Source organism: Bombyx mori, chromosome 14, assembly GCF_030269925.1.
Source record: "Bombyx mori chromosome 14, ASM3026992v2".
Taxonomy (NCBI): domain Eukaryota; kingdom Metazoa; phylum Arthropoda; class Insecta; order Lepidoptera; family Bombycidae; genus Bombyx; species Bombyx mori.
In genome coordinates, this window is record NC_085120.1 from 5,860,883 (window position 1) to 6,000,000 (window position 139,118).

The following is a 139,118-nucleotide window of genomic DNA, read 5'->3' on the forward strand; positions in this document are numbered from 1 at the left end:
ATGGAGCTCACAGCCTACAGTTAAGTGGTGGGAGACTATAAGGATCACATCTTAAATGTCGCCTGCGTTCGGTTTACAGTATACCTTAGATCCTGTAAAGAGTTTTACACCCAAAGTGGGGTTGGAGGTTTACTATGCTTTTTCCATGTCTTCCTAGCAAGGTTTTAAGAAAGCCGAGTCCGAACTTTCTTTTTCATTTATTTCAAATGAGACGTAGAAAAGGACGAAATACATATTTGAAAGGTTCTAGTATAAAAATAATATTCGGAGTGAAGTATAATGTAAGAGGTATTTGAGGAAATTATATACATTTTTAGTACATACCTCTTTTCCTCCTACGTAATCGTTGATAGCGCAAGAGGCTATTTCAAATATGCGCCGACTAGTACGTGAGCTCACGAGGCTCAACTTGGGAGCACTTGTTGGCACTAGCAAGAGCAGTGCTTTGCTAAATCTACCACCGGATCAGAATCCTGATTCACTGAGAAGATCCGGCGAGAAACTCAGTGAGCTGTGTCTATGGGTTGATTTACTCGTCGGGCCCTTCGTCGCAAACCACGGCAAAGGACGAGTAGGTGAGCTCACGGGGCTCAAACTTGGCGAAGTTGCTAACACTGACCCTAGTAAGAGCGGTGCTTTGCAGAATTTACCACCAGATTAAGTATCATCTACTATATATAGAACTTATACTAGATTTATATGTAATTTATTTTGTACCTACTTACACTTAACGTTTATGGACTAGGTTGCACGTCGAACTTTTTTCTACGAGTTTCGTGACCGGTGGTTGGAGTACCTAACAACATAGAAAGTGAATCAGGAGGATTCAATAGGACATGTTTGGGGTCACGGCGGCTTTGCTTTGTCCTGTGGTTTGGGTCTGGTGTGTAAGTACTGAAGAAATATCAATGTTGATTCTAGTTGGGAAGAGACAACCAATGGAAGAAATATTAAGAACGAATCGAAAGAATTACTGGTAGGTACATTATGTATTACATATTTATGATAATGATGTGTACTTATCTTGTACTTGTGTCTTGCGAGTTCAACGCACTCTTATCAACACAACTGCATTTCTCAGTTGAATACCTATTAATCAATTTACTGTTCTATTTGAGTAGATATAATGGTATGCGGAACATTTTCTGATATCTTGAATATATTACAACGATATAGGAATTAGTAAGGAAAATTATTTTATTATTTTTGAATCTTTTGATTAACGAACTGACAGTCTTGCTAGGTTTCGTTTGGCTTGCTATGCGGCAGAATTAGTACGACGGAGGTAACTTGCACTGGGACTCTCATTACCAAAAACTTTAGTGCACTTAGGTACAGCAAAATAGCGACAATACACAGTAAAAGTAAATGAGGAAAATCAAACTTAAAACTAAAGAACATGGGCGGATATACCGTTCAAATCGATCTCTTCCACTCAACCATTGGATGGAGATGATATACGAAACTGGCGTATCCAATAATATACCTGATTAAGGACAAATAAAAGTATACTTAGATAATTACAAAATATATTATATATGTAATCTATTTATTTAGATTATATATATTATATGAACCAATATGATATACATATAAAACAAAAACATATATTCACTTTAAATTATACTAACTATATAGTATAAATACCTTACCTCCAGTGATTAAATGAATCTGACTTTGTATCATATTAGACAGAACCACTAACAATTATAAATTTCATTCAGGATCTTTTTTTTCATACCCCGTGTGCGTCTGTGTCTGTGTTTTGATCGAAAAAAATGGTTACCTAAAGAGCTAACGATACGAGTAGGTACATAGTTGTACTCATTTAAATTAGGTGATGTTTATAAAAAATAAGTCGGGCAGTATCCCATTGTTGTCGCCCGTGTACCGTGACGGCAAGGAGCTACGCACCCCCCTGCCTACCGTAATGGGTTGTTATGGACGTCCTCACTTTGATTTAACACGAATGCCGAAGAATGTGATTTTTTTTCTTCTTTTCTATCTATGCTGTTAGCCTTGGGAGGCTATTTCAACTTCTCCTTGACGTGTAGGTGAGCTCACGGGGCTTAAGCCGAGAGTGTTGCTAACGCTGACCCTAGCATGAGCAGTGCTTCGCAAAATCTACCACCGGATCGGAAACGCGACCCACTGAGAGGATCCGGCGAGAAACTCAGTGGGCTGTATCTAGGGCGACGTCGACTGTTTACCATTTTTTTCTTCATACTCAACCCTTATAAGGCAGTTCAAGATTGACGATGTGGGATTGGTGTCACACAATTCTTTTTAAAACAGCTTAATTAGATAGACCTTCACCTATTTATGTATGTTACGGAATCTTTCTAATTTTTACTACTTTCAAGACGTCTGATTAACTTGAAAATTTGAATACGTATCGATCAATAATAATACAATATATTTTTTATTTTAGCTTAATATCCTGACCAGGATCACCAAGGTACACAAGGTGTTTATTTAAATTTTTAGTTCGGATTGTTGTTTGGATGTGTTATTTTAACTACATATCGAGGGGTGAAAGGGTTTAAGCGATATTTCGCTTATTACGTGACGTCTTTGTAATTAAATGTGCGTTTTATTTGGTATTAGCATCAACAGTTCAATGTTTTCAATTGAATTTCAATTAAGTTTACTCCATTGAAATAGTTGTAGAAGTTTTTTTGTTATGATACTTTAAACTTTAAATGGCTCTCCTGTAAAGTTGCAAAAATGTCGCTTAAACCAAATAGCCTTTCACCTCTTGATATATTTATTATTCAGTTGTCATTTGTGTAAGATTGTGACGTGCGGACGAACACTTGGATCGCTTTAATGTGAAATTCAGTTTATCAAGATAATAAATGGATATAAAGAGATAAGATTATAACAGAAGATCGCGGGTACCTTTTTTTTTTAGTGCTGGGGAATCCATTTATGTATACCCGGTCGAGGGGGGTAACGGACCGGGTTATCGGACCCCGGCGCCTCTTGAGAGGAAGAAGGGGAGAAGAGAAGGACCGAGGTCGTCCACCTCCCCCAATTTTTCACAGAAGACTACGCCTTGAAGAAAAGGCACGCGAGGCACTTGCTCCGCAGAACCGACTAACGACTAAACCCCATCGAGCTGCACCACACCGACTACACGAAACTTACGGTACCGCAGTGCGCGCCGAAAGATAGCTGGTAGTGGTACCTTAGTTTTAATATTCACAAACTATATACAATATTATTTATTTTCGATTTAAACCAATTACATATATTCTTCTACCGTCTTCTTCTTATTTTCTGTTTACCGAGTTAGCACAATATAATTTGTTCATTCAAACCTTGTACACAGCAAATTCAAAATATTTTTCATCTATGCTAATATTATAAAGAGGAAAGATTTGTTTGGCTCCGAAACTACTGAACCGATTTGAAAAATTCTTGCTCTGTTTGGAAGCTACACTATTCTCGAGTCACAGGCTATGTATAATCTTTTTTGAAAACAATTAGGGATTCTTACTAAAACTCCAATAATGTACAATTACATCGCGTGCCCTGCGAAAACTATTGATGATAGAATAAAATAATGTACTACGACTTTGTAGAACACATTATTATTTACAAAAAGTGTCGCGACAGCAATTGTCTAACTATTATAGTTATGCCGCAATAAGTGTTCTTTTATTTTAAAAAATAAAACAACGTCAAATATCGTTGAAATTTTAAAGACCCGAGCGGAGCCGGAGCGTGCCGCTTGTATTATATAAATGCACATTTAAGTGTGAACACATATACATATGTGCACAACACATACGAAGTGCATTCCGCGCATGTGTGCGACTAGCTGAGAGTCACAGTTCAATAGATCAGAATAAATATTTCTTTATATCGATATATGATCTCTGAGGTCATCGCGCAAACCGCATATGTAATGAATAGTTGCATGCAAATTGGCATGAGTTTGTATAGCTAAAATATGTTTATTTAACACGATATTTAAAGGAATATGTTGCTTAAAATCATTGATTAAGTCTTTATAGCATGCTTAAAATTAAAATAAAATGTTTGAGAATGTTCCATAAGAATAAAATATTTATTTATATTTAAGTTTATTTAAATTATTTAAGTTTGAGCTAGGATCAGTATTCGGCATCCTATAAGCGTAACAATTATTACATACAGATTGTTACATTTAAATGACTATTCGTGTCGTAAGCTTTTGAGTATGAAGCACTTATTTTGTGTTTGTAATAGTAACAAACCCAGCTTTGCTTTGATTTAAAAAACAAATCCCTCGCAAATAATCCTTTTCTTTTAAATGTACCCTATTTTTGTATCTATGACAACGCGTATGCAAATTTTTGTATTTTCGTAGTGATCAGTGGAGTAGATTAAGACGCGAAAGCGGAACAAACAAACTTACTTTCGCATTAATAATGCTAAGCGTGGATTTAATGTTTTTAATTAGATACAACCAGGAAAATAAAATTTTAACCACAGCTAAGCTACGTACACATTATTGATTGCTTACGATAAGAAAAATTAAAGATCTTAGGTACATCTTTTACGTACATTCACATTATTATTACCAATAAAGGGGTGGATATTTTATTTTATTTTTTATAGCTTAAATGGGTGGACGAGCTCACAGTCCACCTGATGTTAAGTGGTTACTGGAGCCCATAGACATCTACAACGTAAATGCGTCACCCACCTTGAGATATAAGTTTTAAGGTCTCAGTACAGACAGTAAGTCTACAACGGCTGCCCCACCTTTCAAATCATAACGCATTACTGCTTCACGGCAGAAATAGGCAGGGTGGTGGTATCTACCCGTGCGGACTAACAAGAGGTCCTATCACCGGTAATTACGCAAATTATAATTTTGCAGATTTGATTTTTATTACAAGATGCTATTACTTCACCGTGGAGGTCAATCGTGAACATTTGTTGAGTACGTATTTCATTAGAAACAATGGTACCCGCCTGCGGGATTCGAACACCGGTGCATCGCTAGATACGAATGCACCGGACGTCTTATCCTTTAGGCCACGACGACTTCAAGCCGGATAATTATTAACCGGATAATTAAATAAAATATGCTTTAAGAGATTTTGAATTGTCATGTTATGAATGAGGGTTTTTAATTTGTTGCTTACTTTTCAAGTGTCACAATATGTTTTGACATGTTAATCATGGATATTTAAAAAAAAAATGAATTTTAGTGCCTATCATGAAGGGTAGGCTAGGTAACACTGTCCTATTCAGTTCTGCTGCGAACACTTTACTCGTTTTAGTTAGAAGGACGGGACAGGGATTTGAAATCGTCGTGGCCTAAAGGATAAAACAGCCAGTGCACGCGTATCGCGCGATGAGACTGTGTCCATGTTCGAATCTCGCAGGCACGTATCAACTTTTTTATTGAAAAATTTACTTAGAAAAGAATAGCATCGTGTAATAAAAATCAAATCTGCTAAAATTGTAATATATGCGGAATTATGATATTAAATAATTGAGATATAAACCTCAAGTCTGCTCGTAGATGGCTTCATTCAGGTTGCAATGCCCATGGGCCCTAGTAACCAGCTAACATCAGATGGGTTATGAAATTTAGATTACAGATTATGCGCTAAAAATTGGATTAGCGTTTGACTATCTTGAATATAGCACGGTTGCATTATTATTACAGATAAACAATCAGAAAAAAAGTGCTTTGGAATGATACGTCACAATATTGAAAAAAGTAACGTCATCGTATTAAAAAGTGTAACTAATCGGACGCCATCTTGAGGTAAAAAGCGGAAAAAAGTAAAGTGTGGGTTGAAAACGAAATTGTTTTCGTTTTCAATGACAGAGGAAGATAGTAATGATGTTGTAGCGTAAAAGTTTACTTTAAATAAAAATACTATATAAGATTAGAGGAAAATTAATGATATATAAGTAATTTCGATTTGGAAAGAAAACATTTAGTATTATGAGTTCAGGCGTAGAATTTGTTAGATTATTAAAGTTACTTCCACGTTTTATTTACCTAAATCTAGATTTAACACAACGAATACACTCATGACATTAGATCATATATAGGTAATAGATTGACTGCTGTTTACATGTGCATTACGCTTATCACAAAACGTTTGTAATAATTGTAAAGTGTCGCATCCGTAACAGTATTTTTAAATGAAATCGTCTTTTCGCATTAAAAGTGTACAATTTCCAAAAATATTCGAAATTGAATTAATATGGAATCATTTAGTATCACCAGTATTTTTATTATAAATACTGTCAAAAGAGCGTAGTTTAGTTGTTTTTTATTTAACTATATTTTGACTACTATAACAAAATTAATACATAATTTTGTCTTACTTTAAAAGAAAGATAAGTTACATTATAAAAATTAAAAAATAAATGTTGCAAAGATGATTAAAATTAAAAAGATCACATGTTAGACCTTTAAAACGCTCTCTTGTAAAATTAGTAGGTAAGTTTTGAGATTATACAGTTTTAATGCGAGAAGACGAAATAAATAAATTTCAACGACTTAACGCAATTACAATACGAAAATGCACCTAAATTACAGAACTGCATAATGGATATTGTTGTAAAACGCTTTGCTTGGTTTTGAAAACCTAATTTAAACTGTACCGCGCAATAATAAAGGCTTTATCTCCTTGGAAATGGGGTGAGTATTTGAATCAGCTGATGAGTACGCGCGGGCATCTGTCAGTTCGAACAGAGCGCGCGCTCTATCAACGCATGCGCACTGATTTCCCGCCCTATTTAAAATTTTAAAAATCGAACGTAAAAATACCACCAAATTAGTAACTCCGTTGCCTGTGGGACTGAAGAGAAAATTGCCATAGGATTTTTTATTATCGTTGGTAAGTTTTATTTCAATTTAAAATTATTTAACCGCGACTAAATACTACATTGTTTAACAGAAAGTAAGAGCAGTGAAAATATAACTTGAGAGTGAGAGTTCTGCGACTTTTTTATGTTGATAAATTAAGAAAAAATATGTGAAATTCTAATACGATTTGAACGTAGTGGAAAATCTTGAAATATGCCTTAACATATTGCAACAAGAAAATTTTAAGCGGCGCTTTGAATATCGAATGATTAAAAATTTTTGCTATGAACGTCTTCACTAAGAAATAGTATTCATTCGTGTTACTTTATAGTTTAAAAGTGGCATGTTTAAGAGAATATTTAGACGAAACTTAGTTAAAGACAATTCTGGAATTAATAAAGGGAGTTTCAAAAATTCTAATTTCGCGATTCGTAGATGTTTTATTTAAGAAAACAAAAACACTTCTGGGTTTTAATCTCACATTTATTTTTAAGCGATGTTTTTTTATAGAGGACTATTAGGAACTTAACTTTTTTTTGCATTTTTTAAAATTACAGTTACGATAGTTATTGATTTATAATAATAATTAAGAAAAAGATTTATTTATATATCAAAAATCTTCTGTAAAATACATTTTAAAAAAAAGTTACATTACATGTACAACTGTTTTATTAATTCTATTTTTATTTCAATATATAAGTAAGATTATTTTAGAATTGTGTTTGAATAAAATAAAAAATAGTCTTTTTGTTTGCATTTAGTGCATGTGCTCTACAACCGCTGAAACAATTTTATTAGTATGCAGTTTTCAGCGAACCAAAAGATATCAAAAAATTATCTGTGCTTCTGTTTTCTTTTACGTTTCCATAACTGGATATGAAAACATTATCAAATAGTATGCATGTGATAGTAACTCTTGTTCGTAGCCACAGACTTTACGTAAATTTTTTTTTTTTCCTACCTATGCTGATAGCCTTGAGAGGCTATTTCAGCTTCACCCTAACGTTTGTAGGTGAGCTCGCGGGGCTCAACCGGAGAGTTGCTAACACTGACCCTAGCAAGAGCCGTGCTTCGCAGAATCTACCACCGGATCGGAAACGCGACCCACTGAGAAGATCCGGCGAGAAACTCAGTGGGCTGTGTCTATGGGTTAGTTCGCTCGTCGAGCCCTTCGTCGCAAGCGAATGGTTCAACGAGGATGGTGACCGGTGCTTGTGGTGCCTAAAAGCACCGTTAATGGATCAGGAGGATCCGTAATGACGTGCTTTGGGCGACGTCGACGGTTTACCATTCGGTCTACTGGGTCGGGTATGTAGTTTCCAGCGGCTACGATGAAGGGTTCTCATGTCGTGCCGCCTTCTCAAAATGGCGCAGCGATGTCGACCAGGCAATTTTGCTGTGAACACTTCAGGAATCATGTCTTGTCATGATAATCGCCTTATCGTTGCCGCCGCTGACTACTCCCCGAATACTGATCACGCAGGAGCCAGTCACTGCCAACGCCTTAGACACGTACTTACGGATCCATCAGATCCAATAACCTTTGCATTAGACGCCTTCAGTTCTAACACTAGAAGCAGGCTTAGGGACCCCGGTAACCATACTCGTCGAACTCGACAAAGAGTTCGACGTGCAACCTAACCCATGAATCAGCTCGCTGAGTTTCTCGCCGGATCTTCTCAGCGGGTCGCGATTCCGATCCGGTAGTATATTCATTCGCGAAGCAGCTGCTCTTGAGCTGTTAGGTCTCTTTTGGAGGCGCTCGGGCAGCTGTTAGCAAATCCCACCCCTCTTGGCTGAGCCTTTGCTCGCCCACCTGTCCTGGTGAAACTTTTTTTATTTTTTTATTGCTTAGATGTGTGGACGAGCTCACAGTCCACCTGGTGTTAAGTGGTTACTGGAGCCCATAGACATCTACAACGTAAATGCGCCACCCACCTTGAGATATAAGTTGTAAGGTCTCAGTATAGTTACAACGGCTGCCCCACCCTTCAAACCGAAACGCATTACTGCTTCACGGCAGAAATAGACAGGGCGGTGGTACCTACCCGCGCGGACTCACAACAGGTCCTACCACCAGTAATTACGCAAATTAGAATTTTGCGGGTTTCACTTTTATTACACGATGTTATTCTTTCACCGTGGAAGTCAATCGTGAACATTTTTGTTGAGTACGTATTTCATTAGAAAAATTGGTACCCGCCTGCGGGATTCGAACACTGGTGCATCGCGCTCAACGCGAATGCACCGGACGTCTTATCCGTTAGACCACGACGCCTTCATAAAGTCGGCCGGCTGGAAAGGCCTCCGGGCCACCAGCAATCCTGCAATAATAAAAAAAAGAATGGTGTCTGTGACAGTAGGTACCGTTAAAGTAAGACAGGTGGCGCGTGAGTAGTATCAAAAATCTATAAATATTTATTTCCATTAGTTTGTGATACAATTCAAGCGTTCATCGATACGAATACTAATAATGCAACGTAATTTAATTTGTAAATAAATGATAAAGTCAACGTTCGTGGTGGAGTAAAGAAAAATCTCCATAAATCTGTTTAATTAAGATTAGATAACATTAAAATTCGTGGGAAATGATGGTTTCCGGAAATGCGACATGTGCCGAGAGGTCAACGGCATGGCTAGATTCGGTACTATACTGGATGATAGGGTTGGGTCACTGCGGGGAAACAATAGCGATTAATTATTATTAAGAAATTAAAAATACTATGAAATAAATGTTTTGCTAATTCCATATCATTAGGTAGACGACCACCACGGATAAATTTCCCTGAAATATGCTTTGTCTATATATTTTTATCGGTATCATTTCGATTCCGATGTACCCTATTACCATGACCTCGGTCGATTGTCGAAAATGACTGTGTTATGCCAAGAGACAAAATATAAAAATGGAATTGAATAGCAATCAAGCTGTATGTACTGAACCAAGCAAAACTATATGGTCGTGTTTTGGGGTTCTGAGTGCATTTGAATATTTCAGAACCTATTACACTACAGGTAGCTTCCGATCCGGTAGTAGATTCGTAAAGGAGCTGCCATCAACAAATAACCTAGACCTAACGGTATCCTTTGGAGGCGCTCGGGCAGCTGTTAGCAAATGCTATCCCAAAAATTATTAAACGTCCGTTGTCCAATTCCTGATCTTTTGTTTGGAAAACTACTTTGATGGACAATAAATAATCATTTTTATAATTTGCATGTGCCAACCCTGTTGAGATGCACGGGCGCAAGCAAATAGACACGTTTTTGGAGAACACAGATGTGGTACTACGATGCTGTGTTTACATTGTCTCTTAACACGGTGATTATAGTTTTTGTTTGAAGCTCCCGTGCCGTTCTAAGTCAACTTGGGCTTTTGAAACGGTTTTGAACGAAAACCAAGTTGAATTTAAATATCACGTGTGCGATTTAGTATGAATTAATCAATTGTTGCTTTCTATAGATTTAAATTAAAATATTAAAGGCTCATTTACAATTTTTTTAATTGAGCAGTTCCAATTGTTATTAATTCTGATCTTTATGGGTAAATGTAGTTTATACTAATATTATAAAGAGGAAAGATTTGTTTATTTGTTTGTATTGAATAGGCTCCGAAACTACTAAACCGATTTGAAAAATTATTTCACTCTTTGAAAGCTACACTATTCCAGAGTAACATAGGCATGTTTTTTGAAAATAATTAGGGATCCCTACTAAAACTTCAATAATGTAACCCAAGGTGTAAAAAAAATACCTAAAATATTCTTTAGATCGCGTGCCCTGCGAAAACTATTGATGATAGAATAAAATAATGTACTACGACTTTGTAGAACACATTATTATTTACAAAAAGTGTCGCGACAGCATATGTCTAACAATGATAGTTATGCCACAATAAGTGTTCTTTTATTTAAAAAAATAAAACAACGTCAAATATCGTTGAAATTTTTGTTAAAGACCCGAGCGGAGCCGGAGCGGGCCGCTTGTATATCATAAAAAGGCATTGACCAAAGAATCGACTACAGTTTTTTCTTTTATCTGTCAATATGTGTTTCTGTTTTTCAGTTTGTTTGATAGGAATCGTTAGTGTCAAATTTGGAACTTATTTTCCGCTGCCTAATTGTACCTAAGGAGTTACTCTAATTGCGCACGGACCAGTAACTGATGGGCTCAACCTGAGAGAATCCTTAACATTGGCTCTAGCAGGAGCAGTGCTTCGTTGAATCTACTACCGGATCGGAATCACGACCCACGGAGAAGATCCGGCGAGAAACTCAGTGGGTCAGTTGTGTCTACGGGAATTTCCTTCATTAGTCGAACACTAATATACTAACTCGCCCGGTTGCGCTGGCATAGCTCCCTAGGTTACCAGATTAGGTAGGAAAAACAAAAAAAAAAGTAGAACATGTATAAGTGAAATTACAGGTTATTGTAAAATACTGTACGAGAATTTCAGCAAATGAGTAGTAGTAATAAAATCATTGAAATTGATTGAAATTCTCTATTAATGAAATTTTGAAAAAAGTACGTAATAAATAAAGTGTTTAGTACAAAAATAAGTAGGATTATTCAGTATCATTTACTACATACAAAAAAAACAACGCATACATTTTATTGTAAATAAGTCTTATTTTAAAGAGAAGATGAACTATGCGTCACTCGCACATTTCTCTTTTGTGTATCTATATATTAATACGTGAAGCAAAAACTTTTTATCTCTTTTTACGAAAATTACGCGGACGGAGGAGTATGAAATTTTCTACACTTATAGAGAATATAGTGAAGAAGTGCACAATGCTAATATTTTTTTAAATAATGCATAAAAGATACATTAAATCAATAAAGAAAACATTACACGCACTACATACCATGTATTTGACGCACACACGCATGCATACTATTTATTGTCAAAATTGACGTCAGTGGTCAAATTAAAAATAGATTAAATATTGTTTGTCTTTATTCATATTTTTTTTATAGTGTAGCCTTGTTGAAATTTGTGATTATAGAAGTATAAAATACAATCATAATAGTGTACAAACTTACAATTTCAATTAATTATAGTCGAATTTCGACTACTGCGGGACCTCTAGTTCATAATTGATATTTGTTTAGGTATGTACGTATTCGTATCTCCCGATAAATGTAGTCCACCGATATTGCATCTCAAAACAATGTCTCAACTTTTAATAGCCTCACGACCGGCCCTCGAATGTATTTCTCCACCTGGCACATATTCCGGCGCACACGGTCTCTAATTACGTAACTGCGCCTATAAAATCCGAACTTGCCCTTCGATGCCAAGTTCATGACCGCTACGTTTGTATATCTGAGCCAATTGTAGAAGCAGGTGGTTCTATTAATTACTGGTAATGATATACTAGAATACTTAAGGTAAGGCTACAGCCGGTTGATTGTGCCCCTGTTATTGCTGATGTCCATGGGCGACGCCGAAGATCGTGGATAAAAAATAAGTTACCTGTCGAGTATTCAGAATTGAATGATTTTTTTGAAATATGCTTGCATTGATTCTGCCGTGATATATTATAAATAAGGAAAGGGTCGGATGGTGCATTGGAAATGGAAAAACGTTCTATGATGTTGCCTATCTAGCGGTAGCTGTTCTATAATAGAAAAAAAAATATTACTGGTGGCAGGACCTCTTGTGAGTCCGCATGGGTAGGTACCACCGCCCTGCCTATTTCTGCCGTAAAGCAATAATGCGTTTCGGTTTGAAGGGTGGAGCAGCCGTTGTAACTATACTGAGATCTTAGAACTTATATCTCAAGGTGGGTGGCGCATTTACGTTGTAGATGTCTATGGGCTCCGGTAACCACTTAACACCAGGTGGGCTGTGAGCTCGTCCACCCATTTAAGCAATAAATAAAAAATCTGACGAAAATCTGAATCACGCTAATAACTTTTTCAAGATAGCTTCGCGTACAAGTTCAAAAAAACCTTCGAGCTTTGGGCTTACTGAGCAAGGACTGGTGTCGGTGGAAGATTTTCTCTTTGAAGTTCACTAGACTAGCAAACCGTTGTTAAAAGTTTGAGTTTAGTAAATGGTTTCATTAAAAAAAAACCGGTTTTTCGTCTTTTTAAAGACGATTGTTAGATTTTATTGTGTGCGCAAAGAAAGATTTTTTATTTTTTTTATTGCTTAGATGGGTGGACGAGCTCACAGCCCACCTGGTGTTAAATGGTTACTGGAGCCCATAGACATCGATCACGTAAACGCGCCACCCACCTTGAGGTTTAAGTTCTAAGGTCTCAAGTATAGTTACTAAGTACCTAAGTATAGTTAGTATAGTCATTGGATTCTTTACTAAAATTTAAGAAAGTTTTTAAAATAGTTTCGTTAGAACCATACAATTTTCAAGATGAGATGTAACGACACGAACTCATTAGTGGCGCCTTCCAATGAACTAACTCATTAAACGACAAATTGTATTCAAACTAAAACCAATTTGTTCATTTTAAAGTACTGACATTATCATAGTTTCCAAACGCGTGTAAATACAACCTTAATCTGTCTGAGTAGCTTTTAAGTGGACACCGAATTCCTTTGTCAGCTTTTTACAGTAAGACGAAACACTTTCGCTTTCGGAGCTTACTAGTAAAAAATTGATGATCAAATTTTTTGTCAGTACATTTTTTCGATTGTTGGGTAAAGTTCAAAATACCTAGTGTGTATATGTATATATATATATATTTTGCTTAGTTGGGTGGACGAGCTCACAGCCCACCTGGTGCTAAGTGGTTACTGGAGCCCATAGGCATCGACAACGTAAATGCGCCACCCACCTTGAGATATGAGTTGAGGTCTCAGTATGGTTACAACGAAACGCATTACTGCTTCACGGCAGAAATAGACAGGGTGGTGGTACCTACCCGTGCGGACTCACAAGAGGTCCTACCACCAGTAAGTACATCGTTATGTTTAGAATCAAATAAGTAGTAAGTTGTGTCTTAAAGTAGTGGGGAAGAAAATCAATAAACACACGCCTATCAGACTGTAATAAGAAACGAAAAAAAATCGCTAAAGAACCTTATGGAATGTGCCAATCAAAAAAATCTTGACCTACGAATTCCTCGACGTCAAAAACAAATTCAATTTGTTTACAGAAACAAAACGTTGCGAGTTTCAGCGTTTGTTTATGCATAAAACGTAACGTGCCTTATCGTTGTTTGGCTGAAGGTCGCCACAAGTGCACGGGCGAGCATTTAACGACTTCGGATTACTACAGCTCTCCGACTATTCATCGAGAATGTTCTAGAGAAAAATCAATCATACAACATTGATGAATAGCGCTAGGAATAATACAGTTGTATCAGCGATCCAACTTTAAAACCACTCTTGTATTAAGATAATCGTACGTGATATTAATTTTCCATTAAAAGGCGCACGTAATATAAAAATAAATATTTCACAATTCGTCTTGCTTTAACAGTCGTCGTGGCCTAAAGGATAAGACGTTTGGTGCATTCGTATCGAGCGATGCACCGGTGTTCGAATCCCGCTGGCGGGTACCAATTTTTCTAATGAAATACGTACTTAACAAATGTTCACGATTGACTTCCACGGTGAAGGAATAACATCGTGCAATAAAAATCGAACCCGCAAAATTATAATTTGCGTAATTACTGATGGTAGGACCTCTTGTGAGTCCGCACGGGTAGGTACCACCGCCCCGCCTATTTCTGCCGTAAAGCAGTAATGCGTTTCGGTTGGAAGGGTGGGGCAGCCGTTGTGACTATACTGAGACCTTAGAACTATATCTCAAGGTGTGTGGCGCATTTACGTTGTAGATGTCTATGGGCTCCAGTAACCATTTAACACCAGGTGTGCTGTGAGCTCGTCCACACATTTAAGCAATAAAAAAAAAGTAAGGAAACGGTCATCATTGAGAAGTGATAACTGGTTAACAATGCGAAAATTAATTGTGTCCTTAAAGTGACCGAGGGGTCACCTTAGATTATCAATGCTGATAAAAATAACATATTATCTTTTATCGTGAGTAATCATATTTACGTATACCCGCTTTTCAGGTGATATAATAGAAACATGATTACAATATTTAATTTGGAAATAAGCCTTTAATATCTAACTAAAACTTAATTTTCTTACTTTTTTTCTTACCAGGAAGTCCCTTTAACTTGAAATTTAGTACGCGCATCAAACACGGGTGATAATGCAATAATTTTATAACTTCGCTCTGTTGTGCGCGCTTTCATTCCTGTTCAGTATCAACAGGATGAAAAAAAATATGAAATTAATTGTTAGTTTAGTTTGCTATTATATCGTGTGATTTTTTTTAAGTTTTTAAACTGCATATATGTTTTATTTTTTTACTACTTCATACATATACTACTCATTTTTATTACTAAAGTATTTGGATGGAATTAAAATTTATTTGTAAGTTTAAAGTATTAAATATGATCTAACGCAATCGAACTTTTTATTTTATTTTAAGCAAAATTATACCAGATAAGTAAGCCGTTAAGGCTTATTTTTAATTATTGTAAGATTAAAGTTATAAACATTCTAAAAATACCATTACAGATAATATACTATGGCTTATGTCGTGAATCAGTGTCAAAATTAATTATAATAATGTGCCTTTATAGACTAATAGACAATGAATCTGTGCTTTAATACTAAGGGGTCATTTTAGCTTTCTTTTTTTTTATTGCCCTTGTAGGAAGACGAGCTTACGGCCCACCTGATGGTGAGTGTTTACCGTCGCCCATGGACTTCAGCAATGCCAGGGGCAGAGCCAAGCCGGTGCCTACCGTTGTTAATATATAGATAGATATAATTAGATACAAAATTAAAATCCCCTTCATAAACATAGCATAGCAGCATTAAAATTACGTGGATCGTTGATATAAAAAGCAAATACGAGTCAAGATACGAGAAAGCGAGAAAGGAAAACAATTTTATCAGAAGAAAATTAATATTATTCTAGTGTAACGTAATGTTTTGTTTGTAAATACAGTACTTTAACAGTAAAGTTACATGTCGTAAAAACTTATCGTGTTAAGGTAATCATTAGGTGTTTTTTAGTAATATTAATGAGCACACAAGCTCAACCGTTTGGTGTTACGTAGACGCTGAAGCCTGGTTGAATGATACGGTCGATAAGGAAGCCTTTTTTTTTTAACGCTGGGGAATCCATTTACGGATACCCGGTCGAGGGGGGTAAGAGACCGGGTTATGTCGGACTCCGGCGCCTCCAGAGAAGAACAGGGAGGAGAAGAAGACAGGGGTCCTCCTCTTTTTCCAATTCCTGCCGGGAGACTACGCCTTGAGAAAGGCGCGCGAGGCACTGCACGGCGTCAGCCACGCAAGAGCTACCCCGCAAAACCGACTACCGACTAAACCCTATCGAGCCCCATCACTCCGACTCCACGAAACCCACGGTACCGCACAGTGCGCGCCGAAGGCTCGCCGTCGCCGGTACCCGTCCTGATAATAGGATCGATAAGGAAGCCTAGGCCTTTGCCACCGCAAATATACTGCAGGCCCCTCGTCCTAAATACTTAACAACCTATTTGCGTTAAAATAGAAAACTGAACTGAAACTAGTGTGTACCGTCTCTATATTAGAGATGACAAATAGATCATATTTCTATTAATCCATAGAAAAATTACAGAGAAACAAAAAAAAAATTAGCGCGTATTCAATGTTTACTATTTATTTATTTATAATTAACGTATCTTAGGATTTTACGATTTTGTCACGTTATTTTATTTCATCGATTCAATTATTATTATTGTTATTTATTTTCCATGTCCGGAATACTCACTAATTTGTCTCCGTGATCACCGGTCCTGACATTTTTCATTTATTTTCTTCACATTTAGACTTTATTAAGCAAATAAATGAAAACAAGTATTAATATTTACTATGAGCCTGTCTCGTGTTATAACAATGAAAAATCTGTGTAATTAGAGAAAGTAGTAACAATAATTTACCAGAAACTTATCAACTGAGAAATTGAACGATTTAAATATTTAAAAAAATATTCACAATCCTAGCGTAATACTATCCAACGTTAACGTGTTTGAAGCGTTGATAAGAGGTCATTCACATGACATTGATAAACAAATATTGGCCGAGAAATTGTTCGGGTCAAAATTCTTAATTGACCCTCGAAACAGAATATCAATTGTCAAATTTATTGTACATCCTTGCGTGCAGAGAACTAGAGATGGTTTGATATTTTTAGACTGATTCGTATGCTGGTACCATCACTCTGACTGTTTCTGCCGTGAAGCAATAATAGGTTTCGTTTTGAAGGCTGTAAAACTAAGACTTAGAACTCATTTCTCAACAGGTCTCTCGGGTTTTAGTTTGTAAGTGGTAGAACAACATCAGTACATTATTATGCAGATAGACTCAAATCCCCTATTATAGACCCTGTAATCTTCTGAGGTCGAGAATCTCAGGATTGATATTTCGAGCAGTGTGCAGAATAGAGTTCTTCCGAAATTATAATTGTTTATTAAATGTAGGGGTCCTCAATATGGCGGAAAGGTACTTCTTACAGATACTTTTAGTATACAAATTATAGAATTCAACTAAATAACAGAGCCTCTCTAGGCTCCTATTACCAGTTGCTTCTATTTGGTTCCATACTCTGATTAAATTACTGAGACCATTCTTGTCATGTACAATCCGGCTCTAGGTTGAATTGCAAATCGATTTAATAGCAGCTTGTACTCACTTCAAAAGGGTCATGAATTCATGTAAACAAAGCTAACAGGAGGGGACAATATATCCACCACGCATGCGTAGCATATACAACGCATGCGCCCTAACGACATAGCGTGCACAAATCGAAATACTCCCTCACGTTCAAAACAAATATACTTTTGCCTGTTTCTACGCACAAAAATTGCATTACACCTTCTCTTTCGAACAAGCTACACGTGCTTTTTAAATGGGATGCGTGCGTTTCCTCTTATTGACATTTAATTTGACAGCTTGTCTAAGGCCACCTATAGACCAGTTGTCACAGATTTCGTTATTGTTTACATCAATTTGTTTAAGCCCTGTTTTTACAATTCTTAAAAAACGTGCTCGATTGCAGAAATATTGGTGAGTCTTCGATACTTAATTACAATATCGATTATATAATGTGGCTAACATAATAGCATTAATGCCTAAACGATTTCATGACTTTCAATCTCGGAGGAAAATCGATTTTTGGTATTCAAGAAAATTTGTTGATCTTTTTCTATCTATATATATAAAAATGAATTGCTGTTCGTTAGTCTCGCTAACACCCGAGAACGGCTGGACCGATTTGGCTAATTTTGGTCTTGAATTATTTGTGGAAGTCCAGAGAAGGTTTTAAAAGGTAGCTAGATATGAAACTGCTCGGAATTAAATAAAAATAACAATTTTGTTTTCCCTTTGATGTGTCGCTCGAACGGATTCCTTCTGTTTGTTTTAAGTTTATTTTATACAAAAGTTTAGGTCTTTTACTTATCGATTGAGGCACTACGAAGTCTGCCGGGTCAGCTAGTATAAGATAAAACAGCATATGCTCAAGGCAGGTGTATCCTTATCCCGTCGCGCACTGATTACTTTGTTTTCTATCGTTTTACACTAATCGTAAATATTCCAATTAAAACCACTTTAGCTTGATGACTAATAAGAATTGAAAGCCACCAATTAATGGTTTAATATCGTCGTTAGAAAGGAGTAATGGCAGATGTTTCGTCGTATCGTGATTGCTGGCACCTGGCCGTTTAAAAGTATCCTTTCGTCTATTGGAGTAAATCTAATTTACTTTTTAAGCCAGTCACTATGAAATATTAAATGTTCATCAAAAAAATAATCATATTGAATTCAAATAAAATGATAAATTTTACTGTAATTTTAGGTCGGCGAGTATACGATACAGCTGATTGTAAGTATTCACAGTCGCTCATGGACATCAGCAATGCTAGGGGCACAGCAAAACCGATTTTAAAATTACTGATGATTTTTGGAATCAAAATGAATAAAACTTTACCTTATTTAATCTCGCAACATCCATCACACCCGAAAATTTCGTAAAAAATAATTTAAGCACTTCATAAATAATATGTTAATACTTAAAAAAATATAAATAACTTCTCAAGCGTACGTCACTGCCCCATAGTTTCAGAATTCCGAATAATATCTGGTGGTAGGACCTCTTGTGAGTCCGCGCGGGTGGGTAGGTACCACCACCCCGCCTATTTCTGCCGTGAAGCGGTAATGCGTTTCTGTTTGAAGGGCAGGGCAGCCGATGTAACTGTACTGAGACCTTAGTCCTTATGTCTCAAGGTGAGTGGCGCATTTACGTTGTAAATGTCTATGGGCTCCAGTAACCACTTGACACCAGGTGGGCTGTGAGCTCGTCCACCCATCTAAGCAATAAAAATAATAATGTATTGTCGCTTTTTTTTGACTAGGACGACGAAACCGCATGAATGAAAACACACGAGATCATTTTTTATGTTATTATGTTTAGGTAAACGGTAATGTGTGGGCCGGACGAGGATGTTATTACAGGTCTCATAAGTTTACATTTGTTTTATAATATGAATAAAGATAAGGAGCCACGCTAACATAGGTGTCTACGGGCAATTTTAAGAACATAATTCTATTTTAGGTCTCGCAGGAGTAAAGTAAATTAACATGGCGCATTCGTTTATTGAGTTTCAATGCTTGGGAATATTAATAAATTGTTTACCCAAAAACGACTTTTGAAGTTACGTCGGAAAATGTTTTTCGTTTAAGTTTTTTTTTGCAGTACGACAATCGGTCTTTTTAGTACCGTATTTTTTTTTATTGCCGTATACGCAGACGAGCATACGGCCCACCTGATGGTGTGTGGTTACCGTCGCTCATGGACGTCAGCAATGCCAGGGGCAGAGCCAAGCCGCTGCCTACAATATGCCGTATTGAGCCGACAATACCTACATTTCGCGTCAATAGCAATGAAGCAAAAACTACGTAGCACTCAGGAACGGATACTTATTTTTCATGAGGTTTTAGTAGAGTAATGTGGATTTTTTTAAGTTTTTTCAGTTTCTGTTTAAGGAAAGCGCGTAGCACAGCGCTAATGTTTCATACTGTTTTTCTTCAGACGAGGCTTAGTAAGAGCTACCCTTCCGATCGTATCCTCGTAATTGGGTAGGGGAAATAAAGTGAGATCATACAAGTTTAAGTTAAACACTACCCCGGTAAAAAGAGCTTGACACCGCCCTGTCTTCAAAACCAATCAATAACAACTTCACTATGTAACAATATTATTTGCGATGAAATTCGAGCTTGGTTGTTGTAACAGCGGAAACCTAAATCTAGGACTAAGATATAAATGATTATATATAATAGATAGAAATGAATATTATTATTTACAAATTAAAATTAGAGATTTATTTAAATCAAAGCGTTCGGTGAATTTCTTTGCGTTTATCCATCTAATTAAAGTATACTTTTAATAAAATTACATAACCACATTCATCACTGTACTTTTTTCTATACTTATTTCACTTGATTAATTAGGGACTGTGCTAAAATTAGGAAATAAATACTACCTACGTACATACGTTGCAATGGGTATACACTGAAAAGAAATTCTAATAAGATTTCACATGTTGTTTTTTTATTCAACCAACAACAGCTATTAAACATAAATAGATTTATTTAATTCGTTAATTCGGTTTTTGCGTTAAAGAACAAAGGGCCATCTGGTAGAGCAGCTTTTTCGAACGCTTCCTTGCCCTTAGCTTTCTTATCGGTCGTCTACCTTACAAAGTCAAACATGTCATGGTACCGAAGCGAGATACGTTTGTTGGCACGTGCTTGGATAAGATAATGCGCTGGCTTTCAAGGAAGATGAGTAAATATTTTCGACGCGTATCACTTCCGGATTTATCCTGTGAGATCTTATGAATAACGAAGTTTATGTCGTTCTGTTTGTGTTGTGTTGTTATACACTAACGGATGACATGTTTTATTGGTTATATAATTTTATTAGACAATTCACTTGTCGCCTGACTATTCGCCTGCGTGGACTACAGCTTAAATAGCGTGGGCGGAGAACGGTACTTAGCGGTGGGAGTACATTAATATTCACGAATAATATTATATTATTTACAATGTAGCTTCTAAGATCTAACAGTACAAAAGTAAATTCTAAAAATAATATAAACGTCGATTAGTCTTTTAGTAATAGCTGTTTTCAGTCAAATATGCCTATATTCTATCCCCAAATTAATCTCTGTCTACCTACAAAATCTATGTGAACAACTGTATAGGATGTTTGTACGTAATTCTGTAGATACATATGTACATGCATATAGACAGATCGAAAAAAATACCGCTGATTTACTTTCTATAACTACATGACTACCCTCTTTCTATTTTTATTAAATTTTTTCAGTGTACATACAGACTCACCTGATGACTGAGTTGTATTTCTGTTATAGGTTCATCTTAAAATTATTATAACATCCGTACAGTCTCACTCATATGCTGGAGTGGAGACGATAAAAAATTATAAATTTAAATTTAATTTTTAGTTTTAATATTAGTTCGATTTACAGCCCTCCTGGTGTTAAGTGGTTACTGCAGCCCATAGACATCTACAACGTAAATGCGCCACACACCTTGAGATATAATTGTAAAGTTTATATAATTTTTAACGAATTATATGAAGTTATTCTTATAAACAAGCCATTGTAGGAGTACTATGAAAATTTGCAACTAAAGTGCTGCACATTATTTTCAATCAAAGTAGTGGGAAGTGTTTTGTATTTCAACATCAAGAATGCGTCTTATTCTAATCAAGTCACATTTAGAACTCGATACTCTATGATGCAAATGCAGTAAACGGCATTCCGATGCCAACCCGCCTGGCTCGTTTTGTATATTTGATTTCATATAAATCTCACCAGTTACCTAGTTTCGAGAAAAATGCTATTTAGTAGTTTTAGTAGTTTAGGTAGGCAACTGTTCGGTTCTGCCCCTGGCATTGCTGAAGTCCATGGGCGACGGTAACCACTCACCATCAGGTGGGCCGTGTGCTCGTCTGCCGACAAGGGCAATAAAAAAAATTTAGTACATATCGACGCTTGAAAGGCAAACGTGACCAAGCCACAGTGCGTGAACTTTACAGTAGACTAATTTAAAGTTGAAATACCTGAATACAAAATTTATTTTAACGAATCTAGCTGTAGTAGAATCTAGCTAGTAGCTGTAGGATTGAAATGATTTTAATAGACCTAGAAATATATTTTTTTTGCGCATAGAATATGGTTATTGCCTATCATTTACCTATGTACAAAGCAGTTATTGTCGCTTAGTCACGTTTGCCTTTCAAGCGACGATATACATAGTGCAATTAAGATATTGTGAATTGATAAAAAATCTATGTTGGCTAATTCAAAATGCAATGGTTTAGTGGTTTATTCCTTCGTTTATATCACGCTCATTAATATTGACACTATGTTTTGCTTAGTGAAAGATTTAGCATTGCTTAGATTTGATTTAGCATAGCATTGTTTATTTAGTTATTTACAGATCGTAAGTAATTCTATTTAATTTAATTTAAAGTACGCCTTGCATGGAATTTTCTAATAACCTATTTGAACTTATCTATGGTAATATCTAGTAAATACTTTCTTAAACACACTCGGCTCCAAATGTGCGTGTCGGAATAGTTTAGTTTAATCTATGTATTTACTATGTCATTGTCTGTTAGTTGTCAAGAAAAAGTGTCAGAGGTAAGACGTTCCGTTGTTAAGACGAGAAATAAAATTAATTGTAAAACACTCGAGGAAGTATTGCTTTATTCTACTACGCTATCCCACATAATTTTTGGCGCGTACATTCAAGATAATATATGACAAACGCCCGATCACGCACTCCACTCCACGGTTCATGGGGGCCCACTTAGATCGTATTTCATTCCGGCTTGTTTGTGAACGCAACTAGTTTTACTCAATTGTCTGTTGTCAATTTTATTTAATGCTAGCTGACCCGGCAGACTTCTTTGTGCCACAATCGATAAATAAAAGACCTAAGCTTTTGTATAAAACTAAACTTAAAACAAAGAAAAGGAATCCGTTCGACGAGGGACACATCTAAGAAAAAACAAAATTGTTATTTTTATTTAATTCCGAGCATTTTCATATTCATCTATCTACCTTTTAAACCTTCTCTGGACTTCCACAAATAATGCAAGACCAAAATTAGCCAAATCGGTCCAGCCGTTCTCGAGTTTTAGCGAGACTAACGAACAGCAATTCATTTTTATATTAATAGATGTAGATCTAGATATGTTTATGTGATATGGATGACTCAAAAAAAATTCGTAAAAATCAAGTCTGGTTTTTACATTTCGCAGAAATTTCATTATTTTTTTCTCTATAATTCTTTGAGAACTTCTAAAGCAAACAAAACCGAGCTATTTCCAATTGAAACCACTTAGAGGCCTGATACAAAAATGTAAACATGCTTAATATATAGATACATTTGATGTAAAAAATCCAAATACTTTACTATAATTTACTAGAGGTATGTGAAAGAAAAATGCACTGATAAATTAATTCTTAACAATGCCAGATAGTGAATCAATTAAATAAACAAAAAAACTATATGGGCTGAACGCTACGAAGAGATGTCTTGTGACCGAGCCTCAAGTATACAATAAGATAAATTTTTTGTACTTGTAAACATTAAATGTTTTTATTCAATTAGGTTACTGACTAGATGCGTGCAGCTCCCATATTCCTAAAATATGTATCCATAAAAATAAATACACATGGAATTAACAGAAATGAACCCCGTAATAAGCGTATTTTGAATACACAGCACGAGCGGGAGTTCATTTTTTTATCTTTATTTTAAATATGTGTACAGTAAACTACACTATTTGTCCCATCCCTAACACCAAACGAAAGACGAAGAACTTGGATGAGTTATTGCAGCTTATCTTCAATGAAGAATACATAACGACATACGAGGCAGTGTTGTCATGAATGAAAATATTACAGACAAAAAAAAACGTACAAAAATTATGATTAATATTTTGTAGTGAGGATAAATCAAAATTAAACAAGCAAACCGTCCCCCGGGCAGTGACCCCATATTAGGCTGCAGCTTGAATCAATAGCAATAGGATCGATATTGTCTTTATTCTAACCCCCGATGCACATCTGTTCTTCCCATCCCTGCGTGTGCGCGGCGCCGCTTCATTTTATTTTGATTATGTACGTTACAAAAAGAGGGTTGGGTTACCATGGATTTTGTAGATAGGGAAGTGATCGGTCGATGTGAACGTGCCCTTAGAGCTGTTATGAGTTATGAGAAACAATTTTCTGATTTATATCTAAATGAAAACGAAATGCTTATTGTTGGTAAGCACATCCCTTAAGAAGAATCTCACTGATTTGGAATTTTTAGTGTTTTTTCTTTAATTTCCGTGATAGTACGAAAAGCTTTTAGATTGCAAATAAATTGATTAAAATTCGAGTAGAATGTCAGTAGGGTCCAGTTTAATATCTGTTAAGCCTATTGATTATGTTTAGTACTGTAAGCTTATTAGGCTGACAGCTGAAATATCCTAGAGAATGTGGTTGAAACTTCAGCTGTACTGTATTGTATAATAGCTGCTTCGCCCTTCGAACCGTAATCCAAGATTGCTTCGCGATATATATAAATAGGCAGGATGGCGGTACCGAGTCTTGTGGGCTTCCAATAACACTTTTGGTAAATATTTCGCTCAATAAATTTTATTATTTGGAGAGCTGTCTATGTCGTATCTGGAACCTTGTCTTTTCTTCCAAAATTTAAACGAGCATGTGACTAAAAGATGTATGGAAATGGTAGTGCAAGGTAGAGGGGGAAGAGGTCGACCGAAGAAGATATGGATTGGGTGTGTGAACGATGATATGAGAGAGAGAGTAGTGAGCGTTGAGATGACGGCTGATAGAAGAGAATTGAAGAGAAAAATTTGCTGTGCCGACCCCACCTAGTGGGATAAGGTGGAGAAAAAGAAGATGTTCTTTCAGTTATTTAACGATAACAGCGTGTTCTAATGATAACTAATGTTAATTGAACCTATCGATACAACAAATACAATTAGGCTCTTCACCTTGAGATAAATGGACACTTCTTAACAATGTTTTAATACGATTATCCTATTCTTCGAACCGGACCGCAGGACTCTTTGGGCTTCGCGCTAGAGGAATATTATATTAGTAACTATAGTATTCAGGGTTGCGCATCCTAATCTTTTGCTTCTTCTTCCGTCCCTGTTCCCGTTATCCAGGGTCGGGTCTCCTCACTCTACGGCACCAGGTTGATCTGCCCTGGGTTGTCAGTTTCGGCTATATAATATATTTCATTACAGGATTCTCATCGTACCGCGCTTTACCGACAATAAAAACAATGAATACGTACTTCGAATTTTTATAAATATTTTCTCTATTAATCGATTATTTTTTTTTTTATTGCTTAGATGAGTGGACGAGCTCACAGCCCACCTGGTGTTAAGTGGTTACTGGAGCCCATAGACATCTACAACGTAAATGCGCCACCCATCTTGAGATATAAGTTCTAAGGGTCTCAATTATAGTTACAACGGCTGCCCCACCCTTCAAACCGAAATGCATTACTGCTTCACGGCAGAAATAGGCAGGGTGGTGGTACCTACCCGTGCGGACTCACAAGAGGTCCTACCACCAGTAATTACGCAAATTATAATTTAGCGGGTTTCATTTTTATTACATGAACATTTGTTGAGTACGTATTTCATTAGAAAAATTGGTACCTGCCTGCGGGATTCGAACACAGGTGCATCGCTCAATACGAATGCACCGGACGTCATATCCGTTAGGCCACGACGACTTCGATTTTGTCTATTTTATGATAAACATTAATAGACTACAGATTTAATCTTATTCTTTTTCAAATCTTTTGAATCTAGAGAACTACATAGTTGTGTGCGTACGTACCTACGGTTTCTATTTTCGTGTATTAGTTAGGGGCGAGTGAGGGAGTAAAATCGTGGGGCGAGTATGCACGGAAACGTTTGTTTTTGTTACACGACGCTTTTGAAGTTATACAATATGTTTTATGTCACCGTTTCCTCTAGACACGTTCTGTGTTTTTTTTTTCTTTCTTTCTTGTAATCTTGTATACGTGGCGTACGTGACGCGAATTAGTATCCGATTGAGGCATTTTAATATTGTATTGACAGGTTTTTTTTTTCTGTGATCAGTACGAAGAAATAAACACAGCATTGCTCTAACGCATACATAAACTTTTCAGAGGAATATGTGTTTTTTTGTTTGTTTTTTTATTGCTTAGATGGGTGGATGAGTTCACAGCCCACCCGGTGTTAAGTGGTTACTGGAGCCCATAGACATCTACAACGTAAATGCGCTATCCACCTTGAGATATAAGTTCTGAGATCTCAAGTATAGTTACAACGGCTGCCCCACCCTTTAAACCGAAACGCATTACTGCTTCACGGCAGAAATAGGCTAGGCGGTGGTACTTACCCGTGCGGACTCACAAGAGGTCCTACCACCAGTAGATCCTACCACCAGTATTTGAATATGAAATGTTAATAAAGTGAATGTAGACTAATGTAGTAAAATAATTTCGTCGGTGTTATCAATTTGTATAGTTTTTTTAAAATAACAAATGAAAAACATGACCGCATTCCAAATACCAATTTGAAGTGAGCCAACCAGTCTTACGTTTTATTCAATTTCGTCGAGTCATGATAAAGTACCGGTAGAAAAGTGAGAGTGTAAACGCCATCAGAACGTGGATGTAGTTACGCTCTGAATCCTCCGCTGCAAAGAATGGATAGATTATAATCGTTTTTACTGTGCAAGGAATGGGAAATGGGTTAAGGGGGCGCACCTTGGTTGATTCCAGTGTCTTTTACCAGTTCAAGACTTAAAATAATTATCGGTTTATATTTAACTAGTAAAAACAGCTTTAGCGTCGCATAGTGAATGTATCTTCAACTACTTACATAAGTTTTGCATTTATAAATGATTAATTCAGTATTTTTCCGTATCGGCAACATCCTCGATGGATTGTTTGAGATGAGATAATTAACGCCTTTACCGTCGCCTCTTAACTGCAACAATTTATTTAATTCGAAAATATTTATTCAGTTTCGTGTCAATAGTTAAAAAATTCTAAAGTAAATTAATTTAAATTATGGATATGAATATTTAAGCTTGCTGCTGATGGTTTCTAGCATTCTAAACGTTTTCCCGATGTCAAGTAAGACGCCATTTCATCAGCAGTTGTTCATACGTACTAAAATTACCTTCTTTTTTTTTATTGCTTTGATGGGTGGACGAGCTCACAGCCCACCTGATATTAAGTGGTTACTGGAGTCCATAGACATCTACAACGTAAATGCGCCACCCACCTTGAGATATAAGTTCTAAGGTCTCAGTATAGTTACAACGGCTGCCCCACCCTTCAAATCGAAACGCATTACTGGTTCACGGCAGAAATAGGCGGGGCGGTGGTACCTACCCGTGCGGACTCACAAGAGGTCCTACCACCAGTAAAGTAGAACCTAAGAATTCTGTACCGAAATATTTGCAATTTATGTTTTTAAATATTATTATATTCAAAGTGTAGTCTAACCCTTGATCGTGGCGGTTGCAGCGGCGCCGAAATATCACGGACACTAAATGTGAAAATCGTGGTGGGAACCCATAAAGTATTTAATGTGTCTAACGCTCACATGTATTAAGTTTTTGATTCTGATTATATTTAAATATTGATATTGTACAACAAATTAATAGGTTACTGTATAATTGTTTCAATGTTTAATTCAATCTAAAACAATTAGGTGGAATTCAGTTTTAAAAAGCGAGTTTCCGCAGCCGGAAATACCATGTATTTAGCTCGAAGTTGTATATTTTTTATGACATAGTTTAAATCTTACATTTATCGTATAGGTATCAAATGCATGACCATAATATTCAGATTATTTTACCATTTGTTATGATTATAAAACATAATCGTATTATCTGTTCTACACCATTCTAGACACATTAAGATTTATAATGAATGAAATTTAAATATTACATTTAATTTGTTTTTGAAGTGAAACTTCTTTAGGCGCATGAGGGTAAAATGTTTACAGAACGTAACGCAGGTATGCAACGGAAGTGACATCAAACTACTATTGAAATTAAGTACTTGTCAAATGTCAGTAGTAGTAGTTGTTGTATTTTTCCAACTGGAAAGGCAAGTGTATCATACCATACAGCCTAATATTTTATAATTTTTTTGTTAAAAATGTTAATAGGAATTGAAATGAAATGAAAAGAATTTGGAACATTAATCAAATAGCATGAAATTAAATTAGTCAATTCAATTGGCAAAATTTAGTCTTTGACAGACTTTTGGCGGGAACATATCTTCCCTTTTCCCTTCCTCTAAGTCTCGGAAATCCAAAGTTTTAGATTTGTATAAATAAAAGCAAGACTTATAAATTAATTCGCCAAAAAAGTTTCACTTCTGACATGTGTACTTTGTACGCACGCACTTTTTTATGCTGTGTGTGGCAGCATCTATTGTCAGACTGCCTGGTACCTCAGTCCACGTCTATGCCACAAAATGCGATTACACATTCCAGCAATCGGTCCTATTCAAAATTATTTCTATTATAAAATTTTCAACAATATTATCAATCGGTCATTTTTCTGCTGTTGTTGTAAGCTGCAATCATTATATATTACTATTGTATTATATATAAATATTATTATTGCAAATGTTTATTATTATTATTTATTATATTATATTATATATTAAACTTCCTTTCTAAAACGTATTTGCGAAACTTTTTATATAACCATCATTAATATTCTTCTACAATTTGTACTCGTCTGCTATTGCACTGCCTCTTTCTCTGCGTTATAAAAATAGATGCGCATCAAGAAGACCCAATCAATATACTAGTACATTTTACGGGTTTTCTATTTATATATTTTACGTTTCAAGGCTGCCAACCTTGAACTTGACCCGTATTGAACACGTTCATAGCTGCTAATAGAATCAGTGCGTTTGTTATTTAAAAAATGCAATACGAGTATATGAATTTAAATAGGAAAGCATATTCAAGCAAATGTTAAATCGACTTCATAGCAAATGAATCCTTAGTAGTATATTAAAAAAAAAAAAAAAAATTTTTTTGCTTAGATGTGTGGACGACCTCACAGCCCACCTGGTGTTAAGTGGTTACTGGGGCCCATAGACATCTACAACGTAAATGCGCCACCCACCTTGAGATATCAGTTCTAAAGTCTCAGGTATAGTTACAACGGCTGCCCCACCCTTCAAACCGAAACGCATTACTGCTTCACGGCAGAAATAGGCAGGGTGGTGGTACCTACCCGCGTGGACTCCCAAGAACTCCTACCGCCAGTAAAGATCGAGGTTATAATACCCTCAATTAATAGTAACTACGGGCTGGCGATTGCAGTATTTTCGTATAATAGAGTGGACTAATATGGTACACTTTTCTCAGGCGAGTCATTGACAGAATAAGTGATGTTTACATGACGTTCGCTCGCACTGATGATAGCCGTTACACATTATGACTTCTGTAACGACGCGGGCCCGGCAAAACTGTGAGAATGGTAACAAATAAAATCAAAACTAAAACAAAGCAATGTTTTGTTTTTGGATTTTATTCCTAACAATTGTGTGTTCAGCAAGCTTCAAAAAGAACATAACATAGTCATTTATCAGTTGAATCACTCCATATAATATTTCGTGTCGAAGTCGTCGTGGCCTAAAGGCCTAAAAGCCACGTCCGGTGCGTTTGTGTTGAGCGATGCACCGGTGTTCGAATCCCAGGCAGGGTACCAGTTTTTCTAATGAAATACGTGTTTAAGAAATTCACGTTTGACTTCCACGGTGAAGGAATAACATGGTGTAATAAAAATCAAAGCCGCAAAATTATAATTTGCGTAATTACTGGTGGTAGGATCTCTTGTGAGTCCGCGCGGGTAGGTACCACCGCGCTACGTTTCGGTTTGAAGGGTGGGGCAGCCGTTGTAACTATACTGAGATCTTAGAACTTATATCTCAAGGTGGGTGGCGCATTTACGTTGTAGATGTTAATGGGCTCCAGTAGCCACTTAACACCAGGTGGGCTGTGGGCTCGTCCAACCATCTAAGCAATTAAAAAAATACTTTTGCCTTATTTTTGTGTATTTATGCATGTGCTTTTTTTCACTTTCGCTCCTACTCTAGTCACTAAACAATTGTGATTTATGTTTGTAGAATAATTTATCAAGATAATTATGAGGTTGGTATCCGCAATCGAGTAAAATCACGGGAGCGCTTGTTAATTTGCACGCTTCAGTAATTCCCTGATGCATAATATTACCAAGCCTGTAATTGCAACGTTGAGACAGACCTATTTTTTTTCTGTTTTGCTAGCCGCAAATGTTATGCGAATTTTGTTTTGTTTCGTTCTACGTGCCAGACCCGATTCACTGGTTATTTCAGCTCTTTTCCTGAAGTAAATGTTATATGTCAACATAGGAAATATTGTAAGGGACAGTTTTTGTTGTTGATTGTCTAATTAAAAATTGGCGTGCAAATTTTATAAAAGTACGTATAATTTCATTCAGAGCCGGAACTAGCGATGATTATGTGTTTAATGTATATTATTTAATTTCATATTATATACACTAAATACTACATCGAGAATGGGTAGAATACGGAATGAATATGTTAGAGGAAGTCTGAAAGTGGCAACTGTGACACAGAAGCTGAGAAGTGCACGTTTGGGATGGTATGGACATGTGATGAAACAAAATGAAAATGAGGTTGGTAAGAGAATGTTAACTATGAATGTGGAAGGATATAGAGGAAGAGGTAGACTTAAGAAGAAATGGATGGATTGCGTGAAAGACGATATGGGTAAGAGGGGAGTGAGCCAAGAAATGGTATGTGATAGAAGAGTATGGAAGGAGAAAACATGTTGCGCCGACCCCAGGTTACTGGGAGAAGGGCAGGATAATGATGATACACTAAATACTACACATACAACTTCATTTGGTCGGTATTATAAGTGTGTTTTTTTGTTCTAAGCGTAAACTGTGTTTTTTATCCAAACTTTTTTATTTTTACATATGCAATCGAATTCGACTCCCACCTAGTATTCTCAAGTGTGCTATGTAGTATTAAGAGCTTCCCTAAGCCCATAGACAACGTAAATTATACTATACACCTTGAGACATAATGTTGAATTTTCAGTTGCATAGTTTAACGGCTTTCCATATATTAAGCCGGGATTTATTTATTTTTATTTATTTATTTTATTATTATTTGTGGTCATAGTTTAACAAAGATTAATAAGCTAATATTAATAAATGTATGACTATGTCCTGCTAGTAAAGCGTACAAATATTAGGTGTAAGTCTACATAAAAATAAAAAATAAAACTTAAATAATTCTACTTTATCATCTTAATTATCTAAAGTTATCGTCTAAATATTCTGACATACTATAGTAAGCCTTATCTATTAAAAATACTTGTAATTTTTGCTTAAAATCTTGTAAATCTACTGTCTTCAAAATTTTTATTGGTAGTTTATTAAATATTCTTGATGACATACTAAAAAAACTCTTGTCATAAAGGGCAGTTCTATGAGGTAGCGAAGAGATCTTTAAAGTATTTCTAACAGATTGCGGTTTTGCAAACAGATGTTTGTTCGTTTTGACAAAAATCGCTACCTCATAAATATATAACGATGTAAAAGTCATGATTTTAAACTTTTGAAAGAAAGGCTTACATGAGTCTGGTACATGAATGTTTGCTATAGCACGCACACATTTCTTTTGTGCTTTAAATACGTACTCTGTATTAGTGGCGTTTCCCCAGAATATTAAAGCATATCTAAGGGTTGACGCCACATATGCATGGTAAGCTGTCAGTACAGCTGATTGGTCTACTACTTTCGCTAACTTATACAAGGCATACGTATATTGGTTTAATTTTTTACATATTGTATCAATGTGTGTTTGCCATTTCATATCATTATCAATCCAAATACCCAGAAATTTAGTACTATTCACTTCTTCAATATGTGTCCCATCATATTCTATTTTCAAAGAGTGTTGTATTTCTTGTGGGTATGTGACAATTTTTGTTTTATTTAGGTTAATTACTAAATTGTTTCTTAATAACCATTCTATAACTAGCTTAAGAGTAGTGTTAATAGCGGACTCTAAGGAATTTAATTCTTTTTCTGTAAAGATGACGGTGCTATCATCGGCAAAGAGAGTCATTGGATGTTCTATGGCTTTAGGGAAGTCATTAATATAAATTAGAAAAAGGAGCGGCCCTAGTACGCTGCCTTGAGGTACACCGAATTTCATTTTCATCCAATTTGAGTGATAGCTTTGTACTGTCCTACTCAGTGGACATATGTTGTCTATTTCAACCCTTTGATATCTGTCAGTTAAATATGATTTTAATAATTTATGGACATTGCCTCTAATTCCGAAAGCATTTAATTTATCTAGAAGGGTTTTATGATCCACATAATCAAACGCTTTAGTCATGTCCATGTACAGTGTAGCAGTAGGAGTTCGATTATCTAAGTTGTAATATATAGGTTTTAATAGGTCATGTATAGCCATATTAATTGATTTATTTCTTCTGAAACCTTTTTGCTCTTGTGTAAATAAATTATGTTTTTCAAAGTAGGAGTTAATAGCTTCGTAAATAATTTTCTCTATAATTTTGGAAAAAATGGGAAGTAAAGATACCGGTCTATAACAAGCAATGTTTTCTTTATCGTCTTTCTTAAAGAGTGGCTTAATGACAGATCTTTTTAGTTTGCTTCGAAAAACGCCATGTTCTATACATAAGTTTATGATATGGCTAAGTACTGGGCTTATAATAAGTGCTACCGATTTAATTGCCGATGTAATAATATTATCATAACCAGAACTATGAGTGTTTTTAAGGGATTTCATTAACAAAAAGATGTCGTACGGGATGCAAGGGATGTAAGTAATATAGGCAGGAACTATATCGCGTACCTACCCGTGTCAGTCCAAAATACTCTTTAAGTCTTGCACAGTCATTACTGTTCCCTCTAGTATAACGCTGACAGTAAATTTTTGCATTTCATTGAATACATTGCAAGACACAACGCGAAATGGATTTTCAATAGAATCTACTTAGTAAAATGTTTTAGTTTTCGAACGCATTCGATTACGCAAAAAAACAATGGTAGTCGGATAATGCCAATCGACACCGCTTCTCTTTTATTATAATTATTCATTGTATTAATATGTCGGTGTCAGAAGCGCATGAGCGCACGCGCACATAATGTAGTCGGCAATATGAAACCAGCTTAGATATACCGTGTCATCTTTTATGGTTTCTCGGATTTAAACTGGCTGTGTATTTATATGTAATGTGTGTTGTAAATTGTAATATAAAAATTATAAATATATTCGTTAAAGTTTTTATGATTTTTTATGGTTTGGTATCGGGCCTATGTGCTTTTTTTATTGCATACTAGCTGACCCGGCAGACTTCGTAATGCCTCAATCGATAAATAAAAGAGTTAAATTTTTGTATAAAATAAACATAAAACAAACAAAAGGAATCCGTCCGACGGGGGACATATCAAAGGAAAAACAAAATTGTTATTTTTATTTAATTCCGAGCATTTTCATGTTTATCTACCTTTTAAACCTTCACTGGACTTCCACAAATAATTCAAGACCAAAATTAGCCAAATCGGTCCAGCCGTTCTCGAGTTTTAGCGAGACTAACGAACAGCAATTCACTTTTTTATATATAAGATATGTATTAAAAAAAAACGTATTTTAGGTAAGACTCGCATGTTTAGGCTTAGTTCTTCCTCCGTTTCTTGTTATATAACTATTACTGACTATATTACTTTTTTGTGTAAAATTATACATTTATTCCAAAAAGAGTAAGCCCTGACGAGTTTCCGCCGACTCATCTTTTAAAGTGGCAGACATTAAAAGGCTAGGACTAGATCTAGAAAAGTAATAAAAAAATTGAATTTAAATTCAAGCAATTTGTTAGGAACGCAAATAAAAAAAAATCGTATAAACAATTTTTAATTTTTGTATGTAGTAACGAATAAATTTTCACGAATGTGACGTAACCAGTGACGATCAAATTAGCTATAATAAAGTTGCGATGAAATGTAATCGATCATCACGTTTATTTAAACAATAAACAAATATCCCTGTTTAATGGGCCCGTATATCTATATATTAATACGTGAAGCAAAAACTTTGTATCCCTTTTTACGAAAATTGCGCGGACGGAGGAGTATAAAATTTTCCACACTTATAGAGAATATAGAGAAGAAGTGCACAATGCTAATTTTTTTTTTAAATAATGCATAAAAAATACATTAAATCAATAAAGAGAACATTACACACACTAAATACCATGTATTGACGCACACACGCATGCATACTATTTATTGTCAAACTTTTGTTCTTGACGTCTGTTGTCAAATTGAGAATAGATTAAATATTGTTTGTCTTTGTTAATATTTTTTATAGTGTAGCCTTGGCGAAATTTGTGATTATAGAAGTATAAAATACAATCATAATAGTGTACAAACTTACAATTCCAATTAATTATAGTCGAATTTCGACTACTGCGGGACCTCTAGTTATTATTATTACAAATAGCTTTGTTATTCCGATGACTCGAGTAACAACACAGCCAGCTATTAGTTCATCATGCTCCATTGTTTTCATCCACTCATTGTGCCGACGTCCTGTGTTTGTTTGAAACTATTCAGTCGTTTCATCGAATACGTAGTGTTGACGATTGATGTTCGGATTTTAGGCGTAACAGGATTCGGGGTGCCGGATCTACAGTCTAAGCCAGTTCATTGACCTTTTTTAGGTTACTTATTAGTGACAAGATATCCCTTTTATTGCATAGTTGAGTGAATAAGCTCACTGTTCACTTAATGTCAAATGCTCATCGGAGCCTACACAAAGCACGACGTGAGGCCGAAATATTGTATGGACGAAATTAATTGTTTTATTTTATTTTATGATTGCCCTTGTAGGCAGACGAGCATACGGCCCACCTGACGGTGAGTGGTTACCGTCGCCCATGGACTTCAGCAATGCCAGGGGCAGAGCCAAGCCGCTACCTACCGTCGAGTATCCTCCACAAGCCTCGTTTGAAGAAGGATAAGTCATAGCGCTCGGGAAACACCGTGGAGAGGAGCTCATTCCAAAGCCGGATGGTCCGTGGCAAAATATATCTCTGGAAACGCGATGTGGAATTTTGAAGAATTGAATTAAGATTGAATTTGTGGAATGTTGAAGAATTGTACAGAAATTTAACTCAAACGGATATGTGATACTTGAACGCCAGTAATTTTTAAGCACGTTGCTTAGTAAAACTTTTTTAATGTTCCAAACGGACAAACCAGTTCACGATCCGTCCATAGTTAAGCGGTTACCGCAGTCCATAGATTTTCCATCAGGAATGTCTAGTCCTAATATCATTAAAGAACGGCCATCTCAAAATCCGGTTTGTACAACAATCGCGAGTTTGCCCTGCAACAATTATTCCATTACATAAAGACTTAACGGAACAAAGGCGATCCGTGTAATTAATCCGTTGTCATTCGACCCGACCTCTCACCAGCCGCGGATACGATGACAAACCAGTATTGTTCCTAACATCCCGCCTTATTGTTTTACGTCAGCCAACTGTAAAATGTCGATGATTGTCTCTGTCACACGGATTTTGGGAATCACGGGTTTTTTTTTCTAAATACTTGACGATGTACTACATGATACGCCCGGGTAGGTACCACCACCCTGCCTATTTATGCCGTGAAGCAGTAATGCGTTTCGGTTTGAAGGGTGAGGCAGCCGTTGTAACTATACTGAAACCTTAGAACTCATGTCTCAAGGTGGGAGGCGGCATTTATATTGTAGTTGTCTATGGTCTCCGGTAAGCACTTAACATCAGGTGGGCTGTGAGCTCATCCATCCATTTATACAATTAAAAAAAATAATACATGAATTATTGTTTAGTAAACTACTATCACTCCGCGGTCAATATTTAAAGAATATAACAATAACGTATTTATTGTATAAGTAAATTGTATATCCTCCAAAAAGTCTCTATTTTTAAAGCCATAGAGTTCGTATTTAATAAACATATGTTCTTAATACGTCTTTTTGTGTTCGATTTAAAACGCAAATCATATGTGAGAGACGCTCTCATCCTGTCATAAATGTCGGAAACATTGTCACAGCTGATCGATTGAAACCTCGGAACAAGTTGTATAGGCGTCGACTTCCTGAGGATGTGAGCTTATATGGACTCCCTCGCGAGACTAACCAAAAGGCCCTTGTTAAAAAAATTGTCCTCTCTTTATTTAATTGTAAATAATAAGGAAGAAAGATACAGAGCTTAACATAGGACTAAGAAATTATAGCCTATTCTTGTTTTAAAGATGATATTCCACTCGTATCGTTACTGGCTGTCCCCTCAGACATAGCCCCTTAGGCCCCTCAGACTGAGTTTCTCGCCGGATCTTCTCAGTGGGTCGCGTTTCCGATCCGGTGGTAGATTCTGCAAAGCATGGCTCTTGCTAGGGTTCGTGTTAGCAACGTCATCAGGTTTGAGCCCCGTGAGCTCATCTACTAGTTAAGGCGACGCTGATATAGCCTCTCAAGGCTATCAGCTTAGGTAGGAAAAAAAAAAAACTGGCTGTATTGTGAAGCCGCAGAATTAGGTACCACCATCCATCCCAAAGCGTAAGGTAAGGATTTTTTTCTCGGGCCGGGGGCCGAAAATCCTACGAGGTCCCCGCGACTTGGGGGTCCGCGGAGTATGTGGGACTGATCCGCGACTGCTAACCGCGGGCCCAAGGATGTTTTTAGGACCCTACTCATTAAACGATTCCCCTGCACTCTTCGCCCAAGCGTCCGGTCCCCTCCGAGGTCAGAACCCGGATGGGGAAGGGGGTTACCGCGGTCAATACTACAACCAGACGCTGCAGTTCACCCCAAGGACGCCCGGCCGGCGGAGCCTTTGAGGCGAATCGACGGAGGAAAGGGATTACCGCGGTCAATAGGCCAACCAGACGGTGCAGTTCACCCCAAGGACGCGCGGCCGACGCGGCGACGGAGCCTTTGAGGCGAATCGACGGTTAACGTATTTGACGTAGGCTTTTTTTTATATATCTGCGGACATTCAGACGATCTTGCTGTCAACATAGTATTAAATGGCAACAGGAGTAGTACACTCGTATCTTGAAACCGAAACGTATTAGCGCATAGATATGTAAATAAGCAGGTCGTATATAACCGTCCCTGACCAAATACATTCCCAAAGCAATTCCCAAAACAGCAGATATAATTGGGAGGATGTGTACCCACACGATACAATGTTTTCGTGAACGTAACGCGCGCACATGCTCGTTTAAAATAAAACTAGATGATGACCGAGCTTTGCCCGTTTTGTTTTTTTTTATAACCCCATCTTGTTGTGTCTTTAAAGCAGTAAAAATAGTATTATTATTCGCCTTCGATAGATGTCGGGAAGAGTCATCAAGTTGATTATCGATAAAGTTGATTATTGAAAACACGAATAAAACAACATTTTCTGAAAATAAATCGTAGCTAGATCGATTTATCGCCCCCGAAGTATCTTGTATACTAAATTTTATCAAAATCGCTGGAGCCGTTTCCGAGAATCAGATTATATAATATATGTATATATATACAAGAATTGCTCGTTTAAAATAAAATATTCGTATTAAACTGATCGGGGTCGCTCCCATCCGCCAGTGAGTGTCGCGGAAGCAGCGTCACGGTCGATCAGTCGAGACCTCGGTGCTCCCACACGGATGGACTACTTCCTAACTAAGGATGTGTGCACACACCCAAAATAACGTTTGTAAAAGATTTACACACGAATGAACGACGAACAGTTTTATCCGAATCGGTTGAAACATTCATACGTTGTGTCAAATTCAAATTCTAGTTGCTACCAGTAATTTACTCTGCACTAACTTTGGTTGACTGGTAGGAAATGTTTTAGGCATTAAGTCCGCCAATATAAATACATATTATATGAAGTATGATAAATAAATAATAGCAACTGTGTGTCGGGAATGTTGTTGTTATGTTGTTTCGAGCATATCCGCCTATGTCTGTCTGTATTGAATGGCTTTTGCTAGCAATTATCGCTTTAACTTGCTTTTTACTGGTGGTAGGACCTCTTGTGAGTCCGCACGGGTAGGTACCACCGCCCTGCCTATTTCTGCCGTGAAGCAGTAATGCGTTTCGGTTTGAAGGCTAGGGCAGCCGTTGTAACTATGAGACCTTAGAACTTATTTCTCAAGGTGGGTGGTGCATTTACGTTGTAGATGTGTTTGGGCTCCAGTAACCACTTAAAACCGGGTGGGATGTGAGCTCGTCCACCCATCTAAGCAATAAAAAAATACGTACCTATCTTTAATTCGTCGCTGAGTTCAAAAAGATAATTTTACATTGGAAAGGCAGCGAAGTTTTTCTTTTTTCTTTCCAATAGACTTAGTAATAAAATCTGCTTCACACACTGCTGTAAGCTGAGTATCGCGTTCACCCTCACATTTCTAGTTTACGTGAACTCATGTTACACGAGACGTATTTCTATCTAGTTCCAAACCGCATGGATACGATATACGACTGGTCTGGTTGTGGTATGAAAAAATAATCGATTAGGTCGTAGGTAAGAAAAATGTTTTCTTATTAATTCGTATGATGTTTTTAAATTTATTTTAGTTAGAAGCCGCCGATTATTTCAGTGATAAGGCAAAAAGGGTGGTTATTCTAATGGTGTTGTTTGTGAAGTACGCGTTCATGTCAAAGGTATCATCATACGACTTCGTTAGAGAATTTGTGAGTTAAGTTTAGGACATTGAGTTTAAAAGCTTTGAAGTCGTTGTGGACTAAAGGATAAGACCCGTTGCATTCGTGTCAAGCTATGCAAGGGTGTTCGAATCTCGCAGGCGGGTACCAATTTTTCTAATGAAATACGTACTTAACAAATGTTCACGATTGACTTCCACGATGAAAGAATAACATAGTGTAATAAAAATCATCCACATAATTGTAATTTGCGTAATTACTGGTGGTAAGACCTCTTGTGAGTCGGCACGAGTAGGCACCAGCACCCTGCCTATTACTGCCGTGAAGCAGTAATGCGTTTCGGTTTGAAGGGTGGGGCAGCCGTACTAACTACCTATACATATACTGAGACCTTAGACCTCATATCTCGTAGGTAGGTGGCGGCATTTACGTTGTAGATGAGTTCTGGTTACCACTTAAAACCAGGTGGCCCGTGAGCTCGTCCAGCCATCTAAGCTATAAAAAATAAATGCTTTTCTAGAAATTTCGCCTAGTGAATTATAGTAGACCGCGCTCTGTAATTCTACATGAGTTTAGATTAAAAAGTAATTTACTACGACTATCTTATTACTCGAATGTCAAGTGTCAGATCTGCGTCGTTAGTAAAATAAGATAAAAATAGAGTAGCTTACCTGTTCCCAGGATACGCGTACTGTTTCACCCGCAGTTTCCGTTGCGACCCTCGACTAAGGATAATGTTCTCTCGTGGTTTTATCTATTTTTAAATGCGCCAGGGTGTCTTGGACGATATAATGCGGAAGAGACGCAACGTTGAAAATGTTTTTTTCTAATTGTGTAATAATAACACATGACAATCTTGTATTATAATGTATCAAATAACCATATTTAAATGGAAGTATCTAATAGTACTAGTGGTCCCGCAGTAGTCGAAATTCGACTATAATTAACTGAAATTGTAAGTTTGTATACCATTATGATTCTATTTTCAAAGACTATTAAACTTCTATAATCACCAATTTCGCCAAGACTACACTATAGAAAAATATTAATAAAGACAAACAATATTTAATCTATTCTCAATTTGACCACAGACGTCAAGAACAAAAGTTTGACAATAAATACCTAAATAGTATGCATACGTGTGTGCGTCAAATACATGGTAGTGTGTGTAATGTTTGTTTTATTGGTTTAATGTATCTTTTAGGCATCATTTAAAAAAATATTAGCATTCTGCACTCCTTCTCTATATCCTCTATAAGTGTGGGAAATTTCATACTGCTCCGTCCGCGCAATTTTCGTAAAAAGGGATACAAAGTTTTTCCTTCACGTATTAATATATAGTTGTATATTCATCATGAATCATCAGAGAAACAATTGCACGTATCTAAGCTGCGATTAAAACTACAAGCCTAAAAAGCATTTTTGAATAATGAATATCTTCGTATTTACTCAGTTTTGTTTAATAACAAAGCAACAAGATATTTTATTAGTTTACCGCTATATAATTCTGTATTGGTTATTTTTTAATATAGCTGTGACGTTTATTGAGCCGATAACAAGCCCCCACTGCGCTCATATCGATTAGGATCGATCGGGAGTCCCAAAGGCGACAAACGATCGCCGAAAAAACTACGTTTTTGTTCCCAGCACTAATAATGGTTAACTGATAAATTGTTGTACAATTTGAGGGTCATTACTTAATCTGAGTTTATATCGGAGCGAGAATTAGTGGAAGCCCGCATTGTCTGACTGCCAATATCCCTCCAGCGACAAATTGGAGTCAGTGCAGTTAATTTACATATGACAATAACTTGGGTGTTATTGGTTGCGGATGTGTTGCCATTGGTAGGGTCGCAATCTTTCGCGGAGCCCGCACGGGTTTGCATCTTTCCGTTTGTCCCTCACACAAACTAGCAATGAATTATATTTGACAGGTTTAGATGTGACTTTTTGGCGGGAACGTGAACTTGTTTTTTTTTTTCCCTACCTATGCTGATAGCCTTGAGAGGCTATTTCAGCTTCGCCCTAACGTGTGTAGATGAGCTCACAGGGCTCAAACCGGAGTGTTACTAATACTGACCCTAGCAAGAGCAGTGCTTCTCAGAATCTACCACCGGATCGGAAACGCGACCCACTAAGAAGATCCGGCGAGAAACTCACTGGGCTGTGTCTATGGGTTAATTTACTCGCCGAGCCCTTCGTCGCAAGCGACGGGTTCGACGAGGACGGTGACCGGCTTGAAGTTGTGTGATTTGTTTTATTTTGTCTATTTATTGTTTCTTCAGGTTTAAATGTGTAATAACGGTGGTTTATTAATTGTTTATTATCTGTGAAAGTGCACAAATGCGGGAAAATGAAACAAAGTTGCTGGACGTAATTTCTTGGGATCCTCCATAAAGATCACTGAAAAAATCTCAGTAAATAACCAACATTTTACTGAGATTATGTTTCATCCCATATCATATCATTTCTATTAATTTCATCCCAGTTTATTAATATCTCAAATCTTCATTTCATTTCACTCCATATTATCATTTTTCTTAACAATAAGAATATAAATTAAAATAAGACATGACTTAAAGGCTTTAGTTACCAGGTCATAAAATCCCTTAAAAAAAGGTTTACATGTCGACCCTAGAGCCGTTAGGTCGGATATCCGGATATGACTGAATCGGTGATGCAGTACTTAGCGCCCCTGACTGCTGCTCGTGGATTGGGTTCCCATCGGGCAAATTTTCGTGTGATGAACAGTTTTGTTTGCTCTTCGTTTAGTCTTTATTATCTATCCATTTAAACGTATAAAGGTATGCATATCAATGTCTGGATTCCATGGTACAGAGTGTCCTAGTTTAGGGTCAGATGACTCTGAGTTTAAATATATATTTTTGCCAAAAGGACGTTAATGTCAGAGGAGTCTACGAACTAATATTAAGAACTTATGCACGAAATTCCAGATCGGCCTTTGTGTTTTAATCTCAATGGGTTAAGGTTACTGAATCATCACTTGACTTTCGTTTGTCTGTTCACCAACGTGACTTTGTTTCTAATTGTTTGGTCAGTTGCCGTGAACTTTTTAATTTTTCGATTAGATAAAATAGCTGTTATTCCACCGCAATAGGACTTGAATTTCATGTGACCGATAACTACCTGAGCAGTGACCGGTAGTAAGACTTTACTACTTTAGTTGATGGGCAAGTTAGTGTTCATAATCTTTATTTGCATGATCGGTACCGATTTTGAGGGTAGTCAAGGGTTTAACATTAATCTTTTTCAAACAACCGAAACAATATTATAGATGCGAAAGTAAATCTTTTCTGACTGACTGGCGAAATTCGGTACGGGATTAGTTTGAATCCTGGCAAAGAATAAAGAATACATTTCATTCCACTGCTGAGTAGAGCTCTCCGCTAGCGCGATGTAAAGCATACCTACTCCATGAGGGCCAAGCTTCGTGCGAAAAGCTATAGTCATATTTACAGCTACTACTATACTAATAGTAGCTATAAATAGTTTAAACTAAACATATATATATATTTTAATTTCGATTCTTCTTGATCAACTATTAATACATATAATTTAGCATGCTTTGCTGCACTTGAGAGAAAACTTAGGAAAAAACTAAACTCTGCTACAGTATTTCATAGTGTTGAAAGGAAATACCTAAAAATAAGAATCAATCGCATCTTCTTATTCATCTTTCTCCGAATTTCCAAACATGTTGCACGCATTTCACTAGCTATCACATGCGACAGTCATAATAATTCTGTAAACTATTATTGTAGATTCATAAAGCGACTTTCTACTGATCAATAAATCGGACACAATCACGATTATCTCGTTTGTTCGTGACGGGATTGTTGTGTTCAAGAAAACGGTCGGCTCTCAAACTCTCAAGTCTTTTCAACACGAAAGAATTTAGGGTCTCTCGAGAGAAATGTTTCGTGGCGAACGATCTATAAAATTACACATGGTTACGCTTCGGTTTCCATACGCACAGTTTAACCCGTTAACGTCATCAATGTTACAGTAATAATTTATAAATAAAATTGGTTTATAAAGTTGAGAGCGTGAATGAGTGAGTTGTTTTGTGTGCCGTGCCGCCTTTGTCGTTGCTTCATTTGTGCTCTTTGTAAAACGATTTGGCTCGATCTGTATCTATCTACGTAACGGAGTCTTTCAAATTAATCTTCACCAACTTCAAGACGATTAACTGGAAAGTTTGGACACGATCACGATCCAATAATTTGATTTCTTTGGTCTAATTTATTGACTAAGGTCACCAGGATGAAATGATTCTGTTTATTTTTAGTTCACGTTGCTATTTGTGCGCATCTATAACTTTTTACAGTGTATTTATGAATTATTACTGGTGGTAGGACCTCTTGTGAGTCCATACGGGTAGGTACCACCACCCTGCCTATTTCTGCCGTGAAGCAGTAATGTGTTTCGGTTTGAAGGGTGGGGCAGCCGTTGTAACTATACTGAGACCTTAGCACTTATATCTCGAGGTAGGTGACGCATTTAAGTTGTAGATGTCTATGGGCTCCAGTAACCATTTAACACCAGGTGGGCTGGGAGCTCGACCACCCATCATGGCAATAAAAAAAAATAAAAAAAACATTGCTGAAGGCTGAAGGCTACCTGTGAGTGTTCATCGAAGTTCATGAGTGCCATATAGCGAATGCCTCCATACCCTAACGTCCATCCTACTCTACACTAGGAAACGCGACGGATTAGCGGCATAAATAGGCCCGAAAGCGATACCTATCTATGTCGGCTCCCAATTACCCCCTACTCGTCAAAATTTGGTCTGTTGCTTAGAAGATGAATAATATTTCTGAAGCATTTAATAACGAGAAAACAAAAATAGTTTTATGACATCTCGGAGTCAGAGAATCCTAAGCTGGAGACACGGCAGCACAACGCGGTGCACCGAAACAATTTGCTATTTTCAAACGTTCCCCTGCTGAGAAAAATCTTTACTACTACTACACGTTTCGTCTAAAATTAGTTGTTATATTATTAATCTCTGCGTGGAAATGCACGCGTTTTTTTTTGCTTCTTTCTTTCTTTTGAAATTATTATTATTTTTGGAAACTTCAGTTTTAAAACTGCACCACGCGTGGCCGGTACACGCGATGCGGTTATATTTTCGTTTCGAATTTAATAACTCAAACCAACTAGCTGTAAACGTGGAGGATCACAAAAATATTTTATCAGATTATAGGGCACGCCATGGAAGAAAGGCATTGTGCTCTATTTAAGTACCATCAGACTGTGCTCTATCTACGTACCTACCATGTAACCGGTTTTGGGATCAACTGTTAAATATCGTTCAAAATTAAATGATCCATTCAAGTGACTTGGTTTTAAATCGAGTTAATCGAATGTATTATTAAATTATTAAATTCTTTGTAACAACAACAAAAAAACGACATGTCTGTCGAAAATTCAATTCAAGAATTTGTATTTGTTAATACGCTTTTATTAGCTTCAGACGTATGTAAGTTAGTATGTAACGGAATCTTTGAACATGATTTTGACCCTCTTCAAAACGTCGGATTAACTCGAAATTTGGCATACTTATTAAGGTCCGATGACAATTTAATATATAAAAAAATTGAAATAAATAATAGTTTAAAAAAACTAAAAAAATACGCTTTTATAGAAAATCCAAATAAAAAATAGAAAATAAATTTTAATAAATTTGAATTAAGAATAGTGTAAGAAAAAAATATTTTATTGTAATAAAGCGTGGGGTGCTTTTCAGGATATTATCAAAATAACCCTTCTACCCATATCTGTTCATAAAATATTTATAACTACTGATACCATGCACCCCATGCTTTTTTTACAATAAAATCATTTTTTCTTACACTATTTTTAATAAAAAAAATTTAATGCGGTTTTGACAATTCAACTGTTTTTTTCTTCAGACCGGAATGCATAAATATGTTGCGGCAGAAATGGGTTGGTTCTTAATACCGATGTGGGCTTTTAATGTGCCCTACTTAATGTAGTATAAAATGCAAAACAATGCTGAATACTCACATAAAGGAGTTATCATACGAGTTGAATGGATGTGTTCTGTTAATGTGGCCGTAATAGATTTACCAGCTCTTGTTTCAATTAAGTGACCCAATCTAGCCGACAAAGTCAAGTTCAATGTCGACGGGTGCATTTAGATACATTGGTTGCATTGAGGGGAGCGAAGGATGATAGTTCGGAAAATAAAAACAAAACATTTCAATTATTTTACAATATTTAACTTTATCATAGGTATTGGTAATATTGAAGACAGTATTATGAAAATTTTAATGAATTAAAATAGTGAACGAGCTCCTGGCCAGTTTTGCGTAAAGTGGTTACTAGAGCTAAACCTGGATCCTAGGTTACATTCTATTAGTAACGGCAAAGTAGATATGACATTGGCTGTCCAAAAAAAAATCATTCAAAAAATTGTAATCTTTCACATAGTTTACGAGCGTGACCATATTTTACTAGTCTACTGTTAAAATTAATTGTTTAATTATTAATTAAACGACAGAATATATAAACAATGTATAAAATATAAATTATAAACTCAATGTTTCTGTAACAATAATTTTCAATTTTCAAAAATATATTTTCTGTCTTAAAGATGCTATTGCCGTTAACTTTTAGCTCTGTGGTCAGCCCTAATCATAGCTACCATGTGGGTCCATAAATATGTTTTGGAAGATATGTGATGTCTTAACAAATTAAGGCCACGGTCACATGTGGATACTGTGAAGGTCATCTATACGTCTCACATTGTCTTTAGGGATAAAAATAGCAAGCATGATGCCTGTCAAAATGTTATACGGCATTGTACGTACTAAAAAATTAGTACTTAATATTGTGTTTTTTTTAAAGTAAATTTTGCTGACAGAACTATGCGGTGCGTATTAGTATTGAAGATATATGAACTATAAACTCTGGAGTGCATATTAGCATATTTTAACGTAATGAAATCATTAGCGTAGCATACTTGAAATGACGTGTTGGATAAGTATTCGTGGCCAAAAACTCTAAAATTATTACATCAGTAACTATTATATGTCTTGTGAGACTTTTCTAGATTTCATTGGATTGGCAACTATATCTTCTCCGGGAATGTTCAAGATTTTTTTATATTATGTATTTTTATATGTATATATGTAGGTTTTGTTGTTCTCAACTTCACTGTCGCCATCATGCACAAATATATTCTATAACATATGTAACATAATGAGATTAAATTTCAATGTATATTTCAACATGGCACCTAATGCATAAAAAAAACGAATAACATAAGTATTCAGATTGGAACGAGCACTTTTTTGACAGAATCCAGAGTCGTTAGTGCGGTGCGTCAACGATTGTTAGGTTTGCCGGTTATTAAATTAATAAAAAAAATTACGGTCATTGTATACGGATCAATGTCAACACTTGTAAGGATTGAAACGTCGGAAGTTGTACGTTTCGTCGCAATTCCACATCGACGCTCTGGCCGCGCGCGTGCTCGATCTTTCTTTTGTGAATGCAATTCACGCTTCGTTGACTTCAAATTGAGCTGTGCATTAAGGTCTTCAATTTAAAAACTTCTAGTTAGTAACTAACAGATTTGGTTTTTGTTACTGCGATTTTTTCTCGCTGTTTACTAGACTTATTTGAATCTCATAAAGAGAACATCAAGCCATTGAAATGTCGTAGGCAATCATACTAATATGTCTCCGTTTTTTAAATATAGCGTCGTCCGCTAAAGAGCTCTCGCAGTCATGTAATATGGCGAAAGTAATGTCTTCGAATTGTCGCGGCAATCATACAAATATGATTTCGATTTTTAAATATGTATATCGTCGTCTGCTAAAAGACTCTCGTAGTCATGAATTATGTCGAAGGCAAATCGACAATTCGTTCGATTATTATTTATTTATTTATTTAGTTACACCAACAAAGGGTTCATCAGTACAAAACATTGACAAATTCACAATAAGTACATGACAGATGTCATCTCAACTAAAAGTGCAATCAACAGTGCAATAGTTGACAAAATCTTAAAATTAGAAAAGTAAGAATAATTGAATAAAATAATAATGAATTTTTTTAAGAGATATGAAAATTTTAAGAAATAAGAAATATGAATATTATACTTTTGAAATTAAGTGTTATTGTGGGGTGACCATAATAAATCACAACTTACAATTGATTTGTAGTTGTTGTCCTAGGTTACCTCGCTGGTACATAGGGTCCTCATAAGTTGTCTCCACTTGACCCCGCCTTGCGTTCTTGCTCCTTGACATCACCCCAGGTCACGTTGGCATCTCACTCTCCACGCTCCATCGCCAATTGGTTTAGTTACATCTATTTGGTATGTTACGTTTGGATTTGCAGATAGGACATAATGATGCGAATAAGTCAATGGAATTTCATGCTATAAGTAATCAAATTTTGAATCGGTACTGAATTTTCTTTCGACTACCATATCCACAATTTGTATATCTGACCTTAAGTTGCTATATCCTTCTAAAGCTACTGCTGCATGGATCTTTGGACTCGTAAGACTGTCCGTTTTTATAATAAAATAACTCATATCCACTCATCACAAGATAATTTTTTATCGATGATAGCAGGAGTCCTCTGAGTTCCAGATTTTATGGACAGCTTAGCTTTGAAAATTTTGGTAAATTTACGATACTAAAGTTACATAATTATTTTAAAGTAACCATATTTAGCACGCTTTTGTTAGCTTTATATGTGTCTATTTATGTGTGTCTGAAAATATGCACACGCATGAAGGACCGATGCCAATACAGTAATTTTATAACTCCTATATAGCCATTAAAAAAACAGTAGGAATAGCTAATCCTTTATATATACTTTTTATGTTATAAATGTCATGCAAAATTTCATTATTATTATTATTATTATTGATTATTTTTCTACGTATTCTTGTATGATATTAAACTAACAATTTTTAGGTTTTTTTAAAGACTATCTAAATTCCCTATAGTAATCTCCCTATAATATCTATTCAATAAATTGAAATACCATTAATGTAATTTTTCTAGAAATTTAGTTTTGTCTCAAGTCTGCCAGTCCTCAAGATACCATTAGTTCGTCAGTGTGAAAGTAAAAGTAAGTCAGGAAATAACTATTATATAAAAACAAACGGTAGTTGACATAATAAACAACAATGAATAAAACACCTCAGGATAGACTCCTGACCACGAAAACTATAATGTATTAAAACGTCAGAAATAATATGATGACAATAGGAGCAAGCTGGAGCTGGAGATTAAACCGTAAATTAATTTGGTAGTTGCTATCACAGAACACAAGTATTTGACGAATGTCTGAATCACGATAACGACTTTTTCAATATAAGCTTGCATACATACAAGTTCCGAATAACATTTGGACCGTCAGTCTACCGAGCAATTACGCTGAGTGGAAAATCTTCCCTTCATCGCTAACTCCCAAAAGAATTTTATTTGTGTCTACTATTCGCGAAAACCGAAGAATAAATTAACCATAACTTATTTATTATTCTAAAGTCCGTTTTATACGGTTGAAATTTAACTGCGAATCCTTAGAACTTCCTATCCAAGACTTCCTTTTTCCCCCTGTAACTAGATATCGTGAACTAATTTCCGATGGCCACATATGTTACGTAACGGATGGCAGTCAATCAACATGGCGGTTTCAGGACGCAGTTGACGTACTAATACGTAATATCGTCTTTGAATATATATGTACCAAGAATCGTTTTTTGTTCGGTTAAAATGTATATCACAATGTTTCTTCGAAGAAAATTTCAGAACCGGCTTAAATGCATCTCTTTCTATGGCCCTTACCAGTTTAACACATCGAAAATTAATAATAAGACGCTATAAAAAAACTGGGTTTTTTTTTTCAATAGAATTGCTTAAAGTTTTATCAAATAGTAATAGACTAGAACGCTGTACCAGAAATAATAAAAAAATAATAATAAAATAGTACAGTAGTAGTAAAAGGTATTATAACAAAAACACATTTTTACTTATATTAACGGTCTTCTTATCAATGTGCGCATACCCGATCCTGTAGGCCGAATGGTAAACAGTCGACTTCGCCCTAAGCATGTCATTACGGATCCTCCCGATCCATTATCGGTGCTTTTAGGTACCACAAGTACCGGTCACCGTCCTCGTCGAACCCGTCGTTTGCGACGAAGGGCTCGACGAGCGAATTAACCCATAGACACAGCCCACTGAGTTTCTCGCCGGATCTTTTCAGTGGGTCGCATTTCCGATCCGGTGGTAGATTCTGCAAAGCACTGCTATTGCTAGGGCCAGTGTTAGCAACACTCCCGGTTTGAGCCCCGTGAGCTCACCTACACGTCAAGGAGAAGCTGAAATAGCCTCTCAAGGCTATCAGCATAGGAAGGAAAAAATAATAATGTGGGTAATGTTTTATGTGCGTAATTATTGTGAATTGTCGAAAACCAAGGATTAGTTTTTCTCCACCTGTTCCTTTATCTGGAATGAGAGATACGTGTATATCCCACACTTTTGTTCTTAGTCAGTTCATTGTTTCTGCCAATATACGTTTAAATTTGAACAGTTAAGAGGATATGTTGTAAATAGGCATGACGGTAATACAGTAAAAAATTTGACCTTCAACGGTGGCGGTACCTTTGCTCTCGTTTCTAAGGACTTCAGCTAAGACTGCAACTAGTTAGCGAAGTTAGCATAGTCTAGATCAGTGATTCTAAGAGGGGTCGATATAGACCATTTGCACACACGATAACTTAACCAACCGCAAAGTTTTTAATTGGTCTGAAGTCGTCGTGGCCTAAAAGATAAGACGTTCGGTGCATTCGTGTTGAAGCGATGCACCGGTGTTCGAATCCCGCAGGCGGGTACCAATTTTTCTAATGAAATACGTACTCAGCAAATGTTCACGATTGACTTCCACGGTGAAGGAATAACATCGTGTAATAAAAGTGAAACCCGCAAAATTATAATTTGTGTAATTACTGGTGGTACCTGTTGTGAGTCCGCGCGGGTTGGTACCACCGCCCTGCCTATTTCTGCCGTGAAGCAGTAATGCGTTTCGGTTCGAAGGGTATAGGGTAGCCGTTGTAACTATACTGAGACCTTACAACTTATATCTCAAGGTGGGTGGCGCATTTACGTTGTAGATGTCTATGGGCTCCAGTAACCACTTAACATCAGGTGGGCTGTGAGCTCGTCCACCCATCTAAGCAATAAAAAAAAAAAAATTTGGTGTAGATTTTGTATCAATAAGACAAAAACTAGAGGTTAATTAAGTTATACGGCTATGCTGTCTGAGTTATCAGTTCATTTTGTTTAAAGGGGTCTCTTGCTCAACATAATTTGGAAATCCTCGGTCTAGACTGTACAATCATTTTAGAATACAATATCATTTTAGTAAATCTAGATTAGTCTGAATATATGCTGAAATTCAACTCAAACATACTCAAAACATTCAAATCATAACTACATGTGTTTACGTTTACAAAGATTAAATACAAAAGTTTTTACGATGTGATGAATATTTTATAATTGAGCATCAATTTTATCATCACATTTTATCGAAATTAACGTCAGATTCAATTTAAATTATGATCTTACAACTACAAAGGAATGTTCACTTGTTTTTTACATTAAGCGGTATAATTATTTACTCGGAATGGGTATTTTAAAAGTGTAAGTTAAGGATACAATCGTTATGTTATTTCGGTCACGGTCCGGAACTAAACAAAATTAGAATGGGACTTGTGTCGGAAGGTTTTTATTATTGTCTTATTTAGATACATAGTCAATAAAGTTTTATATTGCTTTCAAAGGCATGCGATATAGTTTCCATTAAGTGATCGCTTTCGTATTTGGACATCGGCTATGCTAGATGACATATCCGAGACATTCTTTAACGTAAATAATATTATAAACGTTATAGATGATACTTAATAGTAAAGTGTTTTTTTTTATTGCCCTTGTAGGCCGACGAGCATTTGGCCAACCTGATGGTGAGTGGTTACCGTCGCCCATGGACTTGAGCAATTCCGTTAAGCACTCTCCATACTCTCATTTTCCTCCTTGTTTGAAGAAGGACAAATTAGTAATAACAATTTTAGTTGATGATTAATAGTACTTCGATATTTAAATATTGGTATATGTATGATTCGGAAGTTGGCGTCAAGTGGACAACCGTGTGAAAAATTCCTTTGTATGAAGCTATTTCTAAGAGCGGTGATAGTTGGGTTGTTCATATTATTTAATAAAATAAGATACTGCTTTTGGCCTATGTTCGTTCGGGGCTTGGGATCGTACTTCCCTAGACATTGCAACTACGATTTTAAATGAGTTTTCCGTCCTCTCACCGCTCTTATGATAATCACAGCAAATTTGATGGTTCTCTTGACGTAGGTAGTGTTTGGTTTTTTTGCTAAATTTTATTTAATTAACAAAATTTCGAAATCGAAAAAAGTGTAATGTAAAAATTACTGTCTATTGAATTTGTCAAATGGGCTATTATTTTAGTATTATTATAAATACTTTCGACAGTATCGGTAAGTAAAATAAAAAAAAATGGTTTTTTAGTTGTAATTGTATTTCTAAATTACATTTAGTTTTTTATTTTCTGCTTTTATCATTTTCAGTATTTTTTCACATTATATGATTTTGTCCATGTAGATTATCTTTTTTTCTTTTTTCCTACTTAATAATAATAATAATAATAATAACTCTTTATTTATATAACACCTTAATATGTACACAGTAAAGTAATAAAACAAAAGTCGGTATATAAATCGGCGGCCTTATCGCTGAAAGCGATCTCTTCCAGGCAACCTTGCAGGGAGAGGAATAAGTTAACTGGACTTAAGTTGGTAACCTAGGGGGTTATGTCAGCGTATGTCAGAGTAGGTGAGCTCACAGGGCTCTACCCGGGGGGCGTTGCTAACACTAGCCCTAGCAAGAACAGTGCTTCGCAGAATCTACCACCGGATAGGATACGCGACCCACTGAAAAGATCCGATTAGAAACTCTGTGGCCTTTAGATCATCATTTTCTTCATTAGAAAATACGATCTGTTCCTTATTTTATTGGATAACGTCGGAATGATATAATTATTTAAATAGATTAGATATATTTTCAATTTTGATCTTTAAATATGCAATTTTATCACGCTCGTGGGTCAGATTATAGATATCGTGTTGGTTGTAGCTTCGTTGCTTTTCCGTATCGCTCTTTTCATATTTGTTTTCGGGAATTTGCTCTTCGGTAAATGAATTGCTAATATATGTTATTCTAAATTATATAAGATTAAATTGAATAAGTAAATAATGAACTTGTGCGTTTTGTAATGCTTGACGAACTAATTCGTTTGTGGGAGAATCGTGATATCCTGTTTTAGACGAGGCTCGATTTAACCAAACGAATGGAAGTCATTTACATTGTTCGAACAACCATACGATCCCTTCCTTCCCTTTGTCTGAAAGTGAAATGATAAATTGAGTACGAATTGGTCTAAGTTTTTTTTTTATTGCTTCGATGGGTGGACGAGCTCACAGCCCACCTGGTGTTAAGTGGTTACTGGAGCCCATGGACATCTACAACGTAAATGCGCCACCCACCTTGAGATATTAGTTCTAAGATCTCAGTATAATTACAACGGCTGCCCTACTCTTCAAGCCGAAACGCATTACTGCTTCACGGCAGAAATAGGCAGGGTGGTGGTACCTACCCGCGTGGACTCACAAGAGGTCCTACCACCAGTAATTACGCAAATTATAATTTTGCAGGTTTGATTTTTATCACACGATGTTATTCCTTCACCGAGGAAGTCAATCGTGAACATTTGTCGAGTACGTATTTCATTAGAAAAATTGGTACCCGCCGCCTGAGATTCGAACACCGGTGCATCGCTCAACACGAATGCATCGGACGTCTTATCCTTTAGGCCACGACGACTTCAGTATAAACGTCTTTTTAATTTTTTTTTTTTTTTTTTTCGTATTGGTCGAAGGCACAGATACATTCGTTTGTTATTTGTGCACCCGTAAAGATTTACGGATAGCGCCACGCCCTGTGCCCGTCATGAATATTCAAATGCCAAATGCCCTTATTCCTGGACTCTGGTAGATAAAGCAATTAAGTACTTCCTCGGTTTATTATGTTTTAAATATTTATTAGGATGAAAAACGTAGCCTTTGAACTGGAACTTTTGAAGGAAGAGTCGTCTGAGTTTATTTATTAAATAAAGGATTTTGCAAATATAAAAATTGTTAAACGAATAACAAATGTTTTAAAATTGTTGGGTAAAAATTCATTTATGCCATTCGATTTTGGGCTGATGGTGTATGTTATGTATTTTACTTGCGTCTTATCGTTAATCGAGAAATTTATAATGTTGTAAAATTTTTATTTTTTCCCTACCCATGAAGGGATACCATGGTACCATGGCAGCCTTAGAGGCCATTCCAATAGGAGGAGTTGCTTAATACTGACCCTAGTAAGAGCATATCGCTGAATCTACCACCGGATCGGAAACGTGACCTACTTAGAAGATCTGCCGCGAAGCCTTTACTGGTGGTAGGACCTCTTGTGAGTCCGCGCGGGTAGGTACCGCCACCCCGCCTATTTCTGCCGTGAAGCAGTAATGCGTTTCGGTTTGAAGGGTGGGGCAGCCGTTGCAACTATACTGAGATCTTAGAACTTATATCTCAAGGTGGGTGGCGCATTTACGTTGTAGATGTCCATGGGCTCCAGTAACCACTTAACACTAGGTGGGTTGTGAGCTCGTCCACACACCTAAGCAACAAAAAAAGCTCAGTGGGCTGTAATTATTGGCTCGTGAAGCCATTTAACCACGTACGCACTTATTACCAGTCGTCTTAGAACCCACTTGAGTCTAAGCGCGAATGAAAATAATGAAGTCATTGTTTACAGAAAGATCATTAGACCTATCGAATGCGCACTGTTAATTATAAACAACGAAACCAACTCAATCAGCTGTGGGAATGTGAATGAATAATAACTGCATAGATAAATAAATATGAAGAGTTTAGTTTGTTGTGACTTATTAAGTTAGATCGAACTAGAAAATAATATAATAGTCTCGTAATAAGGAACTTTTATTTATTTACTAGCTGACTCGGCAGACTTTGTAGTGCCTCAATCGATAGATAAAAGACCTAAACTTTTGTATAAAATAAACTTAAAACAAACAAAAGGAATCCGTCCGACGGCGGACACATCGAAGGGAAAACAAAATTGTTATTTTTATGTAACTCCGAGCATTTTCATATTTATCTACTTTTTAAACCTTCTCTGAACTTCCACAAATAATTCAAGACCAAAGTTAGCCAAATCGGTCCAGCCGTTCTCGAGTTTTAGCGAGACTAACGAACAGCAGTTCATTTTTATATATGTAGATTTTTGAGACGAATGGATGAGCTCACCTGGTCTTAAGTGGTCACCAGAGCCCGTAGACAACAATCACGTTAATGCCGCCATCCACTTTGAGACAAGAGTTCTAAGTCTTAGTTTTCCCGTGCAACGGCTGCCTCACGCTGCAAACCTAAACGAATTACTGCTTCACGGCAGAAATAAGCAGGCAGTTTCCAAAGAAATAAACATTAAAATATGAATTTCTTCGGAAAGACAATTGTTACTCTGTTATTCATACGGATAATCAACTTATTTTTAATTATAGCTCAACTAAACAAGCAAAAAGAGTCTAAAAATTATCAGAATAAAGTAATTTATCAAATGTTTAGAATTACCAAATGTAATTAATTACTCGTAACGAACGAACAATCACATTTACTAAAACGTATGTGTGTATCGTACGTATCAACAGTTCCAGTAATCTAAATTGAGTAAGGTCAGTTATTAATGATAGGTAGGTATATCACAGGATTTTAGATTTTTATCGCTGTAATAGTGTTTTTTCGGAAATTACATATTACGTTGTTAATAATGTGTTCGCAAATGAAACAGTTTAATTTTAATCGATGTTTTTTTTTCTACCTAATCTGATGGTCTAGCGAAACCATATCAGCGTAACCTTAACTAGTAGGTAAGCTCATGGGGCTCAAACTTGGCGATGTTGCTAACACGAGCCCTAGCAAGAGCCGTGCTTCGTAGAATCTACCACCGGATCAGAAACGCGACCCACTTGTTGCATATTTTGTTTGCAATACTTAACCTTTGGTACACTGCCGGTTCAATTTAAATTAATGAAAATATGAAAACTGTTCATTAAACATTAATATATTTAATAAATGGAACTGCAGTAAAACAATTATTATAGCTGGAAAAAGAAAATTTTCACGTGCTCTAAGTTTTGCGTGCTCTTACGGTAAAGTTTTAAACTGATTGTTATTGATTTTTATACATCTTCTGTTTGTATTATTATTACCAATAGAATTTGATACTTTTTCCGAAGAAGCCGCACAAATTAGGCCATTATTGCGGTAAGGTTTGATCAACGAATGATTTCTCGAAACTAAATTTTTAATATTAGTGCCAAATGTTTTTGTGACGTTATCGATAATTGTGTGAAATTTCTAATTTATTCTGTGTTGTATTCGAAGTTCAAAACATGTGTGCGCATATTACAACTTACATAGCTTCAACGCTTTTCTCTCACACACACACGCACGCACACGAAAAATTAACACGTTTGCACTCTATACAACTTACGGAACAAATAAGCACATAGCTTCAACGCTTTTCTCTCACACACACACAAACGCACGCACACGAAAAATTAACACGTTTGCACTCTACGCTCTCGTAGTTAACCTGCATTTCGATGTGTTAAATACCGGGTTCTGGTTTTAGAAACAACCGACTAATTCGCGTGTTTACCGCCATTTTAAGTGAATTAACATTCGTTACTTACATAACAATAACGGCTGTTCGTGTTGTACTCGGCTAGAATATAATTAAGCCATAAGCTTTTAACAGCGTTGTAACGTTACTCTTTAAGATTGTTTTCGATTTTATTGAAGTAAAGATTTGTATTTTAACGAGCTCATGGCTCACTTAGTATTGAGGAGTTAATGGAGTTCACAGCAATGTCAATACTGCCACCTTCCTTAAGAGATGACGCCGAAAAATTAAATGTTGCATAAAACCGTTCAAACGTGGAGGTCATGAATGATTAGTGGTAAATATAGGCAGGATAGCACCCCCTAACCGATAGACACAGCCCACTGAGTTTCTCGCCGGATCTTCTCAGTGGATCGCGATCCGAATCTAGTGGTAGATTTTGCAAAGCGCTGCATTCGCTAGGGCCAGTGTTAGGGCATTATATCAGGCTGAGTCACGTGAACTCACCTACCAGTCACAGCGTAGCCGGAATAGCCCCTTTAACTATCAGCGAATAGGCTAGTACCTACCCAATATGCCCTGTGTCGAGTAAATTTAATTCTCCAAGAATCCTGCTGCTGTAACTATCGTTTATTGGTATTTTTATATATTTACTTGAACCCATTCAAATACTAGTTGGAATTTTCGTAGCTCCTGTAGTCTAATTGGTAAAACAGTACATCATCATCATTATCCTGCCCTTATCCCAGTCACCTGGGATCGGCGCAACATGTTTTCTCCTTCCATACTCTTCTATCATATACCATTTCTTCGCTCACTTCATTCTTACCCATATCGTCTTTCACGCAATCCATCCATTTCTTCTTAGGTCTCCCTCTTCCTCTATATCACCCCATATTCATAGTTAACATTCTCTTACCAACCTCATTTTCATTTCGCTCGTCACATGTTCATACCATCCCAAACGCGCACTTCTCAGCTTCTGTGTCACAGTTGCCACTTTCAGACTTCCTCTAACATATTCATTACGTATTTTATCCATTCTCGTTACTCCACCCATCTATCGCAACGTTAGGTCATGGTTAAACCTACCATGACCTAATGTTGGTACCATCCATGGTAAAACAGTACATTCATATTATAATAGTAACGTAAACTTGAAAATAGGTCGCGGGCTTGCATTCTTCAAAGTTTCTCCGCGACTGACATCTATCTTTTATTTTTATTTTTATTTTTATTGCCCTTGTATGCAGGCGAGCACCGGCCCACCTGATGGCGAGTGGTTACCGTCGCCCATGGACTTCAGCAATGCCAGGGGCAGAGCCAAGCCGCTGCCTACCGCCTACCGATCTACAGACACTACTAGCTCCCGTTAAGGATCGTTCACCGTTAAATGTACCATATTTCGCAACGTTCTTAATCAATCATCGTAATCGTTAATCAACCACGCTGTTTGGTTTCATTGTTTACGTATTTAACGTCAACAACACCGGGATATTGTCAGTCAGCGGGAACCTTCGTAACGGAACTATGATTAAACGTAGCTGCGTTTGTGTATCGGGGATGAGATTTATAGGTATATATCTGTCCTACTACGATACGCCAACAAGAAGCCGTGTAAAAATTTAATGAAATAACTGGTTGTCATGTGGTGATAACGCCAGTAGCAGAACTATTCGAACTGCTAGCTCTTACGTCACGCGAGAAGAGAGATAAATGTGTGCCCGTCATGACTTACGCGAGTGTGGTGTTCGCTCACGCGGCCCGCACACATATAGACACCCTCCAATCTCTACAATCCCGCTTTTGCAGGTTAGCCGTCGCAGCTCCGTGGTTCGTGAGGAACGTTGACCTACACGACGACCTGGGCCTCGAATCTATCCAGAAATACATGAAGTCAGCGTCGGAACGGTACTTCGATAAGGCTATGCGTCATGATAATCGCCTTATCGTTGCCGCCGCTGACTACTCCCCGAATCCTGATCACGCAGGAGCCAGTCACCGTCGACGCCCTAGACACGTCCTTACGGATCCATCAGATCCAATAACCTTTGCATTAGACGCCTTCAGCTCTAACACTAGGAGCAGGCTTAGGGACCTCGGTAACCGTACTCGTCGAACTCGACAAAGAGTTCGCCGTGCAACCTAACCCATGAATCAGCCCGCTGAGTTTCTCGCCGGATCTTCTCAGCGGGTCGCGATTCCGATCCGGCAGTAGATTCATTCGCGAAGCAATTGCTCTTGAGTTGTTAGGTCTCCTTCGGAGGCGCTCGGGCAGTTGTTAGCAAATCCCGCCCCTCTTGGCTGAGCCTTTGCTCGCCCATCTGTCCTGGTGAAACTGGAAAGGCCTTCGGGCCACCAGTAAATGATCAATCATAAAAAAAAAAAAAAAAAGATCAATGTGTCACAAGACAACGCTTGGGCCGATCGTGCCCAATGGAGCCTCAGGCTCAGGGGGAACGTGAAACTTTTTTTTTTATTGCTTAGGTGTGTGGACGAGCTCACAGCCCACCTGGTGTTAAGTGGTTCAGTGGTATCAAAAACATAAATGAATCGGATAAAACATTCAAAGTCGCCGATTGTTATTTGACTAGTACATCAGAACCGATTTTTGAAGCTGGTCAAGCATGCATTAAAATTTGACACGATAACGTCTTATAAATTGAGAAATACTAGCTGCGCGCATGAAAAAGTGTATACTAACCTGGCGTAGGGATACCGTGATCATTTTACTGGTGGTAGGACCTCTTGTGAGTCTGTGCGGATAGGTACCACCACCCTGTCTATTTCTGCCGTGAAGCAGTAATGCCTTTCGGTTTGAAGGGTGGGGCAGCCGTTATAACAGTACTTGAGACCTTAGAACTTATATCTCAAGGTGGGTGATGCATTTACGCTGTAGATGTCTATGGTCTCCAGTAATCACTTACCACTAGGTGGGCTGTGAGCTCGTCCACCCATAAAAGCAATAAAATAAAATAAAGAAACAAAAAACAGAATAGAACATATCTATGCTATTTAGTTTAAAGAATCAATTTGTTATAATTAAGCAATATCAGCCGTAATAAAAAAGCATTAACGACGATATCAACACCACTGAAGTGGGTATTGCAATATTTTTTTAAGTATTTACGGCCACTGGAATCATAAGCCACCATACGGCAATAAAATTGAAATATTCGAAGTAGAAATCTGTAAAAAAGGCGGGTTAAGAGCTGCCTCAAGCCATCTTTTTTTTTTTTTTTATTGCCTTTGTAGACCAACGAGCATACGGCCCACCTGATGGTAAGTGGTCACCGTCGCTCATGGACGTCAGCAATGCCAGGGGCAGAGCCAAGCCGCTGCCTAACATTAAAACCGCTGTTTTTAGATAAAGAAATAATATTGCATTAGCATGTAACGCATCGACTGGTGAAATGTTATTTGGTTTAAGCGACATTTCGCGGCTTTACAGGAGAGCCTTTCAGAGTTTTGAAAATTTGGAAATGTATCATAACAAAAAAACTTCTCCAGTTACTTATTTAACTGTTGTAAACATAATTGATGTCTATTAAAAAGATCGAATTGCTGATACTAACACCAAATAAAAGGCACCTTTAGTTACGAAGATAATGTCTAGTATTTCACTCCTCGAAATTATTTCAATTTAAAATTCGAATTTCCACATTTCAGCTTACGTAAATAATTTTAATGTATATTTCTCTGGTGGCAGTGGAACATTATTATGATCGCTTCTCATGACAGTCCAAGTTATTTGTTTACAAAACAGACAACGGTAGAAACGCATTGCTGTACTTAACGCTTATTGAAACTGACATAATTGAATAAACTAGAGGTCCCGCAGTAGTCGGAATTCGACTATAATTAATTGGAATTGTAAGTTTTGTACACTATTATGATTGTATTTTATACTTCTATAATCACAAATTTCGCCAAGACTACACTATAAAAAAATATTAATAAAGACAAACAATATTTAATCTATTCTCAATTTGACAACAGACGCCAAGAACAAAAGTTTGACCATGCGTCAAATACATGGTATGTAGTGTGTGTAATGTTTTCTTTATTGATTTAATGTATATTTTATGCAATAATTTAAAAAAATATTAGCATTGTGCACTTCTTCTCTATATTCTCTATAAGTGTGGAAAATTTCATACTCCTCCGTCCGCGCAATTTTCGGAAAAATGGATACAAAGTTTTTGCTTCACGTATTAATATATAGATAACGACACGTTTCGTGTTCTCAATAATTGTGCGTGTCGCTTATAGCTTTATTGATTGAATTTTTAGAGAACTATTGATCAATATTTCTTTGTAAGTGTATTTTGGATATTGTTAAAATATGTTTGAGTTGTTAGTATGAAAGGAAGGTATTTGGTTTTTTTGAATAATTGAATATTTATAAATTTTTTTTATTGCTTTGATTGGTGGACGAGCTCACAGCTAACCTGGTGCTAAGTGGTTACTGGAGCCCATAGACATCTACAACGTAAATGCGCCACTCACCTTGAGATCTTAGTTCTAGGTCTCAGTATAGTTACAACGGCTGCCCCACCCTTCAAACCGAAACGCATTATTGCTTCACGGCAGAAATAGACAGGGTGGTGGTACCTACCCGTGTGGACTCACAAGAGGTCCTACCACCAGTAAACATTTATACATATTTATTCAAAAGAATTATAGAAGTCTTTACCATTTTCGAATAAGGATTTGGATAGTGATTTCGCCTAGACGGCTTCGTCAACGGGTGCCCGTGGTTACCTGGGTTAGATAAAGCCAGCATGGAGATTGCGGTCATCCGTCACCCTTTTGATAAACGCATGTAGAGCAACTTACACGTCGTTTTCTTGTTACTTTGTCGCCGGTCCTTAAATCGCCTTACAGAGGGGACTCGAACCAACTAGGGGACTAAGATGAGGCGAGATCCCTATTCCGGACCCAGACTCGATAACAACGAAGTGCGCAAAGAAAATAGCGTTTTGTGTCACCCCGTCGGCTTCTGCAAGATAGTGGACTCGCAGAAGTCGAGCATTACGTACCTCGATGCACGGCGGCGATAAATTGATTCCGATTTGAGCGTCGCCGACGCGACTTTTTCCTTCCCTTTCTGGACAGATTATAATCGTGTTTCCGTCGTGTCCAAGTCGCGTAGATAGTTGTGATACTGTCATAGTACACTTTGCCATCGTCTCAACTTCGGTCCGGTTTAGATACGAAATAAAGCCGTGGTCATCCCCAATGGTTGAAGGACCACTTCAGGGACGTAATCGCACTTCCAACGTTTATTTAGAATGAGGCCGAGGCATTTCAATTGTACTTTAACCACAATGGAGATGTCTCAGACGACGACGTGACTAATTATAATGATTACTATCATCGTGATAACGACAGCCAATTGGTTAAGCGCAATCGCAGGAGCAATGAAAGCAAAATAACAAGCATTTGTCGTTAATTTTGATCATGATTAATCCCGGTAGCGATAAAAATAGACTCTGCAAATTAAGGTCTCAGACATTGTTCGTTTTAAATTAACCCAAAAACTCAATTCACGTTACTTAAACAGTAGTGATGTCATTACAACTTAAGCTAAATTTTATTTGTGCTGAGAGAGAATTGCTCGAAATAAAAATCGTTTCTTGATAAACGATATTTTCAGATTTTTCACGTATAATGGCTCTAAAAAAAAAACGCTTTTTTTTGTTGAACAATCTCGAAATTCATTTGATGTTATTCGGCTACTGGAGCTCATAAATACCACAACGTGAACGCCAGACACCTTGAGACATGAGGTCTAAGTTACTTATTGTACAAGCTAACGGGGAGTCTCACCCTCAAACCGGAACACATTACTGCTTCGCGGCAGAAATAGACATCGTGGTGATGGCGTGCGGGCTCACAAGACGCCCTACCACCATGGATGGTAAAATGCTTTGTGTGGATACCAGAAATATCATATACCAGTAATATCGGAGACATGAACGTACACCACATCAGACTCTGAGCTACAAACGTCTATAATAAAGATGCTTACTCTGATTACGTACGTAATCACGTAGGTACGTACTACTGATACGAATTATATCGAGAATAGCGTCATAATTATAGCGTGATATAATTCCCTTTTTTTTTTTTATTGCTTAGATGTGCCCTTTAGCCATAGGGCTAATTCCCCATGGCTAAAGGGAATTTAAGCTGATCATTTTTTGCTTAGAAGATTGGATGATCTCACGGCACACTTGTGATTTGTGATACCGGAGCCCATAGTCATTATGTTAAAAGTTACGACCAACTAAAGGAATATTAAATATAATTGTATCTGTTTGATGATATCCTACGAATTTGCGGTCTAATACGATCATTTTTGAAATCATTTTCTTTCCTCTTTCCGCAGATTACCTCGAAATACCAAAGATGCGCACCATGTCACCGAACAACCCAGTTAGGCGATGTCTATTCCCAGTCGACGACCTCACGGAACAGGCGAAGATCGACAACTTCGCTAACGTACTCCGAGAGAGCATAGCAAGGGACAGAGAAGAAAAAAAGAGGAAATTTAACTTCGATTTCGAAAACGAAGTACCTCTAGATGGAGTTTACGAATGGTACCGAACCGACGGCGTCAATGACTGGATCGCTGTGAAGAAAGACCCTTGCACGGATGTCATTAAGGAGAAACCCGACGCTCTTAAGCAGTTGGAGAACGAGTCGACTCCTCGAACTAATAAGGATGAGAAGATGCCGTTGCTGAGGAAGAGAAGGAAGAGTCTAGGTTTGGTTGATGATAAGGGTGTGAGACGGAAGATTAGCTTCGATTAAAGCATCACAAATACGCAATACGTAACGTGAAATTAGATGATTTCGTAACGATTTTCATTTTTAAATTTGTGACAATTACATGTTTTTTTTGTATCTTGAATATTCAAGAGAATGTATTTAGAAAATTAGAATCAGTCAAGCGATTAGTCAACATTTACAAGTATAGGCTTCGACACAAAATTACGGGAAAAGAAATACAATAGTGTTGTACGAGAATTATTTTAATTTTTATTATGCTTTTGGTCCGTATCAATTGTAGTTTACAACAAAACGTAACTGATTAATTTATTTGTGAATTATAAAACGGATAATTAATATTACTGTAATACTTTTTATTATTATTACGCTTATATTATGTAAATTGTGCCACTATTTAGGCTGTATTTGTAAAAAATAAATGTATAATTTAGACATTATTTAAGTTCTATTTAATTGTTGAAAACAATGTTCGTGTTTTATATATTTCCAATATACAGTTAGACATCACAAATATGTACTGTTTCTTGTATTTTTATAAAGGTTTTTAAAAATTACTAGCTACGTCAACTCCGTTCTGCTGTATGTGGCAAAACAAAAATAATTTTCTTTCCAAATACGCTACTTATTTCATAACGAACTTTATAAATTTTGATCGCATTTCATAATTATCGCATCCATAAAAATAAAACAAGCATAACTTATGACTCTCGTAAATAAAACTTATAATTGACGTTATGGTTGTGACTTGCAACATCTATTGACCTCCTTCTTGACATTATTAGTTTAGCCAAATTCTTGATAAGGGACGAACGTGATCACCGATTAAAATTTTTTATTACTATTTTTATTCTAGTTTAATTTTGTAAATACGATTTCGAGAAACGAGTATTTCGAGTGAAAGGAAACACGAGTTTAGTTCCCGAATGGATTTGTACAAAAAATATAGCATATCGTGTTACGTTGCTTAAAATTAATAGCATTTGCAAAAGCGTATACGCCTTTCGTTTTAATTGGTCAATCCCTATACAAACATGGTGTAGCCTAAAAACTGTTACATTGACTTTTGCTTTTTGGTTATTCGGTCAATGAAAAAAAATCGAGAAATAATGCATTTCAATGATTCCTCGACTACCCTACAGTATTTCTTCAAAATCAACTCATTTGTACCTGGATAATATTAAAATGTATTTGTCGTGAAACTCGTTAGTGTTTAATCAAATTAATTTATTATTAACGTAACTGTAAATTATTAGAATCCCACTAGAAAAAAGTCTGATTTTTGTTTTATTAATAAAATGTTAAAATTTTGTAAATATTTATTTATTTAAAATTCGAATTGGTAAATTTAATAAGAGATAAACGTTTGAAGTTGGTAGGTACCAAGAAAAAACTTGGTAATGCGATAAACATTAATTTTATTACGATTTTAGAATTCGATCACCGTTTTTACAAGGGGCTCTACATTCTCGCTTGCCCATTGAGAAACTAAAAAGTGTATTCTCACAAATCGAAATCAGTGTTCGATTTCCAAGACAGACTATCTGACATTCCTTTTGATTGTGAGTGAATTAGTGCTTTCCGTGTACACCGGTAATGTTAGACGCTCAGTCAGATTGTAGCTTATAGTAAAGTGATATATTATCTACTAACTACCATAACCGTTGTAACTATACTTGAGACTAGAACTTATATCTCGAAGTGTCGTAGATGTCTATGGGCTCCAGTAACCACTTAGCACCGGGTGGACTGTGAGGTCGTCCACTCATCTAAGCAATAAATAAAAATAAAAAAAAATTCTATATTATTGACAAAACAAAGCCAAAAACTCCTTTTTTATACTTTCATGTACATTTTTAAAGGCCTTCCAGATTAAATGTGATAAAGTTGCTCTTGGACATCAACAAGAAACTTGCTTGGAGAAGGACATGCCACAGCGGTAGATACTAGATAGCGGCTTGCATTACTCGCTTCTATGGGAGACGGTGAATGCTTACAATCAGTTACGCCGTTTTCTCTCGTCTGCCATCAATGACAATAAAAAGAGAAACATTAAACTTATTGATGGGCTTTTCTATACAGCGATATGTTCTACGGAAATTTTACGTTGGAATTAATATTTGAACAAAAATCAAATTGTTTTAAACGACCGTCCCACTTAAACTATAACTATATTAATTATCTGAAAAATTCAAACTTACTAATAATAATTTTTAAATAATATGAATTCTAACAATAATAATAAGATGTTGGTTTAGAAAATACGAATAATGGAAATTACAGTAACATATAATAATTTTAATAATAAATATATTTTCTTCGTGAAACAGCTATGTCCCAAAGTCCCGTAGGAGTTCTGTAATTAATTTAGTAAATTTACACACTTGTATTAATTAATATAGACATATTTCATTTATATTTTGTACTTATTTACGTATTAGACTTTGGTATTCGATGTGTATAATTTTTACGAGCTTGCCATAAATTTATTTATTTTTAACGTGTAATTTGAGGAATTTTTGTGATGATTTCAATAAACTGAATCAATCTTCATTTTTGTTTTTCTTTATTTTTATATTTGTGCGGACTATTAAACACACTTTGAACTTTAAGAGGTAATAGTCTGGTCCTCATGATGATGTCTGAATGTTTGTGTATTATTATTTTTTGTTTTTGTAAGAAAGGATTATTGGTGGCCCAGAGGCCTTTCCAGTTACGCTTGGCGAGCATGGGCTCAGTCAAGAGGATTTGCTGACAGCTGCCCGAGCGCCTCCAAAGAAAACCTAACGGCTCAAGGATAACTGCTTCGCGAATGCATCTACCACCGGATTGGAATCACGAGCCGCTAAGAACATCCGCCGAGAAAATCAGCGGCAATTCAAGCCAGAACCTAAGCCTGAATACCGGAAACAATGCTATAAGTACCAAGAGATTTAGCTGTAAGAACTACTTTGAAAGTGTGTATGAATTTTTTTAATGAAATGGATTTAATTTTTTTATATCAAATGGTAAGTAAGACCACTTCGCAGTGGCTCAAGGTGCGTCTATAGCCAGCATATTATTATTGTACGAATGTGGTAAAGAGAGTCCACCGACGTTAATTTACGTTAATTTGCCAAGCTTCTGTTACTGGCCCCCTGTCTTTCTCCGAGTCTTCTCTGAGTAAAGGCTCTAGTAGCGTGACGACAAGGTTTCTTAGTGATCCAACTTTGAAATTCCCGGCTTCTCACGGAACCAACACATCGGCTAAAGATCTGGCGATTCGAAATTCCGAAGCAAAAACGGGCGTGTGCCTGGTAGTACAGCAGCCAATGGCAGTTGGTCTGCCGCAAATCAGACAATACTAACTAGGTAAATTAGTTTGTAGCTTATCGAAATGCTTGAAGGACCCAATCGTTTCACAGGTTATGGCAAAATCTAAAGAACAGCTTTAACTTAAAATAACTCAGATTCGAGAACAAATCCTTGAACAATTAAAAACAAATTAAGTAATGTCAATTATTAGTGTAATTTGTAGCTAACCGTTAGGTTAGTGCACCGTTGAACATAACTCACGAGGAAATTGGGCGGCCCGCATCCACGCTTACCTATCTTTAGTAAAGCTATAGAACATCAATACACTAGATGTGGCTTATGGACGACAAGAATGGACCGGAACGTTATTAAATGAACCGTTAATGAATCTATAATCTTATCGTAATAATAATCTGTTAAGATTTTATATGGAAGAATAATCAGACTCTTTTTATTATCACAAATTATATTTTATTCACACGACACAATCTTATTAAGTAGAGAATGTATCCATGGTAACGAGTCAACATTACTAGTGCGGTGACACGCAGCTAGTGCTATATCTCAACACTCCTCCTAAATGATAACTTGATTTACAGTTATTATTTAATACACAACTATATCTAACTTAACTAAACAAACAGTAAACTAACTAATTATGAATTAGCACAAAAACTTATTAATGCATTTATAAAACTTGTCTGTGCTCAAACTTTTAGTCATAACATCCGCTAAATTTTCATTGGTACAAATATGTTCTATGCTGATCACCTTATTGACAACCAAGTCTTTTATATAATGAAACCGTATGTCAATGTGTTTTGTACGCTTAGAGTTCTCGTAATTCTTGGCCATTGATATTGCACTTTTGTTGTCAACAAATAGCACGGCATTTACATCACAACCTAGGTGCTTACATATGCCTTTTAAATTAACAATTTCCTGTGCTAATGATGCGGCGGCTACATACTCGCTTTCAGCAGACGATAAAGTTACGCATTGTTGCTTCTTTGAAAACCAAGCAATGGGGTTTTGCCCTTGTAGGATAATACCACCGCTAACACTTTTTCTGTCGCTTCTATCTCCAGCCCAATCGGCATCAGAAAATCCGTATAAATTATTGTCATTTGTCTTTTTAAATAATAATCCTTTTTCTTTTGTTTCTTTCAAATAACGTACTACTCTTTTTCCAGCTTTCCATAATTCTTCGTTCGGTTTATCTAAAAATCTGCTCAGATATGACACTGCAAATGTTAAATCCGGTCTTGTTGTTACAGTAAGATAAATTAAACTTCCTATTAGTTCTCGATACGGTACGTCCAAAACTTCTGTATTGTCCTTTATTTCTATATTGTAATTTCTTTCCATGGGAGTTTTAATTCCGTTACATTCATCCATTTTGAATTTAGTCAATATCTTTTCAATCATTTTAGTTTGTTTCAGTTCTAAGGTATCTTCATTTCTTTTAACTTCCATTCCGAGAAAGTTCTTAATTTCGCCCATATATTTTGCGTTAAACTTCTCCTTAAGTGCTTTAATAATATCTTCCCCGTTTCCAATGATTAGGATATCGTCCACGTAAATCAGCATCCAGCAATCTTCTTTGTAATACAAACAGTAATCATATTCTGATCTTTGGAATCCCTTAGCTTTCGCAAATTCGTCGATTGTTTCATTCCAACATTTTGGTGATTCAACCAATCCATACAATGCTCTCTTTAGTTTTAATGCTGTATTATTATTTTTTATTTCTAATCCTTGGGGTATTTTGATAAATACATCAGACTTCAATTTTCCATTTAGGAATGCAGTGGGAATATCTAGCTGAATAATCTTTAAATCATCTTGTACAGCTTTTGATAAGATCATTCTTATGGTCGAATGTCTAGCAACGGGTGCATAAACGCTGTCAAAAATATCTTTTTTCTTTTGTTGGAAGCCTCTAGCTACCAGTCTTGCCTTTTTTGTTCCATCTTCTTTTTGTTTAAATATCCATTTTGTATCTATGAGCTTTCTTCCATCGGTTATTTCTTGTTCTTCCCACGTTTTTAGTCTTTGGAGTGCATCTAGCTCTTTCTTGATTGCGTTTTTCCATTCTGGTTCTTTTATAGCTTCTTCGAAAGTTTCTGGTGCATTTGCACTCAGACATATAACAATATTAGTTTCATTTATGTTTTCTATATTCGTCTCGTAATCTTTAAGATAAGCAGGAGGATTTATCGTTCTTTTGGGTCTGATTATTGTTTCTTCAGTTTGATCAGTGTTCATTTCTGCATCTTTAAATTCATCTTCCTGTTCTACAATATCTTCCTTTTCTTTATTGATTTCTTCTTCTTTGTCTTGGATATATCTTACTTGTTTCACTTCTTCGTTATTTTTGAATTTAATCTCGCTTTCATCAAATCTTACATCTCTGGAAATAACTATTTTATCTTCTTCTGGATCCCATAATCTGTAACCAACAGTTCCATAACCTACCATTCTTGTTTCTTTTGATCTCTTGGCTAACTTGTCCGGTTTGGGTACTATAGTAGCCCAAGCTTTGGAACCAAATACTCTCAATCTCGATAGGTCGTTTTTACCAAAAAATATTCCGCTGGGTGTCTTGAAGCTTATGGCCCATGATGGCGATCTGTTTAATTGGTAAACTGCACATTGTATTGCTTCGCACCACAGATGTTTTGGCAAATTGGTTTCCGCTAATAGAGTCCTCGTTTTGTCGCATAATGTGCGGTTCATCCTTTCTGATATGCCATTAAGTTGTGGCGTGTATGGTAATGTATACTCTAAACTAATACCTCTATTTATGCAAAAAAGTTTCAAACTATTAGCAGTGTACTCTACACCATTATCGCATCTAATTCTTTTTACTTTATTCCCCGTTTCGTTTTCAATTCTTAATACATAGTTCATCAGTCGTTCTGTTGCTTCAGATTTGCTCTTCAGGGCAAACACGCAAAAATGAGAGAAATCGTCAATAATTGTCATAAAATATTTTTCACCATTAGGTCCTTGATGTCTGATCGGTCCTGCTATGTCTGTGTGAAGCATCTCGGCTGTCATTTTTGTTCTAGGCTTTGGGATAGGCGTGAATGGGCTTCGGGTGGCTTTGCCCTCCATACAAGGACTGCAAATTCTATTAGATACAGGTAAGTTTAGTATATTAAGGCTTTTCCTATTTAAGTGACCTAAACGTTTGTGCCATAGATCTGTCGCATCAGTAACATTACAAACTTCGGACTTACATAATTCGGCTTGTAGCTTATACAATTTTCCTTGTACGGTGCCGCATAAAAATGTATTTTTATTAAATATTTTAACATTGTATTTATTAAAGTTTATGTTAAAACCTGCCTCGACAATCTTTTTCACTGATAATAAATTGTATGCAACATCTTTCACAATTAAAGCATCAATATTAATCATAGTATTTTGATATTTTACTTTAAGTTTACCTCTTTTACTAGTTGTAATACATTGGCCGTTAGCTACGAATATTTTGACATGTTTATCTAAGTACGTAATATCCGTCATATAATTTTCATATTTTTCATTTATTAAATGCTCCGTACATCCTGAGTCTATAATTAGTTCTATGTTACCACATTCACCCACATTAGCAATAATATCGCTAGCAATGAAACCTATTCCTTTGTCTTCTGTGCCTGTTGCTGAAGTATGTTGATACGTTGTATGTCGTGAACTTGAATTTCCTCTAAATGAGCGTCCACGCGCCCTTGGATAGCTCCGTCCTCGTATCAATGACTGTCCTCTACTCGGCCCTTGTCCTCGTCCTGATCCTCGGCATTCGAATGATTTGTGTCCACGTTTTCCGCAGGAGTGGCACGTGATAAAAGCATTATTCTCATAACTTTCACTATTTCTGTCCATTTTTAACTTTGTCTCCATATCGAGTAGTCTTGCTTTAACAAATTCTAGATTCAGCTGTTTCTCGGATGCCATGGTCTCAATTGATGTAACTACTTGATCGTATATCTTCGGTAAAGAAGACAGTAGATAGCAAATTTGGTCTTCTACATCGACGTTTACGTTGATTGCCGCTAATTCGCTAAGAATTCCTTCAAATTTTAGGAAATATTGCTGTAAGTTGCTTTCATTATCATAGCGCATTGTTATGAGTTTCCGTTTTAAATAAAATTTGTTACAGACTGTTTTTCGTTCAAATATGGCCTCCAATGACGTTAACATTTCTTTGGTCGTATTCGCATTTTTTACGATGTTAATATATTTGTCGCTCAGACATTGTACCAAAATTGATTTTGCTCGTGAGTCATCTTTATCCGTCGGTTTCTCTTTTAATAATACATTGCTTAATTGCTTTTCTTCCAGCAGTAATTTCAATCTAAATTTCCAATGACTAAAATTTGAATTTTCAGTCAAAATCGGCAGAAGAGACCCCGCAGTTGTCATCTTTCTTTTTTATAATTTTCGCCGATATTATTTCTCGTGGATCGCAACCCAATATATTTTTATTTACTTACTTCACGCGATCTGCTACCATGTTAAGATTTTATATGGAAGAATAATCAGACTCTTTTTATTATCACAAATTATATTTTATTCACACGACACAATCTTATTAAGTAGAGAATGTATCCATGGTAACGAGTCAACATTACTAGTGCGGTGACACGCAGCTAGTGCTATATCTCAACATAATCTTATCTTGTTTTATCCTGTTGATACTCTTCAGGATATTAAAGCAAAGTTATAAAATTGTTGTATTGTCATCGGTCCTTGACGCGTGTGGAAATTTTCTAGTTAATCGGATGTCTTGAAGTCATTGCAAATGATGTTCAAAGATTCCGTAAAATACAAACAAACATACACACATACCAAGCTAATAGCGTGTTAATAATATGCCTTCAGCTAATGCCATAACTGATATGAATCTAATGTATAATGTAATATACGATTTGTAGAAATTCGTAAAAAGATTTAAACTGAAAAGCATGCTAAAGAATTAGACATACATATATTCATACTTACATAAAAATACACATGTTACGCTCGAAAAAATTAATCTCCTTCGGTAGTCAAGTAAATAAATATAAATATATCAAGTTGCTTCGTGAATGACGAACAAACCGACAAATGCAAATGATTTAAAATTCAAAGTAATATTTATGTTTTGTTATATTAGTTTACTAAAGTTTTATAAAATATTTAATACTACCAAAATTATCAGTAAACAAGAAAATTAGTTTTTGTTCAATTACCTTTGTCCTGAGGCCTGTTGAGGAATACGCATATAATAGGCATTATTTTAATACTTGTCATTTAAATGAGACAGAACGATATCTATATATTAATACGTGAAGCAAAAACTTTGTATCCCTTTTTACGAAAATTGCGCGGATGGAGGAGTATGAAATTTTCCACACTTATAGAGAATACAGAGAAGAAGTGCACAATGCTAATATTTTTTTAAAATAATGCATAAAAGATACATTAAATCAATAAAGAAAACATTACACACACTACATACCATGTGTTTGACGCACACACGCATGCGTACTATTTATTGTGAAACTTTTGTTCTTGACGTTTGTGGTCAAACTAACTGTCTTTATTAATATTTTTTAATGTAGTCTTGGTGAAATTTGTGATTATAGAAGTATAAAATACAATGATAATAGTGTACAAACTTACAATTCCAATTAATTATAGTCGAATTTCGACTACTGCGGGACCACTAGTAGTATAAAATACGTATAAAATACAATAATATATTTTATAAGTACTTATTTATTATATATATGTCGTGGATAACGACTCTTAGTTGTCGTGGATAACGACTTTTAGTAATATTAAGACGGTGGTTTTGATTATTATTTTAAATGATGAGATGTTGTTTTGATAAATATCACAAAATGAAGGGTAGACTACGTAACGCCACAGTATAAAATGGCGGTACGTGGACAGAGTCGTGGCATTCCGTGTCAGACAGTCATTCCGTCCGTCTCAGTCAGTCGGTCTGTCGGTATGTGCAACGAAACTGTCGGTTTATCCTGTCATTGTGAAAGTTGTGTGTGTTGAGTTTCAATAATTGTTATTCAAAAAGTTTTATTAACTAAACTGAGTTCAATCGAATACGAGTGATGACGAAACTACCGCTCAGCCATACCTGGCGCGTGCTGACATATATAATAATAAATAAGTATAAAATACAATCATAATAGTGTACAAACTTACAATTCCAATTAATTATGGTCGAATTTCGATTACTGCGGGACCTCTAGTTATTATAATTTTGGAGAATGAAACCTAATTTTCAGTTCAATCGATCTAAAGTTGCATTTGAAGAATCTATGGCATTAAAATGATTATATATTAATGAAGAGGTCGATGCCGCGCCGTTTTGAAATAGGCAATCATTTATTTGCCGTATCTAGTTGCAGAAACACTCTATGCTCGGTCGGTTGAGAATCATCGAGGCAGAACTGGGGGCACGGGTGTTCCTCAAGTAAGAACTGATTACATTCCAACATTAAATTACGTAATAGATTACGTAACTAAATAGGTCTGTAATCTGTAAACAGTAGGTTGATTGACGCAAAACGCGCAGCGGCAATAGATGGATATATATCTTAATACATATAAGGAATCCTAGATTTTTTATTTTTTTATTACTTAGATGTGTGGACGAGCTCACAGCCCACCTGGTGTTAAGTGGTTACTGGAGCTCATAGACATCTACAACGTAAATGCGCCACCCACCTTGAGATATAAGTTCTAAGGTCTCAGTATAGTTACAACGGCTACCCCACCCTTCAAACTGAAACGCATTACTGCTTCAGGGCAGAAATAAGTAGGGTGGTGGTACCTACCCGTGCGTATCACCAGAGGTCCTACCAATAAGATGTCAGCAATCCTTTGAAACATGGGATGAACATTATACATGTATTTGAGACATGATCGATTTTCGTGACGCTTATTTCGGTAATCTTATGGATAGCTATTGTAGTGGTCCAGAGAACGTTACCGGAGTCAGTATCGACTGTTTGGTTTAAGCCTTAGTTCTTGTCTCGTGACTGTGTATGTGTGTGTGTATTCTTCAGTTTCTCCTCAGAGCCCTTCTTCAAGCGAGGTTTGAAGGAGTCTTAAGCGGCAGACAGAGATTGATGTCCATTGGTGTCGGTGACTACTCCCAATTGTTTCGACGGTGATGCGTCAAATATACAAAGTTTTACTTTTAATTGCGTAAGTGTTTCAATGATACGAAGTGTGGTAAACCCACTCGAGTTGGTACCGGTGATTTAAGTAACCCGTTTTCCATTGCTTTGAATTAAAAAGAAAAAACAACACTCTGTGTTTTAGTATATTTGAGTTTCAGTATCCTCTTAAATTCAGGAGGGCCCAGAACTCGGTTCTAGATTTAAGCTACTTAAAATTAATAGCTTTATATTTCGATCGTTTCTCAGACCGATTAGTTGCGTTCGCGTGATGCCTAAAGACTTCAATAACACCACGAGAACAACCATGAAAACCTATCAGCACCAATGTTTGAATTATTCATAAAACAATCACATCGCTAGTGCAATTTAGTGTATTTTCAAATTAGACGTACAATTAATGGCGATTTTTTTAAACAAAAATATCATTACTAAAGTTTATCATCACGAAATTACTTCGACGTTATCAGTTTAGTGTATTAGTACAGGATGCTAAGGGTAGAGAGAGGGTGCATTTATGATGAGTTGTCGGGATGCTCCGGCACTACGGTTCAAGTGTTGCAGGGCGTACTGAATTTTTTAGCAACCAATTTCAATGCTCTTTTGCGCACGTTTGTTTTGAGTTATCGATCACGTAGCCTTAAGGCGACTGAAGGTGAGGTTATATTTCCAACATCTATATATTAACTAGCTAGCCCGGCAAACGTTGTTTTGCCATATAAATTATCTCTAGGAAAGATAAATAACTTAGATACCGACTGCAGCGCTATCTGCCGGGCTGATTTGTAAATCTAAACCATTTTCGAATCCACCTGAAGGTACACAGAAAATTTCATTGAAATTGGTAAAGCCGTTTAAGAGGAGTTCAGTGACAAACACACGCACGGAAGAAAGATATGCGAAGCAAAAATTTTGTACTCCTTTTTACGAAAATTGCGCCGACGGAGGATTATGAAATTTCCCACACTTATAGAGAATATAGAGAAGTGCAGAATGTTATTTTTTTTAATTATGCATAAAAAATACATTAAATCTATTAAAAAAACATTACACCCACTACCATGTATTTGACACAACAGATATTTAAATATATACTCCTTGTTTATTGTCAAACTTTTGTTATTGGTTAAAGTCTGTGGTCAAATTGAAAATAGATTAATATTGTTTGCTTTTAATATTATTTGTCTATACTGTAGTCTTGGCGAAATCTGTGATTATAAGAAGTATACTCGTAACAGTCTATGACAACAGAACCATAATAATGTTCAAACTTATAATTTCAATGAATTATAGTTGAATTTCGACTAATGGGGGACCACTAGTTAGTGTAGATAGAAATAACTGTTACATGTAAACCTGATGTATTTGACTACATTTTTTTTTATGTTTGAGCGATTACTGGTATCCCAGTTTTACCAGGGCAGGTGGGCGAGCAAGGGCTCAGTCAGGAGGGGTGGGATTTGCTAAATAACTTACCGGTTACCGGGTTGACTACATTACAAAGTTCTTTGTGCCATATAATAACCTGTCTTTAATGCTGTGAATAATTAGATATCTCTCCATCCTATGATTGTCTCTACGAGAATACTTATAGGTATATCGAGAGATTAAACAGTATCGTCCAGCGACTCCCGTGGGAAGAACGCAACTCAATCACTACGTTTGTCAAGATTGCCTGTAATTATATACGTCGTCTGTGTTATTTGTTAAGAATATACCCGAATTTCGAGTACTTTGTTATGATTTTATTTAATACACCTGTAATTAGCATGCATGGTGCAAAGGCCTTATGGTCTTATGGCGGTTTTTATTTATTTAAACAAATAGTAAAGACCGACCACTGTTAATATAGTTTTTTTTTTATTGCGTAAATGGGTGGACGAGCTCACAGCCCACCTGGTGTAAGTGGTTACTGGAGCCCATAGGCATCTACAACGTAAATGCGTCACCCACCTTGAGATATAAGTTCTAAGGTCTCAGTATAGTTACAACGGCTGCCCCATCCTTCAAACCGAAACACATTACTGCTTCACGACAGAAATAGACAATCCCTTGAAAATATCAATTTACCTGTTTGACTAGCAGAACTTCTGAGCATACATACTTCTTAGGTATTTTGGACGTCAGAAAGCTGACATATAAATACTTTATATCTTATTCCATATCAATCTAAACGTTTGTTAACATGAAATTAAAGGATCTTAAAATGACGTAATTTTTTTTTTTTTTAAAATCATATTCAATTTATTTTCTAACAGCACCTAATCTAAACGGGCAATGATATTATCAAATTAGAAGATATCGAAATCGGATTGTTTACCTAAATACATTCACCGCCACACAAGTGAACGCAGACGACATCATTGATTCCTGCAACATCCGGTTCCGGAATATCGACTAACAAGGAAGGAAATGGCTAATTTACAAGTAACAGAAATAAATAAATAAATAATTCATAATAGTTATCTTGTTTTGTGGGTTGTCGTGAAGCCCGCGTTAACTGAGTGAAAAACAATGAAACATATTCTAAATATCTATCACGCAGCTATTAAAGAAGTATTACAATTATTTTAAAGATGTAACTAGTACAAAAATAAAAGATAACAGGTTCCAATTTAGCGAATACTACACACTATAAATTTAAATAGACAATGAATATGTTTTATTTGTATTTATTGCTTAGATGGGTGGACGAGCTCACGGCCCACCTGATGTTAGGTGGTTACCGGAGCCCATAGACATCTACAACGTAAATGCCGCCGCCTTTACTGGTGGTAGGACCTCTTGTGAGTCCGCACGGGTAGGTACCACCGCCCCGCCTATTTCTGCCGTGAAGCAGTAATGCGTTTCGGTTTGAAGGGTGGGGCAGCCGTTGTGACTATACTGAGACCTTAGAACTATATCTCAAGGTGTGTGGCGCATTTACGTTGTAGATGTCTATGGGCTCCAGTAACCACTTAACATCAGGTGGGCTGTGAGCTCGTCCACACAGCTAAGCAATAAAAAAAAAAATAAAAAAAAAACCACCTTGAGATATGAGTTCTAAGGTCTCAGTATACTTACAACGGCTGACCCACCCTTCAAATCAAAACGCATTACTGCTTCACGGCTGAAATAAGCAGGGCATAGAGATAAGAATAACCTATATGATCGGGTATTTTTTTTTTATACTTGAATAAATAAAATGTACCTGTCAAAAGGTCGTGGCCTAAAGGATAAGACGCCCGATACATTCGTATCAAGTGATGAAATTATACCGATGTTCGAATCCCGCATGTTGGTACCAATTTTTCTAATGAAATACGTACTTAACAAATGTTCACGAGTGACTTCCACTGTGAATTAGTAACATCGTAACATTATTATTTGCGTAATTACTGATGGTAGGGCATTTTTGAGTCCGCACGGGTTAGTTACCAGAACCCTGTCTATTTGTGCCGTGAAGCAGTAATGCGTTTCGGTTTCAAGAGTGGGGCAACCGTTTAATGTAAAATTGAGACTTTAGAACTCTTATCACAAGGGCTTCGGTAACCACTTAACACCAGGTAGACCGTGAGCTGGTCTACCGTAGCAATATCACATAGATATAGATAGTAAGCTTTATTGTATTTCCAGATAATTTTTTTTTATTGCTTAGATGGATGGATGAGCTCACAGCCCACCTGGTGTTAAGTGGTTACTGGAGCCCATAGACATCTACAACCTAAATGCGCCACCCACCTCGAGATATAAGTTCTAAGGTCTCAGTATAGTTACAACGGCTACCCCACCCTTCGAACCGAAACGCATTACTGCTTTACGGCGGAAATAGGCGGGGTGGTGGTACCTACCCGTGCGGACTCACAAGAGGTTCTACCACCAGTGATAAAATTCACCACAAACACAGTAAAAGCATTCAAGTACCCCGAAATTTCTTTAGATTAAAGGTCTACTCAAAAACAATTTGAGAATGTATTTAAATGCGAAGGAAATTTCCATTTAATTCGCAATCCACGGTTTCGCGGGCTCACCGGTGCTCGAAATAGAAATAAGACTAATAGGTATGCTGAGGAACGAGGAGGCTACTACAACTACTGGTTGAATGATAGGGAAGTCGTAAGTAGTATCGCAAGCCTGGGGTCGCATATATTTTCTGCCGAGGACTCTAAAGGTTAACAATGCTAGAGGCGCAGTTAAAGACCTCCCACGAAGTTCATGCATGTGGCTGTAGATTTAATTCCAGGGCTTGATTTTAAGTAGCAGAAATATCCTCTCAAAACTCACTATTCACATAATAATATTCAATGCTTGTGGAATGCAGTGGAGATTTATATACTTTAGCGTTGACGACGCTTTTTTTTATCCTATGCTGATAGCTTTGAGAGGCTATTTCAGCTTCACTCTAACAGTCTAACGTGTAGGTTAGCTCACGGGGCCTCAAACCGGAGTATTGCTAACACTGGCTCTAGCAAGAGCAGTGCCTTGCAAAATCTACCACCGAATCGGAAACGCGACCCACTGAGAAGATCCGGCGAGAAACTCAGCGGGCTGTGTCTATGCATTAATTTACTCGTCGAGCCCTTCGTCGCAAGCGACGGATTCGGCGAGGGTACGACGCTTGGTGGAATAGTAAAAAGAAAAATATCTAATGTTCTCATGAATACCTTTAACACCTAAATGTAGTATACATTTGAATGTTATCTATTCTGCCTAATTAATTATGCCAACACGTAGACATCGTTACGAAGATTGCCACCCACCTCGAAGCAAAACTTAATAGTTATCTAAATAAAAAGGTTTATCAATTACCGTAGCACGGATCCCGCACCACAATTAAAATAATGATATGACGAAAGCGAAACGTGGAATAAAAATAATGGTTTATATTATGTATTTTGTACTGTTTCCGGCGTCGGCCTTTGTTTCCGTTGTTTGCTTTTAATTAAATTTGCGCTGTTTTGTTTTGTTATTGTTCTGTAAGTCTAATTTATTTATTTATTTATTTAAGGATTACCGACAGGGTTTACAGTATGACATAAAATAACATTGACAATATAGAGCAATTGGTAACTGCAACTCTAATTAGAGGCAATCACAGCATGCATTACATTAATATATCAATAGAGATTTAACAATACTATTAATAATAATAAAAAATTAATAACAAAAGAAAGACAACAAGGACAGTAATACCCGAGTACTCAGACCAAGGCTGAGGCTGAGGTTCAACAACAACTTTTTATAATTTTGTTCTTAAATATTGGAAGGGAATCACCAAATATGTTTAATTTATGTATGTGGTGGTAATTGTTTGATTCTGTATTCTGATTCATTGTAACGATAGGAATTGAAAGTGGTTTAATAGACGCGAGCCGAACTAAAAAAAAAACAAGTTTGGATTGAAAGTTTTAGAGTTGGCGAATGTGAATATTATGTGCTAGCTAGATAAATAGATAAATAGACGGATATCCGAACAGGAATGCAGACATATAGACAGATAAGAAGCATTATATTTCGCGATACATTGAGCGTTATTCTTTTAGTTTCAATTAGTTGAGTACAAATTGACGAATATAAAAATTTCATCAGAGATTTTTGATTTTTCAAGAATAACACATTAACCCGACAAGGTTAACTCGCACGGGGATGTGCGTAGGACCCTTTTTATTTTGCTATGCAGCGTATCAAATCGATTCACAATCGATTTGAATCATACAGTAATAAAGTCCGTTAGTTATACCCCAAATCCATAATTCTACGTTTTTAATCGATTGATCTTTAAGGGTTATCTGAGTTGAGAGTCGGATGAAGCGTGTACTATCAGTGTAAGATCGTTCACGTTGATTGATGGTGATAAATGAGATAATTTAGATGTAAAAGCTTTATTATTGTCAACCATACCACGTTCCGCCCTGATAATATTTACGAAATACGTATATTTGTTGGCACGACTCGAGCGCTATCTGTTTTATGGGGGATGGGTCTGTATAGGGTTTTTACTGCACGGACCTTCAATACGAATGTCACCCAGTCTGGAAAGATGACGTCGAAATCTCAATCGATTACGTCACTACAGAAGTTTGGTTATATCCTAAACTAAGAATACAATTATTTTAATAAAACTGACTGCCAGTTTTGTTTGCTCGACCTCAAAGCGGAAATACAGTAGGTTAAAACTACGTATGACAAACGTCACAAAAAGAAGGTTACGTGTATATTTAAAATAGTAAACTTTCATTAGCGGTTTTCCAAACCAAATCAACATTAGTTATCTATGAAAAATTGTGAGTAATTATAAATTGTTTTGCATACGTAGCTCGGCCACTATTGATCCAATATCATTCTAGACATTCGCAGTAATAATGTAACAGTTGAATTCCCTTTCCTTTATATTGAAGTCATAGCTATGGTGTGTATGTAGTCTTTTTCGTGAATCAAATAAAATTTCTCATACATTTAAGAAAACTACGTCAAGTTATTTTCATACAGTGTACCGATTTTTCTCTTTTTAGTTTAAGCATTAACCCACGTTTAGTCTTTAATTTGTTGTACTCTTTAAATGTCTTTGTTGTATATGTCATCATATGAGTAAATTTCACCTCCATCTAATTTCAAGTCATTAATATATGTAGATTAAGATTAGGGTTGGTCAAGCACTCCTGAGGACACCATAATGATTCCACATCAATGATTATCATTAGCGACCTTTCTGTCAGTGAGAAGAGCTAGAAGAGTAATACTTCTCTTATCTTCTTCTATTTATCTACCTTGTTTTTTTCGAACTAATATTGTAGTAAATGCAAAAATCATATCACAAAACTTTGGAAGGTCCTAAAATATTGTCAGACATTTTTTACCAATCTTGAGTATTAAAAAGTCATTATGCTTCCTCTACGAGACCAGTACGTGATGCCTTGGAAGGATTTAGCATCTGTGAAAAAAAAAAAGAAACAGATTCGCTGGACGTAGCCTCTCAAAACCTTCCAAATGTAAAGTTTGAGGTCTTAGTAACTTCGCTATTTTATTGTGAATTTATTTCTACTTTCATTGCGTTTATTTCGATTATATGTAATAAATACCAAACGCGATATCAGATAGATCAATATTTCTCACGAAAATGTTACGATAAACTTACTGAAGTTAAACTCAACATTGGCAATGATGACGCAGTAAGAAACTAATTGCCATACTGAAAAATAAAAGAACACATCCCATGTGTTGACACACAGATGTAACGTCCAGTCTTATTTAATTATCATTATTGCTTTTATTTATTTGATTGCTATCTATGACTCAGTCGAGTATTTCACATTGCTCGGTAATCATGAAAAATATTTCTAAATTACTTTTACGAGTACATTGTTCATCTAAGCTTTGGATTTTTAAACTTGAAATCGGTCAACCTTAATTTATATAACGGACCGAATTGTTTTCTTTTTTTTTCTAAATTTTATTGAGATCAACAAACAAATGACATGTCCTATGACATGTCTTTCTTCAAACGAGGCTTGTGGAGAGTATTAAGCGGTAGGCAGCGGCTTGGCTCTGCCCCTGGCATTGCTGAAGTCCATGGGCGACGGTAACCACTCACCATCAGGTGGGCCGTATGCTCGTCTGGCTACGAGAGCAATAAAAAAAATTGCATGATGTAACATGATTTTAAATGAAGCCCTTTTCGCTAGACGGTCCAGATGTACATAACCTGAGACGACGGCGCGAGGCGATTTTTTTGCTGACATTTCGATCCCAAAACCGAAAGATAAGCAAACCGTGGTTTCGTTATGATTTATTGCGTCGTTGAATGATACCAGCAGGTACTACATGCCGTTTTTATGACGCTAGACGTACAGACACCATCGCTGTCAGACAATTTTGGACATGACCAGTATATTAATTTGTTTTTAGATAGTATTTTTTTATACGAATGTAGTAGTATAGTACTTTACTTCACTTTGGCAGAAGTCCAATTCGTTGATCGGACCACATATGCTCCACTCTCAACACTTCAGTCCACGTTGCTATCCACACAGCCGAGGATAGGTAGGAGTGGCGTAGGATAATTCAGGAGAAAGTCATTAGAGGAGGCCGCGACCCTCAGCATGAAGGATTATCGATGCAAGGAGGAAGACTTCCTTATGTTTTTAAATAGTGTCACCATTAACCTTGACATTAACATTTAGGATTTTTTTGAATTGGATAATGGCTATCCTAACCATCAAATGCTTACGGAACGCATTACTGTTTTGTGGTAAAAATGGGCAGGGTCATCCAGTAAAACTATTTTTTCAGCTAAAGATGCGATAAACAATAAATAACAGTCACTAACAGTGTAAATAAAACGCGAAGAGTGAATAGTCGTGAATAGCTTTACCAAAATAAAACAAGATAACGTATTAAAATATGTTTTTTTGAAAAAAAAAAAACAAAAGATTCCGAAAATGTCCCGAAATTTGACATCGCTCGTGACAGACACGCCTGAGTCCTCTACGCCATGTGTGCAATAATTTACGATACATAGTACAGCTCAGGAGCAGATGTGTGAATTTTAAGAACATAGGTACATTCATTAGCTATGATTGATGTTGACAAGTTCCTTCAGTTAAGTAATGCTCTACTCAAAATGTTTTTGTAAAAAATCAAATGTGGTAATGCCATCTATCGTGTAGTAGCGGAAACTTTGTAAAGCGATTTCTTTGAAATGATCCATGGACGAAATAAAAAGAATCACCCGATTCTTCTTGTACCTATTTGGGTGCTTAAATAATTAAAATAAATAATAGTTTAAAAAAACTAACAAAATACGCTTTTATAGAAAATTCAACAAAAAAATTGAAAATAAATATTAATAAATTTGAATTAAAAATAGTGTAAGAAAAAATGATTTTATTGTAAAAAAGCGTGGGGTGCTTTTCAGGATATTATCAAAATAACCTTTCTACTCATATCTGTTCAGAAAATATTTATAGCTACATACGTATCTTCGGTTCTACCGAAGATCGGGTTCAGTGGCGAGCTTTGGGGGAGGCCTATGTCCAGCAGTGGACTGCCGCAGGCTGATGATGATGATGACATACGTATACCATGCACCTCACGTTTTTTTTTTTCAAATTTATTAAAATTTATTTTCTATTTTTTAGTTAGATTTTATATAAAAGCATATTATGTTAGTTTTTTAAACTATTATTAATTTTCATTTTTTTAGTTGAATTTCAATTTTTCCAATTATTATTTTTTTCAATATATTTTTTTAATATTGAATTGTCATCGGTCCATAATAAGCGTACCAAATTTCGAGATAATACGACGTTTTGAAGGGGGTCAAAATCATGTTCAAAGATTCCGTTACAAACATACATACATCTGAAGCTAATAAAAGCGTATTAAAAAATAGGAAACAAAATATCCACACCAGCATCGCTTAAAAGAGCTCGACATTATCTTAAAATTCTTATAACATTTTACCCCAACCGGAACTCTTTGTAGCTAAGTACCATCAAATGTATAAGTATCTCTTAACACAATACATCATTGATATTTTCGTACCGAAACCCTCATATAAAATTATAATGTACCCGTATTACTGCACTTACTCCAAAATGTTAAATCTGCAAAACGAATGAGTTAGACCTTTCATTAATATAAAGTTTTTAAGCTCATAATTTTGATGTCACTTGAGATCTTAAATATTACGTATTCTGTGGTGAAACTTTTCAGGTCATTTTGATACTTTTTAAAAATAATTCAGATATATAATAATAATAAAAGATAGCTATGCTCAGTTTTATTAATCAAATAATTTAAAGCATGTAATTACTGTTATATCGCATTTAATGAAACTTTTTTCTTAAATTCAAATTCATTAAATAGAATTGTGTTCTAAGGGTACCGCGGTAAATAAGATGTTTTTGTTTCTATGATGCAAACTACCTATCGCTAGATGGCATTAGCTTCCCAACTATAAATGGAAAATTAATTCGAAAATTTTTACTCATTAATCAATAGTTTATATATTGTTAAAAAACAAGCGGGCACATAGGGGTACTAACTAAATTGTTGAAGTGGTTTAAGTTAATTTTTGTTAAGTGCGTGAATTTTAACTGGTCCTGGTAATTGGTATTTACAAATAATTGTAATTTTATCCGTCACACTTCGGATTTTATTATTTACCTAGTTACAATTTAGAGTTTTTGGTTTCTTTTATTTAAGAAAGCTTCAAAGTACTTATTTCTTAATTAAGTCAATCAAAATATTGTGTTAGAAATTAAAGCTCTGTAATTACTGGTCGCAGACCATAGTTTAAGCTTTTGAACCCTCAGTAATAAACGTTATCCCAATTATGTGTGATAGCCAATTTAAAAAACTGAAATTTTTGACCCTGAGTTTATAGGTAGATAAGAAAGTTCACAATTTTGTGGCTTCAGTATCCGCTTAATATCAGGTGGCTAACCTTAATTTGGCTATCAAATGTCGCCTTAATTTGCAATGTTACCCGATGCAAAAAAGTTATGCCTATTCGTCACAATCAATTTTAATTGTTTATTTGACGTCCTTTTAGTTTACAAACAAAAATGCATGCTGTTCCAGCCGGCTACCACACGCGTATTTCGTAACGAGATAGGAATTGATATAAATTGATTTTCGATTCCTGTGGGGATACAATGTACATTATTAGAAAAAAGTTAACTCTTTACGCATTAAAATGTGTAAGAGACCTGTCAATGATCGTATCGGATCCAACGGATCTTATGGTGGCAATATTTTATCGGCATTATCCAATGATTCGTTCGCTCTGTATGCCGGAAACATAGAAAGAGTAAAACACTACAGTTATTGATCTCTATGTTAATAGCAATAGAAATCATATTCGAAAAATTCATATGTTAGTAGTGTTTTTGCAAAATTTAAGGTCTAGAAGAAAAGCGGGGAAACCTAAATGGTGCGTTCACAAAACATAATATCAAGGTGTATAAAAGAATTAATTTTTAGTTTAGTAAGTGAAAATTGTTTTCAGTAGGCTAGTAGTTTTCTCTGTTTCGGTTTTAGTGAGGGACACTTAATATGCCGTATTATTTTTCAATAAGATGAAAACGATAAAATAACATTTAAAAAATATTAATTTGTTTACAAGCATTTAATTATTATTATTAATTTTCAAAATGTATTGTCGATTTGTATCATAAAATTTATAGAATTAAGTATAATCAAATTTTAGGGATGAGTGTCATTTGAATAAAACAATTGTAGGGGTTGTAATTACAATGGCAGATGGACTCGTGGCACGTGCCGTAGATATAATCTGTGGCGCCCTGTGTGCGACACATGGAGTTAATAAGTAAATAGTAACTCTATGGTGCGACATGCGTGGTGATGGCACGATGGGCATACCGGTAAAATGGGGCGATTAGGGATTGAGAGGCGAATCGGGAAAAAACCGGGAAAATCTTTCGACGCTCAATATAAGTTTTATATTCGTTGTAAAATCTTCCATTTTTTGTAGTTTAATAGTAGAATGTTGAAAGTTCACAAAACAACTCTGAATATGCATGATAATAGCTGCTAACTTATAAAAAATCGCGTTTCAAATTAACTTCCTGTGGTGGTAATTATTTTAGTGCTAGAAACTTTGCTCTCTTTTATTTATTTGATAATAATAGAAGACGACTATGATTTATAAACGTTATTTAGTGTTTGAACCAGCATATATATTAAAGGTAAGTCTCAGTTGTTATTGGTTTTAATGTATTTGATTAAATAAAAATACATGTAAAAATCTGTTGTTTTTGGGGATATTGGGGACGTCTTAGGTACCAATAACAACGAAAAAGGGGTCAATTGGGATGAGAATACGTGAAATGGAAACGACCTAAGTATAAATAGGTACAGGTTTGTAGGGTTGTCTATGTAGTTATAACAAAATTATTTAAATTTGTTGGTAAAAATCTGGTTTATTCGAAGCGAAATTGGGAATAAGTCTTTAGTTGAAATAGATAAGCAATTTAATATAAGTAAGTCGAATTTGCAGAGACATGTAACAAGATCAATGAAATCTCAAGGTGGACAAAAATGTCTAAGTAATACATAATAAAATATTTAATATTTGTTCAGAGTGGGGGTATTCATCTGATTAATCCATGGAATAACCGACACACCTAATCTCTTAACCCAGATAGAAATATCAGCACTGTCGATTGCACCTATAATTGAGGTGATGTCTGCCATGTACTTTTGTCAGTTTTTCAATTTTTTTTATTGATGATCACTTTGTTGGTGCAACTAAATAAATAAATAAATTAAAACTATATATAAAAATAAAAGTAGTGCCAACCCTAGCAAATTTCTCATTTCGTCCCAATTAACCGCAATTTTCGGGTAAATAGGGATTACACCTATTTTTGTATTTTTTGCTTAAACTGGAATGCTAGTTGCATAATTTTAAATTAGACAACAAAGATGCCCCCAAGACTCAATCATTTTGATCCTGATATAGCATTATATACATCAACAACTACCTTAAAATTGCTCATAAAGTTGGAATTTGTCCCTAATCGCCCCATTTTACGGTACCTTGTTTTCAATTTGACAGTTGACATTTTAACTGAAAGAGCGCGAAAATATCCAAGAAAAAAACCTCAAATGAAAACAAATATGGCTGACAATGGAAAGCATATCGCTGCTTTTTTTTTTTTCCTACCTATGCTGATAGCCTTGAGAGGCTATTTCAGCGTACCCTAGCTTGTGTAGGTGAGCTCGCGGGGCTCAAACCGGAGAATTGCTAACACCGCCCTAGCAAGAGCAGTGCTTCGCAGAATCTACCACCGGATCGGAAGCGCGACCCACTGAGAAGATCCGGCGAGAAACTCAGTGGGCTGTGTCTGTGGGTTAATTCGCTCGTCGAGCCCTTCGTCGCAAGCGACGGGTTCGGCGAGGACGGTGACCGGTGCTTGTATTGCCTAAAAGCACCGTTAGTGGATCAGGAGGATCCGTGATGACGTGCTTTGGGCGACGTCGACGGTTTACCAAACGGTCTACAGGATCGGGTATGTAGTTTCCGGCGGCCACGACAAGAGGGTTCTCATGTCGTGCCGCCTTCTCAAAGTGGCGCAGCGATGCCGACTGTAGATACTTACTGACGGGGTCGAGCTCCAGGTCATCGTGGAGGTCCACGTTCCTCTGGAACCATGGTGCTCCGACGGCTATCCTGCAGAATCGGGATTGTATTACCTGAAGGGGTTTCAAGTTGGTGCGGGCCGCGTGAGCGAACACTACGCTTGCATACGTCATGACGGGATATCGCTGCAACGATTCCACACTTAAGGAGTTAGACGCAACTATGTGCCGTTTGCCTCCGCAGCGTTTTCAAACACTTCGCACACCTTGCCAAATGGGAGGAGAATACTTCGAAGGACTCTGCATTACTGGTAAAGTGAACAGAAAGATACTTGAAGAACGCTGTCTCTTGCTCTGGATCAAATCCGAGCGACGTCAACTCTAATCCTCCTTATGTCATTATCCACGCCCAGAGGATAGGGCTAGATGCAAGAACATAGTCCGTTATAATAGTATATGTATAATCTTCTTTTTAGTTCGAAAGGAAGAATTACTGGTATCCCGAATCTCTCTCCAGTTTCACCAGGACAGATGGGTGAGCAAAGGCTCAGTCAGGAGGGGTGAGATTTGCTAACAGCTGCCCAAGCGCTTCCGAAGGAGACCTAACAGCTCAAGGGCAGCTGCTTCGCTAATGCATCTAGTACTGTAACGAAATCGCTACCCGCTGAGAAGATCTGGTAAGAAACTCATCGGCTGATGTATGGATTAGGGGTGGATAATCTCACGATACTACCTCGAAGCGTGGTGGAAGATATAGCTTAGTATAAGCAATGATATTGCGGTGTCTATGGGCACGAATAATAAATTAATATCAAGCTATCAGCAATTTTAAACTCATCTGATTGAAATGGATCATAAGGGCGTCATATTATCAGATTTCAATCGTTATCTGTAGCGATATGGCGGCGCGGCGGCGAGCTGAAAAATATCGCCCTGGTAGTATTTTCAAGATTTTTCATAAATTGTACTTCATTCGTAATTAGCAATTAGGAGGCTATAATAAATATGTGAAATTTGGGATATCCGTTAGACGTTCTCGAAGCCAAGGAGGTATAGACGTAAAACTTTGTCTCATTCTTGTCAATGAACAAAAACATTGAATTGAAGATAATAATATAACATACGCATGACATAGATGCAGGCCCTTTATCTTGTCCCATCATATCTTATCTCCCGTAGAGATGTCAAAGTACAGTGTACATTTGAATAACGGTGAATATAACTTATGCGGAATATTGCACGAATAAACTAGTGTTTCGTAATGATCTTTACGATAAGGCACGTCGAGAATCGCGTATTTGAATTCTATGAAAAGAATATTCGTTTTCTGTAATGAAACATAAAATATCTATGATTTTAGAAGAATAATATTTTATTTTATTAATATGGTTGAACTTGAGTTGTCGTATAACAAAAAAAATGCACATAATTAGCGCCTCTGGCTATTTGGTTCTACTGTTATTGTAATCTGCTTCGGTAGTGGATAAATGAAACGTAAACTAATTCTCAGGCACATTGAGTTTCTCGCCGGATCTTCTCAGGGGGTCGCGTTTCCAATCCGGTGGTAGCTTCTGAGAAGCACTGCTCTTGCTAGGCCTAGTGTTAGCAAATTCGTCAGGTTAGAGCCCGGAGATCTCCTACTCGCCCGGTGAATCTATTATGACCCCTAGAGGTGACTAGAATAGGTAGATAAAAAGGTGGTAAATGAATATGACGCAATCATCTCGGATACTTCTCGCGAGCACTACCCATATGAACAAAATTCCATAGTAGACTCAGAAGGTGTGGCCGTGTAATCACACGATAATCCACAATCCAAACGGCTCTGTTCGTGGTGAAGTCAAATGGAAATATGTATAAGTGCTACAATAAGTGATACCTACTAGTACTGTTTTACTGATATGTATGATTATACGAAGGTGAATGTGAAGTCTGCAGCTTAAAATATGGACTCTGACGGCTTTGATGCTATTGTCATAATAATATGTCAATTTTAGTAAAGTACCGCTGATAAATTCAAAGAATCAGTACTTCAAAAATGAAAGACAGAGATATACTTTTGTTACCACATATTTTATTATAAATGATTTTTAAATTTGCATTGATTTAATTAAAATCACAATAATAAATAGTATAATTTGGCCTTTTAGAGGTATGTACATGTATATAGATATACTTACCATGGGGATATTTATAACGAAAATTACCATTTTCTATGCAAGTAAAGCAGCTGGGGAGTGACTGAATAATTGACTGATTTTGCATACATTGGTTCAAGTTTTACGCCTACATTACGTTCATTTTGTAGGACTAATGTTCCCTTTCAATAATAACTAAAACTATAACAATTACATACTTATATATCAGTTCAGTGGTCACCTAATTTTTAACACAAAGTCCGCAACAAAATTCTCGTTTTTCTTTGATTGAAATGCAACTATTCTGAAAAAATGTTTACAAACTAATCCTTCAGAGTATTATTACCTATTATTATCGAAAACTTTTACCTATATTTCAGGTCGAGTTCGAATATCTTGACGTTAGAAGTGTTCGTCTTGGCTCGCAGCCTAAGGGACTGTTCCAGCTACGCTCGAACCGATAGGTGATTTCACAGGTTCACAGATTTCATATATATATATATATACGCCTTTCTCAATACGTAATCTACCAGTAGAAAATGGAAGAAGAGGAGGACTTTGATCTTCCTCTTCTCCCTCTTCATCTCTGTCCGACATAACCCGGTCTGTTACCCCTCTCGACCGGGTATCCGTAAACGGATTCCTCAGCGTTAAAAAAAGGCATATCCTGAACATGTAGCAAGAGCAGGGCTTTGCTGAATCTACCACCGATTCGCAATCGTGGCCCACTGAGAAGATCCTGCGAGAAACTCATTCGGATGTGTCTATAGGAGTCGGGCGTTGTCGTGCAGGAGAACGGTGAGATAAAGTGTAACGATATTATATTCCATCCCTGAGAGGTGGTAAGGTGATATTTTTTCTCCAATTCCTCCAATTCAATTCTCTTCTGCTCCTTTTAGAACTGGAATATGAAAGAAAAATAATTAGTTGAATTTTATCTCTGGTGATTTCATAAATTGAGATATTCTTATTTAATGTCATTTGTCATACTGTTGGGTGATTAAACAATTAAGTTTCATCATCTGGGCACATGTTACACGTGGCATCACCATTTCCTTTAGACCCCGTGTCTAAGTTATCAATGGCGCCGATCGGATACGTCGTCATGTCATGCTAATTATAAAAAAATGTCGTTGTTTTAATGGTTATAGTGTACATTAGTAATGCCTTCAACTGTGGAGAATTCGTTTTAGTAAGGCACAAAATGAACAGATGAATAGAGTTGCAGTGAATATTCTGTTAAAGTTAAAACATTAAAGTAATTCAAGCGATATTCTAAAAGTGGTAAACGGAAATTAATTCTCAATTTTTATTGTTATATATCATGTATCGTTGCAGTTCTATCTACTATCAGAAAAAAAGGGATGTTATTTTTTCAGTATGACATTCCAAATGGTTCCTTACATTGCAATAATTGGCAAAGTCGATTTTCTGTATGACAGCCGGAATGTTAGAGTTAAATCTAATATATAAAATTCTCGTGTCACAGTTTTCGTTGCCATACTCCTCCGAAACGGCTTGACCGATTTTGATGAAATTTTTTGTGCTTATCCGGTATCTATGAGAATCAGCCAACATCTATTTTTCATCCCCCTAAATGTTAGGGGTAGTCCACCCCTAAATTTTTTTATTTATTTTTTAGACAAATTTTTTAATTTCTATTTTTTTATGATACAACATACAAAAATACATACAATCCTCAATTTTCACCCCTCTACGATCAACCCTTATTTTTTATTTGCTAATCAAAAACTTTAAAAGTTTTTTGCATGAATTTTGTTTTTAGTTGGTCATGACATAGAATAAAAAAATTCATATTACTCTGAAATTTTCACCCCTCTACGATCAACCCCTATTTTTTATTTGTTAATTATAAATTTTAATTTTTTTGGCAAGATTTTCATTTTTATTTTTATTTCGTCATGAATTAAAATAAAAAATCTGATGTTACTCTCAATTTTTTATCCCTCTATGATCAACCCCTATTTTTTATTTGTTAATTATAAACTTTAATTTTTTGGCAAATTTTTTATTTTGTTTTGTCATGACTTAAAATAAAATAAAACATATTACTCTCAATTTTCACTCTTATACGATCAACCCCTATTTTTCCATCCCGATTAATATATTTTTTTATTCTATGCACAGATCCGCAATAAGGTTGCAAGATGGCAATCAAATATTATAATTGTAGTACGATAAATTCTTATTCAGAGTTTATAATTTCAAGTTCCTTTAATTATGATTTTTTTAAATTGAATTTAATCTCCCGCCCTCGCCGGTTGACTACTGATCAACTATCAATCGATCAGCTATCCCCGCCAGGTGCCACCACTCATCCAGCAAACATCACGTAGTAGGGATGAGGACGAAGCCGGTCTCCTGTCTTACTTACTCACTATACATCATAGATTATTCTTCTTCTTCCAGTGCCTCTTCAATCCTGAAGGTTGGCCGTTAGCTTTCTGTATTCCTTTCTGTCAGCAGCCAGCCGGAACAGCTGTTCGACGGAGGCAATACCGGTCCACTCCCGGATATTCCGGAGCCATGACTTTTTTCTTCGCCCAGCACGTCTCTTTCCGTCCACTTTGCCCATAATTATCAGCTGCAGCAGCATGTGTCGATCGTTCCTGAGCACGTGGCCGAGATACTCTATCTTGCGCTTTTTGATAGCAGGCAACATTTTCCGGGACATATGAACGCGCTGAAGCACGGTTTTCCTGACCGTTCGTTCATAGATTATACACTTAATATATTTGAGAGCTATACAATACTATACATTTTTCAGCCATGTTTTTTTGGTTTTATTTGTGTATCAACAGTGTGTTCAGTAGGTCTGAGAATCGGCTACTATGTATTTTTCATACCCCTAAGTGAAAAGGGTTGTCCACCCCCCAAACCTTTATTTTTTATTTTAATTTTTTGGATATTTTTTTTGTTTATAATGAGGTATTATGTGGTTAAATGAGGTTTTTTTTTCTCAGTAGAATTTCCCTAGAAATCTTATTTAAGGCAACACAACGTTTGCCGGGTCAGCTAGTTTTATATAAAAATCTTCATAATTTTCTAAATAAAATGCAATTCAAATCCACGACCATAGGCTTCGTAGGAGATCCCGATAAGCAATGTCCGGGGATTGTAATGCCATTTGCCTACACTGCAGCACTTTCCATTGTATGGTGGTTTGCGTTTTACGTATTCGCATGCGGTTTCCGATTGATTTCCAACCTTTATATAACTATTGTTAGTACTTAGGCGAAAATGGCACTTCAGGGACAATTTCGCGCATAGTACCAGCAAAGTACAAGATAATATAACGCCATAGTCATACCGAAGCTTGGCCCGTTTCCACTGATGTATTGGATAATAATTATGTGGATTGAAACGTGCGCTATGACATTATTATAATTCGGACCATTAAAACCTAAAGGATACGATCGGTGTGTCATTGCGGACGCGTGGGCTCGTGCCACAATTTCCTAATTAATTCAGTGATCCGCCAGGTGGCGTGGCAGATGGACGTGAGGGTTGCGGCTAATTTACATTTCTCGTGTTGTCTGGGCACGAGACAGCGTTTTATATTAAAGTCCTGGATGATGACTTGCTGATCGTACGATTGTGGTTTTTGTGTTGATTACGTAAATTATTGTAATTCGATTAGATAATCTATAATAATGGTGGAGTTGTGACCTAAGATGACACCACCCTATCTCTTCCTGTCAAATATGGCAAAGGGATTCATTGGAAAATGGGGAAACAGCGTTCTATAATAATTATTAATAAACCAATGCGCTGCGAACGCCAAACGGAAATTGCGAATAATTATATTTTGCCTACCTATGCTAGTAGCCTCGAGGGGTTATACTAGCTTCACCTAGCGTGTAAGCTCACGGGGCTCAGTCTAGGAGACTTTGCCAACATTGGCCTTAGCAAGGGCAGCGCTTCGCAGAACCTACCAACGGATTGGAATCGCGACCCATTGAGAAAATACCGCGTGAAACTCAGCGGGCTGTGTCTGTGAGATAATTTAATCGCCGAACCCGTCGAATACGACGATGCCAAACGGAACGAAACGGTGACCGGTGCTTTAGAATGAAAAGCACCGATAGTAAATCGGGAAGATACGAAGTGGCATATTTAGGGCCAGGTTTACCGTTTGCTCCGCAGGATGTGCAGGATGATAGGGCTTATTGTGGCCAGTCGTATGGTACTTAATTCTGTCGCTAAGCAAATCATACGTTCCAGTTTGAAGGGTGGGGGCATAGTCGCTTAATAATATAGTTGAGTCTTCAGTCCTATATCTCGAAGTCGGTGGCGGAATTCGCGTAAACTATAAGCTCTGTCTGTCATTACCGAGTGGTCCGTGAATTCCTTGGACCATTCAAAACAATAAAACTAAATTAAAAAAAGAACACTAGTTTTTGATTAATTTCAGTAACTTCGTCTCTGTGATCATCGACGTCGCCCAAAACACGTCATTTCGGATCCTCCCGATCCAACAGTGCTTTAGGTACCTCACGCTTCTCGCCGGATCTTTTCAGTGGGTCGCGTTTCCGATCCGGTGGTAGGGTTCCCGCTCTTGCTAGGGTTCGTGTTAGCAACAACGTCAGGTTTGAGCGCCGCGAGCTTACCTATTAGTTCGGTGAATGTAGAATAACCCCTCGAGGTCACTAGAATAGGTAGGAAAAAATCTATGATCATCTGATAGATAAAATGAAACCACTCAATCAGTGCTACTACATTTATTGTAATGTGCTGGTACGCTCCAATAAATATGAAAGATAACTAACTATTAAGATTTATCTTAATCATATAAACTGCGAACCATACCGATATTATTACCAATATTCCTAAAATTCGTGCCTAATTCATGATCATTTTCACAATCAAGGAATATAACATCGTGCAATAAAAATCAAACCCATAATTACTATATAATTGAGACATAAACCACAAGTTTGAAGCTTGAAACTTTTGAAGAAGACCATGGAATTTTGTAACCGCTTAACACCAGATGTACCGTGAGCTCGTTCAACCGTCTATCTAAAATAAAAAAAAATAAAGCGGATTACACTAATGAATCACTAGCAAACATTTTTAACTATTACGAAAATAAACTTTCTTATAAAGTTGGTGGGACATACTGGTGGCAGGACCTCTTGTGAGTCCGCACGGGTAGGTACCACCACCCCGCCTATTTCGGCCGTGAAGCAGTAACGCGTTTCGGTTTGAAGGGTGGGGCAGCCGTTGTAACTATACTGAGACCTTAGAACTCATATCTCAAGGTGGGTGGCGGCATTTACGTTGTAGATGTCTATGGGCTCCAGTAACCACTTAACACCAGGTGGACTGTGGAGCTCGTCCAACCACGTAAACAAAAAAAAACAAAAAAAAGTTGAGATTAATACCATAAATGAGAGAATACCTTCAAATCAAATTGAAAATAAACTAAATATATTCTGCCTTTAAAGGGCATTGTTTGAACGTGTAGTGGAACGAAAATGCTAATTGGCTTTATGAATTAATTACACAGTATCGTTCTGAAGCACCTTGGAGGGTATTGCGCGGTCCAGGTGCTCACTAAATTGGAAAAAAGCCAATTTAAGGGATTCGCCCCCGACGGACTAGGGGTGTCTTGTCTTGCGGTAATGAAGACAAGGCATTTACAGAGCTTTAATTTGTATAGACAGGGCCTTTTCTTCATATCGCTTTTTTTTTCCTACCCAAGCTGATAGCCTTGAGAGGCTATATCAGCGTCGCCTTAACTAGTAGATGAGCTCACGGGGCTCACACCTGATAACTCCATATCGCATTGAAAGCGCTGAAATAGCATCTTAGGTATTAGTTAAAAAGTTTCATAGATTTTGTCTGATGCGAAGGTTTTTATGTAAGGCGAGTGTTTGTTGAGCGTGATAGATATTACGTTACACATGTGGATATTAAGTATAGTGACAAAAATAAAAAATAAAACACACCTGTTCATCGTATGAATGTTTGCCTGATGTGGGAATCGAACCCACGACCCTTGGCGCAACAGTCAGCGGCGCTAACTACTACATCACCGAGTCAATTACTATAGATGCAATGGAGATACAGTGTGCTTAATGTGAGTTTTTAAAGTTCACGATAGCGTAAAAGTTAACACTTTGTATGGAGTTGGAACGTTTGCCGCTGTTCCAACTGCATACAAATTTGAGTTAACTTTTACGCTATCGAGAAAGTTAAAAAACTCGCACTAAGCACACAGAGCTCAAGTCTCGGCGTAGCAGCATTCACATTGTGATTTCTGTGTGCTGCGGTGACCACTTATCACTAGATGGGTCGTGAGGTCGTTCACCCGTATTTTCTTCTTCTCCTTCTTTCTAGCGTTGCCCTAAACACGTCATTACGGACCCTCCCGATCCATTAACGATGCTTTTAGGTACCTCAAGCACCGATCTCCGTCCTCCCCGAATCCGTCGCTTGCGACGAAGGGCTCGACGAGTAAATTAACCCATAGAGACACAGCCAACTGAGTTTCTCGCTGGATCTTCTCAGTGGGTCGCGTTTCCGATCTGGTGGTAGATTCTGCGAAGCACTGCTCTTGCTAGGGCCAGTGTTAGCAGCACTCCGGTTTAAGCCCCGTGGGCTCACCTACACGTCAAGAAGCTGAAATAGCTGAAATATCAGCATAGGTAGGAAAGAGAAAAAGAAAAAAAAACCTAGCGTTTTCCTGCTCTAGTTCCAAGGTTCCGATTTCCTACTTAAACTCCTCCACTTTGCTTGGTCTTCAGCATCCTTCTGGCTGAGGTTATTCTCCTCCATATCCGCCTTTATCACTTCGTTCACTCGTATAAGGAAATAAACAGTTTATTAAACTACACACACATATTAAACTACACATCAATCACACACGATTCTCGATTCAATTTATTTCCACATACAATATTTTTTCTTCACTATTAATATATGTACTTACTGTTTGCACTGTAGAGTTTTCTCACGGCGTCGTTTCCAATGGTGTCTATTGATGAAAAAAACGAAATACTATTGTACCGACCATTTATGTCTATTGTAATTTGTTTGGCTCATTTACTTAGAAGTGACGTGAAATCGCGAATCGTGACGCGATATTGTAATTGAGTTCATTGTGAATTGTTCACGTCGCAATGTTTTTATTCATGCGTCTGTTTTCATTCTTTTTTAATTAAGAAAATCGTTTTGAGGTGAGATATAATATGAAATGGGTATTGTTCATGTCATCGGTAACCATTGACAATAGAACCATAATAATATAATGTAAATAAATATAATTTCAATTACCTAATTATAGTCGAATTTCGACTACTGAGGGACCACCAGTAACAAACAGTAAAAATGCGAGATTAAACAGTAAAAATAGTTTTAATAATTTCAGCCACTTCCAAGTTTTTCCTAGCTCTACGTCCAGATGTAAACTACACGGTAATGTTCTACACCTGGTGAAGAGCCGCGCCCGACGGGGTGCGACCCACATTGTCTATAAACGGTCCTTACTCCTAGATCTAAACGGCTACAATTACAATATTCAATTTAGGGCCGTGTAAAGAAAAATTAGGCGAACTAATAATATTTCCGTTTCGTGACACAGGAGTGTGTTATATATTCGTTTTTATTGACGCGAATCGTAATTGAAGTTTTTTTTTTTTTTTTTATTGCTTAGATGGGTGGACAAGCTCACAGTCCACCTGGTGTTAAGTGGTTACTGGAGCCCATAGACATCCACATCGTAAATGCGCCACCCAACTTGAGATATAAATTCTAAGGTCTCAAGTATAGTTACAATGGCTGCCCCACCCTTCAAACCGAAATGCATTACTGCTTCACGGCAGAAAAAGGAAGCGTGGTGGTAATTACCCGCGCGGACTCACAAGAAGCCCTACCACCAATTCGAGATTACGCTTTTTCCTTTTTTTTGCAGCAGCCAAAATATCTGTTATATTTTTTATATAAACTGTGCAAATGACAAGTGGATTATTCATACTTAATATTATAAATCGGAAAGTCAATTTGTTTCGCTTTTCACGTCTTCATATGATAGTTTTTTTTTCCCTAACTATTCTAGTAACCTCGAGGTGTTATATACGATAGTCAAGATATAAGATAGTGAACGGCAATAGGACAGAAAAGGGTATAGAATATCTTTAATTCAGAAATATCAAAAAAAAAAAATTAATTCTAATATAACGCGAGTGAAGTTATTATTAATGTCAATCTTTTTTCAAAAATATTTCGTTCGCATTGCCAAAGGTAACCTCTGAGCAGAGACACAATGCAATATGGAACTACAAAGGGCACATCCTTCGTACGATTAAAATTAAAAGCTTCATTTGAAACATAATTTGTATAGTGCGGCAAACGGACAAACCGCAAATACTCAAAACGTTGCGCTTGCACGTCCCCCGCACACGAATAATAGTCGATGCGTTAAATGTATGCGCAAACTCAAATTACGCATCGCACGGAAATGTAAACCTCATGCGTTTACTTATTTGCATACTGATAAGTTTTTAGCATTTTTATTTAGGCTAACGGGATTTTGGCTGAATGTTAGTTTAAGCGCGGCTCCGTGAGACGATCGAGCAAAATAGTCAATAAACAGAAAGGTTTAATATTTACTAGCGGTTTTTCGAAGTTCCAATGACATATTAAAATTTTATTCGGAAACTCTATACCACATATTATTCGTAATCTTAACTTAATTGCTGATCAATGTATAAAAAATTATCTTGTACTAATGTTATGTGTGATGTTTTATTAATCACGGCTTTTTAACATAACTAGAGACCTCGGACGATGAGAAGCTGAAAAGTCATGGTCTCTTTGTCTTTTCTTGTAACAGTGCCATCTTTCGTCGAGTGGCTAAGCTGTCTTTATTCGTTGGTTAATTTAATTTATTAGTCCTTTAATATAAAAAACAAACGTAGTGTTTTTAGTAGTATGTTTTATCTATGAGGATACCACTTTTAGGTAGATACCTACCTACTATGACTAGGGAATATTATTAACTGCCTGAGTACCTCTAAAGGAGGCATATCTGTTATACGGCAGATGCTTCAAGAGTAGCCTATGCTACATTATTTGATAATTTAAGTTCAATATATTAGAAATATTTTGATGAAAGCAGATGCAAGCAAGCTGCTTAAACTAACAATACCCAATCAAAACAAGCTCTTCCGCGCATGCGCCATCATTTGTAAGCGCGTTCAAAATTCAAATGCATCATTTACAAAAAGCAATTAGGCGTTCTTGTCCAAAAGAAAAATGACGAAAGTGTTTCAACAATCGATGTTTTGCATATAAATGTTTTTATAATGATGCTGTTGTTGGTTTAAAACTGGTATTTGGCACGTGTAAATTCGTAAATATATTTTTCATTTTCTCCAAGCACAGAATGGGGTACTATTGTGTTTTTTGTTCTCTTTATGTCTTAGGACATTTTAATAAATTGAAATACTAATCAGAACAACGGTGTTCGTTTGGCCATGCGAAATACTAAAATTAGATCGATATTTTAATTTTAAAACAATCTCCTGTCGAATACAATTTGAATAATGCATGCATGAATATTTAGGTTAGAAACCATTGCAAATATGACTTCAACTTTATTTTTAAAGGGCATTGGGGCATTCCGCTTGTACAGTTTAGAGGCTCCAGTAACAGTAAATAATAAGTAAACGTAGTAAGTATAACGGCAACGGTCGAGTTTCAGGGACACGACCTTCAGTAATGAAGAAAGCGACGAAGAAGAAAGAAGAAGAAAGTAAGTATGTTTTTTTTTTCTTCCTACCTATGCTGATAGCCTTGAGAGTCTATTTCAGCTTCACCCTAATGTGTGTAGGTGAGCTCACGGGGCTCAAACCGGAGTGCTGCTAACATTGACCCTAGCAAGAGCAGTGCTTCGTAGAATCTACCACCGGATCGGAAACGCGACCTACTGAGAATATCCGGCGCGAAGCTCAGTGGGCTGTGTCTATGGGCTAATTCGCTTGTCGAGCCCTTCGTCGCCAGCGACGGGTTCGAGGAGGACGGTGACCGGTAAGTGTGTAAGTGAACATGATAGGTCGTGAATTTAATTTTAAAATTTCATGAACCGCAAATCCACAAATGGCACATAACTCGTATAACGTTTGCATGAACTACTAAATGCAGTAAAACCTTCTTGTTTATTGGCACAAAAAGCAATTAATCAGACAGCTTAGCTTAGCGCCTTTTCGACAATACTGCGCAACAGACAAGTCTTTATATTGCCATGTTATACCTTAAGGCGCTTAACGACTACTTCACATTCCCATGGCGTCCGTGTGCTTAGTGCGAGCTTTTTAACGTTCTGGATAGCGTAAAAGTTAACTCAAATTTGTAAGCAGTTGCAACAACGCACCTAGCGGCAAACGTAGGAACCCGTATCCAACTCCATACATATTTGAGATAACTTTTACGCTATGGAGAACGTTAAAAAACTCGCACTAAGCGCACTGAAAAATACAAAATATAATATAATTACAAATATCTTATATTTTCCCATACACCTTTAAGACATTTGCAAGATAAGGTTGCATATATACAAGTTCCGAACAACATTTGAACATTTGACGAAGAAATATCCTGTAATGCAAATCAAAATCGCAAGTTATAAATTTGCGTAATTATTGATGTTAACTAGGTACCACCACTCTACCTATTTACGCGGCAAAGTTATGAAATCTCCGGTTTCAAATATGGAGTAGCCATTATGCAATAGGCCGTCCACTCATGCGTAAAAAAGCTATAAAAGATAATCCTCTACAGTTTAACCTATTCGATTTTATGACCTGTGGCTATCAGAAACGACAGCTTCAAATCGTGTGAGCACATGGCCCGAGGGCAGTGTGCTCAGTGCGATTTTTTTTTCTCGATTGCGTAAAAGTTAATTCAAATTTGTATGCACTTGGAACAGCGCCCCTAGCGGCAATCGTAGGCAAACGATACAAATTTGAATTAACTTTTACGCTATCGAGAACGTTAAAAAGCTCGCACTAAGCACACAGCACGCAAGGGCGGAAGGGCTGCTCTTCCCGCAGCGCCGGAGATAAGGCGGATTCAAACTTAAGCTCCCTTCGAGTATGACTAAATAATGCAATTTTAATTTAAAAAAATTCTCCTGGATATCTTCATAAGGAAGGGGTTCCGCAGGGTGGGAATGGTGCAGGGGGTAAACATTTAATCCCAATCCCCACTCCTACCCAACATCGACGGACCATAAAAGAAAGTTTAACCGAATTTTTGCTGCGGTGGCGTTAATACGTACCAAATAATACCAAATACCTCAACGAAAAAAAATAATCCCCAAATTTCTCCATCATTACTCACAGGTCAGAATCACGGGTCAGAGACAAAGTTACAAGTAGGGACACGTTACTCGGTGACTCAACGTTTTCCGTCAATCGGATGAGTCACGCTCGGACTCTATTGGACTTTTATTTATTTACACCATTGGGTTCCGTCGTATTCAAGATCAAAGATTGTAATGAATACTGAACCGTTTGTTATAGGATTGTTTTCGGGACCATTGACTGATGATTTAGAATATTCTGATTGCTAACCCTTATTTACTGGTCGTAAGGCAGGTGAGTCCTCGCAGTTGGGTGTCATTACATAACCCTGTCTATTTTTGCCGCATAGCAAACATGCGGTTTGAAAAATGGAGCATCCCTCAAACAATGATATTGAGACTTTGATAGATCTTTGTTAGTCTCTATTTTAGTTAAATTTATACAGTGTATACACTTCAGTTGTCGCATGATACGTATATTATTTTGTACTTCAAGAAACCCCCTCTCCTGCCTTTGCTCCCGCCCACCTGTCCTGGTGAAACTGGAAAGGCTTTCGGGCTACCAGTAATCCTTCAATCATAAAAAAAAGCTTCAAGATTTTTTTTTTAAATCTGTGGTTGACTTGAATTCAAAACGATAAATCAACAGAAATAACAAACACTGCAGAACCTTTTGCCTGTTTGACGCTTTTTTTTTGTTTTTGTTTTATTTTTAATTTAACTGCGTGCATCGCGTGGGACACCTCCGAATATTCGGACTCCATGTCCAGTGGGTAGGAAGTAACTAATTTCAAAAGTATTTCGCGACGTTCTTTTTGATTTTCGAAAAGTTCCAGACAGTTCTGTAGGTGTGTGTGTTTTTTTTGTAGATTTAGGATATTTTCTAAAGGAGATTCGTTTCGATTGCTAGTATTTTTTAATTCTAGTTATTATTTTTGTTGATTAGTGCTTTCGTGGAACGTAATTGTAGTTTTGATTTCAATATTATTTTTTGTGGGTTCTATAAAACCTTTCTGGTGTTTAAAATATGAACAAACTTGAATATTCGTGTAAGTAACCCTATCGGTTTTCACATTTTCCGACGTGTTTCACATTTCCTATGTAGGTATAACTAAGTTACGTAATTGTTTCACTACTTCGTATACATTGCGGTGTCATCTACTTTAATTCTCTCTCTTCGATCGGTTCCTCACTGCTGAGGATCGTGACTCCGTCCGATTTCGTCAACCAACTGTCTCCATCGATCCCGCCCTGCAGCCCGGTGGAGTGCGTCGCTGATAGGCATCCCCAGTTCCTCCGCTATTTGGTCCGACCATCGTTTGGGACCTCTACCCCTAGGCCTTTTTCCCTCTATTTTACTATTTTATTATCTATTTTCTACTTTAATTAATGAAACAATTATGATAAGGGTTTATAATTATACAAAAGTGTGTGTGTGTGCAAGTCACACACGGTAGAAGTGAAACTTATAAGATATAGATATACTGACTATCCCACTACACAGGAGCATACATGTATATGGACAATGTTTAGTAGACGATAGTGAGGATGCTACGAAGAGTCGCACAAAGAGACAGAGAACGTCTAATATGTTCTATCTCATTCTCTCGCCGGCTGAATCCTATACATTTATGTGTTTGTGTCTCTATGGACTTATTTTTTCGTTTCATCGCGTTTGAAATCACAACGATTCAAAGAAGTTTCACTTCAATAACTAATTGTTTTTTGTCGCAACCTAATACAAGCGTAATATTGTATTTATAAGGTTAAAATTTAAATCCAGGATCTATTTTGTAGAAAAAGATGAACTGTCTACAAGGGATCACAATGGGTCTTTTTCATCATCAGTGTCCCGTAGTCTATTGACTTACCACCTGCTTGCTGTAAATTGGAAATTATATGCGGAAACTTACTATAGGTGCCTTTGTAAGAGTCGTGTCTTCTATAGCAAACAGATCCAAATTAATGAACGACAAGAAATAAACCAAATAAATACAATTATATTATCAAATTTATTTATACAAATAGCAAGTTGTACATTAATCTTGTAATTAAAAATATCACTTGTTAATCTAAAAAACACGAAGAAGCGCTTGCACCAAAACATTAAAGGCTAAATTATTTAAAGGGTGGTTTTTTTTTTTAAAACACAAACGACAATACTAATTTACATATAAATATTAAAAACAAATCTAGGCACTTAATCGACTTATTTTTATATAGGTATTAAATTTCTATATTAAAATTTACAGGCTAAGCGTTTTTTATTATTATTATTATGAAGAGACTAAAATCTAAGGACAGAATAATTAGGAAGCTTCCTATATTAACATAATTTAAGAATTAAAAAAAATATATATATGTATATATATACATTATTGCAGAGATCTCAGACTAGATTCTAAGATTAAAAACAAGGTTTAAAATTCTTACTTATAGGTACGCTACGTGTGGATGCGATCGACAATTAATGACTTGAGCTCTACGCAAATAGATTCTAATTAATCGAAGTACCGGTAGGGTGTGTTCTAGATCCAGACAGGTTCGACCATACGTCTGTATCTCTTACAGGTAATATTATTATTTTTTTGCTTAGGTGGGTGGACGAGCTCACAGCCCACCTGGTGTTAAGTGGTTACTGGAGCCCATAGACATTTACAACGTAAATACGCCATCTACCTTGAGATATAAGTTCTAAGGTCTCAGTATAGTTACAACGGCTGCCGCACCCTTCAAACCGAAACGCATTACTGCTTCACGGCAGAAATAGGCAGGGTGGTGGTACCTACCCGTGCGGACTCACAAGAGGTCCTACCACCAGTAAAAATTCGTTGCCGTTTGATTGGTGAGACGTGTTTAAACTGTGATGTCTAAGCAATCCGGTCACTGCCCGCATCGGATGATTTGTGAACACCATTATGAAGTATCGGCGTATGTAAAAGTTTTATTTTAAAATATATTTTTTAAAGAAAACGCGTCTTTTTTTCTGTTTTCTTAAAAACAACTTAGGATTTAACGACGATCTCAAAACGTGAAATTTATTGATATTTCAAACTACATTTTCCACATACTTTTTTATATTATAATCAGAATGCATAACTAACATGCCTTGAAATCTTTAGTCTGTGTCCGTTCTAATACATAATCAATCAGTATGTTTTTTTAGATATTTAAGTACATTCGGCAAATGAATAAATAAAAATATTATGAAAAATACGAAGCGATATAATTATTGTTTTTTTGTTAAAAAATGACTTTTTTATTTATTTCATTTTACAGTGTTTCGGTTTGAATAATTCGTATTCATTGCTTTTATTAACTACAAATTATTGTTTATAGTTTTATTTTTAATACATTCTCGTCTTTCGTGATCACGAAATGTTTTAACTAAGTCATTAGAATATAAAATGAATTAAATATAGACATTTTTTAATGTTAAAGGTGACTTTTGATACGGACGCATTATGAAAATCCATGAAATATCTTGTAGAATGAGTATAGTGTTTATTTATTTTTGAATTTGCCCGTCTGTTAAATAAATTATTAAATAACATTGTCTGTTTGTTAAATAAATTCGATAAGCGATCCGATAAATAGTCTGTACAAAAAATAATCAATTGAATATGCTATTTCGAAAAGGGCAAATGTCGCATATTTTGTCAAATACGTTTTTTCATATACATGTAGTTTTGAGGCTTACCTACACCCATTTTATAATAATTCCATTTAATTTTCAATTGCTAATTAACACTAAAATATATCTCAAAAGTTAATATTTTAAATTTTACACTGCTTTAGAAAATAATCAGTTTTTTTTTTAAATTTCCTGAACATTTTACATTTACAGAGATGTGCCCTTTTCGAAATTGCATATTCAATTGTTTTTCGACGTGAACCCAGAAGAGATTTCGAACATCTCAATCTTCTATTAACATCGAAGAAAATCTGCATAGTAGCATGTTATTTATATATAGGCACGTACGTTGTTTCAATGAATTAAAATCTAAAGCATTAATTCAAGTTATTAACAGAATGAAATATCTTCTTCAAACTTCATTTTAAGTGAAGAAAATGCGAATCCCGCAGTAATTGAGGATCTCTATTCAAACTTCATTGGCTCTTTAAAACTGATGCGATTAAAACTATTTTTACCGGGTATTAAATTAGCAATTTTTTCTCTCTCTCTCTCTCTCTCTTTAGAAGTATCGAATGCTTTTTAATTTTCACAGGGAAGCTATTCGTTGAGATTTTGTGCGACTACCGTCAAATTACCTGTAAAATTACTAAATAAGTGAAAGCAAAAAGTTAAAAGTATTCAAACCACCGGAGAAGATACGACGTAAAGTATCAAATGCGAATTTAAAATGTTAAAAATAGCTTTAGTTTTATGTCTGGGAGCGGCGAAAACCGCGGGAAATATTACGTTGACTTATTACCTTTTTGGATGTGCACATTATTATTTTACATATGTATGTCTATTGAATGACTATTGAATTAATGTATAAGAGTAACTCCGTGTTGAAACACGTATTTAGGACCGTCGAGACACAATACAATTATAACTGATATCCCTAAGTCTGTAATGTATGGTAACAAAATATAGGATACTCACACTTAATTTGTTTCATATTTTTTGGTTACAATTTAAGAAAAAAAGAATATTGCTCGATTAAAACAATAATTATTAATCTAACTATTCGTGAAATAGCTAATTGATAGAAAAGAAGATAATACATCACTCAGATTAATTCAAAAGTTATATCATTTATGAAATTTCGTTAATTTAGTTTTTTAGAAAAATAATAAAGACTTTTTAGCCTCTAAGCCCCGAAATAAAAAAAACCTTAAAATCATTTAAACGTAGGAACACAATGTTAGTTGAATGAAAATAAATCTAATAAATATTTGATTGATTTGTAAGAGAATTATAATTAATCATGCGTTTTCTATCATTCTTCTAATTTTCTTTATCGCTTGATGAAGAATCGGCATGCTTTCTTAGCGTCCAGTAATCTGAAAAAATTAAATAAAATTAGTTTAAAAATAAAAAATAACACGTGTAGTGTAAAAACTTTAAAATAATATTATATAATATGTAATTTAGTTTGAAAACAAAAAATAAGCGCGTTTAAATAGCAACCCGAAGTTGTAATATGGCAATGATAATAGTTTTAAGTTTATAACGATTTAAGGAGTTTTGCTTTCTGGGTTGAAACCATTTTGAGGGGTGAATGGGCGACATTTTTGCATCTTTACAGGAGAGACATTTAAAGTTTTTGGTAGGCAGCGGCTTGGCTCTGCCCCTGGCATTGCTGAAGTCCATGGGCGACGGTAACCACTCACCATCAGGTGGGCCGTATGCTCGTCCGCCTACAAGGGCAATAAAAAAAGAAAAAAAACCAGTCCGGCGTTTTAAATTAAATGAAATGAATCTGGAATTAAATAAATATTATATAATCAAATAAAGGTGGGCGGTAAACTGGTCTGGTTGGGATCACATCAGACACGAAAGAAGGGCTCCCACGTTAAATTGATTTATCAGAATTAGGGTTCCGCATAATGAATTCCATTTCACATTCCACGGACGTGTTTCTCGAAAGGAAATGTAGGTTGATTGTGCTGAAATCGCTCATTGTTATTCGAAAACGAACCAATTCGATTTTTTTTTCTCGAAAATATTGAAATTTCGTTCACAAGTTACGCAAGTGTATCAAACAATTTTGTTTAGTGCCTTAGATAGTCTAATGAACAGGCGATGCTGTGATAGGTAATGAATGTACAGCTCTCTTGTTGTTAAATGGTTACTGGAACCCAATAACAGTTTGAGACATGAGCTCGAAGTCCAAACTTCAAAACGACGGGCCCATCTGTAGGGACACATATACACATGACGCCAAAAATTTTGACGACAGCTTAACAGATTCCATGGCAGTCGTTCCGCTAGAACATTAGCGAAAGCCAAGGCCACAGTTATTATTTAAATATCCTCCTTGCTTAGTATTCCTCATTGCTGAGGGTTGTGACCACCATTCTGTATCATCTCCTCACGCACGATCTTTTACTATCTGTTTCTATCTCTGGCGGTGTGGAGGGCGTTGTGAAATATGGAATCAAAAGCGGTGCGGATTTAGTCGGACCGACGTATTGGGCTGCTCTTTCCCTTCCACTTTACCAGTCACGATGAGCTTCAAGGTTGTTACCATCCTTCCTTCCAATGAGATCTAAGTATTCAAGGACTCTGCGAAGACACTCGTATGACAGCCGCGAGAAGATTTTGAGTTCTTGCAAAATTGATACGTTAGTCCGAAATGCTTTCCACCGAATACGGAGCATCTTTCTCCAGCGCCAAATCTCAATTCTTTAATTCATAAATGTTTTTTTTTACCTTATTCATTATTTATTAAGAGAACTTCAGCACAAATTAACCTTCTAAAATACCATCAAGGCACGACGAATGCTTTGGCACCGAATGAGGCAAAATGGCACTACAATTTCGATGATGGACCCCAATCTCCACCCAAACCGGCCGAGAGATGATCATTCAGCCGCCTAAGCAATTAAACAAGATATTTCCAAATCGCGATTGAAAAACATCATAGTATTTTCTTTGGTTTTTACAAGTATACATAACTAATTAATACTACTTTTACGGCTAATTCTTGGGTTTTTTATATATTTATTAGAATATATATTATATTAATAAAATATTATTTTGATTATTATTATATTATAATCGTACTATGTACGAGTAGTGCGTTCAGAAATTTAATAGATAAACGAATAAAAATTCAGTTTAACTTCCTACAGTAAATTAAGTAAGCTAGTAAATAATATACGGCTAATATATTATATTATGAGAATGTGATCACGTTAAAACTAGATTTAAAAGTTAACGCTATACCGCCAGACAGACGTAATTAAAATCAAATTTAAATTCTTAAGGAACAGCCTAATTTAAATGTACTTTTTTCTTTGTCTGTTTGTTCGTTGCTTAAATAAAGAGCCTATCGGTAACATAAAAGCAATAGACGCATCTTACTTAGATTACAGATCACGTTTGCAACATTGTAATAGTTTATTTAAATAATTACAAACGAATTTGAACTCTGTCCTCCTTGAAATATAGATGAATAAGTAGAGAAGGTTCGTATTGCATTTTTATTATTGATTTCATTGGTGCCTGAGTACAGTTAAAGTTGTCTAGCAAAACTTAAAACTACCCACAATTTTGCGTAGGTAGTGTATATTATCTAATATATATAAAAATGAATTGCTGTTCTTTAGTCTCGCTAAAACTCGAGAACGGCTGGACCGATTTGGCTAATTTTGGTCTTCAATTATTTATGGAAGTCCAGAGAAGGTTTAAAAGGTAGATAAATATGAAAATGCTCATAATTAAATAAAAATAACAATTTTCTTTTTCCTTTGGTGTGTCCCGTGCTGGACGGATTCCTTTTGTTTAAGTTTATTTTATACAAAAGTTTAGGTCTTTTGTTTATCGATTGAGACACTACGAAGTCTGCCGGGTCAGCTAGTCTAAATATAAAATCCTTTCCAAAACCATCTATCTGTTCTTGGGAGCGGTGAGACGTTACGATCGAATTCTCAATTAAAATAACGATTCTACTCCTCGGAAGCCGTGACTCATACTTCGTGTCAGAATTGGGCCAAGCCGTGTAAATTTGCCTGTCTCCTGCTAAACACTTAACGCCAGATGGAATGTGAGCTCGACTGTCCATAAACAAAAAAATAATTAATCAAATTCACTATATAATTATAAAGATTTTAGTATAATTGTTATTGTAATATATGTATATACGATATGTATTGCACTGTATAACAAATAATACACATAATAAGATAGGTATATCCTTTTGTCATTTGTTTTGTCGTGTACCCGATGATTACTCGTATAAACACGAATATTTATCTTGTGCTATACAAACAAAACAATAAGAAAGTGTAATTTTTAAACACCAAGCGATGTGAGACCGCTGTGAGACGTATGTACTCGCGAAAGAAAACCGGTCCTTATTCTCGTCTAACATAAGAAAAAACTGAACAAAAAACACACACCATAAAAAGTAAGGTTATTTATCGAATGTGCTACCTGGGTTACGCAGGCTAACAATACTGAACAACAATAAAACATAAGGTTCCTTATATATTTCTTTTTTGTCGGTTATTGAAATTGACATGGTTTTTTTAGCAGACTTCAAATCAATAAATACAGTTTAATAACTATGAGAACTCGCTTAATCTGAAAGCTGAAATATAAATTAAAATGTATTTTTTTTATCCGGACGATCTTGGTCAGTTATTAGTGGTATTAAGCCCACTGAGTTTTTCACCGGATCTTCTAAGTGATTCGCGTTTCCGATCCGGTAGTAAATTCTGCGAAGCACGGCTCTTGCTAGGGTTCGTGTTAGCGACATCGTCAGGTTTGAGCCCCGTGAGCTCACCTACTAGTTAAGGTTACGCTGATATGGTCTCTGTAGACCATCAGCTTAGGTAGGGAAAAAAAATGGTATTAGGCTAAAATTATAAAATTATTGTATTCACGTCTTCACGTCTATCGTATTCACGTCTTGAAGTTGGTAAAAACTTCGTTGAAAAAACCCGGAAATCCGAAAAGGAGGCGCAATGACGCTGTGGTGTCTATTGTAACGGTGGCCCGTGGCAAATGATCGTTGAAATAAAAATAAATTTTATAAATACATTGGTTCCAGTTGTCGAAAGGAACTCTGTTTCGTAAGTAAGATAGAGATTATCACAAATGATTCCAAAAAGCTGTAAGTGCCCGTGTAGTAAGAGAAATGTTTTTCGTTTATACCCACAATACAGTTTGATGATTCAATCTCTTATATGTTTGTAATTTTTCCGTTTTCTGACAGTCCCATTAATAAATGTGAAAATTTAAATTCACCGTGGATTAGGCGTATTTGTAGCGATGCGACTGTGCCGTGATTCGAATCCCGGTAAAATTGAAATTTGCGTAATTACTGGGTATCTTGTGAGCCCGCACGGGTAGGTACCACCGCTCTACCTAATTCTACGCGAAGCACTAATGCGTTTCGGTTTAAAGGGTGGCACAGCCGTTGTACTGTAAAAACTGAAACTTAAAACTCATGTTCATTTATCTAAACAATAAAAAAACTGAATGTTGGTGAAATAAATCGGAATGATATTTTAATATTACAAATATCCGCACTAATATTTTATACGTATGGACGTAGCTTTGCCTGTTTTACATTTTCACACCCAAACTGCTGTATATCGACACTGACTAAAATCGGTATGGAAACAGTTGCAAGGGGAGTCCTCAGTTGGGTGTTGTTAATGTTGTACTTAAATCTTTTTTTTTATTGTTTACGACAGGGACGACGGCCACATAAAAATAAACTAACTTTTACGGACGGACTTTTACGGTCATGGGGGTCATGACTCCCCCCCCCCCCCCCCAGCTAGTTCCAGGACTTGAACTAACTTAGACTAATTGAAGAACATCATGATTTATTTATTATCTATTGTTATCAAAATTAAATTATAAGTTCTTAACTTGCCCACGACTATGTGACCCCCTCCTGGCGCCACAGCTGGATCCGCCCTTGCGTGTCAACTTGTCTCTGGTTATTATTTTATTACGAGTATTATGGCTACTCTAGTATACCGTAGCCAATTACTGTCAAAGGTACGTCGACAAAGGAACTATTTATCATAACATTCGATACTAAGTACCTAACAAACGCTATCTCGGCGAAATCAGATGACAGGTCTGGTAATTCGTTTTCTATAAGATCTTAATTGTATTTTTTTTGTGTTCATTCAGAAATCAAAACATGCAAAAATATTTAACGCAACATGATTAACAGATGCATGTTTTGGATACAGATATCTTTTCCTAGAGGCGTTTTAATAAAAAGATTTCTGTCCCAACGTTTTTGTATAGCCATTATTTTAAATCGCCTGCAAATTATTATAATTTGTGTTGAGATACATGTCTGGCTAGATTCTTGATTAAAATGTATAATGAGGTGGGTAGATAAGTATTGAATGGTAAATTACAATATGTCCATGTTTACGTTAACTATTATTATACATAATTGTTACCACATATCTTCGTTGTACGCTGTCCACGATTTTTATAATTATTTTGTAATCTGCCTTCAGACAGTAGCTTCCACGTTGATAGTATTATCATTGTTTTTGCCAAAAAGTATATTTCGATTATGACATTTAGTAAAATGGTCGTAGGGTTCATTATTGGTTCGTACGTTCGTTTCGTTTCGCATGTGCCTTAATACAAGTTTATCAAAAAAGCTCCTGCCTAAGCTCGTCATGTTGTTGTAGTCCTAGGGTACCCCGCTGGTACATAGGGCCCTCACAAGTTGTCTCCACTTTACCCTGTCTTGCGCTTGCTCCTTGACATCACTCCAGGTCACGTTGGCCGTTCTCATCTCACTCTCTACGGTGCGTCGTCAAGTGTGTACAGGGCGACCAGGTCTTCTCCTGCCAAGCGGTTGCCACTCAAACGCGATTGATGCTGCGTTGACTCCGCTGCGCCGTAGAGTGTGTCCTATCCAACGCCATTACCGATGAGCAATGTCTTGCGCGATGGGATTTTGGTCACATTTAGTCCAAAGCTCCTTATTAGAGATAGTGACTGGCCAGAATATGCGGAGTATCGACCTCAAGCACTTATTTACAAATACCTGCAGTCGGTTCGTGAGTGTCTTGGTCAACTCTCCAGGTCTCACATCCGAAAGCTCGTCATGCATTCATATTACTATAACATAATATTTTGTTATACGAGAATGTGCAAGTATCAACAAACTTTCAACTTAATCGCATAAGCAACGCATTTACAGTTGCGTAAATAAGAATTTGAAACTTTGTCTGCATATTTAATATTTAAGCTCTATATCAAAACATTTTTACTCTGAGCCCATTGGCATTATAATTATAAAGTTTATTAGAATTTAAAAAGTACGGAACACATGTTTATTACCAGATCAGATTGACAAAGTTATTGAATATTTCCTAATCGAAAGATTTGTTGGTGATCTAATTTTATCATGCAAGTCACTGTGTTGCCAACTTTGAACTGCCTAGAATGGATCTGTTTTCACTATGTCAGCACTCACTTTTTTCCGAGAACCAGTCTTTCTACCTAAATATTTCTGCATGCTACCGCCATTATCCTTTTGACAGATCTATTTTGATTTTGCAAACACATACTGTGACATGAATGGATTTTTTTTTTCGTCCCAAACACCTGGCAAGCCTTGTCGCAAATTACACGTACATCTATTATATGTAATTGTGAAAATAGGAATTAGGATGAGGACCTTGGGAAGCTGTGTGGCAAAAGTAAAGTAATGATTCTATATATAGATAGACGGATGATGGGGACATAAAATGGTGGTACTTAGTTCAAGAAAATCTGAAGCGGTTATTGCTGCTACTTTTAGTGCACCTGGTTTTAACAGTCTCCAAAGCATACCTTGTCCTCCAATTAATATACCCACGGGCAGTCATCGTATAAATTTTTTTGACATTTCAATAATATTGAAAGTCAACTTGCGACTGTTACAATATTTTAAAACGCTTTATTCAGCTTCATATGTATGGAAGTTTAATTCTTTGTAACGCAATCTTTGAACGTGATTTTCACCAAAACGAATATGTCTGATCAACTTAAAAATCTGCACACCAAGAACCGTTGGCAATGCAATAAGTTTATAAATCCGCTCTTATATCCTGACCAGTATCGACAGGATATAAAAAAAGAACGAAATTAATTGTTACTTCGGTTCGTTATTTAAGTGTGTTTTTGTTTTACGTTTATTTATTCAATCGAAAAGCCTGTTTTCGTTTTGAATATTTTTAAATTACACCAATTCCGTTCGCGGACCTTTAAAATTGCTTCGATAAATAGAAATGATTGAACGAATGGCTATTAAACAGGAGCAGCGTGTTAATTGATAGCTTCCTGTTCCTGTTGGCCTGAATAAACAAATCACTAGTTAGAATCTAAATTAGTCAATACAAGGTTTTTTTTTTAACTTAAAATAATGTGGGAGGTTTTGTCTATATTTTTCCGTACACTATTATAAGTTCAATTGAACGGGTTCAAGCCAACGGTAAAGACAAGTGACCGCCTTTCTTATGAGGCGAAGTGTTCACGCGGATTTGACGGGTCGATGTTTTTTAATTTTTAAGACTTCGATGTTCGGGTGCTTTGTTTCTCCAGTTACTACATATTTGTAACTAACGAAAAAAATAGTATGGTACGTTTTTTTTTTGTCAGGAGGAAATCGCCGGACTCCTACCCTCCCCTGGGGATGGAGGGCGGGGCATGTCGGAGTCGAACCGACTAAAACCTCCTGTCGCTCAACAACCAACGTCCGAGCCTCGCATGAGACAGAACTCATGAAAAGGCAAAGGGGGGGGGAAGCGTTTAGTGCGGAGCACATCTCTCCCATCACCCTCCCCCTCGGGACGCCGGACCGGCGATCGTCGTCGCCACGACGCCACCAGCCCTCTCGCTCGGCAAGTATGGTAGGTACGATTTAGGCAGTACGTGTAAAAAGTAATCACTATTATAGTAGAAATTAGAGTGTATCACAATACAGAGAGTCACCGTGTCCTCCTTACATCATGATCCTCAGTGCTGAGGGTCGTGACTGTTACGGAGAACTTTTGTTCGGAATATGTTTCTCGACTTTTTCCTGCCCTCGGCGCAGTGGATGGCGACATTGATGCTGGAGTGCATTGTCGTCTTATTTTGACCAAACCAGCGCATGGGACTACGCGCGCTTGGCCTTCCACTTACTTCCACTTTGCCTATGATGAGTAGTTTTTTTCATGATGAGTAGAGAAGATTAGTTTAATTATTTATGTTATGATTGAAACCATTTCGGGTTCAACTATAAGTATCTGAGAGGCGAATATCGTCCCGCAGCTGCGTGAACAATTTCACATTTCGGCAAATCGATTTTGAATTTCGATCTTTAAGTTTTCAATAATAAAGACGAAGAATAGCTGATATTTAAAAGGTTTCCGTTTTTGGGCGACCAAGCCATAGCTTCTCCACGGCTATTTTTAATCTAGACTTTAACAGTTTTCAGTTGAAATCGCCTTAATCCGAAAAATACCAATATACTTAGTTAGCTACTTAGTGAAGTGCAGAACTGATTTTTGTTCTGTAAGCAGTACACTCAGATTTGCAGACCTTTTTTTGTATTTATAATCATTCGATATGTTGATATATACCTATTTTGATAAATAAAAGTCACATTTTTATGTATGTTTGTCCTCTATGCATTCCTAAGCCATTCACTCCGCTGAGATGGGACTCAGTATAGTTGTTGTTTGCACGACAAGGAAGGTTTTTGTTATAGTACCTTTGAATTACCTACGTTAGATGGCGCGTGAGTAATTTCAAGACATCTAGCTTTCGATTATCAATCTATAATTTCCAGTTCTTCTGGGTTGTAGCATATGTCCGTCCATATTAATATAGTTTTTGGAAAGTGGATAACGAATTGATAGTATTGATTGACTGAAAGCATCTGTGAAATACGTGCTTGAATAAAATCGCAAAAATGTCGCATCGAATTTCATTATTTTAACAATACGACAATATAAAAATGGCAATGAGCCAACAAGTTCCCGGAATATTTTGTGCAAGTCTTCGACATTCGCGAGTGTCATTAACGAATTGCCATTGGGTGATCCATTCGAGGAATCGAACCCCTGATATATTTCATCAAATTCCTGGTTGGCTCGTAATTAAATATCGATTTCATACAAAAAGACATCGTGTACCGCATTATCGATTGATCTTTATCGCATATTCGGGTGAGGTTTACCAAGATTTATTTCGATAGCACCTCTTCTTGTTCTTATCTTTTCTCTTACAAACTGAGAGCGATGGAAATAATAACAAAAATTCCGTCAAGAGAAAAATTACTTTTTTTTTTCAATTAAAATCCAACGAGCCCATTTGCCCATTTAGGCCATTTCATTTTGGAGGTCGCTTATCGAAAATAACAATACTATTTAAACTAAATACAGTTAAAGTTAGGCGTTTCCTTAATGTTACGCATGTCAATAACTGTTCAAGACGGTATTCAAGAGAATTCATGACCAAGCTACCCCCGTTTTCTACTATAAATACGAGTGACTATTGTCGCTCAAAAATTAACCCATAGACACAGTCCACTGAGTTTCTCGACGGATCTTCTCAGCGGGTCACGTTTTCGATCCGGTGGTAAATTCTCGGAAGCACTGCTTTTGCTAGGGCCAGTGTTGGCAACACTCCCGGTTTGAGACCCGTGAGCTCACCTACACGTCAAGGAGAAGCTGAAATAGCCTTTCAAGGCTATCAGCATAGGTAGGGAAAAAAAACGCTCAAAACATTCTGTCTCGACAGCAGACTGGGGCGGAGCTCTCTGTTGTTTGTTATCTCTGTACACTTGAAATGTAATAAATGGAATTCATTGGAAAAGTGAGCCTTAATTACTGTCATTATGGAAGGAAATGATAATGGCATCAGTTTTCCTAACGTCACCATTTTACAAACACCATGAAAAAAACCTGTACTCCGTTATATTTTATTGTTTTTTTTTAAGCTCAAAAATCTTTTCACATAATTATTTTTAGTTTGGTATCAATATTATAATCCGCATGCATTTCATTATTTTCTTAAGAACATCACCCGTACACAAGGATTACACAATACCGGTTTATTATACAACACGTAAAGGATTTTGTTTACCAAAACATTCGCCACGCACCGACGCTATGTTGGATCCCGTTAGTATTAGTTCAACAACCTCACATCTCTATGGTGACGTTGCGAAAAACATTTTTTTTTCTGTACCTTAATATACATGACAATTAAAAGTAGTATTTAAATATGAAGTTATGTTGAAACATAGTTTAATTTTTGCCATAATCTTGGTGAGTTCAGGTTAAGGTGCATATAGTATACAAGAGACACTTAATATTAAGTGGATTTTGAACTAGGACTTCCTGTCCTATTTCATACAATAGAGTTGAGATTTCGAAGTCATATCTCAAGGTAGGATGAAATTCATTACGAGTCAATGGTGGTCTTATGAGCCTTCTTAGGTAGGTATCAAAACCCCGCCTACTTCTGCCGCGAAATTAAAGCGTTCCGGTTTGAAAGACGAGGCAGCCGTTGTACTATGAAACGAACACTTACGACTCATGTCTCAATGCGGATGACGGCATTTACATTGCTGATGTCTATGGGCCCCGGTAACTAGTTAGCATCACTTAATCCGTGGTGAGCCTGTCTACGCATCTCAAGAAAATACCGATAGTTGCTCGATAGTTTTGATTGAAAGCACCGTGTCCAATTGGATTATGAAGAATATACGGGTATTGTGGGAAATAAGTACTTTAAATACATTGTCCCTAGATCTCTCCACTGTACAAGTTGACAACATTCCTCGACACGCTTATTGGTAGAATCGATTATGTACGCTCTGGTAACACCGAGTCCATTACGGTCAGGATCAGAATGGCTTACCAACAATTATTTTTAGCCGGCCAGTCGCTTAATACTGGGGATGCTGTAAGCGTGCATAGTTTATTAATAACTTTATTTTAAATGATGATAGTATAGATTTTTTTTCGTATACGGATCAAGCGTAAAAAATGATGGTTTTTTATTCGTAATTTTCATTTTCGCACACAACGACTACTTTCGTTTTATTTAAACAGAAACAAAATTAATTTACTCCAAAATTGGTGGTTTACAGGGAACTCAAATATAAAACACATTAAAGCTATACATATTTGTTTAATAAATACACGAGCGGTGTAAAGTATAGAACGCTAGTACACCTGTGTAACCCAACACCGATTCGTAGGTACAGCATTTGTTGTGTTTGAGAACTTACCATGCTGTAGGGTTGCCAAGCTTAACAATTTAAAAATGTTAAAAAAATGTAAGAAAAAAATACAAAGTTAAACAATTTTAACAATTTTTTTTTTCTTTTTTTTTTTCCTACCTAAGCTGGTAGCCTTGAGAGGCTATTGCAGCGTAACCCTAACGTTTGTAGGTAAGCTCACGGGGCTCAAACCTGATGACGTTGCTAACACGAACCCTAGCAAGAGCCGTGCTTCGCAGAATCTACCACCGGATCCGAAACGCGACCCACTGAGAAGATCCGACGAGAAACTCAGTGGGCTGTGTCTGGGAGTTAATTTACTCGTCGAGCTCTTCGTCGCAAGCGACGGGTTCTACGAGAACGGTGACCGGTAACAATTTCATACGAATCTCTTCCCGTAAAACGTTTATGGTTTTAAATCACGTTTCATTTTGCGTGTTCCAAAAAATCTGTTACATATAATCATTTAGGAGTTTTATTACATTACGTACCGCAAAAGATACATTAAAAAACAGTAAATGCGTGCCTCAGAGACGCGAGAATGCAAGTTGGAAATTGAGCACGTGTGGACGGTGTTTCCTGTACCTCGGATCCCGTGGGCACTACTGCGTGGATAGACTTTCAGTAGAAAATTCAGTTGTGGCCTATAGGATTTTTTTTTGCTACCTAATCTGATAGCCTTGAGAGGCTATTTCAGCGTAACCTTAACTAATAGGTGAGCTCACGGGGCTCAAACCGGAGTGATGCTAACACTGACCCTAGCAAGAGCAGTGTTTCGCAGAATCTACCACCGGATCGGAAACGCGACCCACTGAGAAGATCCGGCGAGAAACTCAATGGGCTGTGTCTATGGGTTAATTCGCTCGTCGAGCCCTTCGTCGCAAGCGACTGGTTTAGGAATACTGGGGACCGGACCTTTAAACGAGACCATAGGATTGCACCACGGTAAAAAGAAGGGTATTGGTGCTTAAAGCATACCTTAACATTAACAGCCCTAGTTCATAGCGCGTGCCTCGTGTTGTGATAAGCATGCGTAACAAGGAACCGCAGTTATCAGGCCACAGCAGTTCAATGACCTAAATCTACTTAGTTTTCTCCCTGCCATATTACGCAAGGGAAAAAAATACGTAATATTTGAAGCGCCTTCATAAATTAACATTCCATTATCCAAATTTCGTAAGCATATGAAATTACGTAGAGATTTTTTTGGCTTTTCATCTTTACACTCTATAAATGTAAATTATAACTGATTTCAATTTTACCGATATTTAAACACGTGTCTTCTGTACTATGGGAACTGGGAAACCACATACAAGATAAGCATCGATTATCTTTAACACTGATTCAAATCCATGCCGGACCCTGTTTTGTATTACCATTCTCACTAACAATTAAACCGTTGATTTTTTTTATTGCTTAGATTGATGGACGAGCTCACAGCCCACCTTTTGTTAAGTGGTTACTGGAGCCCATAGACATCTACAACGGCTGCCCCACCCTTCAAACTGAAACGCATTACTGCTTCATGGCAGAAATAGGCAGGATGGTGATACCTACCCGCGCGGACTCACAAGAGGTCCTACCACCAGTAATTACGCAAATTATAATTTTGCAGGTTTGATTTTTGTTACACGATGTTATTCCTTCACCTTGGAAGTCAATCGTGAACATTTGTTGAGTACGTATATCATTCGAAAAATTGGTACCCGCCTGAGATTCGAACACCGGTGCGTCGCTCAACACGAATGCACCGGACGTCGTATCCTTTAGACCACGACGACTTCTAAAATCTAAAATCTTCTGAATCGATCAATACATTTAGAACAGCGCTTGTTCCCTTGAAACCGGCTTTCCAAAGGTCCCTCCAATCTCAAATACTGGACCTCTCTCATCAAAATAAGCTCCGGTGCCTTGATTTTGTTACTTGTTTTGGATAGCAACCAGACAAACGCTCCCATAGGGTACGGTGGCCACCTCCGGTGGGAGCGTCACGCTCGCCGCTTCCGTTCCGCACGAAGAAGCAACGGAATTTTTATTCTCATTATTCCAACCATGACCTGGGAAACTTGGAAACGAATTTTTGAATTGTAACGTATTTCGGCTGTCTCGAATGTTGGCTGACGTTTCGGAGGCTATGATTGCGAGATAATTTTCAACAGACTACTTCAGGATCAACGGAAATGACTCCATAGAGCGCCTTGTCGTTCAGGGCAAAGTAGAAGACACCAGACCGCGTGGAAGGTTGCCCGTGCGATGGAACGACCAGATCGAGTCGGTAGTTGGCGGCTGTTTGCGTGAGTGTACCAGGCTCACCACAAACCGGGAGGAGTAGTGATTGCTCGTGAGGCGCATAGCATCTGCCCACAGCAATGATGCCAGATGACGGCCACGAATGCGAGGCCAAGAGTGATACGACATACGATACCTCAGGATCATAGCTTTTGCAGTGCATGTGCGGAATTTGAAGTATTTAACTTTTTTAAATACGTTGTCCGTTTTACCGGGACAGGTGGACGAAGAAGGGCTTATTCAGGAGGGGCGAGATTTGCTAACAGCTGCCTGAGCGCCTCCAAAAGAGAATTATCTGCTCAAGGGCTGGATGCTACTTCGCCAATGCATCTAGTATCGGGTTGACGGTATTTATATGCCAATTTACAAACGAAGGATTCTAACTGCTACATTACGCAGGTAGTAGGAGAACGTATTTTAATAGGTTTATCGACGGCTAGGGCACAGCCACCGTTGTCCACTGCTAAAGAATCCTTTCAATTCTCACTTGAAGAAGAACACGTCAAAACACTGAGGTAGTGTTGAGAAGTGGAAATATTTTCGACTTGAATACGATACGTTGAAAAAATGAGCTGAAACGCATCACTGCTCCACAGTAGAAAATGTAACAGGTACAAGTACAAATGTACAAGACAAGCAGGTATCATGCGGGCTTACAATACCTAAAACCAGAAGGGTCATATTAGAATAATAATCACATTTAACGTCAAAAATGAAATTACTTAATGTAGCATAACAAAAGTCCGAACAGATATTTAACCTTAAACTATTAAACACGCTAATGTCTGATATTTAAACTAAGTAAAGTTCGTTTTTCACGATCTGAGTCCGTCGCCTCACATAAGCAGTGCCCGTGTGAATTGACACAATAATAGAACGCACAGACAACAATGTGGGCGCTCTGTACTCTATTATAGCCCTGTACTGTGGACTTGTGCATTATTGTGCGGCGTTGCATTATCTGTTCGATCTGTAGTCGGTACAGACTTCCTCGTATTGTTACTACGTATATTACGATTGACAAGGCGGCCCGATTTGTAAGTATCATGTTGTATAAAAACGATTCGAACGTTTGAGATATATTATATTGTAATACTAATTAAACTCAGCCCGGTTTGCTGGTCAATCTTTCATGTCATAGTATCACCCGCTAGGATAGTCGATAGACTTTTATACATATATAATATTTTTTTGTTTGAACAAAATGTAATAAGATAAACCTCCATTTTACATTTCCCAGAGCTCTATTTCCATCGCTTGTCAACTCCAGTACTCGACTACTATTCCGTACTATTCGCATACTTAATGATTCTCGTGTTAAATTCCTAAGTTTTAATGTGGCCCTTCTAGTATCTTCTATGCCACCGAATTAATCGATCGATTTCAATTTTAAATTTAAAAACATACGAGGATTAAGATTGGAAGCTGGTTTGTTACCAAAGACAAGGGGCTGGTGCAGCTGAGCACGCAAATCTGCGGCTAAGAATAGTGAAGCTGAATCTAAGTAAGGTGAAGTAAATAGCTGGAGAAGAGAATACAGTAAGTAAACTAACTTAAGCGGTAGGCAGCGGCTTGGCTCTGCCCCTGGCATTGCTGAAGTCCATGGGCGACGGTAACCACTCACCATCAGGTGGGCCGTATGCTCGTCTGCATACAAGGGCAATAAAAAAAAAACATGTGTGCAATTCACACGTGGTAGAAGCGAAACCTTCCAAAATTAAAATACAATTATCCTAAACGTCTTAAGTATATGTAAAATTTTGTCATTAGTAAATAATTGTTAGGTAGCGCCTTCTGTGAATTGATATTTTAATTTCACGTATAATCCTAAATTAAAATTCACTACAAGAGCTTTCATACACACGTTAGTATTAAAAAATCTCACAGATGGCGCTGTATTAAATAGTATGTATATTTCTGTCTCATTCTTTGCTGGCTTCATCTTACACATTTTTGTATTTGTGTCTCTTACCTGTCGTTTTTTCCGTTGCATCCGGTTTGAAATCACAACGATTCTAAAGAAGTTTTCACTTCAAAAAACTAAAGAATTGATATCAAAATCCGAAAAACCAGCTTTATTCGTACACATTTTTTTGGTCAACAAACAATAAAATACCTCATGATTCAAGTGGTACAGATTTAATGTGACAACTATAAATCTCTCGGATCCTAATGAGCACGTGCCTAAAAGCACATGTAGCTTCTTTGTATCCCGTAGTGTGTAATAAATTATCAGAGGTGAACAGTTATACATAATATATTTAGAATAAAAGATATATAGTGTCATTTGAGAGTAATTTGTTTTACCGGAAACGTTCATTAAAATATGCGCAGTTACAATCTCGTAGACACAAAAAAAAATCGGTAAATTAAGTCTGGTGTTTGAAGGGAAAGTTATTACGAGTTTCTCTGTGCTTGCTTTCGTGATTACGGTAGAAGGAATATCAATGTCTGCGTTTATTATAATGCGATATTGACTAAAGTTAAATCGTAGGAAGGTCATGTGCGTACAGAGTATATATGAGTCGTCTATTATCAAAGGTGGCAATCTGTGCATTTGGACAAAAAAATGTTATTGATATAGCAATACAGATTGATTTGAATATAATCGTCTCCTTCAAAGAATACGGTTCAAAACCTGCATTAAATAAAGTATTAACTTAACCTGTTATTTATCTAAGATGTCGTTCAGAAGAGTTTTGTGACTGCCAATAGAATACAAAGTCAATAATTCGTTTTTCTGATTTACCAATAATTGTCCAAAAGTCACATTGCCGCCTTTGATAATAGTCGACTCATATTCCACAAACAAAAAAACCCCTTTTATGATTCATGAACCGCTTGATTACGAATTACTACAAAAGTCAAAGTCGTGAACGTCGTGACGTTGATTTCATTTTAAAATATGGCCGTGTACAAACGACTTTGTTTCATTGTAGGAACGTTAACCTAAAGGTTGCCTGATCGCAAGTTATTACTATAGCTCATGAAGGCGGGTGATCCGAAGAAGAAATATCCAAAAATATTGCTATCTATACTTCTATACTAATATTATAAAGAGGAAAGATTTGTTTGTTTGTTTGTTTCGAATAGGCTCCGAAACTACTGGATCGATTTGAAAAATTCTTTTTCTATTAGAAGCCGACATTGTCCCTGATGAACATAGGCTACTTTTTTTAATTTTTTCTTAATTTTTTTTTTTTTGGTTTCATCTGCGTTTTAATGTTTCCGAAGCGAAGCGAGGGTGGGTCGCTAGTTTATTGATATATTGATATTATTCTTTACAAATTTAAAATTTGTGGAACCGTCTGGCGCGTCTAATATCGTCTTTTCGCATTAAAAGTGTTTCGCATTACAATTCCCAAAAATATTCGAAATTGAGTTAATATACGGAATCATTTTTGGTAACACCAGTAATTTTCTCATAAATACTGTCAAAAGAGCGTAGTTTTTTCTTTCTTTTTTTTGTTTACCTATATTTTGACGACTATTAACAAAATTAATACATAACTTTATCTTAATGTAAAAGACAGATAATGCAACTGGTAAGAAATAACAAATAAATGTTGCAAAGATGATTAATAGTAAAAATATCACATGTTAAACCTTTAACACTCTCCTGTAAAATTTGTAAGTTTTGAGATATACAGTTTTAACGCGAGAAGACGATATGTCTTTATTATTTGCCACCACGTAAGGCTATGGTTACACTATCGTACGACCGTGTCGTTTCACCTACTTTCCCTTTCTAACGCTGGAAACAGAAAGAGATGGGCTATCAATCAAATTTTCGTGCAGATTATACGAACAGAGAAAACCTTCGGGCGCTCCGTTAGCTTGGCGAAGCTTGATTCATACAGTCGAAAACGATTAAAATTTTTGAGATTTTATTCGGTTGTATGCAAAATAAAATCTTTTGATTCATCTTATTTGTCATGATCAAATGATTGCTGACTCATGTAATTTAAGGTAGCCTTTTTGGGCTTTGGTGTGTTAATTTTTCTTCATTTTAATGCTTAGTTTTTTTTCTGTACCTGATCGTTGGCAGCCAATCGGCTTTTCGAACTACCCGCGATTTGGTAGGTGAGCCCACGGGCCTCAACCTGGGAGGAATTTCTAACACTAGTCGTAGCAAAGGCAGTGCTTTACTCACTGAGTTTCTCGCCGGATTTTCTCAGTGGTTTGCAATTCCGATTCGGTAGTAGATTCGAGGAATCTATGATTAATTCTCTAAGGTTGAGCCCATGAACTCACCTACCGATACACGCGAAGTTGGAAAAGCCTCTTAGGCTACCAACGCCTAGGTAGGGTAAAAAGCAGTTCTTCGCTGAGTCTATCACTGGATCGGAATCGCAATGCTTACAATAATGTATATTAGTTTTAAATTGTTTGTTTACATTAATTCAAAGTGGACTATCATTCGCAATTTTTTAACAAAACTTCAACAGTTTTATCGAAGTATTAAAATTTTGATTATTCAAAAATAAATAAACAAAACGGTGTCCAAGTAAAACAAGCAAATCCGGTTCGACACTAGCTTAGCAACTAGAATGTAGTAATTTGCGTTTTTTTTATATCTATCTTTTTTTTATTGATCGAAGTGATGACCTATAAATTCTAAACGAAGACACGCAAACAAGATAACCAACCTAGATTTAAACGGGTCAAGTGAGACACGCCCAGAAACATTCTTGTTTATTTACTTACTTCGTGCATGGTATGGAATTTAAGCCGATCCTCTATCTACTTATCAGCAAATAGATTTATCGATTTATGTTATTGGCTCTTTAAAATAACACATTTACACGGGTTTTTTTTCCAAATTGTGTAGTGTTCATATTTATTTAACAAAATGATTAATATGTTTATTGGTATCGAGCACTCTTGGACGCAATTCCCATAACCTAAATGCGGTTTTTTTTTATTGCACAGATGGGTGGACAAGCTCACAGCCCATTTGGTGTTAAGTGGTTACTGGAGCCCATACCCACCTTGAGACATAAGTTCTATGGTCTCAAGTTTAGTTACAACGGCTGCCCCACCCTTCACGGCAGAAATAGGCAGGGTGGTGGTACCTATCCGTGCGGACTCACAAGAGGTCCTACCACCAGTAAATCTAACCTAACAGTAACCTAAATGCGTTGTCTTATGAGTACCAAAGTCGACGAGACTGTGTTACTCTTAGATGAACGATTCAACGACATATCACATCAAACAAACTATTGTGAGCTACTGGTTGTGTTTAAGCTAAATAAAACATATCAATAAAAAAGAAAAATCGATTTCAACTATATAAATTGAGAGATACATAATAAGAAATACCAACTTACAGATAAAAAAGAATGATCGAATAGATTCACCCAGCAAAAAGTTAACACACAAAAAGAAGGCGCATTCATAACCACCTCCTTTTTTGAAGTTGATTAAAAACAAAGATACGGGGCTACGTCTCCAGAAATTTCAACTCTATGGCTTACGATTATACGAACGTATATTGTATCAGATGCGTTTGCAGGTGAACCAATTCGGTTAGAATAGAAATTAAGAATCACAGATAGAAGTCTGAGCAAAACCTGAATTTTGTTTGTGTTCTCCGAAGCTTCCGAGAGTAAAGTGTCTGATAATACAAAAAAAAACAAAAAAGTTTTGTTTGTGATGTTTTTTACTTATTATTATTGAAACTAGTGGTCGCCCGGTAGTCGAAATTCGACTTTAATTAATTTAAATTATAAGTTTGAACATTATTAAGGGTCTATAGTCAAAGATTATCATAGCCCTCTATATTAACAAATTTCGCCACGGCTACACTATAGATACATAATATTGAAGACAAACAATATCAGTATATTCTGAATTTGACCACAGACTTTAACCAATAAGCAAAAAAAATTAAATGCGTGTGTGTCTAATGTTTTTTTTATTGATTTAATGTTATTTTTAATGTATAATGTTAAAAAAAATATTAGCATTCTGCACTCCTCTATATTCTCCATAAGTGTGGCAAATTTCATACTCCTCCGTCCACGCAATTTTCGTAAAAAGGGGTACAAAGTTTTTTCTTCACGTATTAATTTAAAGAAGATACCAGATCATCTTTATTTGTTCTTCAATATTTTAGGAAAATACTAAGGAGTAGATAAAAGTATCTATTAAATCGGTAGATGTTGGAGTCTCAACGAATTACATAAGAATTGAACATATCTTTAGTTTTGTGCTGTAAATTTTAATAATTCTAATTTTCATTAAAAATTTCATTCTAATATAAAGCTTGGCTGTAATTTAAAAGCTTTCTATATTTGATTAGCTCATCAAACGAGGTTGGCTGTAGCTTGTAGCTTACACTGCGGGTCGTTGACTTTAGAAGATGAATACCCTTTCTTTACAGATAAAAACTATTCACGGTCGTGTGTCTACAGATTTTCACACTGGCGTTATACAATCTCTGCGTTTAAAACGCAACTAATTTTAGTTACAGGTCAACAATTCGTCTTTTCGCTTTAAAACTGTATAATCTCACAACTTACTAATTTTAGTTACAGGTCAACAATTCGTCTTTTCGCTTTAAAACTGTATAATCTCACAACTTACTAATTTTACAGGAGAGTGTTTTAAAGGCTTAACATATGATACTTTTAATATTTATTAATCATCTTTGCAACATTTATTTTTTATCTTTTACCAGTAACATTATCTGTCTTTTAAAGTAATGTAAAATTATGTATTAATTTTGTTAATAGTAGTCAAAATATAGGTAAACTAAAAAAAAAAAAAAAAACTAAACTACGCTCTTTTGACAGTATTTATGAGAAAAATACTGGTGATACCAAATGATTCCGCACATTAACAAAATTTCGAATATTTTTGGAAATCGTCCACTTTTAATGCGAAAAGACAAATTGAGTTAATTGTTAAGACATGAAGCGCTTTAGCTGTACAACTGGTATAAGCATACACTGGCGATAATAACCATTTACAAACCGCTGATATTTTCTTTCGACTGCCGTAAATAATGTAGTAATTTATAAACACGGTAATCCCCGTTAATTTTAACTAAGATATTACAATTGGATCTATTCATAAATTTTCGAAATAGCTTACGTGCTTACGTTATGTGTTTTTTTTAGTTATAATTCGTAAACTGCAATTTTTTTCAGATAATAAAGATGGCTACTCGAATAATGAGCGCTTGAATTCGACTTTTTTAACGCCGCAAACAAATCATTTAAGATTAATCGGAGGATATAATTTGCAACTTTGTATCGAGCGTATAATTCAAGCGTGGTAGCAAAGAATGAATCATTCACTTTTTTTTCTTAAATACAATACGTACATATATCTTATGACAACGTAAAATGTGCAACATTGAAAGTACTTAATGCAAGTCCGTAAGGTAGAAATTAGCCTGTTTCGAAACTAATCAGGGATGTCGAATGATTTTGTTAAGGTACTTAGTGAAACAAAAAAATAGAATGGTGCGGACTGATGACGTAACGGGGCGATGACCTCGAAACCCATGGCCCGCCTATCGATTAACCATGACTTGAATTTCTGACTTTAAGATAGGAAGTACATACGGAAGGTTACCGACCTCAGATGAAAAAAGGTAAGAGTAGATGATGTCATGGATTCACATGAAGTATTATGACAAAAAATTGTACCCACATGTTGCTAATATTATCTTTTGGATTATTGATTGTATTTATATAGCATGTGTTCGTCAATGTGAAATGTTCGTGGCCTAAACGTTAAGACGCCTGGTGTTATAGTATCGTTGCGATTACGGGTAGAAATCGCCCCTCCTGGCTGAGCCTTTGCTCGCCCACCTGTTCTGGTGAAACTGGAAAGGCCTCCGGGCCACCAGTAATACTTCAATCATAAAAATAAATAAAAAATAAAAAATAGAAATCGTATTAAAAGCGGAAGAAGGTAGGTATCATTTATCTTAATTAATATGGACCTAAAACTTTTATTAGTCTGTGTTGTATTGTTCGCCCACGCGGCTAGGTAATAATGCCACACGCTACCCAGCAGTTGACTGTTCCGGTTTGGATGGTCATAGTCATCACGTTGTGATGTCCATGGACCCCAGTAACGACTTAACACGAGATGGACTGTGAGCTGATTTGCTCAATCGCATTTAAATATATAAATATATGTTTTATTTATTTATTTATTTTGAAATGAGTACTATTTTTGTTTGCATAATTAGTGTAACTAGAGGTCCCGCAGTAGTCGAAATTCGACTATAATTAATTGGAATTGTAAGTTTGTACACTATTATGATTGTATTTTATACTTCTATAATCACAAATTTCGCCAAGGCCAATATTTAATCTATTCTCAATTTGACCACAGACGTCAAGAACAAAAGTTTGACAATAAATAGTATGCATGCGTGTGTGCGTCAAATACATGGTGTGTAGTGTGTGTAATGTGTTCTTTATTGATTTAATGTATCTTTTATGCATTATTTAAAAAAAATATTAGCATTGTGCACTTCTTCTCTATATTCTCTATAAGTGTGGAAAATTTTATACTCCTCCGTCCGCGCAATTTTTGTAAAAAGGGATACAGGGTTTTTGCTTCACGTATTAATATATAGATAATATTCTTAGTTAATCAGAAAATTGGTTTGGAAGTTGATAATTCCAGGTACATTGAGTTGTCACTACTATACTATACCGTATCAGTATTAGTAAATCCTAAATCATTCCTATCCTGAGACAATCCATGGTTTGTTGGGAGGATTGGTATATCAGACGGCCTGGGCTAAATGTATACAGACTCGAACTTCGACTTGGAAATATTTGTCAATCGATGGTAGGCCAAACAGCACGAAGTCAGTAGAAAGAGTATTCTAAATAAGGAAGGTGTTCTCTGGAATTAATTTCACAAATATTCCGCTTTTCTACTAATTGAACATTCTCATATATAATAAATAAATTTTCATTGAACTTTAAAAAAATTCAAATGCGTAATTACTGGTGGTAGGACCTCTTGTGAGTCCGCACGGGTAGATACCACCGCCCCGCCTATTTCTGCCTTGAAGCAGTAATGCGTTTCGATTTGAAAGGCAGGGCAGCTGTTGTAACTATACTGAGACCTTAGAACTTATATCTCAAGGTGTGTGGCGCATTTACGTTGGAGATGTCTATGGGTTCCAGTAACCACTTAACTCCAGGTGGGCTGTGAGCTCGTCCACCCATCAAAACAATAAATAAATAAAACTGCTTTCCCACCCTTCAAAACGGAACGCATGACTGCTTTGCGATAGGAATAGGCAGAATAGTCCATACCCGTGCGGGGTCACGATTGTGTACCAAACATCATTGATTAATTTAACCTAACCACTTAACACCAGGTGGGCTGTGAGCTCGTCCACACATCTAGGCAATAAAAAAATTAAAACAACCGGCCGCCCGCTTTGATACCCAACTATTAATGTGTTTGCTGTCAATTCAATCATAGGTAAAAATCCGTAGACCAGTTAGTTGTTAAAACGACGATCAATGCAACTTTATGTAAAATATTAAATCTGGATAAACGAGTCGCTTACATCACGTTCAATGCAACGTGGATTGACTAAAAAGGGGCTTAACCAGCGGCTCTCAAACTTTTTTACCTAAAGACGCAGCGACATGACAGTCTCGTCACAAAACCGCGATATGTATTTATTTAGTTATTCAGTTAACATCTAGTAGATAGTTTCAATGCAGAAATACAATTCCTCTGGATCAGCTTAGATAAAAATATCGTATTTGTAAATCTCTCTACACACTTGACAAGGGCTTGGGACCAATTTGTCGCGACACGGTGGTTGAGAGCCGCTGGCTTAGACGCTCTATTGAATTACAAGGAGCATTTTCTAGCATACATTTACTTGGAACGTTCAATATTTGAATAGAATCGTGGAAATTCTGCACAAATATTCAAACATTTTAGATTTGTTTCACACAGTTCGAAAAATAATAATTGTGATGTAAGATATTTGGGAAAGCACGCCACGTAATTTAATTAATTTGAACAAATATAGCTCTTAAAAAAAGAACATTATTGTTCAAATTACCTGTCGTACATTATTACATCATACATCCATAGTACAATGCAAGACAATTTTTCTGGACCGCTAATAAACAAAACAAAAACAAAAAAAAGGGTTTCGCCAAAAAAACAAAAAACATAACGAGCATTAAATTGAATATTTCTTTATTTTCTTTGTAAAATTTTATGTTAGAAGATAGTGCGACCCTTAAGCTTTGTTCGGACTAGGCGAGTATTTTAGTCGAGTACCGAGTAATTTATTAGCTAAATGTGTCTCAACACCAAAAATTTTGTCGAGTAGGTTAGTAAACAATTTAGTCAAGTCAATCCATTTTGTTCTATTTTTATCGGGTGAGTAGCAAGTAGTTTAGCCACTAAATACGGTACTCGACTAAAATACTCGCCTAGTGCGAACAAGGCTTTACTCTCCAATTTAAGTGTATTTTAATACGGTGTACATATTTGATGCTGCAGTAATGGACCTATATCAACTAAAATTATTATTAAACTAGCGGCCCGCTCCGGCTCCGCTCGGGTCTTTAACAAAAATTTCAACGAATTTGTTTTCTTTTTTTTAAATAAAAGAGAACTTATTGCGGCATAACTATAATAGTTAGACATATGAGCTGTCGTGACACTATTTGTAAATAAAAATGTGTTCTACAAAGTCGTAGTAGATTATTTTATTCTATCATCAACAGTTTTCGAAGGACACGCGATGTAAAGAATATTTTAGGTATTTTTTTTACACTTTGAGTTACATTATTGGAGTTTTAGTAAAGATATAATATACAAAAGATATAAGTATAGAAGTGCAGACAAACTATCTGTCCTTCCCTTTTACATTTAGTTTAAGTCAAATTGAAGTTGTTTTTCAAAGTTTAAACGAAATCTATTATTTCTTATTCATTAACCGTTCTACCGCCTTCTCTGAATTTATGTAATATTGATTGTATGCAGACTTGAAATCAATAGATTTTTATTATTATTTTGTATTAAATATAGACATTATGTTGGTTTCGCGTATTAAATTTCCCGTAGGTAAGTACGTATTCATCAAAACGCAATTAATCGCATCAGCTAAACCTAAAGCTTCTTATAAACTGCGATAGGTTTCATAAATTTGTATAAAATTAATTATTCTAATACGTCCTTTTTTTTCCTACCTAAGCTGATAGCCTTGAGAGGCTATTCCAGCGTAACCTTACTAGTAGGTGAGCTCACGGGGCTCAAACCTGACGACGTTGCTAACAGGAACCCTAGCAAAAGCCGTGCTTCGCAGAATCTACCACCGGATCGAAAACGCGACCCACTGAGAAGATCCGGCGAGAAACTCAGTGGGCTGTGTCTGAGGGGTAAAAAAAATCGTCAAAAGTGTTTGCAGCATCGGAGATTAACAAAGAAAACAAAAATATATGAGTTTCCGCATTCCATGTTCATAGATTTATATAAAAGAAATCTTTATACTGATTACCAATAAATACTCAACAAGGAAGTCCTTGGAATTGTAGTCATTTGGCAGATTTTATCACATTTACTGTTTGAGAAGTCGAGTGTTTTTTTTTTTTTATTGCCCTTGTAGGCAGACGTAAAGACGTAAGAGTGTAAAGCCACTGGTGTCAAATCCGTGCATCTTTAAAAAACTAAAAAAAAATATATAACGATAACGAACCCAAGTATTGGATCTTAATGATCCTTGTAGGTAAGTAAATTAAAAAAAAGTAAAAAAAAGACGTTGTAAATAAATTCGATTTACCTACCTTATACAATGAAGTTTTATTTATTGACCATTTAATATTTGAATAGCTTTCTTATTGATAAGCAAGCTGATTTCCGACACAAACATTAATACAATGACGTTACAAAAAGAAAGTCTGGCAACAAACCTATTTCGTCTTGACTATAATGCATCACGGCGTCAGAATACTAAATGAGTTTGACCAAGAACATTATAAAATTGTTGACGACGGGTAAATTTATGTGCATTTAGGGAAAAAATAATTTATATTACGTTGTTCCTATTCTTTTGCTACGATTTATTGTTTATCCTTTTACCAATCCCCAAGAAGTGGCCTCAAGCAATTTTCGTGTGAAAAACTTTCAATAAATACTTATTTTAAAAGTATAACTAACTAGATTGGTCCGTAGATTTTTCCTTAATGACAAGTGAATAGTAGAAAAATGTTAACATAAACAATCGAATGTTGGTAGTAATACTAATTTACTTGGTACCTGTCATTTGGAGCTGTCGTCTAGAAGCAGGCGTTCGTGGAGTCCTTGGTGTACGAGATGCCCGCGGAGTGCGAGGTGTTCGAGGGGTTCGCGGTGAACTACTATTGCTTGTCGACCTTCTAGATGGCGACCCCAAAACCCTCAAGTCAGTGTTTTCCACACATGCCAATGCTTCAGTTCCATTCCTCACGGGGCTATTTGAATTTTCTTTATCTTCTTCGAGGAACTTAACAGGAGAATCCAATTTCACTGCTTTATAAGCACACTCTGATTCTATGTCAAAATTAAACCTTCTAATGAAACGCTTCTTGTCTCTTGCATATTGTTCTGCCATTAATCGCCTCGTTTCATCTCTGTCAGGCGCACCGAATAAGCACTTGCAGCTTCCGCGTCGCCTCCTTGGTGTATTAGATACATTTCTTAAGGCTGCCATTCCAGCAGATATCTCGAATCTCCTCTGTTTAGGTGTTCGTCCTCCAGCCGCCATGTCTAACGAACGAGTCAGGTGAGCTTCAACTGGTTGCCAAGAAACATCTGACTAATCTCTCGAGAGAAAACAGCTGTTGTCCGCAGGTAGGGCAGGTGAGAAAGACTATACGGCGTACGTCAAGTTAGAGCGGGGGAGTAAATAACACCTGGCGATACGACGCGCCAATTCTAACCTAAAAGCCGGTTCGGCGTGGCTGCGACCGAACGCGGGCTCTTTCTGCGTTCGACTGACGCTCAGTTTTCCCGCGCATCGCCTCATGCGCCGATTTCGGCCACTTGGCGCGCAAACTTTAACAATGGAGTCAATGGATCCAAGGACGCTTTTTGTCACGGGATACAGGTGTAGTCTTGAAAGGGGAGACATTTAAGAATAGATCCTTATATGTATATACATTTTTTATACTCTGAAATTGTGCCTATAATTTGTTCTCTGGGCGGTATTGAAATTAGCACCATTTATTTTTAGGTGTGACGTTGTTATCTCTCGGTTACAACGATTAGATAAATAAATGGACACGGGTAATTTGTAAATTTTATGTGAAAATGTTAATTTTTGAAATTTGAAATAATTATCGGGTATTAAATACCCGATAATTATTTCAAAACAAGACATTTCATTTCGTAGTTTCCTTTTGATCTTCTGGTTTCTCAATCATGGCCGCGAATTTCAAGTGTTTCGTATTTTATATTGTTTTAAAACCAACGAATCGTTTTAACGATGGATTGAAATGTGTACCTGATAATGTTCTCAATATATTGTTTATGGTTACTCGAACTTCAATTTTTTCCACATAACTCAGCCTTTCTGCATTAGAAGGAAACGGGAGAACAATCCGTCAGTAGCCGTAAAGTTGTCAGGCGATTGCAGGGTTCTAATATGGGTCTAATACAATATTTGAGTCGACTATTATCAAAGCCGGCAATGTGACTTTTGGACAATTATTGGTAAATCAGAAAAACGAATTATTGACTTTGTATTCCCTTGGCAGTCACAAAACTCTTCGGAACGACATCTTATATAAATAACAGGTTAACTATTAACCTTTATTTAATGCAGGTTTTGAACCGTATTCTTTGAAGGAGACGATTATATTCAAATCAATCTGTATTGAAATATCAATAACATTTTTTTGTCCAAATGCACAGATTGCCACCTTTGATAATAGACGACTCATTTATAAGAGACATCAAACGAGCGCTGGAAACTTGGCAGTCCAAGTAGGGATGTGCTATATGCATCTAAGCGCACCTTTCTGCCAGAAAGAGACGTGGCCATTCAACTTTTGACTCCGTTAAATGTTATCGCGCAAGTAGATAATATTCACCAAAAAAATACGTTTTTTTTCGTTTTCACCATAATGAGTTTTATTTAATCATCACTTGCTACCAAAAACAGAAATAAATTATGACAATTGTCTTGGTTCATCCATAGCAAAATACAATGGGTCTCCATTTTGAAGTCAGAAGGATTCTAAAGAATGGAAGAATAAAACATAAACGATCTTGGACCCCGGTGTTACACAATAATATACAACCAATAAAACAATACGGATGACCGAAAATTGCCGTCATAAAATATTGAAGTAAGTGATTTATTGTCAACCATAATAAGTATTTTTACGACGTAAAAGTAGCGGCTTCTTTGGCTATACTGTGGTTCAATTGTATTGGAAAAAAGTAAACTAAAGGTATTAGTTAGAATCATAATATGAGTTTCATTTTCTCAATTATATTTTGTTTTATAATAATAATAATAATAATGTTTTTATTGCAAGTAACCATATGGTTTATGTTTTTCCTTTAGTGGGTTAACAAATAATAATTATTGATGTACTACCAAAGCCAAATTTTCTTCCACTAAAAAACTCACCAGCCGTTGTGATATTAACAACAGACTCCTCAGACTGCAACAAATTCTTCAAAGCCTTTTTGTACTGCTTCTCATGTATTGATTTTTTTCTGTCAAAAAGTTTAACATATTTTGGAATAAGTAGAAATCTGTTGTCGCAAGGTCGTGTGTATAATGGATTGTTCAAAGCTTTCAAGCCTAGTTCTTGTGACTTAGAGAACCATCTGCTATGCCGTATGAGGTCATGCGTTGTCGTGTAGAAGCAGCGTTGACGAGCGATTACCAAGGCTGGCCGGAGATTCATGAGCTTCTGCGTCATTATGTCCAGTTCCTCCTAGCACACGACGGTAGGCAGTGGCTAACGGTAGGCAGCGGTTTGGCTCTGCCCCTGGCATTGCGTCCATGAGTGGCGGTAACCACTCATCATTAGGTGGGCCGTATGCTCGTCTGCTAAAAAGACAATTAAAAAAAAAAACAAAAAAAAACATCCGTAATTACGCTGGTTCCATTTGGTAAGAGGCTATGATGAACGGCACTGGACCACAAAACAATGACCATGACTTTTTTAAGTCTTTATTTCTTTAACTAACGTGACCTATCAAGTTTTTTACGACGCCAATTCGTCGCAAATCGATCAATATTGTTTAGATGCTAACGTTGAAAACCGTTGCTAACTCAGCGACAGATTGAGCATCGTCAGCTTCCACTGTCGCCTTTCATTCGTCGTTGTTAACTTTAGTTTTCGGATGACTCTGAGAATAATTTTTTAGTTCTACATTTCGATGCTGGAAGCGTTCAAATCAATAACAAGTCATGGTTTCGTTTGTAGTGTCGTTAATATTGTGAGCTGTTTGCATTGCTATCGCGTATTACGTAACCGAAATTCGTATTCCATAATTACTATTAGGAGTATCGTGTCCATATTGTTGAAAAACATACAAACGTCATAAATACAAAACACCAATCAATAAACAAATAACTGATTTTAAAAATAGAATTTCATATAATAAAGTTAAATTTATTGAATTTGGAATTTATTGCCAGACATATTATTATGTACATAAATTGCATTTCAAATGGCCACTATTGTTTAACGGTAACTTTATACGTATTATTTTTAAAAAAAGTGTACACAAATGACACTATTAACACAGCCGTATCTAGTTCATTTTATAGAATTCGTGACTTGACACGTCATTACGGATCCTCCCGATCTATTAACGGTGCTTTTAGGTGCCACAAGCACCGGTCATCGTGCCCGTCGAACCCGTCGCTTGCGACGAAGGGCTCGACGAGCGAATTAACCCACAGACACAGCCCACTGAGTTTCTCGCCGGATCTTCTCAATGGGTCGCGTTTCCGATCAGGTGGTAGATTCTGCGAAACTCTGCTAGTGTTAGCATCACTCCGGTTTGAGCCCCGTGAGCTCACCTGCTAGCTAAAGTTACGCTGAAATAGCCCCTCAAGGCTATCAGCTTAGGTAGGAAAACAAAAAAAGTGACTTGGTGGGTAAGACGATCACTATATTCGTAACTTCTATTAATTTTTATGTTTGTTTTTGGCCTACCAAACTACCAGTACCCTCGACGGGCTACCCGTATCCGGCTACTACTCCCGTAGCGGGTGAGCAAGCTCATGGGGATCAGCTTGAAAGACACTGCTAACATGTACCCTAGGAAGACCGGTACTTCGCTGGATCTACCACCGGCAAAATCAACCCACAGAGCAGATCCGGCGAAAAACTCAACTGGTTTCTCTAGACATATGCCGGAATTCAAAAAATCTAGCAAAAACAATTGGGTGTCTGATAATCTGACAAATCTAGACAAACAACTTCTGTACAGCAATGCTACTTTTATAATAACTTCCTGAGAACATCAGGAACACCATGTGATCGTACTACTTACAAGGAGTTACTGGTAGTAGGACCTCTTGTGAGTCCGCGCGTGTGGGTACCACCACCCTGCCTATTTCTGCCGTGAAGCAGTAATGCGTTTCGGTTTGAAGGATGGAGCAGTCGTTGTAACTATACTTGAGACCTTAGAACTTATACCTCAAGGTGGGTGGCAAATTTACGTTGTAGATGTCTATGGGCTCCAGTAACCATTAAACACCAGGTGGGCTCGTCCACCCAACTAAGCAAAAATAAAAGTTACTCGTGATTGCTGGGTTCTTTATTCAGAAGAAGCGGGAACCAAGCTAACTAACCACAATTTCAAATCGTTGTATGGAATTTAATATTGCTTCAATATAAATTATTTATGTAACAATCGCGAACACAAGCGCCATCTAGTTATGAGAGTGGAATGTTGTAGTGGTTTTTTTTCTTCTAAACTAGCATCAGTTCATGGAGTTAATAAGTACCTAGTAACTCTATGCATCAGTTGCACGCATAGATTATACACTTAATATATTAGAGATAGATGCGCAACTCTCATTTTTATTTTTGCTTTAGTTAAAGCCCGGTCCAGCAGGCGTCGCTACGGTCGATTATTAGTCTCCCTACCCCCCACCAGGTGGCTTTTTTAGTAATTTTAATATTTTTAATAACTCTCTTTATGAAAAAATCTTATCGTTTAGAATCGCTGAAATTCCCGGTAGTACTTATGAGATATTAAGGAATGTTTGATTGTGTTCAGCATTCTAATCGATAAGATCTTTTCATACAGAGAGAAAACAGTTTTTTAAAATAAAAAGCTGTAATTCTCTGTAAGCTATTTAATTTCCCTATATTACAAACAATTTTCTGTTAAAAGATTGTATGAACGTACAATTGTATAAAATTTCGAATAACAATAACTCCTCTAGATTAATCCTACTAGCGTACACATTAAATCGAAAGTTATCTAAAAGTTAATTAAGTCTAGATAATCAAATCATTCAATGCCAATTAAGTCATTTGTGCGAAATATAAACATGTCAGCTTTCCATTACAAACATAGTAGACAATTTGAATTAAATTTAATAAATTTGTTTCTTAACGATAGCAGTTCTTGCTTAAAGTTGATCGTGACAGATCATGACCTTGTATGAAAATATTACATCTATAAACACTACCTATGCTTCGTCATACAATAATTGTCATTTAAACTAGCATTGTAGAGATAATACACACACTAAAGTGAATACTAAATTAATCTTAGCATTCTTATAAATATTTAGAAATTTAAGAAACGATTAACCCACAATCATGTTCATAACATGTGACATTTTGTTCTGCACAAACGTTTTGTTACATGATTTGAAAAACAAAAAAAAAACAAAAAATGTTTAAAAAATGTAATGATGATTTAAAGTACTCTTAAATATTGATAGTTTGTACTTAATGACGCTTATAGTAATTTTAGACATGATTACATTAGTTATACTTTTATTCCCTATCTAAATTATTTCTATTCTGACGTTTCTGATGCTTTAGCTTTGGTAATACTAGATGAAACAAACAGCAGATTGAAAGAAAATCATCTTAAAGTTAATTACATTCATTACAAACCATTAGTTTGCATTTTGTTACAAAAGAAACTGATGTTCGTTACATGCAAATGAATTATAAACATACACATGCAAACATAAAATGTAAATTTATCTTTTAATCCAAATTAAATGTACATTAATATTACATCTAAATAATAGAAAGGGTTTCGAAAATTTTTATTGCACTCAACAGCAGACGAGCACGCAACCCGGCTCATGATAAGTGGTCACCAGTGCTTATAAACTTCAGCAGTGCCATAAGGGTTCCTGTCTATCACTGAAGTTTTAATAAATTATTAATATACTCAGTCACAAGCATATTGATTTCACATAATGAAAATGTAAGAAACATAATCATGTTTGGGCATTTTCATTTATATCTGCTCATACAGAAAACACAACTTAGCAAATATATTCCACAGTTAATCTAAATAATTGCAAATAATGCTTTTGAAGACCGTTGACTTTTGATCATTAATTAAAATCATCTTCTCGTAGAATTTACAAAAGGTTATTTACAAAAATTTATATCAGTAATTTCATATATTACTAACTTACTAATTACAACTATTCAAACGTAATACTATAACTATAAGAACTAAACAACCTATTTTAAAACAAAATTTGCATCAATTTAGTTCTTATGAACTATTTCAATTATTAATTTATAAATTATAAACATATTTAAAAAAAATTAAGATCCCTTGAGAGTTCACGTTCCTTGCTGAATCAGTTTCTCTTCTGAAACGGAGAAACAAAGTATCTTAAGTATGTAACAAATATTGAAAAAATACGACCATGAAAAATTTAGTGTTAATGTAATCATACTTACAAATTAATATATTACATAACACGTTCTGGTTCAAATATAGTGCATCAATCTTTTCATGTTTCAGACATTTTAGTGCTCCTTATAATTTTTCCATAAAATTTTGTCATTATCAAACCTTTGTCTACAAAAATAAAAACATTATTTTATATTGGGTAGAAGGATAAACGTGGTCACAGGCCACTTGGTTATCAAACACCAGGAAACAAAACGTGAATGCCATCATCTAACTTTGGATGTGAGATCAATTGTGCTGTATTTTATTTAAACAGGAAAGCATGACTGATTGATCATTCCAAAAAACTAGTTCGGGCCCACTTGACAATAAGCAAATAATACGCTGAGTTGCAAAACATAAATACTTCCACCCACTCGAGACAATTTTATTATCTGAGGTGTGTGTGTGATAGTACGAGACTTAATACCGACTGTTTTGATCAAACTTAACATATATGATAGCTAGGCAGCAGAAATAGGAAGGACCATTAGTTGGTGCTAATTCATTTAATTATATTTTGAATAATAATTCTGTTAGCAAATAATATACCGGGAAAATAGTGTAAACTCACCGTTATCAAGGCATCCGAAATAGCATTATATTTTCGTTCTTCGAGGCATGCTGATTTTTAATAATAAACTTTCTGTAAGAAATGAAAATAGTTACACAGGCTTACAAAACGCTAACGAAGAAAAAAGTATTGGAGCCAAGTTATGTCTAAAGAGAATTCAAAACGGAGTTTCTCAATGTCTAATCGTCTAATATTCTCATAAAGCTAAAAGATGCTCTAAATTAATACTACAACGTAAAATAACTCACACCAAGACCAAAAAAAAACGATTTAAAAAATTAAATCGTTACGACATCTTGAAAACTTTTTTTTTTTGAGATTATTTTACGGCCCTGGAATTTTGAAAACTTCAAAGCAGTGTTTCCACTTACGTTTTTTTTAACACATTTTACCCTAGTTTCTTTTGAATTTTCCCTAAAATTTCCTAGACAACTTTCATAAATCCTTTATATAGAAAGCATAAATAAAATACAGAAAATAAACCACAGCATATTATTTAATGTAGGTATATATAATATAAACGCCCCCAGAAGATCATAGATCTATAGGATTAGAATTTTCAAGGAAGTCGACGCATTGCTTTTATATTCTTTTCCTGCACGCAACCTAACACTGTTCGGTTCTAAAATTGAGCAATTGTTTGCTGGCAAAGTTGGGAACTTTCTATGAAGCAAGCCGTTCAGGGTTTCATTAGAAAGCCTGTTTCTTTTGTCAGTTTTTACATTTGAGAACACTGAATAATCTTTCCACCTCAGTCTTTGAAGAAGGAACTGCTAGCAAAAGTGAAATGACAATTACAAGGTTTTCGTAAATGAAATTACCATGATAATCTTTCATGATACATGAAGTACTTGTATATTACAATACAAGTAAGTTCTGGTGACATCAACGAAAATAGGTAAATAAAAGTTTGGCGGATTATACTTATTGGGATTCTGGGGAATCCCTAAGAAAAAAGCAGTGGCTTAATCTATGATTTACTTTACTAGAGGGTTACTGTTGAATCAAACCTTCTTTATAGTTTTTATACACAACTCTGTTTTATTCTTTTACTTGTCAACTCGACTTAATGTCATTCTCTCTCCATAAAATAAAATGTTCATTGTTTTACTTTAATTATCGTTTATTTTAAAATTCACAACAGTTACTAGTATAGGCTTTGCTTTTTACCCCGAAATATCCTAAATCCTGGTATTTTTTAAATTGTCTTTATCATCCAAAATATCAGCTATTTTTCCCTAAAAAAGGGAGAATTCCCTAAAAGTGGAAGCACTGCTTCAAAGTACGCTAACCTTTTTTATTGAGTCAGAACTCGTATCTGCCATCTAGTGAATTTATTAGTTCATTAAGGCCAAAACGTTTCAAAAATGACCTCGCCGGTTCCTAAAGATGACGCTAGTTGAATGTTCTTTTCCTTTGTATGGGAGTTGCACCCCCCTGGTTGCACGAGTGTATAATCTATGGTTGCACGTGTCACCCGACACGCCAATAACTAATTTTGGAAATCGAAAAGGTCATGCAACACGCGACACAGGTCATTAAAATCGACAGGAAGTTCTGTCATTAAACAATACAACAATTGATTAATGAAAAAAAAATGAAACGTGGCTTATTGTTTTGATTAGATTTTTCATTGCCCTGTCATTATATCTCCCCCTAGTAAATTGTTAGTTTCAGATATAAAATTCAATTAATAATCTGCTGGGTAATGATTTCCGTCATACTTGATTTAAATTATTTAGTATTATTTCGCTGTAAAATTAATAACAACATCCGCTCACGCGTATTGGTTTTGCAATTATAAGGTACACTCGCATGACTATGATAAGTTTTATCCAATTATATAACCCGTTCAAAAGGACGCTAGTTTTTTTTCTTTTCTTGAATTCTCTTTAAATCAGCAGAGGAATCATGGTTGACAGTGAAATCATTGCTTCACTGCAGAAGTAAGCAGGACGTTATTC

General features: G+C 36.3%; 1 protein-coding gene and 2 long non-coding RNA genes across 3 annotated transcripts; 1 reads left to right on the plus strand and 2 right to left on the minus strand.

Moving 5' to 3' along the window:
* Positions 1 to 6,686: 6,686 nt before the first annotated feature.
* LOC101739571 (uncharacterized) lies at positions 6,687 to 64,966 on the plus strand. Its single transcript, XR_009974847.1, has 2 exons — positions 6,687 to 6,860; positions 62,013 to 64,966. It is a non-coding gene; the product is annotated as an uncharacterized LOC101739571 (long non-coding RNA).
* A 36,483-nt stretch (positions 64,967 to 101,449) lies between these two features.
* On the minus strand, positions 101,450 to 130,799 carry LOC101739714 (uncharacterized). Its single transcript, XM_004922591.4, has 2 exons — positions 129,945 to 130,799; positions 101,450 to 104,469 (listed from the first exon to the last, which is right to left on the minus strand). Exons 1-2 carry the CDS (start codon positions 130,429 to 130,431, stop codon positions 104,414 to 104,416), a joined length of 543 nt encoding a protein of 180 aa, XP_004922648.1. The 5' UTR covers positions 130,432 to 130,799; the 3' UTR covers positions 101,450 to 104,413.
* A 4,186-nt stretch (positions 130,800 to 134,985) lies between these two features.
* LOC134200095 (uncharacterized) lies at positions 134,986 to 137,483 on the minus strand. Its single transcript, XR_009974853.1, has 4 exons — positions 137,403 to 137,483; positions 137,155 to 137,226; positions 136,589 to 136,709; positions 134,986 to 136,497 (listed from the first exon to the last, which is right to left on the minus strand). It is a non-coding gene; the product is annotated as an uncharacterized LOC134200095 (long non-coding RNA).
* Positions 137,484 to 139,118: the final 1,635 nt, after the last annotated feature.

What these genes read in the sequence shown, in the direction of transcription:
- LOC101739714 (XM_004922591.4), bottom strand. Translation starts at nt 130,431, where the DNA reads ATGGCGGCTGGAGGACGAACACCTAAACAGAGGAGATTCGAGATATCT. An exon ending in ACGACAGCTCCAAATGACAG is followed by an intron (nt 104,470 to 129,944) that starts GTACCAAGTAAA and finishes TAATTTTTTCAG; the next exon opens with ATTACTGGACGCTAAGAAAG.